Source organism: Micropterus salmoides, unplaced genomic scaffold (genome assembly GCF_014851395.1).
Source record: "Micropterus salmoides isolate LMB-PRFRI ecotype aquatic unplaced genomic scaffold, ASM1485139v1 Ms_hic_scaffold_6, whole genome shotgun sequence".
Lineage (NCBI taxonomy): Eukaryota > Metazoa > Chordata > Actinopteri > Centrarchiformes > Centrarchidae > Micropterus > Micropterus salmoides.
The window spans coordinates 17,196,769-17,329,928 of NW_024044348.1; the positions used below are offsets into that span (position 1 = coordinate 17,196,769).

The window sequence follows — 133,160 nt, forward strand, 5'->3', positions numbered from 1 at the left end:
CCCCCCACGACCCTGTACGCAGGATAAGCGGTTGACAATGGATGGATGGATGGACAGTAAATCTGCTGTTAATTATGGACCCATTTAATAGTTGACTGTATTTCCACTGCCAGAGGCATCTAGTGACATTGTTTGGGTATGACACGCCACAGTTTAGACAATGTGGTATTTTCATTCATAACACTGAAGCTATTCCTGTTCTTGCTATTGAGCCAAAGACACCAAACAAGTTAGAAGACATCCTTCAGCTGCTAAGGTTTATAAAAGGTTATTTCTATATGCCAGTGTCATCTAAAAGGTATCCTTAATTTGAGAATTTCTTTCAAATAACTACATTGATTTATGAGCAAGTAAATTGGCTATCTTTCCACTGATTTTTTGTGCATAGTTACTGAAACAAATATTGGTCCATCGTTTGTGTAAAAATGTAAAACAATATAAAACAATACCACAAAAAGAAGTCAAGTTTCCTTGATCATCTGACAGATGCAACAACAACACAAAAGTTTCTAGTCTTTCTGACTTGACAGGGGCTGAGCGAGGTTAAAATATGTGCAGAATCTTTATGAGGGCATAAGCTCTCTTGTTCTGTTGTTCACAGTGCAGGTGAGAGTCTGTTTCTTACTCAGCCTACACATTTCAGGGTAAAAACCCATATACTGTTCTCTGATTTTTTTTCTCAGTTAACCACCCCCATGGGTGATGGTAAGGTGGCCAGATTTCTTGCACTTATTATGAGCAATAACTCAAAGGTGACTCTCACTCATTTTAAAGTAACCAGAATGGGTTATTCTATATTTCTATCCATGCTGCAACAGTGTTCACAGGCACCTGAATGTAACAGATGTTTGTAAATGGGTATGAATCATATGAAATCTGGCTAATATATGTAAGACACTTCAAGCTCATTCGCTTACACGGGAAGCTTTCTGATTGAAAAAATGTCACTGACATATAAAGGTGTGAAAATAGTGTGAAAATATGTGAATTCTTATTTATTATGTATTCAAGATCTGGGTATGAAATGTCATCATGACATGGACTACATGTGAGCTTACTTTTAAAGAAAAAGAGGATGACGTGGGTGTTGAATGATAGTACCAAGAAATGAGGGTGAGAGAAAAGGTTCAGTGTGTGTGAGAGAGGGAGCTGGAAAATATATCTGACCATTAGAAGATGGAGTGACATTGACTATTCTGTAACTTTGATATTTAATGGTTTATTTAAACATACTTGTATCACTGCAAGTCATTTGGTCTCATGTTCAGCTTTCAAGATTTTCATTAAACAAGATATTCAGCTAAACACATTAGACAACACCACTCATTTCCCAGTATGTTTGTGGACTGCTAGTTCCTTGTTCCAGGAATATAATAAAAGTGAGTGTCAATATCTTGAAAGAAGACAGTGGGCAGAATGGGCCTTGATTCTAGAAAAAACATCTCACCCCTCTCACCCTGCAGATAATCTTTTTTGGTTATGTTAAGAAAATAGGATTTTGACACTCACAGGAAATATCTTGTTTAGATTGTTTTTTTTGTGTGTGGTGTACTAACACAGGTGCATCCCTTTTCAAAAGCTTGATATGTTGAAGGCGGCAACCCGCAAAGATGTGTCCTTCAGAGGACCAGAAGGCGAGGCTGAACAGGTGTGTTTTGGCAGCTCTTCTCACCTAATGAAGGTTTTTAAGTTCATCGTCTGTTGCCCTCAATCAACCAAAGTACTAGTGGTGAGCTCAGCCAAGTTTCATGACACTGTACAGTAGTTGAGATAATTAACTCATACACAGGATGGAAATGAGCAATACAAAAAGGCAATATTAAATTTGTACTTTTAAGTTCAATGTTTTACTCTGGTTAAAGGATAGGTTCACATTTTTGTGAACAAGTCTGCCTTAAAACAGTACTTGCCCATATGTACATTGAAAGAGTTTTTTTTCTCTTCTCTGTGATTGTTCCTCCTGTCCGTTCTGGCTGTCAAGAGATACTGTACCATTCAGTATTTTTTTTTACTATCCTTCTACAAGCTGTGGAGAGATAGTAAAAAAATAAAACTGAATTTGGTACTAAAAAGTCTACTTTGCAATATACTCACTTTATTTGTCTGGACTCCTGAATTCTCATAATAGCATTAGCTGAATTTCAGAACATATTTTTACACAGAATGAGGACTGTGGATTTTGTCCCGTAACATTGGGATTGCATTAGGATCTCTTTACAGGCAATATGGACAGGAGGAACAAATCTAGTGGCCAAGTTGCAGTGTACAAGTTGGACGTGTGTGTTTTTTAGGACATACTTGAAAAAAAATATGAAATTGTCCTTTAATCTGTTTTTATGTGTGTTAAATATATGGATTGTGGTTGTGGTAGCTGCAGGTTAAACAAGGTAGCCAAGACGACTGTCTCAACAGTCAAGTCTTCCAGTTCTTTATGGGGAATCATAAGACATTCTCTGTCTAGATTGACATGTTATCCCTACAGGATTTCCTACAAGTTGGATGCAGGGTAGTGTCCAGTAGGTTTCCCAATCAGATGCCAAAACCACCTTAAGTGGCTCCTTTTAATGTGATGCAGAGGGTTGAGTCCAAGCACCTTGTTTATGTCTGAGCTTCTAATCCTCTCCCTTAGAGTGATACCACCAAAATTGAAAACCGGAAAGCAGAGATAAGTGGAAAGCTGGATGCTTTCTATGCAAATAGATTACATTTTTACAGAAATAGTTGAAACTCTATTAATTGAAAATATTTTTACAGGAAAAGTTTGATTATAACAGTAACATTGCATAAAAGGCAATAATACAGATCCCCCCAGGATTTCGCGGGCATAAAATACCTTATTTTGCTGCAGCTTTTCAAAAAAAGTTGAGATGTTCTTGGGTATGAATAATGTTACTTGATTTTTTTTCTCTTTGATACTGATTTTTTGTTTATTATTATATTGTTGTTTCTTCATTGAGCCTAAACATAAAATTACTTCTACATACTACTGACCTATGTCGTGCACGCACACACACAGACACACACACAGACACACACACACACACACACACACACACACTTTACTGTTTTATTTATTTTATTTTATTTATTTAATGAACTACATGAAATTAATTGTTCTTTTGTATTATCTTTTAAGCTTTAATATTATAAATATTGTTATTTGACTGCTGCGTCTTGTAAACAAGGAAGTGAATTTAACAACTATTTGCGGGAAATAGCGTTGCTCGGTCAAGTTTGGGGAAAAGTTGCGGTGATTGGTCAAAGTTGCACTGAATTCACAGGGATTTGTTGAATTTGTGTTAACAGTTGCGATGACACGGAGAAATATGCATTAATGCAACCCACTTAAAGTGAGTGATTGTAATCCAATACATTATTATTTATTTTTAAATTGTTTATTAAATTCGGTTTTCCTACACAGCCCTGGCTCTGTAAAAGGAAAACAAAGAAAGTGGTGTGCACAGGAGTGTGCACAGGAGTAATGGGGGAGGAGGGAAGTGGGAGAGAAACCTCTATACAACGGCGCAATCGAATGTGCTGGACTCCGGTTTCTGTGAAGAAGGAGTGGTGGCTGGAGAAACAGCTTTATTTATTGCTTGAAATGAAATGTAACTCCAAATGGGCACTGGCAAAACATAATAATTTAAACTAAATATAGGCTGCCACAAGTAAAGAATAAATTTACCAGCCCAACAGATAAGGAGCAATATGGCTTTTAAAGTTCAAACCAAATACAGAGCTTTGCAATTCTACATAATTTTTATTTATGACAATAATGTTTTTTTTTTCTTTTTGCTGCATTTTTCAGTGTGTGTTCGGGCATATGCCAAATGAACATTTTTTACCCTTATAAGTGAATTAGTGTTTATTTTTTGTGACATCATAGATAATTAATGCCTTTTTTGTATTTGTGTGTTTTTATCGAAGCAGAATGGAGAGAGAGAGCTAAACTCAACACACAAGTAGCTATATCAAAAGTATTTAGGTTGTGTGGGTATGTACTCCTGTGTGCATCTTTTTCTGCAGCAGGATCAAGACAGCATAGAGTGAGAGAAGGATTCAGATCTGACACCACAGTTTGGCTCACATAATGAAAAAACTAACAGAACTGTCATATTTATGTCTTTGTAGATGACTAACAAATGTCACCTGACCATGAGGGACAGAAGTGGAGCAATAGGTCTAAGAGGTCATAAGGCAGGCTCTTGATGAGGCAAGGCCAGTTAGTCCAAGCATCGGGCACGCATCCAAGGTCTTTGAGGTCCACGTCCAGTGTCAGAGTCAGGTGGTAGTTTCCAGCTGCTGCAACAGCCAGAGCCAGTAGAATTGTCTCCTGTAATTGTCTCCTACTTACACCTTTATGATTTTTTATTTGTGCATGGACTTTGGTCAACTCATTATTTTCATCATAGCTCCACCCTAGTACATCTTGAGCAGAGGTCTAATCATCCAGAGTAACTGAAAACACCAGTGTAGGGCCTTTATTAGAAACATAAGATCATAGTGAATGAAGCAGAAAGTCGTATGAGCATATCTGCTGCTATCAGACCATATGCTGATAAAACAACACATTGTGTCACTCAACTAAGTAAGTAAGTACTGGCATTCTGATGGGTGGCTCATACAGTTGTGTGAATTAACTTATCAAGCTGTAGACTTTTGTCATATTTTATGCAACTTCACTTGGCATCAGCTTGGTTTTTAAACATCCTCTGCACTTATCGTCATTCAAGGGGTTCGGGAGTGGACATGCAATGAACAAGCATGTGCTTTGTGTGAGCTTTCTGGAGCAACTTGCTCACTAGATAATTCTACAGTCTGTTCTTAAAGAGGTGGTATTATGCTCGTTTTCAGGTTCAAAATCTTATTTAGGGGTTGTACCAGAACAGGTTTACATGGTTTAATTTTCAAAAAACACCACATTTTTCTCATACTGCAATTGGCCAAACAATTTGAACGTTTGCTCAGTAGCTTTCACATCAGGTGTAACATTAGCATTATAGTTATAACTTTAGCTGTTTTAGCCAACGTTTACAACAACTCCGCACTTGAATAGTCTGTGAAGTTACATTGCTGTGTTTATTTTAAATATAATTCACAACCAATAAAGCATACTTACAGGTTGTGATTGTGAATTTCCAGGCCCAAACACAGTCGGAGTTGCATCATCTTTTAGGACTAAACGTTGAACTGTTGCCGGTGTTCTGACGATCTATGCTGCCTTGCTGAAAAATGCTACCATAGCGCAAATCGATAGACTCGACACTACTCGGCCCTGCTCCGTTTTCCATTGCAGATAGTACCAAGAGATAGTACGTAGCTTGTCGTTGTAGCGACGCCAAACACAACTGCCGCGACGTAATGTTCAATGCGACACACACACCAGCGATCCACACAGCTTTCTCTTTAAGTTAAAATGTTTCAACATTACTCAGAATGCAAAGACAGATAAGCGGTATGAAAACCTTCCAGCTGTGTTTTCCTCTGCTGTTGTTGCTGCAGTGGTCTTTGTGATGGCGGGAGCAGAGGGCTCTGTGAGCGGGCGGCTGGCCGGCCTCACATGCTCCTCCCGCGGGTTGGCACAGGCTTCCCCCACTGCCACTTGAGGAGCTCCTCAACTCCGAAAGCTTTCAAGCACATTTTTGTTCCGCCATCACTTCTCGTAAAACTGTCAATATTTGAAATCTACACAGCTGATTTCTCACCTCAAAACTTCTCAGAAGTGGATTTAGTGATGAAATTCCATACGAAAACTATAAAATATAAAACTTTCTGTTGCTGGCCTCTGTCTGGGGCACGCGATGATGATGCAGTGAATAGTGAATATTCTCTCTGACCAATCAGCAGTCTGTCGTGTTTTCACATTACATTTTAATATCCCTCCCTTGGAACCTCGACGGACTTGAGGTGATACAAAAAAAAGTACCTGGAAGCAGGTACAGGTACAACATTTCTGCAATGGAAAACCAAACATGGGCGAGTCAAGCCAAGTCGAGCTGGTACTGTGCAGTGGGTCTTAACTAAAATCAAGCAACTTCATGACGTGTTTTCATTGTGATGTCACAATTAAAGGAAGTGAAGGACTGGACTACAGACGAGCTGTTTTCAAGCGGTTCAGAGCAGTGCTTTCTCTGGGAGATGGGAACTCCCTTTGGGCTGGACTTTGAGCTTTTTCATTTTGCAAACCTGTTACATGCATAAAAAAGAGATATAACTCAATAAAGGAGAGGGGAAAAGCCAAAAAGTATAATACCACCTCTTTAACTGCAAAGAAGACATTTACTTCACTTATACTACCTTTAGTTTGCAGTTCATATGATCCTCTCAAAACCTTTTTCTAAAATTGTTGGAGCTTCCTCATGGCCTGCAGTTGAATAACTCACTGCATTATTGTTCTAGCATGCAATGCTTGTCCTCAGACAGAAATGGAATTACAGATGTCTTGTCCTTTATTTCTGTCTGTTGGACTTTTGTAATGGACGTCATTCGGGGCATAGCCTTAAGGCAATCTGTCACCTTCAGTTAATCAAAAACATTGCTGCTGGATTTTTGTTAATTCCAAGAGACAAGAGCATTTTACACCTAATCTTGCTTTTCTGCATACGTTGATAATGTAAGATTTTATTCTTAAAGCCAAAATCTACATTCCATGCCATCAAAAACTAAAGCACAAGATTGTGTTTGTGTTTTCAGCAACTTTCCTCTTTTCCAGGACCTAAACAAACCCTGCAAAGCTTGGTTAAGAAAAAAATATTAGCAGGCGAGATGTAGCTCACCAGCTGCCTATTGATGATGCCTGTTCTAGGGACACAGGAACTTGTTACATCTGTTGTCTGGGTGCTGTGACTTTTATCTTTCATCACTTCACTATTTGTTCCTTGTAATGTCAGCCATGTGGGAATGTAAGCTTTTTATAATTCCATAAGCTCACTTGAAGTTAATTTGCATAAAATCTTAAAAAGTAAATAAAACATATTAGTAGCTATAAAAACCAAAATGGTTGGAAATTAAAAAAATTAATCTTAAGGTTTGTTTCTGTCATATAGGCGGACACAATCACTATCAGCTTCCTCAGTGGTTCATATGGGGATCATTCTTTGATACAGGAGTCTGCTATAAGCTTCACTCTTTCAATTTTACAACAAAGAATTATTTTTTAATTCTCTCATTAATCCACATAAAAAGAGCTCATGTAGTATCACTTACTAGCTCTTCAAAGGCATGACTGATTACTGTTGCATGCAATATCATGTCGACTTCAATTTAAAAAGGCAATAATCAGTATTTCTATATTAACAATAGATCACAATACTAATTGAATGTGGAAGGGTTCACTCATACATTTACATTTACATTTACTCATTTGGCAGACGCTTTTATCCAAAGCGACTTACATTTGAGGAACAACATACAAGCATCAAATACAAATCTACAACTGAAAATACATACTAGTAAGAGCAGCAATAAGTACCAGTAAGAGCTCATAGTACATATCACATCAATGGGGTAAATACCTAGGGAAGGAAGTAAGAGTTAACAAAAAGTACAATCAAAACAAAAAAGTGCAATCAATACAAGATCATTGTAGGGGATAGAAGAAGAAGAGCACAGGACGTACATGTTTGTACATGTAGTTTAGGAGTTAGAGGTGTTATAAGAGGAAGTGTTCTCGGAAGAGATGAGTTTTCAAGAGCTTCTTGAAGTTAGAGAGGGATGCCCCTGCTCTGATGGTGTGTGGTAGCTTGTTCTACCATCGTGATGTCACAGATGAGAATAGCCGGGACTGGGATTGCTTTGTGTGAAGGGATGGCAGAGCCATGCGGCATTCGTTGGAGGAGCGTAGCGGCCGAGAAGGAACGTAAGTTTGTATTATGGAGTTTAGGTAGATGGGTGCAGACCCAGTAGTCACTCTGTATGCAAGCATTAGTGACTTGAATTTGATTCTGGAGGCCACGGAGAGCCAGTGGAGGTCACTGAGTAATGGAGTGACATGAATCTTTTTGGGCTGATCAAAAACCACACGTGCTGCTGCATTCTGAACCATTTGTAAGGGTTTCACTGCACAAGATGGAACATTTGCTAGGAGGGCATTGCAATAGTCGAGGCGAGAGATAACCATGGCCTGTACCAGAAGCTGGGTGGTGTACTGAGTGAGGTAGGGCCTGATTTTCCTTATGTTGTGTAGAGCAAAGCGGCATGACTGAGAGACAGCAGAAACATGGTCTGAAAAGGACATCAATCATGACACCCAAGTTTCTCACCACCTTGGTTGGAGTGATGGTTGAGGAGTCAATTTGTAGTGTGATGTTATGGTGGATAGATTGCTACGCAGGAATGATCAAGAGTTCAGTCTTAGAGAGGTTTAGTTGAAGGTGGCGAGCCTTCATCCATGCAGATATGTCCGAGAGACAGTCCGTGATCCGCGCCGAGACGGTGGGATTGCCTGGCGGGAAGGATAGGTAGAGTTGCGTATCGTCTGCGTAGCAGTGGTAAGAGAAGCCGTGCCAGTGAATGATCAGCCCCAGTGAGGTGGTGTAAATTGAGAAGAGAAGGGGCCCTAGCACTGAGCCTTGGGGCACCCCTTTAGAGAGGCAGTGGGAGGAGGATAATCCTCCCTTGCCACAAAACTTCACACAAGGAGCCGACGCTAATGCTGACGCTTCAGTGGTAGGTTTCACTGAAGTAGTGTAAGTCTAATTGCACACAGGTGTTGGGAATTAACACTGACCGACTGCGCCCTCCGGATTAACAAGACAAAAGCTTGGTTTCAGTGGGTGATGGACACACACCCAGTTATTTGATCTCGCTCAGCCGGCCTTCAGATTCTAGTGGATTGCTCAGTAAAAGTGCAAAGAAATAGCACCTCAAGAGTAGGAAAGATAGAGTAAAGTATTACCTCACTGCTGCAAACTCTTATTTGCCCCACGATTCTTGTCCTGTGTTTAAGAGTACAACAGGAGTACAAGTCCTCCGGATTAACAAGACACTCATAATGACAAACTGAAATAACACTAGATTCTGTAGTTCTTCTCTTCCTTTATGTAATTGTTTTGGTTTTGTGTTCCACAACTTTACTGTTTTAGTTCAGTCTCACTCATAGTGTCATTTTTGATTTCAGGAAGCAGGTGTTTTCAGTGACAAAGCGCACAAAAAATCACAATATGCTACCTGCCCAGCACTAAACAAGCAAACAGACACAATTAGCGACTACCATAGTTGAGCATTTAGCTGCTAAAGAGGCCGATATTTCCCTCAGGACCAAACCAGAACTAAAAGGAGAGTGAATATTGGAATTATATTTGTCGGGTGGCCGGAAACACGAATGGAACAGAATGATAACGGTGCGACGTAACTGTTGGATGTCTAAATAATAGTGGCCAAGACAAAAACTAAACATGAAACATATTTATACTAGTAAATTAACTGTGTTTTTAAGTTAGTCTACAGTGTGTGTCATGCCTAGAATCCACAGAATGATGTGTTTGTGCATACTGTGCATTTTCTTTTGTTTGTTCATGTGTGTGTTTAAGGTAAATAACTGCAATATGAGAGTAGAAGATCCAAAACTTCTGCAGAAATAACAAACACATATGAAAACCAGCTTCTGTGCAATAAGGCACTACATAAATGTGTGTGCATGTGTTATGGGTGTATGCATTTGTGTTGCATGATGCTGATCATCAGTTGTGAGAGGCAACTTCCTGCAATCTTGTGGAAAAAGAAACCAGAGCAGAGAAGTCCTTCTTGTGGCTAACAGCTGGAGTGATGAAATATGACAGGCTAAAGCATGTAAAGACTTTCTTATTGTAAATGTGCAATTGATTAAGCTACTATGTTAAATATACAGCACAGTGTTGCAAAAACATCACGCCTTATTTTACAAAGCTCATACACAGTTATTCCCTTTCAGTCCCTCTACATTTCTCTGCTTCATGATTCCTTCATTAACAGCATATCATCAAACACACAAACGCCTAGAGGTCTTTGGGAAAGCCTGGTTTAACTGTGCTGGCAGAAATGTGTGCGCAAGAGAGATCCAGTGACGTGATTCAGCCCTCTGATGTCTCTCATGGAGGACATCAGCTGAGAAATTATTAATTAGTTTTGCACAAGAGTGGTAGACTGGAAATACTATCAGCTATACTTAAACTGTAAACATGGGCTCCTATAGACTGGAATGATTTCTCTTAGTGCAGAAGAAGTCTTTCATTACAGCTTTTATATTTAAACTGTATATTCCTGTCCACTGTATTACTGTAATGGCTTAATTTTGGTATTTTATGAAATTTAGATTTTTTATGACTTTACTATTTACTATTTGCTAGTACTTACTATTTATTTCCAAGGTAAATTGTCATATGTTTTATGTTACAGTATATGTTTTAATGTCTGCAACCTTGTCAATTGTGCTGCTGTCTTGGCCAGGACGCTCTTGAAAAAGAGATGTTTAATGTCAATGAGTTTTTTCTGGTTAAAATAAGGTGCAATAAAAATAACAGTAATGCTTTTAATTTGTATGTAACGGTTTATAAAATAACACTGGGTGATGGAAGTGAAATCTGATAAAAGTAAATCACAGCTATGTGTTTTTCCTATCCAGTCCAATTGTTTGGTCGCTCCTCCCTCACACACACACACACACACACACACACACACACACACACACACACACACACACATTTTATAAAGGATGAATGACAAGCTATTTTACCATTCGAGAGGCACATTCCCTGCTTCTGACTCGTCTTCTGCCTCATCACCTGGTGGCATTTATTCATTTTTAACTGTAGAGGTAGACAGGAGTCGAGTGAGGACAGTCAGAGAGGAGAGCAGTAGGAATGTGACTGGCGCTAACAAAAACAAAAGTCTCACTTGGTGTCCAAAACTTTCCCTGAACTGATGACTGATGGTAAATGTGCAGTACACAATGCTTTACTTTTTGCCCATCTTGAGTTAATTATGACAAACATCACTGACTTCTTTAAGTGAATAAGTTCTTGCGTACAACTTTCTGAAGCTTGAAAAATAAATAGAGCTGTGACAATCACGTGGCCATTGCATTCGCTAGGTAGACTTAATATTACATTCGCTAGGTAGACTTAATAATGTTGCTTACCTAACAGCTTGATGTGTAAATAAGCAACTGTTTGCTAACAAGTTCACCACATATGTCAGTGGGATATATGTATATTTTGCATTTTACATATATCTGTATGTTTGTCTATGTGTGACCCTGCAATGGATTGGCGACTTGTCCAGGGTGTACCCTGCCTTTTGCCCAATGTCAGCTGGGATTTGTTGGCACCTGGATACATCCCGCAGATCCTACTTTGGAAACTGCTGGCTGAACTTCCCCACACTACCGAAAATCTGATCACAGTTCATGCTTTCTTAACTAGTTCTGGAGCATACATTAAATAGGAGGTGGCCCACACCCTGGACAACTCACCATATAAGACAATGATGGATGATTTAGATTTCCAATTTACCTAATCTGGATGTCTTCAGTCTGCTGGAGAGATGCGGAACACCCAGAGGAAACCCACACGTGAAGAAGCCACGCAGAAACCAACAGCCTGCTGGCATATTTGAACCTACAACCTTCTTTCCGCAAAGCAACAGGGGTAACTGCTAATAATGTGAAACAATTTCACTCACCAGTAGCTCAGGCCAGTAATGTTGTGATGAACACAGTCATGTGACGCTAAGAAGAAGTGTTAATTGAGTGTACTTCAGTGTGAAAAGTCCGCTGGTAATGGCATACTTGATTGTTCAGTTAGTAGGCTGAATGCAGTACTTACCGATGTAGTAGGCAATAAATTAGTATGCAATTTTAAACACAGTTAGTGTCTGTAATTGAAGAGACACTTCATATGGGGTTTTAAGAAGCTGCTTGTGTTAGGATCTAGTCTATATGCCATTTTGTTTTGTCCGTTTGCTTGTGCCTGTTTTTTTTATGGTAAAAGCATGGCTGGGATTGTTTTTACCTTGTGAGCAGTGATAGCATCACAACCGTGTAAGATACAATCATGAAACTTGACAATTGTATAGTTGAATCAAAATGAAGTTTGAGCAAGGGTGCCGGAAGTAGGGGGTAGACAGTAGGGAAGGGGCCATTTTTTAAAAATCATATATTCCATTGCTGCTAGGAGTAAGTTATAGAAGTCGTATAGTGGTAAAGTAAAAATATTAAGTTTAAATTAATTTGCTACTGATTATGTATGTATATCTAGCCATTGTGTAGACATGGAGATTTGCTTATTGTTAGATTTTATTTACTTTAGGCTAGATATGCTTGGTTTATACTCGCTTTGATTAACATTTTACTTTTATAGAACCATGCACTAACCAACAAGTGGATAAGTGGAGTGTTTTGACTGGTGTGGTGACAGTATTATATCCCTGAAAACCATACCAGTATGCAATTTCATGGGAGATGTTGTCCTCATTGTCATTATCATTAAGAGCCACCATTGTTGATGAAAATCTATCGGACCTGAGTCAGGCAGAAACCATGTTCTCGGACATGTTCCAAGCTTGTTTCAGTCTACAGAAATATTGTCATACAGTGATGGGCTACTTATTAGATGAATAATACCAAATTAGCCACTTCAAACACATTTCAATACTCTTAATAATACTAAATTAAATTTGGCTGAACTGTATTGCCTCTTGCTTGTCAGTAGAAATTCAACATCATTTTTAGGTAGACAGATAGACAAATAAAGATGGACATGGTAAACATATTCTACGTATTTAGCAAATGATCTTGTCACAAGCCAACTCTTAGCCCGTGACAAAAAGGAGGTGAGACACAACAGGTTTGCAAGCCAATGGTATGATTTATTATAAAAGTAAAAGAAGAATTAAATGATCACCAATAAATGTGGTGTGGCAAAATATGACTATCAGTGAATGGATGAGTGAGATGTGTATGTGTGTGTTGTCAGAATTAACCAAAGAAGAAACACAAGACAAACCCGGTAAGACGTCGGCCTAGGAGGAGAGAGACAAAAGACTGATCAGTCCTGGCTAAATAAGCTCTGAAGGTAGAGCTGCACAGGTGATTGCCCAGCCCAATCAGCCTCCCTGCCTGCAGCCTCCTGCAGGAGAAGGAAGCCGGAATGGAACAGGGGTCGTAACAATATATGTTTACCATCAGCATGTAAGCATTGTCCTTATGAGCGTGTCAGCATGCTGGCATGAGCATTTAGCTCAAAGCACCATCGTGTACAGCCTCACAGAGCTGCTAGCACGGCTGTAAACTCTTGGCCTATGTTGTTATGTTGCACATATGAAGATTTCAGGATATATTCAGAATGTAATGTTTGCATTCTCGTTTAGCTTAGCTGAAAAAACTAGATTTTGTATCCAGGGGTTCCCAACCTGGGGCTCAGCACCCCCCACAAGGGGTCCCTAAATTAATCTAAGGGGTAATGAGTTAATTACTACAGTTGGGCAGACAGACAGACAGACAGAGAGACTGTCTGTCTCTCTATCTGCCCTACTAGCTTAGAAAATATGAATGTTTTCCAGGCAAAAGATGTAAACCACAATGTATACGTAATCTATACATTTTTGCTACCAGGAATTCACACACGGAGTATGTGATCCTATTTTTGGTTTGCTGAACGTGCTTTAACAACAGCATATAAAAATAGGCTCAGAGAGGTCCAAATCTTTAAACAGTTCCTTTACAATAAAATGCTTACAGTGCAATGCTTTGTTCAAATGTTCAAGTACTTTTATTCATCTTCACATCATTGGGCCAGCTGTTGAAATTTGAGCATGACTGACGCACAGTAATGTGTGAGCAGTGCATGATTTGGTTGATTGCTATATTAATAGTAACATGTTTTAGTGATTGCGTCCACGTTTTTGGAGGGTGTGGTGACTCATATCTTGTTGACATGGAGACCAAAATAGCAGCAAAACGGAAGAGGACATTCAGTCTACCCTTGAGACTTTGCATGATGGTGAAGAAAATGGAGAGAGAAAGACAGAATGAGAGGAGTGACAGAATGGAGGATAGGAGAGGAGAGCTTAGAGAACTATGAAGGTTTGTATTGTATAAGCCTACGGTGAGTCACACTCACCGTTTGAATCTTGAGTACTAATAGAAAATCGTTTGTTTTCCCTCACTAGGGAGTGGGTTAACTCGACAAGGACAAAAACTAAATAGGGTGATCTGAGAAATAAGAAGGAGTTGTGCAGTGCATGTCGGGGTCATTGCAGACTGACATTGGGATTTAGTACACCAAGTGCATGAAATGCAGTCGCAGTAGGTCAAGTGAGGTTCAATAAGGTAGGAATTTTAATGTTCAAATGTGTCATAACAAAGCAATGTGTCAACATTGCAACTGATTTTACAACAAGGATGAACACTAATTGTGCCATTTACAAGTCAGAGGCAAGACTCTGTGGATGGCAATGTTGATCTCATGGTCAGTTGATTGTTCCACCACTTTGATCTCTACATCTACAGAATGGATTGCCGTGAACAGACATACAGACATTCATGGTCCCAAGAGGATCAGTTCTAATGCGTTTGGTGATCTACTGACTTTTCTAGCGCCACCATGAGTTTGACGTTTTGAGTGAAATAACTGAACAACTATTGGATGGATTGCAGTGAAAATTTGTACAATTATTGATGTTCCCCTTTTAAATTTAATAACAGTGGTGATTTTTACATGACCAAATACCTGCATTACTAATGACATTCCCAACAGCTGAGGCTGGACTTGGTGTTTAGTGCTAATTTGCAAATGTTAGCATGCTAAACTACAATGGACATGGTTAACATTATATATGTTTAGCATCAGTACGTTAATATTGTCCTTGTGAGCATGTCCGAATGCTGACACTAGCATTTAGCTCAAAGCATCACAGACCCACTAGTTTACAATGCATTTATCAAGATTTCAATATATGTTCAGAATGTAATGTTTGAGTTTTGAATTCTTTTTTAGCTAAAATGATGGATTTGACCGGTTTATTAGACAGCTTTTCCTTTAATTAATTCTATCCACCAATAGTAAACAACTGACTAAGATGGCATTTACTTTGTCAATAATTTTAGCCTGAACATGTAACAAATTTGCAACCTTTTAACTGATTTTCATTCCTACCCCCTACGTACTGCACTGTTCAAATTACACCACTGTTTCTTGTCATTGTTTACACCCAGTAGACTTTGTGAGAGTACAAAAGGAAAGCAGCATGGTTTTCTGATGCTCCATCAATTGCAAATGTAGTCCCACAATGAACAGGCAGGATAAGCCAAACCTTGCCATCAGCAGGATTTTCAGATTGAGAGGTTGAAAATTAATCTGACAGCATGCTTTCAAAAGAAAGCCTGGAGCTACAGGACACACATGGGCTAATACGTGTTTCTATGTTTCTCTTGCAGCTGTGGTTTTCAATTATTATGTGTTGGGACTGTTTGGGAAGAGTTTCACACTGGGTGAGCAACTCAGTGGTTAAAAAGGTCCACATTTAATTTATCATCAACTGGGTGTTTTTTAAATCAAGAATGAAAAAAATGATTAGCTGCTGCCCTATTAATTTTATTGTTAAGCATTTATATATCCTTCATTGTCTATTGATTGCTTTGCGCTGAATGGTTTCATCCAATATGTATGTAGGGGTGTTGTCAATAAAACTTCCTCACATTATTTTCCACATTAGGAAAATTGGAATACATTTAGGGTCACAATACGGACAGTAAACTCCATCATGAATTTTATTGTCAGTTCTGAACATTTACAGAAGTCAGTCTGATGAAGGCACATCTTGTTCATCTGACAGGATACTTTATGTCAGACATATGTCACCAACTGGTGAGAAACAACAGTGAGCACTGTACTGATGCTAGCATGCTCAGATACTAGAACATAGCTTGAGGGCACAGTATCACAATGAGCATTTATACAGACAGAAAGGATGAATGACAGGACCACATAGGCCGATCATGCAAGAATGCAATTACTGGACATGCATTCTGACAGATTTTAAATGGTAATTTGGGGATAAAACTTACAGAACATTTGTGGCACAGTGATTCCTTCTCTAAGACCCTTTTTAACAAAAATGACAACTGAAACATATGCACTAATATGAGCGTGTCTTCATTAACTTGTAACAACAATCTTGAGGATCTTCTTTGATTAAAGAACCTGGAACAATTTGCCCTCTTTTGCTGGTAAGGCATTACATCCATGACTAACTTAATGAGAGAAGTAGCTTTAGGCCTTAAGACTTTAGATGCTTCTTTAGAGCAATTTGTCCTTCATTGCTGCTGAGGAATTATATCCATGAGTAACCTTTAATATAAGAATGTTAGCTGTAGGCCTTAATAGTTAACATTTCTAGGTCACCATATCCGTAAGCCTCATCTATCTGAGTCAGTACAACCCGATCCAGTTTGTATTTAGTTCCATCGCCAAGGGTTTATAGTAAATGTAGTAGCTCTTGGTTGGGGGATACAAAATTGGTGTACATGACACTCATGAGCTACACTGAGACTTGAATGGCTGCAACTGTGCATGTCATCAAAGCCCCCTTTCACATGCTCAAAAACACAGCAATGTCCCAAGGTTATTTATATAATACTGTCTGAACAAAATGACAAGTGCTTCATTACCTTGAAACGCTAGTGAAGACTTTGGTTCACTTCACAGCCTGCTCTGTTTCTATGATCCTTTTGCCTGAGATGCTCCATATTTGTGTCAGCTATGGTCATCAGACAAAAGAATCTTTATTACAGTCTGGGAATGACGAACATCAGACATCTAAAGCAGCTCTAGAAGAAGGTGATCATTGTGACCACTGACACTCCTCTGAGGACAGACAGATAGCGTCATCTGGCGTTACGGTCACTCTATCCCTTACTTCATAATAAGTGTTCTAGCCTTAGCATCACATTGTCCCTTAAGGCTTGCCTTTCTTACTGAGCAGCAGAGCAAAAAGGAACAGCACAGGGCGACAAAAAAGTGACAATCACTGACATTTTTCACAGCACAGTGGAGCTATGTATCTTGTAGGATGACAGAATGAAGAGGTCCAACTCGACTTTAGTAGAAGAAGATAGGCATGTGTGACAGCCAATGTTGTCTCCTGTATAAACAGGAAATCAGATCAGTATGAAAGAATCCTGTGACGCTGGTCTCTGTGTTAGTCATATTGAAGCAATTATAGGGAATTACATAGTGTATCCTGCAAAATTTCTATTCAAATGTTTACAACCGTGGCCATGTAATTGTTTTTATTTGGCCACTTAGGGGCAGTGAGCACTTCCAGGAGACAACATTATCCTTCATTTGCAGCCGATGAAGTCCACTCGTAGCTCTGTTTTGGTCTCCACCGACTCCTGAATGAAACATCTGGCGCTTGAGCTGGTAAATACCAAGCACGAAGCTTCCGGTCTACAATATGAAGCCGATGTGGAAGTCCCTGAAACCTGCATTCTATTGAAAATCCAGCAAGGGGCTACTCTTCTGGTTGCAAAAAGAAGTCCGGCTCCATTAGAAATAATCGGAAAATCACCCTACTTCTCAGCTGTATAATTACCCCAGTAAACACTTTCCTGATAAGTTTAGGGTCTCAGTTGCTAGTTTCAAGTCTTCTTCAATACAAAATGATGTTCATTTAGTAAATTATGGTCCCATTTATTTAAAAATAGACCACAAAGCAGAGTATGTTTCAGGGCGGGATTATCTATGATTGACAAGTCGTTACCATGGCGACCCGTCATTGTTCCCGTCATTGTTTGTTAGACAAAGTTATCAGCCCTGTTAAAATGACAGTTAACGTGAGTTACAGTTGCACCTAGCTAAGCAAGCTAGCTAGCTCTGCACATGGCCGTTAGCGCCGCCGTATCGTCCAGGTTGCAAAAACTCTTCTAAGATTGCAACCAGGTGCGTGCTCGTACGCGTGCTCGCTTGAAGTCATGAGCAAGCATAATCCGAAACACAACCACTTTCATACAGAAATACCACAATAAATGCAGGAACACCAGCATATGCAATACTCCCGGCAGTGACAGCGGCTATAGAGAGACAGGGAGAACAGACAGAGCTGGAAACTCAGGTAAACTCCCAGTGCAACGTTACAGTAATAGTTTTATCAGCTGCAGGTTGAACTAATCCATGCTCGTTACTAGTGATGGGAAAAGTCACTATTTTGACAGACTCGAGTCATCAAATCTCGTTCATTATGAATTATTAAATGAACTAATCTTTTTTTGTGTCATTTCGTTCATTTGAACTAGGCTGGTTATTGCGGCGCTGCAGCCCTCTAGTGGGCGATTTTTGGGCGCTGCCTGGCTCGCTTTAGTCGACAAAGTATAATGCACAAATTCACCTCTTGATCTTTCTCTATCATCGTTCTCTAAAGCCCCATGGAGCGACAACCAAATTTAAACCATGTAAAAACCACAGAAATATGTTGTCAATATTCAGTTAAGCCACTACTCCGGCTAAATCCGTCCATTTTCACAATCTTTCCTGAGTATACAACCAGACCAGCCATATATATGTATATAATTATAATAACTATCATTATATCTATAAAGTGCCCATTCAAACAGTAGTCTAATGTCCCTATCCATGAGTAAAATCTATATATTAACATCAGATTTGCGGGGCATATATTAAAGTAATAAGCTTGACACACTAGATGACTAAAACACACTCTTATTAAAATTTAACAATATTCTGGATAAAGCTTCCAAGTTCTTAAAAGAACTCCAGCACAGAGAAAGGAACAAAGAAATAAACACATTATATAAACGCAGCAGTTTGGCAGTTCTGGATGCAGAATGGGCCACATCAGGTCCAGATTCTGCTGACAGAGAGAAACACATATGAGCAATTGCTCTCAACACTGCCAGGTTGTTCACCAGCCAAGAGCTGTGAACCAACAACACCGCTCTGTTGATAAATAAAAAGGAAAAGTTATGTTGCGGTGTTTTCTGGCGGACCGGATCAGCTGTTAGCTGTAAACACACCACAGGGATAACGATAATGCTGCTATGTGGTTGTGTTTTAATGTTTTAATGACCGCGTCCGTTTGTTTTGGCGAGGAGACGATCTCGGAGGTAATTCGGCTCCCAGTAGAACCGTGTCAGGGCACTAAAATGGAGCGGACCCAGAATAACTCTCATTAGCTGTTAGCTATCAGGACTAAAGTTACGGTACAGCTATGTTAAAACTATAGCACAACATCACTGTGCTGTAATAATGTTATTAAATGTCACAAAATTAACAAAATAGATATTTAATGTCAGTCCAGCGACTTTTATCTGACAACAGACTTGCCTCTCATTCTCCGGCGCTGGCAGTAGCTCAGCCTGCCGAGTGAACGACAGACTCCGAGGAGGACCCATGTGAGCGGTGAACGAATAGTTCATTCCTGCTCCACAGTAGCCGAGATGTCATGTGACAAATGAACGACAGTTGAGAGTCGTGAACTGTTTCCTGTGCTGACGCAGCCCATGCAGCTGCCGTGTGACGGGTGAACGTAAGAGTCCAAGAGTATTCATGCATGCGTGAAAATTAACGAATTACTCCCTCAGAGTACTCGTTCCTCCTGAGTCATTTACAAGATTAGGTTAAATGAACGTTTCGTTGATGATGATCACCTGATCACGGTACATTTACTGCATTTAGCCGACGTGCTACAGCTTTGACTCGCCTGCTGCTTTTCATTAACTATCTTAACTATCTGTGAATCTGTCACTGGAAGCTCAGCAATGTCAGCACAGCTATATGTATTGGATGATAATGAAATGGTTCGTGAACTGGAATGGATGTTATAATGAGATTGTGTCACACTTTATAACAGTTAGACCGCAGTAAGTAACTTTACTGTAACTAGTGATAGTGGATGGCTCCTCTGGGTTGTTGTGACTGTTTTGTTGCAGTGTTTTATGTTATGTGGGTCACGTTAGTTACAGCGAGTGAGAGGTGGAGACGCTGTGTACCTGAGTATTGATAAAACCACAATAAACATAAACTGAATTTTACGAAGCAAACAGCGGCAGTTCCAAGCTACTGTAATGTTAGCTGGCTGCTCCTGGCTGCATCACTATAGGCTAACGTTAGAATACGTACATACGTAACGTACAAATCGCTCCACATTTGCTTTTTGCAGTTACATCCTTTCATGCAGGCTAAATCAACAGTGGTACAGAGGATAGTAACATGGGTGGCGTTAGTTGGTGAAGTAATGTGGAAAGCATATAACTTTGCATCAGACAACATTAGCAACTGCTTGGCATTAGCCGGCATGCTAACGTGACTTTCTCTGTGTTTCTCCAGCTTTACTAATGCTCACTTTGTTCTTACTCGACATCATCTGAACCTGTTTGGTCTGATGGGCTTCAGCACATAAACCTTTATTGTTGTTTTGTATCCTTACGTGGAACCTGTGTTTTGCTGTGTGCCGGTTGTTTTATGGTGTTAGTGGACTGCATGTCGTTAGCTGCCGTGTTGTCGCTGTAGTCTGAGAGAGGCTCGGGAGCGCGAACAATCCGACCCGGAGACCTCACATTAAAAGCAGAATAGTGGCTGATGCAAGCAACGGAGAAAACAGGTGTGTGCTTTATTTCTAAGTGAGTTTTGAGCCCACTGACAATAAGGCAATGACAATTTGATTTATTAAAATCAAAAACTTACATATAGCCCCTTTAATATTAAAATGTTGCAGCTTGGTCGAAGCTAATATACTTCTGAGTAATTTAATCCATAACAATGTGTCATATTTTATAAGATGATCATGATGATCATGATGATGCTTTGTATGCAAAATCTTAATGAACAAACAAATTATTAAAGACATCAAATAAATGCCAAGTGCAAGTATCTCAAAATTGTACTTAACTACAATACAGTAAATATACTTAAATAATGTACTTACTGTCCACCACTGGGATTACTATTCTATTCTAGTTAATATCTTGGATGTGTCAAATAATCCCATAATTCCTTAACTTCCTCTCTCTTCTGTTCCTTTATGAAGACAGACACAAGCCTGTTACAGCATGTTCATCACTGGTACTGTAATAATGAAACTCTGGTGTCACATTTCAAATTCTTCCATACCTTGAATTAACGTTCTGACATATGGAATACATTAAAATACAGTTTTACTTTCAGTGAATGCAACATATGAACAGTTTCTGTTTCATTGTAGTGTAATATTGACTGGAAAATAGTTTGGAGCACTGAGAAAATCTAACCACTGTGGGGTAGTGTTTCTCTTCATAAGAATCAGCTACACCCACAACTGTGTTAAGAAAGAAACCGTTATAAAACTTCTGACGGTGCTTTTGCTGAAATATTACAACACAATCATATAAAATCCTACAGGGTGTCCATAGTATGTAATAGTGGACCTTGATTAGTCCTTGTTGGCAAACTGGCTTTAAATACCAAGACAAACTATTATGTTTGTTTTAAGTTATTTCTTCAGCAGTTTTGAGTACTTTGCCAAATGTTTCTATGTCTGATTTTGTCAATGTGATAGCGACACAACAGTGCAAGATGCGCACACACACACACACACACACACACACACACACACACAAGCTTTGCCAAGATGGCAAGATCCATTTTATTTTCATGTCTGTAATTTACTTTTAACGCTACACAAGTTATTCACTTTCACAAAAACTAAATAAATGAATAAATAAACGCTAGGGGTTAGTAGTGATGCCACTTAAGGAAATACCTTGGCATTTTAGCACTGGAGTGTTTGGTCATTTACGAAACAAGGACAGATTTTAGTGTAGAAACTGACTTTATTAGGCAGGGCCAAAAGTAATTACTGTTACTTAAAGTTATTATTTTCAATAATAGCCGCTCACTGCTTCTGTCTTAAAATATCTTACAGGAACAAATGCTTGTTTGTCACCACTGTTAACACTGTTGTGCTGGATTACAGCACACCAGTGTGCAAACCTAGTAGCAAGAACTGAGGGGCGGCATTATTTGCTTAAGTGTAACAGCATTATTTAACCAATGTTGGTATGCAGTGATTTCATTTAATTATCTTCTAATATTTTCAGAAATATGAATCTAAGTTTACACCTTCTGGATAAGAAATTAGTTAATTCTTGGGAGAAACCACTCTGAGTAACTTTTTTCAACATTAGAGAGGTGTATGTCGTGGTGCAAAGTACAAAGTGAGTGAGCGCGGCTGACTTGACTGGCCATGATTGATGCCATGCTGTAAAACCACCCCACTGATAATCTATTGCTCGTAATCCAATCCCAGTTTCTATATGTGCTGCAGGTGCGCCGTATGCCTGTGGCTACAAGAATACCAAACATAGTCACCACACCCTGTGCACCTTGTGCTTTGTCTGGTTGATTGCCCTTTCCCCCATGCACCATTGGTTATCCCATAATATGAAGGGTGGAGATGCTCTGAATGTCAGGTGCTGTAACAGTGAATCTGTAAGTGGTGTGTTAAGAGGAGCAATTTATTGATGGAGGAAGTATTCATGGGGGAAAAGATGTTCAGGCAAGAGCATGGTCACTGATCAAAACTAAAGTAAATCAGGAGGAATTATTGTGATCATTACATACGGTGAATGTAGTGGTCTAAATGGTGAATAGTTGTACAAATGTTTGTCTTCTCTGTTGGCATTATGGTTTCTTGTCTCATTTTATGCTTGCAGTCAGCACTTATGATCATTGTCTTTTCAAACATATCTACAAACATACATCTACATCTAATGTAATGTGCTTGCCATTTAAAGATACAATGTGTACCAAAAAATGGTTAAAAAGCGATAAAGTTTACACAAAAAGAGAAAAGAGAGGATTCATGTGAAGGAAAAGGAGAGTAGCACTGAGCAGCTGCTGCTGATATTTACAGAAATAAATCCCCAACATTGCCAGTGCAAAATACTTTAAAAGTTCTTTTAAGGTTTGTGTCATCTCATGCTAATTTAATATTAATGTTTTCCACTATGTCGTTTTATATGTGCAGATGTAGTAAACACACGCACGCACGCAAGCACGCACGCACGCACTTAAACACATCTGGGAACAGCTTAAAACTGCCACAGTAAACTGAACAGTTCATTAGGAGCTGTTGGTGGTTCAGTGTTTTCATGCTCAAAGTTATTTGATGGTAGCTGCTGATTGATCTTTCAGCTCTTCATTAGTGTGCTTCCTTGTGTATTGTGGGTTACACAGACAAAGAGGTGAAAGGTAACCCTAAAAGCAACAATATGCAGCCCCACTTGAATGGGGAAGTGTACTGTTAGTTCATTAGCACCCTTCAATTTACCCTTCATCACCTTCCTGATGTTTAAAAAAGCATGTGCACATTTATAAAATAATTATGGCAAAACACCTTTTTAAACTTGTGAATAGCAGGCAATAGTAATTGCTATTATATAACATGTTATTATATATAGTTATTTTGTAGTATTTTGTTATTTCTTGAAATCCCCAACAAACTGGACATATGGAAACCTGGATTATCTTTGCATACTTACACATGCATTGCAGACTTTTTGTCTCCCCCTTCTGACAGTGAGAATAATTACACATAATTATACTGTCAACATGTGCTTATGTCATATAGGCTCTCCTATACTGAGTTGCTGCCGCCCCTCCAGCTCTGGTAAACCAATAATTGCTGGCTGGCAAAAAACATATCACTACCAGTTCGAAATACAGAGAGATTTACCTGCCAGTTGTAGGCTTAATCAGCATTGTGTGAACTGGTTTGGCGAGGGCTTGAATGTAATGTAAATTCATTTATATGTAAAAGTCCTGCACTCTGATCTCCACTGAATTCTGTACCACCACATCAGGTTAGTAATGAAAATGGCTAGCATTCCACCGTAACATTAGAGCTGTAAAGGACTGTAAGCAAAAGCACTTGTACTTTATTTGGGTTTGTGAAAACTTTGTACTTTTGTTCCATTACAGGGAACACATAGAGAAATACTGTACTTTTTATTCAACTACATTTATTGTATTGTATTACCTGTTACTTCCTAGATAAAGATTTTACAAAATGAATATGTGATAACATAATAGAATTTGATGCATTGATGCGCTTTAAGCAACTGGAGTAGGCCTATAATAAAGGAGTCTAACATGGCAGTATGGATTATTAAGATATATGTTATCATCAATCTAACTTTCTGTACTTCTAATTTAGTTCAGTATATTTTGCAGCTAATACTGCCTGTAGCAAAAGACAAGAGCAGTCACCCTACCTGGATTCAAACTCGGGTCTACAGGATACTAAACTGCAAGCCAAAGTACCAGCCTCAGTGCATACTCAACTGTGGTGATGTACTCCCCTGTGGGAAGCAAACCCATGCGCATCACGCATACAGGTGTGCCTCACACATCTGTCAACACCAACTGCTACCCGGATTCGAACCTTGGTCTACAGGGTACCAAACATGCAACTTGACCACAACAACAAAGAGCCAGGCTCATTGGTCTGGCAGATTGCATACTCAACTGTAGTGACGGTACTCTGTCAGACTGCTAATAAACTAATGTTGCATTTATGCACAACATTAAGAATATCAGATTTCGCAATACTGTGCACTGATGATGATAATCGAAAATAGCTTAAATAGTAAAACCTGTTTGAGCAAGGCTGGATTACCAACTAAGCAAAGCACGAAGAACACCAGGTGCCCCAAAAGCCCCAGGTTCATGCTGTACCAATGAATTGCTTATTTGTTTTAGAGCTACAACAATTAATTAAATAGTTGTCAACTATTAGATTACTTGCCAATTTTAATAATCCATTTAAGTCATTTTTTACTGATTACAGTTTCTTATCTATGAAGATTTTCTGTTTTTTCTTTACTCCTCTGTAACAGCGAATTGAATATCTTTGGGTTGTGGACAAAACAAGACATTTGAGGATGCCATCTTGGGCTTGTAGTGAGGCACATAACAGTTTATCCGGCCATGTGGACATTGTAAATTGAAATTACAGACAGACAGAAAGACAAAAGCATACCTAACACAGTTTTAGTTTATTTGATAACTTTAGTTACTTTGCAGATTTAGATGACTTGATACATCATATAATCAACAAATAAATTACAATGTATTATAAAACATGGTAAGACTTTATTGATCCCTGGGGTAAATTCACAAGGGACTCAGCAATAAAGTAATTAAAATCCAGTGATCCAGTGGTGAAATGTAACTAGTTGATTTACTCAAGTACTAAGTACAATTTTGTGGTACTTACATACTATTTCCATTTTATGCTACTTTCTACTTCTGCTCCACTACATTTATTTGACAGCTTTAGTTACTAGTTACTTTGCAGATGTAGATGAATAATAAATCATATAAATCAACTAATACATTATGATATAATTATAGGTTAAGCTACCCAACACTATATAGAGTAACTGAAATTAGCCCCACCTTTACCAGCTGCAACATTAAAGTAATGCACACATTAATGCATCACTAATTATAATCCAATTATATATATGATTCTGAAATTTCCCATTCTGTAGGTACTTACTGTTGATACTTTTGTACTTTCTACTACAGGATGTCTGAATAGTTCTTCCACCACTACCTTCACCAGTTAACATTAAAGTGAAGAACACTTGACTGAATCAATAATTATAATCCAACAACATACACTATTCTGCAAAATGAGTATTTTTACTCTTTGGACTTTAGATATATTTTTGTACTTTCACCTAAATCTGCTGTTGAATGCATTGCTTTCACTTGTTACGGAGTATTTATACTCTGTGGTATTATTTAACCTGAGAGTACTTCTTCAACCACTGCGAGTGCATACTACAACCAGTACATAACAGCAAATATGACTTTTGAAACACGGTATACAGTTGTTGTTGGGTTTTGTTTTGTTTCTTTTTACAGAAAATAATTGAGCATTACGCCGCACCCCCAAACATTGTGTGAACAGTTTTACCTGACTTTCTGTTTGTAACTCGTGGCTGGTAAGTGTACAGTGGCTGGCAGCCTCTGACGTTGTGGTGCAGGTTTCAGTGTTGCACAGGCCGGGCCCAGTGCTGCAGGTTGTCCGGTAGGGTGCCTGTCGAGCTACAAGCATGCTGTTGATGTCAGGAGCAGAGGAGGGGAACGTGAGGAATGGCTGAAAACGGACGGTGATCTCCTGTTGGGAAACAAACCAGGACGGCTAATGATTGTCCGGCGTGTTTAACTGAAGATTTCACCGTCTCGGGATCAGCCCCTAAGCCACGCAGTAACAGGCAGCGTTCGCTTTTTTGTGTGGTTATTTAATGGGACAACGAAAACGCAAACAAACGCAAGGTAGGCTACCGCTCCTGTCGCCAGTCCTGCTACTTTATTTTCACGGATTAATACGACACACAGGGGGTTGAGAAATGTTTCACGCCAAGGTAAATCGCACGTCTTCGAAGACAGTGTTTGGTTTTTAACACTAGCTAAACGTTAGCGTGGATATTTTTTGGTCGGGCTCGTGAATGTATGAAGTGCTCTGGGGTTATTTTAATTTTTTTTTGTTTTGAAAAGCGTCGGTTAGGCTTCATCTCTTCATGCCTCAACCGACCGACCACATGAGAAGTCGACGTCCGGAATAGGTTTGACCACAAAACAAAGCCCCCCCCACACACTTTGTTTTTAATCGTTTCGACCTGAACCGACGAGGCGAAAATGCGTGTGGATTTGTTTTGGATATGTTTGTGGTGTTTCCTTCGTCTTGGGGCCACCGGTCAAGGGCAGTCGACGGCCGTTTGTTCGCCCTCATGCAGCTGCGATGAAGATGGGGGTGCAGACTGTTCCGGCAGAGGGCTGACCACCGTCCCAACCGGGCTCAGTGCTTTCACCTACTACCTGTAAGTACTAACCAATATCCACAGTGAAATTCAACCTCTAAACAAGTTTGTGCATTTGTAAATTCCTCACCGTAAAGGCCTGCACGTTGTGTTTACATCGCAAGTGGACATTAAACATCACGGTGCCAATTTTCCACGAATGGCTCGCCAGAGAAAAATGTCTTAATGAAGATGTTAGGAAGATCAATAAGGATTTCTAATGTGGTTCATTATTCAATGTGACATAACTCTCAAGGTCTTTTACAGAGTTCAGATAAACTTCACACACCGTTAAAGGTTGACAACTTTCCATTGCAGCCCAAAAGTTCAGTCCTTCCCTGAAAGAACTTAAGTCAGCTCACAGTTTCTACACATTTTGTAACAGACGTGTATTGTAAGGCTGCAGCTAATGATTATATGATCAGTTTTGGAACATTCAAACATTTTAGAGCTGAAATAGTCCACAGATTAATAGAGCTACAGAAAAGTTATTTGCAACTATTAGTCAATTAATCGTTTCAAGACATTTAGTAGTTACAGCACCTCATTTGAAAATTTCATCTTGGATTATAATGGACATTTTTTTTTTTTTTTTTTTACAACTTTATGATGATTTTTAGACTGAACCATTAGGCCTAATTTTGTCTTTGAAGGTATTTTTGTGATCTCAAAGATGTGTACTTTTTTGCCAGGAATGATAAAATGTCTATCTGGGACCAAATAAGCATTTAAATCCAACATTTCCACAGCGTGAGCCTCTCTGCTCTGTATTTCTTCTTTACCGGCGTCATCTGCTCGAGCTGCGGCCGCGGGCGGTGCAGTCTGCGGAAATATTGAATTTAACATTTGTTTGGCCCCTGAAAAACATTTTATTTTTAACGGCAAACAGAAGGCCTTCCTAGGATCACAAAATTACCTTTTGAAGATAACAGTTTGGATAACAGGTAAAAACCATTTTGCTATGTGACTGAATCACAGTATAATGTAGGGAGGGCTGAGGTCACAAATAGGCCAGGTCTGGGTGAGTAAGGCTGCATGGATTGTTGCCAGCAGTGCCTTGTTCCCAGCAGCTTACTCTATGTGTAGTTCAAAGTAATTAAGAGTCAAGCTTGTGCCATTATCACATTCTCACCACAGGCCTAACTGAGAGCTTCATTACTGCTTCAAGTAAGGGCACAAATCTTTATAAAAAAGTGGAGCAAATAGGCACCAAGTTGGTTCGATCTTTATGGGCTGGTGCAGATACAGTTGATGATTGCCCCATGAAGAAACTCCTCAGTTTGTTTCACAACCTCTGGGTTAATCATAAACTAAAGTAACCACCTTGACAACAGCATTGAAAACAGCAATTTACTGTGGCTTTTTGTAATTACTGTGCTCCCTCAAAGATGAATAGAAGAAGTTTACATAGGTACTCGTCTATTTAAGATGTGTGATTTGGTTAAGAAAATAACCTGTTTCACTGTCACCTTGCCTAAAAGTGCAAAGGTTTGTTCTTGTTTTTGCCACCTTTTTCTGTAATTATAGTGGCCCAAGCCTCGCTACGCCAGAACCAATATTGTGCCATTTGAAATGGGTAAAGTAAACAAAGGATTCATATACCAGGCTGTCATGACATGTCACACTAGGCCTACCCGTATAGCTGAAACTCTCAGCATACCTTTTCCTCTTTGAAGAAATACTGCAACTTTTTATGTATGGGCAGTCTAACATCTTAATCACAACAAGAAACAAGGTTTTCACAAAATTATATCATAGCTATTGCTGCCGCTCTGCTGGCCTGTTTTTTGCCAGAAATGGCAAAAAACAGTCTGTCTGAAATGTTGTTTTCAAGATTGTGCCGTTTCTTGTCTCGCAGTCGGCTCTGCACATGGCTATCTAAATGTTCTGTGGCAGGTTTTGAACACTAAACTGCGTAATATATTCACTTCAAACTCTTAAAAAAACTAAAAGTATGTGAAAGGTTGTTTGTCCCTCTCTCTGTCCTGCTCCCATTTGTTCTCCTGTTCTCCTGAACTTAAGTTGTCCTCTCCCACTCCCTCCGTCTTTTGTATGTGGAACACTGGGGTTAAGGATCATGATGGATTAGTGAGACATATTGCAGCTGCAAGGGCTCTTTCTCTCAGGGCTAATGCACCCACAATGGTCTAGTGATGTGTAAAGGGAAGAAGTGTTTTGTCATGGCAATATTTTAACTTTACTCTGGTTTCTGTGTCTTTTTAGAATCTGTATGATGGTATAGAGACACTTCTAGAGAAGAGTCTAGTCAGTGCCAGCAACAGGAAGGAAGCAGGGCTCTACAGTGCGACCATTTTGCTTGCATATTCCCCTAAACAATACGCGTGAACTGGAAAAATGATTCACGAGCACAATGTGCGTGTAACTACAACTTATAACTAGAACTGCAAGCAGTTGTAAGCGGGGTCCAAGCCTCCTGGCGCAAGCCATCCCTTGCCCCGTGGAGGGCGCGCAAGCTGACCCGGGCCCCGCCGTGGCTCGGTGTTTTGCACAGCCCCTCAGGGGGGCATACCACATAAGGTCCTCAAGGTTGGTGTTGATCAGCCATTCTAAATCTAACACATCACTTCCTGTTTTTGGCGTTTATTGCAAATATTTGTCAGCTTATAATCGGAACAATTATATATGTATCGATCAGGGGAGCACAAACCTGTATCAGCTTGGTCCAGAGATGTTCCGTGCCAAGTTTGGTGTCGATCGGACTTGCGGCTTCAGAGGAGTTCATTAAAATAGTTTTTTCAGTTTTCGCGATTTAGCGAAATGAAAACGTCATTGCAGGGAGGCGTGTCCTATACCATAGGAATCGGTAGCATCCCCCAAACACATAGATATAAGGTTTATGAATGTGCGATGTAGTTGCGCGTAGTTATGAGGCAAAATGTGCCTGGTTCTAAATCCCATTCAAATGAATAGGATTTTCCCCCGTTATTTGAGCTTCTATTATAGTGCCACCTATAAGCCGAATTGCTCCAAATTTGTCAGGTGTCATCAGGGGCCCATGAGGAACAATTGACCCAAATTTGGAATGAATCGGACTTGTGGTTATGGTGATATAAAATTAATGTATGTCAAAGGGAGTGTTATTTTATATACGATTAAAAGCGCCACCTTTTATACAGGCCTTCGAGAAGTAAGGTCCCCAAGTTTGGTGTTGATTGGCCATTCCAAACCTAGGCAAAATGTAATTTGGTTCAAAACCAGGAGATTCAGCTGGATCCCCTGAACGCGTGGATATAAGTATATTTGATATCCGCCTTCCTGAGCGGAAGTTTCAAGCCCAAATGCATTGACCTTGCTTATAGCGCCCCCTAGAGGTAGAAGTGTGCAAATTTTTGTGCCTGAGGTACTCTTGAGGCTGTGGACCTACCTTGTGAGTTTCGCGTCCCTAGCAGTTACCGTCTAGGCCGCAGTATCAGTTTTATGGATGGAAGAAGAAAAAAAATAAAAATCTAATGAAAACAATAGGGTTCCCAGCTGCTTCACGGTACTGGGAACCGAGATGCCTTGCATTCGCATGTTCCCAGCCCACTTCGGGCTTGGCCCCCTAATAATCCCCACTCCCGGCAGCATAGATCGTCAGAACACCGGCAACAGTTCAACGTTTAGTCCTAAAAGACGATGCAACTCCGACTGTGTTTGGGCCTGAAAATTCACAATTCACAGCCTTTAAGTATGCTTTATTGGTTGTGAATTATATTTAAAATAAACACGGCAATGTAACTTCACAGACTGTTCAAGTGCGGAGTTATTGTAAACGTTGGCTAACACAGAAAGTTATAACTATAATGCTAATGTTACACCTGATGTGAAAGCTACTGAGCAAATGTTCAAATTGTTCGGCCAGTTTTTATGTAAAATTGAGTTGAAATATGGTGATTTTTGTAGTGGTTTATGGTAAGATGTGGAACAATGATGTTGTGTGGTTGTGGACTTGTGAGTAACTTATACCATCTGCTAGGTTATGGACGCAGTCTGAAGCGGCTTTGATTTGGATCACGCTACCTTGTTTCTTACGACCCGCCCTTCTTTGCTTCTGATTGGCTAGTAGTCCTTGCCTGGGAACTGCGCATGTGCAACTCCCAACAAAGATTTTGTACAAGTAAGATGCATCACTCTGTAGCTCAGGAGTGGAGCGTAGGGAACACATAGGGTGAAAAGAGGAGCTGCAGCAATGTGCAGTATGAGAAAAATGTGGTGTTTTTTGAAAATTAAACCATGTAAACCTGTTCTGGTACAACTAAATAAGATTTTGAACCTGAAAATGAGCATAATACCACCTCTTTAAGGCAGATGCCAAGGTGTACAGATACAAGGTTTAAACTAAATAATTTGTTAAACTCTGTTGCATTTTTCACTGTGCTCCTAAATTCTTTCATTTAGCACATGTGCTCCTTGGGGAAAACGTCAGCGTAGAGCCCTGGGAAGGTGTGTGAATTTAAAGATACAAACACACATACATATACACACATAATAGCAGCAACAGAGTTTCAAGGTAGGCTAGTGTTTTGGAAGTCTAACAATGCCCAAAGGTCAGGAAAATCTTCATTACAAGGATGAGTATTTTAGGCTCTTTATGCTATTATTGTCTGTCAGTTGTTGTTTTGTACCTTTTTATGGTTTAGTAAAAAAATTTGTGGTAACAGAGGACCACATATTTTACAATAAATCATATGACAATGTTGGAGTGGACTCTTACCTACAGCCTACAGGGGCCTGAGTTTTGGCATCTGTAGTGGAAACAGCCCTCTCACAGAAAAGCAGATGAGAGAAAAGAGGAGGCCCCTCAGCCTGTAACAAAGCAAACACTCCTTTTGAAGGTATGTAGTTTACCTGCCGTTGAGTCTCTGCACAGGTTTCGTTTTTGGTGTAGCGTCTTCATGAACTCTTGAGCATTTTTAAAGGAGCAAGAGGAGGGTTATTGCAGTATACATCTTAGTTGTATTAGGTCCTTTTCATAGTGTGAACAAGGTTGAGACGGGGGGGGCGTCAGGGTCTTGCACTCTGCTGGTGTAGCTTGCCAGCTTCACCATTGATGCCCTCAATCCATTTTTAACTGAATGATACTTTTGTTCTTGGTCAGCAGAGGTGAAAGGAGCCAGTCAGTGGCTCCCCACTCCCAAACAGGATGACTTGTGGATGGGAGAATATTAACACTCTCTCCCCCCTCTCTGAGTCCCCAACCCTGTCTCCCACTTATACACCTATTCCCATCCCCCATCACACAGTTTCTGCCAATGATTGCAGGTTTTCTATATCTATTTCTTCTGCCCTAGTAATTATAAACATTACCCCAAGCTGAGTTTGGTATAAACTTAAAGGATTTTTTAATGTTTAGTAGTTGTAAGCAAAACCTTTGGACATGGTTTACTTTGATGCCTTCTGGGACTCAAAAGGCAGCCATGTGGGAAAGGGTTCAAGGTAACCTAAGAGGATGTAAGTGTTTTGGAAGTTAGTTTGAAACATAGCAGATATTCTTTATATGCAACTGTCTGTCACACCAGGGAACACACCAAGGAGTGACCACTATTCTATAGGTAATCCTAGGTGGACTATAAAGAACTTAAAGCGTAGTAACTCTAGAGTGAAGCAGAAGGAAGAGCTGCTAATTTTACATGAAGTAACTGTGCTGAACCTCACATTTGTTTCTGTTATTAAAGCGGTGTAGAAAAAAGATAGGATAGCTTTTAAATGTCATCTAAAGTAAAACTGTGCAGAGAAATGCATTGTTTCTGTATTTTCAGTGTTACACTGGATGGTATTGGGGTGTGCAGCAGCGTTAGTTTAATTACATTAAACACACAATCTTGAACATACGTTGTGAGGAAATGATGATGCGTTGTACCAGTGGCCTATTGTAGTGATACAGTATTTGTGGGGGTTGACAGATACGCTGTCTTGTCTTGTGTGTAGCAAAAATAAGGCTAGCTATGAATGAGTGGTAGATTATCAAGACACAGTTTCTCAAAAATGGTATAATGTAGCTTAATAATTGTCCTCCTCTGGAACTCAGTTTTCAGTTGTATCAAGAAAGAGATAAAGTTGAAAGAAAAATCTACAGGAAGTGAACTTGTGATTTGCATTCCAAGATAAGTAAATCCTACTATGAATATGCAAAATTATCGCTAGTACTATTTTAGAACATCTATGGAAATGTGCTCAGTTAGATTTAGAATCTGAATTAGGCTCTTCAATGTAATGCCCCGTCCCTATGTTACTTTTAGCACTAAATCATTTATAAAATTCTGTGAGGAATCATACTGTTTGCAGAAGCCCTTTTTTGAGATAACCGGAAAATAATTAAAGGCTTAATCTAAGATAATAACGGTATAGTTGAAGACTGTTATCTGAATAAGGAAGCATCCTTATTAGTACAGATTCAGTCTTCAAATATTTCACCACTCTAACAGAATTTTTAACACTTTGTCACCATTTGCTGGGCAGTGAAAGCAGCTGTCAGCGTACACTAGATCTATTCACCTGCACTATTGCTGTGCACTCTGAGGGCCCCAAAGCGTTTTTTTCTGACGCCAGCGTCTTTTTTCAATTCATTCCAATGGGAGCACCGCGTTTTTACTAGGAGCGTGACGAGGCGCTGAGCATTTTTTTGTTCGGTCGCCGAGAGTTGAAAAATGTTCAAATTTGGGGAAAAACGCTGCGCTCGTCACTGTCACTTTTTACCCAGCTGTCCAATCACAGTGCAGGAGGGGCAGGACAAACACCGCACCAAGCACATGGTGGACACGGGCCCTGAGGCATACAGTGATGTACTTATATTCCTAAGTGGAAAAAAATGGACTTGAAGATTTCTGGTTGCAGGTACACATGAAGGTTCACGTGAAGTGAAAGCCGTCACACAGGCCAGTCTAGGCAGCTGTATTGGTCATTATCGATTTATCGTTTAATAATAAACATCATGGTGAAAAATGTCCGTCAAATGGTGTAGGTTCAAAATCAAAAAATAAACAGTTTGCTATGAGAAAAGCAGCAGTCTCACACTGGAGAAACTGCATTTTGGCTTTTGAAAAAACACCCACTCCATGATTAATAGTTTATCATACAGTTCCCTACTTATTTTCTACCGATTAATTAATGGACTAATCGTTGCAGCTAATTACTACTTTGATTTGTTCTAAAGCCTACACATTCCTCTTTAACAGTTTAATAGTGACCTTCACAGGGGCATGAGATGCTGAGTAAAGTGAAATATAAAAGTGTTTCAATAACTGTAAGCAGACTGTAGAGCTGCTCCTCACATCTGACCAGATAAAAACACTTGAACCATCTAAGTGACCGATCGATCAGTGGGCTGCAGGAATGACCTTACTGTCCTTATATCCATTAATAACAAACTGACGGAAACCTGAATGTGAGTGCTGTCGGATGTCTATTGTGCATTTGTTTTTTCTGTAACCACAGTCTATACTGCTCTTTTCTAAATAAGTGGCTGGGCTTTATTCATACAGGACATGTAAAACATTGTTCTGGTCAACACTTTGTGCAAGCTTTATTAAACTGCACATAACCCTAGGGCTGGGCAATAAAACAATGATAATTATCGCAATATAATGTTCCTCAGTATCAATATAATAAATGTTCAATATATCAAAAAATATTTGGTTTAATTCATTTGAATCTTAGCCTTTAATTTTTCTTTAAAAATATTTATTTTGTTGAGGAAAAGGGACTGAAAAAAAGATTTACTAATCATATTTTTTGAAAAAGATTTTATCATAATAGTTTTGAATGTTCTGCCCCAGATTTGTTAATTGATCCACTGTTTGGCGTCAGTGTCACATTCTGAACATAAAGAAAAGTTTAGCCACATAATTAACCATCTGGTTTCTTTTCACTCAGGAACAAAAATCAGCCTTTAAACTTGAAAGGAATGACGATTTGACATATATCGTGATAATTATCTATCGAATGATATTAAATGTTTTTATTGTGATAAATTTTTTGGCCAGATTGCCCAGCCCCACATAACAGCAGAACAGCAGCTACAGGTCTTCTGCGGTGTGCGATGTTAGCATTTAATTATGTTAAACAGACCTAACCATGTGTTAAACTAACTAATGCAAGTGCTATTGCATATGTTATATAATATACAACTCATGTATGTATGTATGTATGTATGTAATATATAATTAAACCACTTGCATTTTACATTAAGTCTTAATAATGATTTATAACTGTACTTTACAGTATATTCAATATAATTGCAGGACTGACAAAGTAATGTATTAAAGTTGCTTTATACTTTTTACATGAAAGGTTGTGTGTTATAAGCCACTTTTTGACCAGAAGTACCAGAAGTCGACATTTTAAGTCGCCAGATCTCTTTTCAAGGAACTAAAAGGTTCCTTCGTCCCCCTGTTGTACGCGTTTCCACCGTGGTCTGCAAAGATTAGACAAATTAACCAGCTGACGCAGACTGTGTACAAAGCGATGCACAGGCATCATTATTTGTTACCACTATCCATGAGCAACATTTATAAATAAACATCAGATTTGACTGGAATATAATGGAAAAACTAGGTTATAGGCTATGCTTGACCATTAAAGCAGCTTTTTTCTGTGGGAGTATAATGAAGAGACACGCGATAAAGTTTGTTACACATTTAATAGCAAACTGGATAAAGCCATAAAGTTCTTAAAATAACTCCAGCACAGAGTAAGCAACACAAAAATAAAATCGCGACAGTTTGGAAGGTTATTACAACATGTCAAGCCGACAAGAGCTGTAGATCAGCTACAGCACATGTCCGTGTCCGCCTGCGTCAGAGGAACGGGATGTTTAACGAGCTTAATTACCTGCTGTAATAAGCTGTTCTGCTTGTTTTAGAGAAGAGGAGACTTCGGCTTTGTGTAGAAACTTCCTGACTGATGAAAACTTAAAACATCTTCAGACCCAGTATTTAGCATAGGCTACCCCCATCAGCTGTTCGCTGTTAACACACCGCTGCACGCCGGCACCGGATCGACCAGGGTCTAAACGTAGTGCTAGGGTATTTATGGAGTGTGTAATTACTCACTGTATGGCATGCCATGTCTTTATAACAGCTTTACAAAATTGTAAATGGAAGGTGTTGTCTACTATTACATTGTCTCTAACTTCTGGAAAGTTTTACACACCCCAGAACACTGTGACAAGATACAGGGTTAGTCATTTTCACAGGCCGTGAGGAAAGGCAGTATCATGATTGATGGACTGTGTGTTCCACTTTCACAACAGGAGATTTTGTCTGGAAAAATACAACACACAGGAACACCTGGTAATCTTAAATCAGCAGAATATTCAGAAATTAAAACAAAACCCGCAGTCTTTTATTTAGGGCTTTTGTTGCATAAAAAAGTACTTTTCTTGATTTGAATACCCATTCAGCTTTTCATGTCTTACTGTTTTACAGCACTGAATCACATTTTAATGGCTGTAATAAGATAGCTTTTAATGTAGGGGTCGACAAAAATTAATTTTTTGATGAATACAGTACACTCTGGATTATGAGGGAAATGCTGGATTTTAGTTTTACCAGACTACACTATCTGTTTTTAAGGCAAGTGCATTTTTTTCTAGGAGTGCATTTTTATGGTCCACTTTTCCACATAGGCTTGATTTGTGAGGTGCTGCTCTGATTGCTGTTCTACTGGTGAAGCCTCCTGTAGGACCCAGTAAACTCTCAAAGTTATGTCACTGCAGTTTCTGGCATTTTGGCTATGACCTCAGTCAAGTCCTTTCCTGGGTGTTTGGTTTGTTCAAGCAACTACCTCTAGAGAGTCTGGTTAACTTGTGCTTTTTCCTAATTATAAAGCCTATTGTGCTCTTAGAGTTTGTTTTACACAGTTTCCCAGGAAGCGCCCAGTAATGATTAGGCATAAATATACAGATGGGTGTCAAATGAAAGGAAAAAAACGCATAAAGTGTCTTAGTGTAGGGTCAGGCCACCTCCGGAACATTGAGAGTGCTCCTTGTTAAATCTGTGGAGCTCTATTGGGAGGATGAACACTGTTCCTTCAATTATATATGCGACATTTAGGACCTCTTTTGCTAGAGAGACCAGCAGATAGAAAGGAAAACAAACATAGCCAGACATCTCAAAAGGACATCAGCGTCACTAAATAGATCTGAAGATGAACGTTCAAATTATGTCATTCAGTGTGATGGTGATGGTGGTGGAAAGCATTGTCTTGCATGTTGGTCCAAAATCTTTCTTAGGTGTGGAACTGGGTTAAGATCTAGCGAGTTGTGCAGGCAAACATTGTTTTAATTTGTTGTCTGCAGATCGGTTACAAAAAAAAATCATTTTTATAAAATTTTTGGGCAGGTTGTAGGAAGTTTCACATTTGCAGGTGTACAGAGATTAACATGGATGCATTGCAGCAGGGCAGAAACAGTTCCGGTGCAAAATGTGTGTAGATTTATGAAACCCCTGCGTGCAGAAAAGTTGGTCTTAACAACAGATTTGTAAGGCCCAGTGCATGCACTGTTCATCTCAGTCATCCTGAACACATTCACTATAAATTGATTCGGATTAAAACGCATTAATTTCAGTATATGGTCACTACACACACAACAAAATCATGTGCGATTGGCCCCAGGAAACATGACTATAACTTAAAATGATGTCTCTTGTGCCATTGTAAACCATGACCTTACACTGTGTACCTAGTATGATACACCACAATTCAACATGTGACCTAGTAATTTGACTTTAATCACATTGCTGGCTAATTTAATCAATTATTCCATTTGGAGCCAAAACTGTTTAGTCTATTGTCCATCATTAGTAAACTAATTTGATAGTTTCAAGCAAAACTGAAAACCATTCTGTAGTCCCAGCCTTCTTATGTCTTGTCTTATATAAAAGAATGTCTTTGGGGTTTGAATTGTTGGTCTGTTTTCCGTTTGAAAACAATCATTAGTTGCAGCAAATTAGGATTGCATTATTTATTCAAGAATAAAGCTTAGTTAGCTCCTACTACCTTAATCAACATGTTTGCTACACAGAGGCGAAAAGGGAGCTATTTAAAATAATATTTAAAAGAGCAACATTTCAATTCACACATACACACAGATGTTTTATTGTTGTGTGTGTTTGCAAGTGCACAAGATTGTCTTTTCAGGTGTTATATTTTGACTTGTAGAAGTTGTTCATACTTCCCCTTAGTAGCCATAGTTTCCTTTTCTCAAAGCATGTATGCTACATTTCTCAGATTTTCTGCTTCCTCTGCTAAAGCGAAGCCAAATGGCACATGGGATAGAAATTTACTGATACCTGTTTGTAGAAGCGTTTAGGCTTGTCACCATTTATCACAGCTGCATTTTTAGTGTCCCCTTCAATCTGTCTTAGCAGGGACAGGCCAGGACCTTGATGAGTAAAGCAGCCAGACACAGGGGGAGGGAGGAAGTGTGATAGAGTCATGCAGGCCTCCCCTGCTCTGGAGCTCTGCACGTGGTTCAGACCAGTCAACAGTCAGAACGGTTTAAAATGTGGTTAGGGATGTATCCATCTGACCACCGGTGGTGGCAGAACACCAGCAGAGATGTTGTCAGGGTTGGAAAAAATGATAAGGAGTGGGCGGATGTTGATGGAAGTGTTGTTGTAGCTGCACAGTCTATACGGTAATTGGATAACCAGGTAAGTAGAGATGGGACATAGGTTGCAGGGATGATGGGGTTTCTGTCAGGACCCGCCTTTTAAGGCTTCTGTGCATTTGTGTGTCTGTGTGTGTGTGTGTTTGTGTAGTTGGGACTGCAGAGGAAGGGCAATATGATCCTTGTAGGATTCAGGGGCCCACACACAAGGTCCTAGAAAGATCTGGCAGTGAAATTCAAGATGGCCAGTTGGAGAGTGAAAGGGGAGGGATGGGGGGGCAGGGGTTGCTTCATTTAGGAACCCCGGATGTTTTTCAGTCTTGATATGTGCCATCTTTTTACGTATGGCATCGACCCGATGGGGCTTTTCTTTGAAGCAGGTTAGTGGATTCGTAATCAAGATTAGGGATCCAGAGCTGAGTTTTCTCCTTCTGTGTAGGTCCCCTTAGTAGACCTAAGACAGACTTTTGTCCCCTTTTTTTTACTGTGACAGTGTGTAACTTTTGACAGCACTGATTTCATAAAACTAACACATTTTCTGTAGTAAGCAGCATATACATATCTGTGTGTGTGTGTTTTTTTAATTTATTTTTAATTATCATTATGAACACGTCAAACCATATAGTCATATTAGCTCTGGTGGGAAAGCAAATCAAGTCCTGTGTGCATATTTTTCATGCTGCTACATGCCTATCTTTACTTGAAGTTGGTTTGAAAAATGAAGATCCCTGGGGCTAAAGAGAAGGGCTTTTTCAAGGCTTTTTTTGTTGAGTGTTACACTCATGCAGGCACAGTCAAAAAACCTGATTAAATAAAGCCTCATACACAGATTTTGAGACATTTGAGATGAGTCTCTTCTATGCAAAGTTAACAAACTCTGATTTAAAGGTGTCAGTGAAGAGTTTACAGTGTTTCTTACAAATTTTTTGTTTCTACAGGGACCTGAGCATGAACAACATCACTGAGCTTCCAGCATATGTATTCAAGAACTTCCCCTACCTGGAAGAACTGTGAGTACATGCCCCCCCTTCTCTTGTTAATGATGTATTATGTTGACATGAGGGCTGGGCTTTATGATATGCACCTGGGTATTTGAGTTTGTACTGCAAAACACACAGTATAGGTCCACAACATGCCCATCTTCTCCGCTGAAGAAGATAAGCGCAGCATTACGTGAGGTTACGAATCACGCACCATTCATGAGTTGAACAAGGGCAGTTATAAAAGGTGCAGTAAAGCTCAATTAAAAAGGTGAGGTGAGATGACATGTATTGAAGCTACAGTCATGTGACATCCTGTGTGGATTTTTGCTTTTAAGGGATTATCAGGGTGGCAACAGCACATCTATGCTCCAGGGCTTTGTTGAGTGGCGTACATCTAATCTCAGTGGGTGTTTGTTATTTCTTCACTCTTTAAATACTCCGCTGTCTGGCTCGGTGCTGCAGGGAGTCAGAGATAAAATCTGTCTACCTGATATCAGGTAACATGCAGCCCTGAGAAAACAAAATGACCAGTGAGTGAACACACTCCAGTGGTTCCAGCTCCGCTTGGCCTTTTGCGTGCATGTTTTTTCAGCGCTTGTGCATCTTTCAGCCTGCCGAGTCTTCACCCTCTTCTTTTCCTTACACCACTCCAATCTGCTTTGTCAAAAAAGGCAATTTACTTTTCATCGCATTGTGTGGAGGAATGCAATGCAGGAAGGACAAGGGCAAAACAATGGTTTCCATGACAACAAGGCTAAAAAACACCCCACGCAGTCTTGGCTCTTCTTCTTTCTTGTCTTCGATCATCATAATGGATGGGGTGTGTGTTTTTGAAGGCATTTTGATTGACATATAGCCCATATTTCATATGTGTGTTTGTTCAACATTTTATTCTAGGCAATAAATCTGCAGGTTTGTCTCACTGAACTTCAGTGGGTGCCTTTTTCGCTGTAGGGGCTGCAGCAGTGTCAGTGAACCAGAGTATGGGCCCTAAGGGCAAAGACAGGGAGAGGAAGAGTTGACAAAGAAAGAGATGAGGGAGAGAAAAGAGAGCGGGCCATCCTCACACAGGAGCGGAGGCAAGGGGGGAATATTCCCTCCATCGTAGTCACGCAATCTCCTCCGCTCTCTTTCTTCCTTGCCAAAGGCACCACAGAGCTCAGCAGACGTGATGACAGGTATTCTGTCGTCTTGGCTGTTTGTTTTTATTCTTGAAAATAACCTGTGACAGATAAGCTCTCTATATATCCATAGGGAATTGTGGTAATGACATCTGGTCAGTCTTCTGTTGTCAATGTGTTGCATTATGTTGACAGAAACACTTATTTATTGTTAGATTAACCGATTTTGTTGATTTTGTAAATTTATTTTTTTTTGTAGTTACTTAACTTTCATTATATTGCAACTGTGTAGTTTCCGGTCTATTTTTCATTTTTCTATTTTGTAAAAGCTCATGCATGGTATTGCATGAAATGTGCACAATAAATAAATATTGTTTTTCTTGCTCCTTTTAATCTGTAATGTGGCTGAATGATATGCTATGAAATCCATATCAGGATAATTTATTCTTTAATCTCATAACAATAATGTACTAATAACTATATTGAAATATGGCGTCCTTTTTTAGTGTTTGATATGTTTGTCCTGTTTAATTATAGTATGATCAGTTAAAGAGGAACTATACACCAGTGTTTTTTAAATTTGTTTTCACGCTGTTCACATTAACACATAGATGTCTGCTCAAAATTAGCTTGTAGGTGCTTGGATTTGAAAGTTCAGCTCAGCCGACTCCTGCAGTTCCTCTCCATGCGTGACGCAATAGACAAGACTCTGAGGCATATTTCATATGTTGCCGATCCAAGCTACAGAAGTGTCAGTGGGAAAAAAATTTATCCAACTTTTATTTAGGGAATCAGAAGCACCTGAAAAAGCGTCTCCCACTTCATAACACTTATAATTGCATGATTATTGAAAATTGCGTTATGAACATTTTCATTGCCAACATGAACATAGAGATTGAAGGCACAGGCTTATCATACCTATACCAACTGTGGTACAAAAAGTTGTGTAAAGGTACATGTGGCAGCATGTCGTGGGGGAGGGGTGCATGTTTAGGTTTTGGCACAGTAGTTTCACAAATATTAAATAAAACTGTATTGTTACAGCAAAATTTGAGACCCAAATTTTTTTTCTCTGTAAACTTAACAAATAATTTTTGTAGCCCTTTACTTCTGTCAGAGTGCACTGCATTTGCAACTGACAAAGGTAGACCTGTGGGAGTGGTGTTGCACAAGGAAAGGATTTAGCCTTTCCACAACGAGATTTAGCACATTCTTCCGTCCTCGTTGAAGCCTGGGGGGACATGTACTGAATTTGCTGAAAGATGCAAGAGGAGGAGAAGCTCTTTATGTTGTGAAACCTGAAGGACATCTGAATGATTTGTCAAACCCCGTTTGCATGTGGTGGCTAGCGGCTTGTGATGGTGGTGATGGTTCTGGGTTGTGTGAGTTCTCAAGGAGTAAAGTTATATTGAATTAGCCCCACGGGTCACTATCTGTTTCACTTTAACAAGAATGACTAAACAGCTACAGACAGGATTGGTGTCATTTTGAATTGGTAGGTGTTACAATCTAATCTCAAAACACTGTCAGAAGACATCCTCTTAACAAATTGTGTCTCAGTAGAAACACAAATGTTCACATTGATTTGTGGATATGGTGGTATGGAGAATTATGGAATTCAGCTTTGGAAGTTATTCAGTGGGTTTGTCTCAAAGCCAAGTCAGCCTACATTGACAGCCTTTTTATAAAGCTGGTGAGTGTCCATATCTTAACATCCAACCTTGGTCTACCATAACAAATCAAGTCTGTTTACATTGCAGTTTGTTGCATTTTGCTTTTATTAATACACCAACTTTTCACTTCAGCCAAGTCTGTTTCTGTGCACAAATTGAAATTGTTCATAAAAACAGGTGTGTGGAAACCCACTTGTAATAGCAAAACACGTAACACAACTCCTGCAGGATAAATGTGGCTAGTTAGGGCTCCTGTAGCCGATACCAGTCAATCAGAATATGCCTCTATCAGGTTCAGTCCCGATCTGGATGCTGCACTCAACATCTACAGTCCGGAGACATTTTGTTTGCTAGTCAGTGTTATAGTGGCTTATGTTATTGTTAAACTTAATTGGCAAAAAAATCTCTTAACAGATTAACTGATGGGTTATTCACACTCAATAAACAGTGACTTGTTTGTCTTTATCAGCACACTGTGTCTGTTAGACTTCTACCAATCTGTGTTTGAGATGCAAATCATGGGTCAGATTTGTTTTTAGCAAGGTCATGGTTATTGGAATTTACACAACTTGTGTATTTCCATTGTTACGGAAAGTAGATTTGTGGAACATTATGCAAACGTTTTGATGCAAACTATGAAAGGGAAAACTTCAACTTTAGCTGGGGAACCAAGTATTTTTGTTGGAGAACTAAATTAGGCCCACGGGCCGCTATTTGCCTACCACTGGTATGCAATTGTGCTTATGGAACAGGTAATTAACTAACTATTTCAGCCCTATCTGTCTCATCAGTGACTCACAGCTATTCATACCTGAACTCAACATGGTACAAAAATGCATTACAGTGGACTAGCTCTCTTAAATCAGTGACATTTAAAAAAAATACAAACAAAATACCAGTTTGGAGACCGCGTGAGGGGTATGTGGTCTGCTAACACGGTCAGCCTTGATTCTCAGGCTCGCCCTCAGCAGCTCTTGTTGCAAGGAATTCAGCCTGGAGTGACTCACATTGCAGTGTTAAATCTGTTTCTAATCTCTCCGGCTAGATAGTATACTTGGTCTATGTGTCCCAGTCAACCTGTCCCATGCTTATTTACACCCCTATTTCCTCTACACTTCCTGTTCGCAACAGGAAAGGGAGGTGTCCCCTCAGCCTCAAGTAATTCATGAAGGGACTGAGCAGCTGCCCAGTGATAAATGTTACAAAGCTACATTGCTTGTGTCGGCCTCTGAGGGGTGAATTAGTTCTCTCTAAATGGAGCACTGAGTGGTGACGTTTGGGAGGCTCAGAAAGGGATCTGTGGAGGGGATATCCAGGAACAGTCTAATCTCTTGTGGGTGACAGGCAAAGTGACAACAGACCATGGCATAGACACATGTCTTTGACACCTCAGGCCCCATGTTCAGCTTCAGAGTTGGAACCTAATCTGCTGAGGCACTGGATGCAAAGACGTTTTAAACACCATGTATGCACTGCTTTATTTGGAAATAAAATATACTGATATTGTTAGCGTGTTCTCTTTTGAAGACAAATTCTTCCCCTGTAGCTTTTAAACATTTGAGAAACTACCAGTAAATAAGTTTGACTCTTTCTTTCACCACAGACGACTTGCGGGTAATGACCTGTCATTCATCCACCCTGAGGCCCTGTCTGGACTGCATCAGCTCAAAGTCTTGTAAGCATATATACCCTCCTTGCCACCACCATCAACTCACTCACCCACTCACTCACTCACTCTCACTCAATTTCAATTCAAATTAGCTTTATTGGCATGAATGTGTAATAACAACATTGCCAAAGCATCATACATACAACATAAGAACAATGAACCCCATACATTTCAACAAGTAATTAAAGCGTAAAGTAATCAAAAACGTATGTGTGTTTGTGTTTGTTTCACTCTCTCGCTCACTCACTCACTCACTCACTCACTCACTCTCTTATGGCTGTGACCGTGAGAAGTTTTCCACACACTGTGGAGAGAGTAAATATTGCAGTTTGTGGTAACATTGTGGCGTTGTCAGTTATTGCCACCCTAAATATAGTCATTAAACTTACATCCACATAGTGTAGATGAAATGCACTTTTCCATCCCTGCCCCAACAGCATCTGTGGCTGTGAAAAACCCCAAAAGAGCATTGCATACAAGCCCTGTGTAAAATTTAGTTCTGCATAATTTACATCGGGCAGCACACCCTAGTGTGCTTGCACAGACTCGAACACATTGAGCGACACACAAAGCACTGCCCTGTTGATTCTGTACTGGGCCAAAAGTTCAAAGTCCAGTCACAGCAGTGATGTGGAAATTAGACAAATTTGAAGATATGCCACTATTATCATTCTAATGCGCTTTATGTGTCTCTTTTTCAGTGTGATTTAATAAAATAATGAATTTTTAATGTTTTTTTATATTAATTCTGATAAATGAATTGCTATATTAAACAAGTAATAAAAAAAAACTTTAGAATAATCAATAAATTAGTTGTTAGATTAAGATTTTAGAAATAATCGTTATGTGCAGACCTAAAATAAAAAATTTAACTTGTTGACATAATGATGTCATACAGTTACATACTGCAACAGAAAGAATGGCTGAAAGCGTATCCAACAAATTGAAAGAAATGCATTACAAAATTGTGCATGACATCTACCCCACTGTGTTTCTATTTATTTACTTATGATTTATTTTCAGTATCCCTATGTTGTCTATATTTTCCCATATATGTAGCATTTGACATCTGTCATAATGCTGTGGTGTATGCTTTATGAAGGAAAGGGGAAGTTAAACCTCATGTTACGATGCCTTAATCTGTTATTATCTTGTGAATTAAATAAAGTTTTGGAGAGAAAAAAGTATGGCTGAAAGTGAAAGTAACCTTGTTACCTGCTCCACGGTGGAGCAGTTGGTTCCCAACAGGATTGATTTGGTAGTTCATATGTACAACAAACCACGATAATATGTAAGAAGACTGTAATAACCAGGGTTTCTCCTGGCTCAATATGAGGCGGAGGTGGTACCATCCTGATCACATGCACACCTTTGCATGTGTACCGTCTTCAACTGGCTCAAGCAAACACTTTCTTACATGCAAACTATTATCGTAAAATAATGTGAAAGCATATTTTATTAAAATATGAACAGTACCATGACTTTGTAGTCTCTGTACAGCACGATGTTCAGATAAACATGTAGAGGCGCACAAAGCAGCATTCACAAATGCTGACTGCCATTTGCACCGGCATTTTTAAACACCTGCTGGCGATATAAAACTATATTAAAACAACAACCGCATTTTCTTTAGTGATTGTTTTTATTGTATGGCAAATCCACAAAGTGCAATTATTGGTAGAAATAACACTATTGTCTAGCAATAATTGCACTTTGTGGATTTGCCAAGACACCCGTCAAATTTTGACAGAGGTGACCGCCTGGTAATTTGCTATTCAGGAAAAACCCTGACAACAGTAGCAAACTTATTTCACCACCTAAAGCTGAAGCACTCAGTTGAGTACGAGGAGAGCTCAACTGCTATTCTAAACAAAAAATATTATTTTAGGGCCATATCACCCACCCCTAATAACCAGCGTGGATCCACATTAACAACAACAACAGTACAGTGTAGACCATCAGAAAGCTCACTAACATATTTAGCATTAAATGTATATATGGATACATATTGTTTTTGTTTATGATGCAAGAAAAGGTGTTCTGAGTTGTGTTGAAATCTTCATTTTGCCATTTTAACTTTAGGATGCTCCAGAATAACCAGCTGAAGACTGTACCCAGTGCAGCCCTGAAGAACCTTCAGTCTCTACAGTCTCTGTAAGTCATCACACACACACACACACACACATGCAGGGTATTGTCTGCTTAAAGAGGTTTGAATTTCAAGAGGGCTTTTCTGTCCTGCATAAAGTATCCAGAAAACACTCAATGCTATTGCAGTAGAGAATGTAATTATTATTTGTCAATGTCACTGTACTGGTCATACATTCTGTTGGATTAATGTAATGATGTGTTTTATGATGTAAGAACATTTTGTGAGTGTGTGTATCATCATGTTGTGAATGAATACAATTTTAACAATTCAATAAGGAAAAATAATAAATCTAATGAATGTCAATGAATTTTATGTATCATGCAAATATGCATACAGAAATATTAAACATGTATGTGCAATTATTTATGGGGACAATTCACAACACATGCATTGCAACAGTAGGATATTGAAATACTGTTATACTATTTAATAGGTTATTACTTGACTACAATTTCTTACCACGGATCTACTGCAGGACAGCCTCCATATGCTGACTGAACACACAGTAGGAAGTGGGTCTGACGTAGGCTACTCTCATGTTTGGGCAATGCTCTTCCTTGTTTACGAAGCTTAACCAGACATAGTTTAAACATTTTTTCCAATGGAATACCGAACCCATAGAGCCTCAAAGTATTTAACAAACGTGCTTCTTGCATTTGCCAATGTAGATCTGCCACTTTTGTGAGTTTGTTGAAGTGATGAGCTCTTGTTAGCATGCTGTGCGTCTTTGAGTGTGTGTGGAGGAGGCGCTGAGCCCTGCCCTCGATGGAACACCAACGCAGAGAGCAGAGAGAGAGGACAGAAGCAGTGTGCCCGTAAATTACACCAAAACATAGCATCGTTTTTTTCTGTTAATTGTGAACAAAATACTTATAATGTAAGGGAAAACTCAGATTTTTATAAATTGCTTCCACATTTTGATTCCACAATTTTCTGCGTTTTACAGTAGATTTCATGTTAATTATCAAATTCCACGACTGCGTCTGTGTTTTCCATATCGCAGAAATCATAGTGCCCAAGATAAATGTAGTTTCAATTGGTTGTAAACTGCCAAACATGGCCTAACAGGAGAAGAACTACAGCCTTGGCTTTGGACTGAAAAATGTCTCTTTTGAATTGCTGATGGAACATGTAAATGATCAAAAGGTGGTGGTGCTGCTGCAAAAAGCAGTCATTCATGTCTCTATATAAGAATCACTCTACTATGACAGCCTCAAGCTATAATGTCACACCAGCCGTGTTAGCGAGGTATATGAATAGCCCGTTTTCTCTATAAGTTGCAGTTAATGAGAAAGCTATTTTGTCCCGAATTCCTGGACAAGAAGATGCACTAAAGTCATCAGTGCTGTTGTCAGAGAAAGTACTGCAGTGTGTTTACAGACTACTATCCAAAGTGAAATTCATAGTGTTTGTGCCTAACTAACAGCCACATTGTAGACAGTTACTCACAAAGATAAAGATAAAAAGCAACAGCGATATGAGTACTATCTACTAATTTATGTAAAGATCTAAACGTTTGGTGCTAAAGATTTGCCTAACAAATTTATGCAAAAATGGATCCATAAGCAACAATGAACTTTAATTTGAGGTCACTTGGGACTGATTTCTCAGTGTAAATGACAGACGAGATGCACTAAAAGTTTATGTAGAATTGAGATCAGTGCTTTGGCTTGGACTATCCTAATTCTTTCTGGTAGTTGTTAAAATTCTTGTGTTGAGGATGAGAGTGTTGTACTTGTTATGTCGGTAGGTTGGTCCACCATTTTCCTGTTCTGTTAGATGGTTTGGAGATGATATTTTGCACAGACATTCATGGACCCAAGTAGATGAATCCCACTGACTTTGTTGATCTCTGAATTTTCCTCTAGTGCCATCATCCATGTTAATATTTGTGGTTCATAGTGAGATGTTTCGACAACTATTGAATGGCTTGCCATTTCAATTTGTCCAATATTGACAGATATTTTGATTGCAGTAGGATTTGTGATTAGTAGATTTTTGCATTTTGTGTTTTCACTGAAACTAGTATTAATTTTATGATGATGTGACATGGATTAGAATTGCATATTCCGCCTTTAACTCCTGCTGCAGTGCTGGTTGTGCAGCAATAGCCCTATACAAATGTAGGTCAGTCTTATTAAGCAGATCTGCAGCTAATGTTTCTCATTTTATGTTCAATTTTTGGGTTTTCCAGGAGCTTGAGTGTTTCCTTGCGTTTCCTGCTTCACTCGCACTTAGTCTTGGCGGTGTTTTTGTACGACTTCTGAATGTCAATGTCATTGAAACCATAATATGCACATGGATCTATCTGTGTGACCTCCCTCCACCCCTGTGCCTTTGAGCTTGACAGGAACTAATAGAGGAATGGATCCAGCTGGAGAAATGTGCCAAAAGTTCAGCTTTCAGCTAATATCACCTCTCTATATCCCTCCCCTTGTCCTTTGCTTCCCATCTTCTTTTTTTCTGCCTCTCTTCTTTCTCTTTAACAGATGTCTTTTCTCTGTGAGGGTTTTAAGGTCTGTAGCTAAAGTAATATACTCTAGCAGAGCCAGGACGTGGTTTGTTTAAAGCCTTAGAGAGCTAAATGTCAATCAGGGCTGTTTTTCTTCCAACCCAGACACTTGAGGAATTTTGAGGGAGGGCGAGACACTCGGTGAGGGTGGATAGCAGGAGAAAACAGTGTGGTGATGGTGAAAAGAACACATGAGCATTCATAATACTGTGTAAATATATTTTTTTACTTTTAAACGCCAAACTATTGGGTTCTGATCATAATTTAATTGGTTTGCAGGGTAACTGCTCTCTACTACAATATAGTCAATGGTGAACAAACATGGGTTTGGATTAGATATATATATATATATATATATATATATATATATATATATATAGTTTAATATCCAGAATATCCACAACATGAAACAAGCATTGCTCTAATATGTTACCTGCATTTTGTGAAGTCACCAATTAGGAACAATTAATTGAAATTTTACTGAAATCTCAGTCCCGAAATTTTCAAATGGCAGGAGACGCAATATTTGTAAAAGTTAATATCTGTTTCAAATATAATTTTAAATGAGATTGTCATGCACCATAGATGTCCTGACAGACACATCATTCACTTAAGAAAACATCTTTGTTAGGTATAGATCACCGCAAAAATCACACACTATAAACACTGTGATACAGGCATCGGATTGTTTTTTATGTAATAATCTATGTTTTTTGTATCTGTCCCTATTCAAAGAAACAATAAATAAATAATCATTTTAATGTTTCTCAGTGAGAATAATGATGTAAAAATGATAATTTCCTTTATTATCTCAAATCATATCGCAATTGTAATATCAGTCCAAAATAATGGCAATTGGATACTTTTTCCAAATCGTTAAGTCCTAGTCACCAGTTAGAAAATGTTAACATATTTAATTTACCATGGCAGCCAAATAAACATTCATGTCACGATGTGTTTCGGTCACTTGAACAATTAAGTTGGCCTAAGTGGAGTATTTCGGGTATGTCAGCATTTCTGAGAAGTGAGGGTAAAAGTTGAGAGTAGGACAGCTGCAGTGGTCTTTTTTCAAACTTGAAAGTCTCAAGATGTTTGTAATGACCAAGAATCAGATGAGTCCAGAAGAGTTTGTAGTACATGAGAGGAGCACCTCTGCTTTGAGAGGAACCGTGTTAGGTGTAAACACCACTATTTTCAGTGGTATATAATGGGTAATAGGGAATTAGCAAGAATTTTCCAGTGAATGCACATCAAACTTAGGTGCTGGTCATTGCATAAACAAACTTATAAGCAGTACTTTTCCCAGTAACTAAGTAGTGTAACTAATTACTTTTCTAAAACATTACTGTTATTACAGTTACTAAGACAAGTAACGCTGCGTTACTCGTTACTGAACGCACCATCCTTGGTGTGAATCCACGACTTTGCGGCAGCACAGCGTCACCGGACTTTGTTGTTCATGTCCGCTGATAGCCAAACACTAAAGGAAGAAAGGAGAACGAGGGAGAGAGAGGAAGTAGCTGCTGGAGTTTCTTTCTGTAGGTTTCACAATGCTGTGCTTCAATAAATCGGATGTAGAAATGTTCGCGGTTGAAAGCATTTTGCTGGTTTACACTAGATGACAATGTTCTTTGCATCTTAGACTGTAACACAATAATGGCAGTAGCTACTTACAGCTGTGGAAAGAACGTCCCTGATGCTTGGACTTCTCGGGAGAGAGTTAATGTAAAGTTTTGTAACTACTGAAGACTGCTCTTATAAATAAGCTAGATGTGCAGAAATACAGCTGTTTAAAAGTTGGGATTTACTTGCTTTATTTTTTTATTTCAGCCGCTGGCGTTAAGAAACGTTAGGCCTAGGCTAAATCCATCCATCCATCGTCAACCGCTTATCCTGTGTACAGGGTTGCGGGGCCTAGGCTAAATGCTATGTAAAAACCACAGTCCTTGCTGCTGTTGAATATGATATTAGTTAAAAAGTCAGGAGTGACTGCTTTGTTTGTGGGTGAAGGGGGTAGTATTTAGAAGACAGTGATAGTAACTGCAATGAGCCCAAAAACTGACATAAATACAAAGGAGTCTGTAACATTTCTAGATATGCTGGTTGGTTTACTAAACTGCATAACGTGTTATGTGCATTGGACGAATGGACACACGACGCACACAGCAACAGAACAATGTGTAGCGTTTTTACAAGAGCAGCTAACACTGAGAGCTTCAGTTTACACGCCGTTAGCAAGTCAGAGAGACAAACCAAAGCTAAAAATTAACTCACCCTGGGTTAACTGTAAGGTCATTTTCTTCAATCAAGTTTCCCTCAGCGCTCTCATAAAAACTAAAATACGACCGGACTTCAGAGTGACTGAAAATCTCTGCAGCGCTGTCTTCTGGCGTGTTGTCATTGACCCAAACAAACCCACGTTGCATTCTGCGCATGCGTGCCTGCTTCTGGGAGACGCTGGACAGTGTTTGCTATGAGTTTATAATAGCGCGATTAACCGTACCCGGTTACCGTGGTAATTAAAATGTGTACGGTAATAATAACTGTCGGGAATTTTACCATGGTTTACTGTTAAACCGGTAATCGTTTCATCCCTATTAATATGTAAAGTAATTATATTGCTTTTTAAAGGAGTAATAAGTAACTTGTAATATATTACAATTTCTGAGTAACTTTCCCAACACTGCTTATAAGACCCTTCAATGCCTTAAAGAAGACCAGATTCCGTTTTTTATTAAAGAGATTTTGTAGAGACCAAAAGTCAAACCCATCATAAGCTAAATAGACTACAATTTTGTGGTTCTGGCTATTTGCTACTTTGCTCGGCCCAAGTTCACCATGACCTAGAAAAGTGACAATAAAAGTAATAGAAGGTCGAATTAAGGTCAGTTTGATGTCAGTAAAATAATGAAGGCATTGTCAAATGTCAGCTTCAATATTATATTCAATTATTGAACCTATGCTTTTTCCTTGTTTCACTATTCTGCAGTCGCCTGGATGCAAACCATATTACCACAGTTCCAGACGACAGTTTTGAAGGCCTTCAGCATCTGCGCCACCTCTGGTTGGATGATAACAACCTGACAGAAGTCCCCATTGGTTCTCTGAGATACCAGGCAAATCTTCAGGCTCTTACGTTGGCACTCAACCGCATCTTCTACATACCTGACAACGCCTTTGCAAACCTCACCAGTCTAGTTGTGCTGTAAGTTATGTTAAGCTGCTGTTCTAATTGTGGTTTAGAATGAAAATCGGCATAGTAGTGTTGGAGTACCAAGGTTTAAAGTATATCTGTTTAACTAATGTTTCTGGTCAGTCGGGCCTTTGTGGTGGATAAAAAAGACCATAGGCAATAAACCATCCATTGTGTTCAGCTGTATACACTGACTTCATGTACAGTTTGTTATTGAAATAATTTGATAGTCAACATAAACCATAGTCAAATAAAGTTTGAAAAAATACCCAGAAGGACAACATTTTTAAATGAATAAATACCCATGTCATGAAACCATCAGTCAATGGAATAACTGAAAAAGTATTTTTGACAACTACATACTAAGGCATTTCATCAATCAAAGTTTTTGGTGAGACGTCTTTTCAAAGCTACAGCTACTGAGTCCTTAAAGTGAACTTCCCCAGAAAAGCCAGGAGAACTTTGCATGTAGTCTCCATATATCTATATGCTAAATTACTCAGTAGGAACAATATGGACTTTTGTGTCTTTATTATACAGACAAAAGAACACTCAAGAACAATATGTCATTAAAAATGTCATTCAGAAGTTTTGCAAATCCAAAATGTTGAGCTAGTCTAGTGAGATGTCGTTTTTGAAAACCTGGTCAAGCCAGCTGCCGTATGGATTTTGATGTGGGTCTATTCATACAGAACATTCTCACCCTGACTAACATGACCTGAGGGTACAGCTGAAGAAGTAAAAATCACTGGGTGTTAAGCACATGAGGGAAAGCTGTATTGTGACATTCTCTGCAGTGTAACCATACATTGATAGTTTCTTTAAATTCTCAGCCATGGTGTCTAATGGACATTTTGTTAAGTTAATGTTTAGGGATTTTGGGGGAAATGTTTCTGATAAATCAAATTGAAAATCTTTTATCCACCTGACTGTGTAGATCACCATCCACTTAGTTAAATATAACTGTACTGCTAATGCTCCCCTCTGAATTAAAGAAGCAAATTCCTATTTAGTTTTTCATATATCATCTGCATTATTCTGTCACCAGAACTCAATGCAAAGTACATCTGCTTGTGTTCTGCTCTAGTTCTGAACGTATCCTCTGAGCGCCTGCAAATCAGATTCCAAACACAAACATACTGTTGTATTTATTATCACAGCTTACAGTTAATAAGTCAACAAAACGAGTTGCTACTTGTACCCTACTGTGCATGCAACCACTTTTTTGCAGTGAAATGTGCCATTGGGGGTTGAATTTAAATGTTAATGACACATTGAAAAAGTTACTCGACTCTGAGCATTAATGTAAAAAGCTAAATGATATTGTTTTATGCATGGTGGGAAATGCTAAAACCTTCCGTGAGAAGAACTTAACAAATATGCGGTGTGTTACAAATCTAAGGGATTGTTGAAAACGTAAATCTTTTCTCTGTTACTTTTATACATTCACACACATACACACACACACACACACACACACACACACACACACACACACACACACACACACACACACACACACACTGACTGGTATTGCTGCTGGGTTAGTATAAACACGTCAGGATAAACAGGAAGAAAAGACCTTGAATCTATTAGACAAGGAAAGCCTTCGGCATATACACATGCAGTACAGACACCTTATTCACAAGCCATTCAAAAATTAGTTGTTGAACATTCCACAAAAGCTGCAAAAAAACATGATGAATGTGAAAGATTATTATATATCTATCATTGTAGGAAAATCTCTCAGATGTGTCTAAAACTGCTTTTTCTTTTCCAGGCATCTTCATAACAACAGAATTAAGGAGATAAGAGACAGCTGTTTTGCTGGACTCGTGAATCTGGAGACACTGTAAGTGCACCGTCATACAGTAGTTGGTTTGTGTGTGTGTGTGTATGTGTGTGAATTAGTGTGTTTGCGCTCGTGTTTGTGTGTGCTAACGACCCCCCCCCACCCACCTCTGCTCCAGTCCTCCAGACATCATTGTGTCCACTTCCTCCTTTAATTGCTCTAGGATAAATAGAGCAAAGTACATGATGCTTATCAAATCTGCCCTCCCACTGTTCACTTCCTGCTGCCATACAGCCATGAAAAATCTTTTAGTGACAGCCTTCCCTAATGGCAAATAGCTACTGTACAACACACAGACCTTTACTGGTACTGATACTTTGTTTTTTGTTCTAAATCCCAGCATTAACAAAATACAAAAAGTTCAAATGCAGTTTTGCAGTGTGAACCATGTTCCTTTAACTCAATGCAGGTAACCCCCCCAACTCTTTTGCTGTCAGTGCAGATACTCTGTTATCAAATATGCTGTTGCTTGTGCTGCTTCATACTGTGCTGAAACGATAACCACTATAATAATAATAATTAATAATAGATAATCATTTATGTCATGTATCAATGATACAAGAAAAAATTAAATTTTTGCCCTGTTTGGTTTCCCAAATGCGAGGGTTTGCTGCTTTTCATCATTGTAAATTGAATATCTTTCTGTGTTCATCAAAGCAGGCAGTGTGGCCCTGGGCTCTCAGAACATTTTCACTGTTTGCAGTGCTTTATAGAATTTATCCCAAACGTAATGACCAGATTAATCTTTTGGAAAATAACCATTAACTGCAGCGCTAGCTCCATGACTCAGTTGCTTGCAACTTAGTGTGCTAAGAATAAGATGCAGTGTTTTAATAGAATGCAATGATGTGGTTTTTTTATACAGTGGGCTCTGATTTCCAAAGAACAATGGACTGGAGATCAGTTATTAGGATTATGTATTTATGTTGAGGATAAGTACTGCTCAGTTGTTCATTGGTTCTTACTGTTAAAAGATAATTGAACATAGGGATGAAACTATTACCGGTTTAACGGTAAACCATGGTAAACTTTCCAACAGGTATTATTACCGTACACATTTTAATTACCATGCTAACTGGGTACGGTTAACCGCGCTGTTATAATCTCACGGCAAACACTGTCCAGCATCTCCCGGAAGCAGGCCCGCATGCGCAGAATGCAACTTGGGTTTGTTTGGGTCAATGACAACACTTTTTTTCAGTCACTCTGAAGTCCGGTTGTGTTTTTGTTTTCTATGAGAGTGCTGAGAGAAACTTTTAGCTTTGGTTTGTCTCTCTGATTTGCTAACGGCGTGTTAACTGAAGCTCTCAGTGTTAGCTGCTCTTGTAAAAACGCTACATGTTGTTCTGTTGCTGTGTGCGTCGTGTGTCGGCAGAGTCCATTCGTCCAATGCACATGATAACACGTTATGCTGTTTAGTCAACCAACCAGCATATCTAGAAACGTTACAGACACCTCTGTATTTATGTCAGTTTTTGGCCTCATTGCAGTTACTTCATTTAGCTGTCCACGGGATCCTTGTATTACCTATATAATATAATATAATATAATATAATATAATATATAAAATATAAAATCTTGATAATGCACACTTAGATTATTTTCATATGTTTACAAAAGGTATTTGCTGTTATTTTATTTTTGATGCAAACAAAATTGCAATTGTATTTGTAGTTTTCGATATAAAACTTGTTGAAATGGTTTCAGTGTGTGTATCAGTACATTTTAATATTTTTTGGCACATTTTTTACAATACCATGATAATACTGATAACTGTGATAATTTTGGTCACTATAATCATGATATGAAATTTTCATACCGTTTCATCCCTAATTGAACAATCCTATAAGGAATTCTTGATTGTGTTGTTTGAATGTACCATTAATTACGGTCTTAATTATGGGCTTTAGAGGGATGGATATGTTACATCAACATTTAAGAATCACAGCGCTTACTTCCTGTGTCTGTCTTCATCTCATCATAGAGATCTTAACTTCAACAACTTGATGGTTTTTCCCAAAGCAATAGAGAGCCTGCCCAAACTCAAGGAGCTGTGAGTACACTGTCTTGTTTGCACTGACACTGAAGTCAGGGACCAGGGCTGAACGATTTTGGAAAATAAGCTTCAAAACTTTATAAAACGGACAAGCACTAAGTCAGTGTTTAGTATGACCAATACAATATTTGATTAAACATTCACTGTTCTTTCTTGTGGGTTAGACCTGTGTTCTTATGAAATGCATATATTATTATTGTATTGTATATGTATTATTATTATGAGCAATGATGGTGAAGAAATATCAAATTATAATAATATGAAAAAGATCATTTGAGAGTCAACTCATGGCATTCAGGTAGGCCTGTGCCTTTAGTAACCTAACTTTTCATATTTATGTTTTTAGTTTTGCATATGTCAACTTAACTGGTTTCATACTGAGCAAAGTGTCTTTTATACTGTCTCTTTGACCTTCCTCCTGCAGCGGGTTTCACAGCAACGACATTGCTTCCATACCTGAAGGGGCCTTCCATAACAACCCCCTGCTGCGAACCATGTAAGGTCAAACTCCCCCTCTGATTCACTGACACTGCTTAGAACAGACGCCGCACACTAATAACTCAAGATTTGTACAAATGCTGCTTTGCACAATGCATAGTATGCTCTCTGGGAAACATACATTTGGTGTTAGCTGCCATGGGATGCGAGTGTGGGGCTTCAGTAGATAAATGTCCAGAAGATGGTGCCATTCTTGCATAGTAAATTAACTATTCCCCCTCTGCTCTCTCTGCCCTCTCAGACATCTTTATGACAACCCTCTGTCCTTCGTCGGTGCTTCGGCTTTCCAGAATCTGTCCGACCTTCACTCCCTGTAAGTCCCACTGTCAGGCACGACTCCTGACAAATCAGTGTTAACCAGCGCTGTCTGAACTTAAGTCATTGATGAATTGAACCTTTTTAAAAGCTTTTTAAATGTGTTTAAAGGCTTATTGTATCTTGCTTCATCCATACCAACTCATGTTATGTTCATGATTTTACTATTCGTCCCCATATGTGTTTCAGGATGTTGCGTGGGGCCAGCCTGATGCAAGACTTCCCCATCCTTACCGGGACTAATAACCTTGAGAGTCTGTGAGTGAACTTGGATGCAGCATATGTTCCTGCTTGTGCTTTTGTGTGTCTCAGAAGTGACTAATGGGCCTTTTTCATTTCCAGGACCCTGTCAGGAACTAAGATATCATCCATCCCTGCTGATATTTGTGAGGATCTCAAGTTGCTTCGGACACTGTAAGATTTTTCTCTCCTGTCCCCACAATAGTACTTAAAACATGTTTTCTACAAATAATAGTACCTGCTAAAGGTTGAAGATCATTAGGAACTTACCAGGACTGTAGAACTTATCACAGTGTAGCCTAATGGATTAACTATGGTTTTTACACTGCTACAGGCAGAACGTGGATTCCCATTCACACTAAAAATGTAGCATTTTAGAAAAGTGTACACCCTGATGTATAGAGCAGTTGTTTGTAGACCAATTATATCTTCATTTTAAATTGTCCCAGTTGTCTAATTGTTGAAGCTGTTTGCTTTCCCTCCATCAGAGACCTCTCCTATAATGAGATCAAGGAGCTACCATCCCTCCAGGGCTGCGTCCGCCTGCAGGAGATGTGAGTGTTGAACATGTAGAAGTCACAAATCAATTCAGAAAAGGATGGTAAAGCGTAAAAGACAGCTTCTATTTTAAGATTATAATATCATAGCAAACAATTAAGGTAGTAGATGTAATAATTTGCTTGCTTAAAATCTGTTAAATTCTTGTTTATAATCTACAGAAGCTTTCAGCACAACCACATTCAACAAATTGACAGGGACACTTTCCAAGGTCTCTCTGCTCTCCGATTACTGTAAGTCACACACACTGTCGGTAACACACACTGGATGCTGTTCCAACAAATGTTTTGTGCCTGGATTGTGAGTTCATTGTATTGTGATTTTACACAGAGACCTGAGTAGAAATGAAATCCGAGTCATTCACAGAGATGCTTTCCTCACCCTCACTGCACTCACCAACCTGTGAGTATGACTTCAGTAATTTTTTTTTCACCTTGCAGCAGAATGAGTACAGAACTCCAGTTATAAATCGTCATTTGGTTTGTGTTGTGCAGAATGCTTAATTGTTTGTTGTTTTTTTTTTTCCAGAGATCTGAGCATGAACTCTCTGACTGTGATTCCAACAACTGGACTGAGCACGCTTAGTCAGTTGAAACTCTCAGGGAACCCACAGATGAAGAATGTGCTGTCTGCAAAAAACCTGCCCAAACTCAGGTGAGAAAAAACTGCTGTGCTTTCAGTGGTCAAGTTCGTTTATGTTCAATGTTTAGGAAAAAATGCAGAAACATATCTGACTATATAATTGCAATGTCTCAGGTTCAGCTCCGACTGGATGACGTTTGTTAATTGTGATCCCCCATCTTTTGCTCTCCTCGTTTCCTGTCACCTATCTACTGTCACTCTCTAGTAAAGGCACAAAATGCCCCAAAAATACTTACTTAAAAATAAGTAAATAATTAATGCGAAAGTATTGTGATTTGTTGTAAGGTTAAAGAAAAATCATGCTGTATTGAAATTAAATCTATGAAATAGAAATGTCAAATCTGTGATTAAAGGCCATGTTTTTGTACTATTTGTCAAAATGTCTAATGAATGAATGGTTTCAGAAAGAAAGATCACATCATTACAGGACGTAACCCATTTGCAGATATGGGAAATGTCTAGAGATTGCTTTTGTGGCCATCGGATACTGGTGTATTCAGAAATTGTATTTGATCATTTTCAGCCATTTAGTGGGCTTATTTTCCACACCTTCTGTTTTCAGTATGTAGTGAGAAAGTTTTTTGTTTCTTATTTCACCTGTGAAATTGGTTAAAATATCTTATATACATACGGTTTGTAAATATATATTTTTATCAGGGAAATACTTTACTGGGAAATTTTTCACGATCTTAAGAATGTTTCAGTATCTAAAACAACAGGGCAGGTCTAAAATGGTGATGTAGAAAACACAACATACATGCTGTGCTGCACAAATCCAACTAGTTGAGTTAATCGGAAAAAAGAAACCACCTCCACCTCTTGTATGTTTGATGAGAAAGCCAGCTGAATCTGTTTTCTCCACCAAACATCCAAATATATAAAAAAAAAAAAAAAAAAAACTATTTGCAGACAAAACTGCTTTTTCTTTTCTTAAAACTACATGCTCTTGTTATTAAGAATACCAATGATATTAAATATAAATGGTTTATGTAGAAAATATATATTAGTATGTATATGAACATGACTCTTTTTGTCTTCATTCTCTTTATCTTGATTTTCTTTGAACATTCGTATGTTACATTTTGTCATAAGGCATATTGATAAATGACGTATTGGTTGTTTAATGCACTCGGCTGATTATTTGTCAATATACTTTAATATATGTGCTATGTTAATTGTGGGGGTAAGGGCAGGTGAGCGAGTTTTTGTTTTGTATATATGTCTGTGTTTGTATATGTGTGGTTCATTTTGTGTCTATGTATGTATGCTGCAGGACCCCCTTGAAAATGAGATGATACATCTCAAGGGGTTATCCTGAAATAAATTCAAATTCAAACACATTCTTCATACTTTTCCCAGGATGGTGTTAGGTTTCTGGACCATCTGTATTATGATACCCAAGACCTCAGCAGGATGTTCACAGCCTTTCTAAATGAGTGTTTGTTTGTAGGTCCATCTCTGTCCCTTACGCCTACCAGTGCTGTGCTTTTGTTGGATGTGACTCAATGACAAGTTCATCTGAGGAAAATGGTGCAAAGAAATCTACAGGTGGGAATGCTGCAGTCAGAGCCTTTTCCTTGGAACACTTGACATGTTAGCCAAAATTTGTTTGGTTTTATTTATATAAAAGCAACTATAAATATCGACAGAGATGATTATACATTGGCCTCCAGGTACGTGAGCATTCTAACAGCATAATTTATACCCAGACCACCAGATATCAGCTGTAGATGTTAGACGAATGCTTTTCTCACTCTGGTATCAACCTGCATGCTTTTAACTGTTCACAGATTGCGTAGTGCAGATGTATTTCTTTTTTGTTGAAAAAAAAACTAAAACTAAACCCTTACATAGAATACTGTCCTACTGTTCCTACTTTACTTCTTAAAGTTGAAGGAAATTTTCTTTAGCATTAATTTTGTGTTCAGTTATTTTCATTTCATTAATTAATCAGAAAATACCTGATTTACCATCCTTTTAATTAGTTCAAAAAGGTTGTAGACTTGTCTTTACTATATGTGTTTTTACTATATATTAATGTATACAAATAACTGTATACTGTATTTAAGTATACTGTATTTTCTTGGTAGGATATGTTTGTGATAAGTAACTAACTATAATTAAATTAATTGAATATTGATTGTTATATAGCAGAAACAAGAACATACATACTTTCTTTGGCAAGGCGACTATCTTGGACTAAGATTGTCTTTTTAACATTTGCGTTCATGACATGTTTTATTTTAGGCGGGGAGGATGTGGAAAGAATCACAATGATTATGCATTGCTCTCCTTCACCAGGTAAGCATGACACAACATTTTATATCTTTCACTGTGTGTCAGTGTGTTTACAGTCGGTACGGAAAGTATTCAGACCCCTTTAAATTTTCCACTCTTTGTTTCATTGCAGCCATTTTCCAAAAATCAAAAAAGTTCATTTTATTTCTCAGTAATGTACACTCAGCACCCCATCTTGACAGAAAAAAACAGAAATGTAGAAATTTTTGCAAATTTATTAAAAAAGAAAAACTGAAATATCACATGGTCATAAGTATTCAGACCCTTTGCTCAGTATTTAGTAGAAGCACCCTTTTGATCTAATACAGCCATGAGTCGTTTTGGGAAAGATGCAACAAGTTTTTCACATCTGGATTTGGGTATCCTCTGCCATTCCTCCTTGCAGATCCTCTCCAGTTCTGTCAGGTTGGATGGTAAACGTTGGTGGACAGCCATTTTCAGGTCTCTCCAGAGATGCTCAATTGGGTTTAAGTCAGGGCTCTGGCTGGGCCATTCAAGAACAGCCACGGAGTTGTTGTGAAGCCACTCCTTCGTTATTTTAGCGGCGTGCTTAGGGTCATTGTCTTGTTGGAAGGTAAACCTTCAGCCCAGTCTGAGGTCCAGAGCACTCTGGAACAGGTTTTCGTCCAGGATATCCCTGTACTTGGCTGCATTCATCTTTCCCTCAATTGCAACCAGTCGTCCTGTCCCTGCAGCTGAAAAACACCCCCACAGCATGATGCTGCCACCACCATGCTTCACTGTTGAGACTGTATTGGACAGGTGATGAGCAGTGCCTGGTTTTCTCCACACATACCGCTTAGAATTAAGGCCAAAAAGTTCTATCTTGGTCTCATCAGACCAGAGGATCTTATTTATCACCATCTTGGAGTCCTTCAGGTGTTTTTTAGCAAACTCCATGCGGGCTTTCATGTGTCTTGCACTGAGGAGAGGCTTCCGTCGGGCCACTCTGCCATAAAGCCCCGACTGGTGGATTGCTGCAGTGATGGTTGACGTACTACAACTTTCTCCCATCTCCCGACTGCATCTCTGGAGCTCAGCCACAGTGACCTTTGGGTTCTTCTTTACCTCTCTCACCAAGGCTCTTCTCCCCCGATAGCTCAGTTTGGCCGGACGGCCAGCTCTAGGAAGGGTTCTGGTCGTCCCAAACGTCTTCCATTTGAGGATTATGGAGGCCACTGTGCTCTTAGGAACCTTAAGTGCAGCAGAATTTTTTTTGTAACCTTGGCCAGATCTGTGCCTTGCCACAATTCTGTCTCTGAGCTCTTCAGGCAGTTCCTTTGACCTCATGATTCTCATTTGCTCTGACATGCACTGTGAGCTGTAAGGTCTTATATAGACAGGTGTGTGACTTTCCTAATGAAGTCCAATCAGTATAATCAAACACAGCTGGACTCAAATGAAGGTGTAGAACCATCTCAAGGATGATCAGAAGAAATAGACAGCACCTGAGTTAAATATGAGTGTCACGGCAAAGGGTCTGAATACTTATGACCATGTGATATTTCAGTTTTTCTTTTTTAATAAATTTGCAAAATTTTCTACATTTCTGTTTTTTTCTGTCAAGATGGGGTGCTGAGTGTACATTACTGAGAAATAAAATGAACTTTTTTGATTTTTGGAAAATGGCTGCAATGAAACAAAGAGTGGAAAATTTAAAGGGGTCTGAATACTTTCCGTACCCACTGTACTTCTACCAATCAATGTTGAAGAGCTGTGTAATAATCGAAAAACTAAGTAGCTAATTTAAGTCTTGATTTTTGAACAATCACATTGTTTCTTGTCTTCAGGAGCCTTCAAGCCTTGTGAGCACCTACTGGGTAACTGGATGATTCGTCTGACAGTCTGGTTCATCTGCCTGGTGTCGCTGGTCTTTAACAGCCTGGTGCTGGTGGCCACCTTCTCCCCCACACACCGGACGGCAGGCAATTCCCTCTCCCTCACACCGTCTCTCTCTCCAGCCAGGCAGCTGATGGGGCTACTGGCCTTGGCCAACCTGCTCACGGGCCTGTATGTTGGCGTGCTGACCGTGCTCGACGTTGCCACCTGGGGCTCCTTTGCCGAGTTCGGTGTGTGGTGGGAGATGGGGCCCGGATGTCAGATCGCTGGAGCTTTGGCCGTCTTCTCGTCAGAGTGGGCAGTCTTGTTACTGTCACTGGCGGCTGTGGAGCGCAGCGTGGCTGTTCGGACGATTCTCGGGAAGGTAATGATGTCACCCCGAAGGAACGGCGGCAGCCATCGTGGATGCTGGAGAGGAGATCGACGCTTCAGCCTGGCTGCAGGACTGCTGGGTCTGCTGGCTGCTGCTGGTGCCTGCCTGCCTCTCCTGACCTCCAGTGACCAGTCCGCCTCTCCTCTCTGCCTGCCCTTCGCTGGTGGTGAGAGTCCAGCTCTGAGTGTTACAGTTGTTCTGGTGCTGCTCAACGCACTAGCTTACCTGTTCACTGCAGCTGTGTACACCCAGCTGTACTGCCACCTGGGCAGGGTGGAGCTGGCAGATCCAGAGCAGACGGGTGCCCTGAGACACATAGCCTGGCTCATCTTCACCAACTGCATCTTTTTTTGCCCTGTGGCAGCTTTCTCCTTTGCTCCTCTCTTGACTGGCTCTACAGCCGGCGGTCCAGAGATCGCCAAGTCCGTCACCCTCATTTTCTTCCCGCTGCCTGCGTGCCTGAACCCAGTGCTGTATGTGTTCTTCAGCCCGGCCTTCAGGGAGGACTGGTTGAGACTGCGCGGCCACGGAGGTTTGACCAGGGAGGTGAAGGGCTGTGCTGAAAGTCACGGAGATGATGGTGGCGGAGGGTCAGAGCTCACAGACGGAGGCTCCTCCACCCACCTGGGCTTTGACTGTGGCGTGTACTCGCAGCTTTGTGGAGAGACAGTTGTATGCGAGCAGTGCGAGGCTGCGCTGCACGCCAGGACCTGCTCTTCTCCCTCGTCCTCCACAGTCTGTAGACACTTGGTAAAGTCTCACAGCTGTCCCACCCTCCTGGCGGGAGCTGCAGTATGCCAGCGCACCGAGTGTTTCTGGGCAGACAGTGCCACACCCTCTGCTCAGTCTGAGTACGCAGACGAGGGGGACTCGTTTGTGTCGGACAGCTCGGACCAGGTTCAGGCCTGTGGCAGAGCCTGCTTCTGTCAGAGCAGAGGACTTCCTCTGGTACACTACTCATACAACATACCTCGAGTCAAGGACTAAGGACGCTTCAGAGCGCCAGTACGTCTGTGTGCACAGATCTCTTTGTCATGTGAATTTAGATGCTACAAGAATTTGTACATTTTTATATCCGACAACAAAATGTGCCAACTGCCCTGCTAAAAGACTATTCAGCTAGCACTTATATTTGTAATTACTGTGTAAACAGATGCAGCCAATCATTTAAAGGGAACTTGGTGTGCTTTTTGAACTTAGACCATTTCCTAGTGAGCTGAACTGAGCACATCATGTTACAAACTGGTCGACAAAGGATCTTGCAAAGAAACATCTCGCCACCGGTGCCTGCCTCTCGTTTTTGATTGGACATCATGATGTGAGCCTCAATGGATGTGTCAAAGATTGTGATTTCTCTGTTTCACTTGTACTTATAAGCTTTTTAATTAAGTCATTGTTATACATCTTGTCAATTTTTAAAGCTTCTCCACAGCAACTGTTGATTTTATACTTTGATTTTTTTAAACGTAAATGTAGTAATGAATAATCAGCCTAGACTTTTCTGTGCGAATGTAACTTTCAGGTGGTCTTTACCCACCAGAAGGGAATAATGTAAAGTCAGCAATAACTTCTGCCCTACCTGCCTACGATCGTAATCTATCTGTGTGAGAATGGTATAAGTAAATGCTAGTTTATAATAAACACTTCTTTACTTTTAAGTTACTAAGACTAAGAATGTGATAAAAGTAGCAGATATCACTGTTTTAGCAACGATGCTTGGTGGTGGTGAAAGATGTTATTTATTGTGTGAACAGTGTTTGGTTGGACACGATTTCACGTGTATGTAAGGTGGCCTTTGAGTGATGAATATACAATATAAGCCAAGCATTCACCAAAACAACAGCACCTCTCTTTGTTTAGTTTTTCACAAAAAAATTGTACACACACTAGTTTAGGTAGTTATTTTCATTAGTCTGAAATCTGGGCCTTATTTTCTGAGTTTTCGCCATCATGATGATTTTTTTTTTTTTTTTTTTAAAGGATTAAAGGAATAATTTCAACATTGTTGGAAATATGCTTATAAGCTGTCTTGCTGATGGGAAGATGAGAAGATCACTTCTACTTATCTGCACACCAAATATGAAGCAACAGCCAGCAGAGATGGTTAGCTTAGTTTAGCATAAAGACTGGAAGCAGAGGGAAATGACTAGTCTGTTTACTCTTTTAAAAAAACTGAAGGATTAAGAAATGAGATATAATATATCAGTTAGTAAGCTTTAGAGGTACTGGTAAGTGGATTATGTTACATTCGGACAGAGTAAGACTAGCTGTTTTCCTCTGTTTCCAGACTTTATGTGAAGCTAAAATAAGTTAACAAACTGCTGGCTTTAGCTCAGTATTTAGCATAGAGAAATGAGAGAGCTATTGCTTTTCTCATCTAACTTTGGGCACAAAAGAGAATATTTCCTGAAATGTCACAAAAGAAAAAAAAAATTGAATTAATTTTATGTGCCACAAATTGTAGATAATAATTGTAGTAATAATTACTATAATGATACAAACATAATCGTAGTTTGGTGACCGACAAGCAACAACTATGAAATCTAAATCAACTGTTTTCACACTTGTTGAACTTACGAGATGAGAGATAGCTGACATTTCTGTTTGAGCTGAAACTCATCATTAAGCATCATTTGGCTTGTGAGCAACAAGTTAAACACATGAATACCGTCCAAGTTAAACACGTGAATGTAATCCCACTCTTCCACTTCTTCCAACACGATGTGAACGCAGCAGACTGGCAGCCAGCTGAGTCAACAAGAAAGTGTTTAAGCAGTGCCAAAAAGTATGAAGTGGACTATTATAACTGAAATGTGGGTGATCATTATTCAACCACAGATATTTAAAGACAAGTATCTGCAGTGCGTTTTTGCATTTGCAAGAGATTTTTGGGTGTTTGTGTGCACGTAAGCAGTCCGTGTACCTGCCGAGGTCCTTCGAGCTCTACAGTGAAGTAATTGGAAAAAATTGGACCAGAATAAATTGGCATTATGGTACAAGAGTAGGAAAATTAGGCCTATGTTGAAAATAATAGGAATTCAAAAAGAACAAAAAAACTAATTCTGCCTCCAGTGTCTTTCATATCCAGTTACATTATCAGTTTATTACAGTCTATATAACCCAGTTTTATTGTACAGGTCATCAGAAGAGCATTATTATGTTCCATATTTACATAGATCTCTTTTCATCCTGAGAGCTGACGTAAGAAAGACTGTGTGTGTGTGTGTGTGTGTGTGTGAGAGAGAGTGTAAGAGAGACGAGGGTTTGACTGGCGTTTGGTGTTGCTGGAGCATGACTCTACACATTAAGTTGGATACACCCTCGGAGCATGTATCCACAAGTGCGCGTCATGTGAGTGCTCAGGAATTTAGGCAATGTAGAGAAAAGTTTTCTTCCACCAACAAGACATTCTTGTCTCCTTATAATATACCATTTCATATGACTCTTTAGGGTTTTCTTTTCTGTTTCCGTGTAGGCATGATCTCGACAGGGTGTGTAAATTGTTGCACCAACCAAAATGTCATTTGATTGTTTGAGATGTCTGATGTCCCGTCTGGTGAAAATGTACAAATCTTTTAGCAGTTTTGGTTTTTGAATTTCTATGTAAATTATTTGAAAAAGAAAGCAAGTAATCAAGAATGGGATGCTAACTAAGCAAGCTACCTCCTCAAATGTAGCGGCTACCAGCGGTGCTTTGTAAAAGAAAAGTCTGTGTTCATTTATTTGCCTTCTTGGCTTCATGTTGACACGTGGTTGTCATTTTAGATAAGTGCAAATTGTGGGACGAATCTATGTACTGTATACTGTGATTTTTTTTAAACCAAACTTTAAACTATGAAATTTTTGTTTTATTTTTTATAGAGACAAACTTGCAGAATTATACAGATTATAAAAAAACCTCACTTAATTTCAGTTCAAATTCAATCTTATTTGTAGTTTTTCATGTGAGATCTCCCCAAGTTGTTTTATTCTGTTTAAATAGAAAAATAAATTCTACAAATTGTGAATGAATAACATTGGAAGAACACTAGTATTTTTTATTTACATTTGTGTTAAATTTAACACTGTAGTGACCATTGTCTTCATCGAATATTTTATATATCTGAAATGATTGTGCTCTCTACCTTGTTAAAACTTCTCATATCCAGCTGTCATATCACAAAATTCTTGTCAATGCAGCTTTGCTTTGTTTTAAGTTCCTGCATAGATTGATTTTTGGGAATGTGGATAATATAGAAAGTTCTGTTTGTTGCAATGTCATAGAAAGGTCAAGGAACCCCTGAAATGAAAATATTGTCTGTAATCCTACATTTTGTTCTCCCAGAGGAGTTCCTAATTGAACTCTGAACATCAGTCTGACATGCTGTACAATGGAAGATTCCTTGTCTTTCAAATTAGGCCCTATGTTTCCGCTCAAACCATTTGTCCAGTCCTAAGAGAATTTACCATGGTGATGAATTAAATTTGAACTAAATGAGGACTTATCATTATCCTTACCAAACGTGATATACTTGAAACTACCATCAAATAGTCGATACATCAAAGAGAAATTATGTGAACTCGACTGTCAGTAGATAGAAGATAATTAGATGTCTTTTTTTCTGCTCATAATAATCGTCCAAAAAGCCATTTTTAGCCACTCTAGCAGTGATGCTGATAGCAATCAGTTAGATCATTACTTTGGTGAGACTGAAATATCTCAACAACTATTGGATGGACTGCCATGAAAAATCTGGTACAAACATTAATGCCCCCTGCAGGATGAACTGTAATAACTTTGGTGATCCCTTAACTTTTCATCAAGCGCCACAATCAGGGTTGAAATTTCTTTTAATCAATACTTTGGTTCATGACAAAATACCTACAAAACTAACGACATTCTCATTAGCCTTAGCTGTGCTTTGTGTTTAGTGCTGCTATTTAGTAAATATTATATTAGCATGCTAACATGCTAAACTAAGATAGTGATTAGATAAACATTAAACCTGTCTGTCATTGTGGGCATGTTAGGAAAGGATGTTAAGTGGTGGAAAGTAACTAAGTATATTTATTCAAGTCAGAACTCAAACTCATTATTGGGGTACTTATTTTCATTTTATGATACTCTATACTTCTACACTAGCATACGTTTCAGAGGGGAATATTGCATGTTTTACTGTATTTATTTAATTATTAATAAATTAATACAAAATATAATCAACAAATATGCATTTGCTGACTATAGTCTGTATTAATAATCTGAAGTGTACATTAATGCATCAATAATTATAAACCAATAATATGATATAATAAATATTATTCTGAACTTTTGGGGGGGGGGGGGTACTTTAAGTATACGTTCATGCTAGTACTTTTCCAGAGTTAGTATCACTGTGTTATTGTCTACTTCTTCCACCACTGCTGTTAGCATTTTGTAGTACAGCCTCAGATCTGCTAACTGTAGACTTTTGTAGAGAAGTTTTGTTAACCTATTTTCAGTTGAAATTGCCTGTGAAAACACCATTTTAAGGGTGAGATGTTTTGTGTAAATGTAGACCTTCCCACGCCTGTTAACGTAGATAAGACCATTTGTGCCGTTCAGTGGAATTTCCTTTCACCTCCAGTCACAAGTCATGTTGTATACCGGTGCTGGCTCCTGTTACTCGTGTAGTGAGCTGTAACTTGGTGATGAGTGAAAATTAACTTCTGGGATTGGTATAAAGGAACATACATGAAACTTGAGAAGTCCTGTTTAGCTTTGAAAGTGTCACCTTTTGACTTGGAATTTGTGGATTTTGGTGAAACCCCATGTCAAAACACCTTGCAAACACAGAGGCACTGTAAAACATCCATCATGTATGTTAATAGTGGCCCAGTGACATGTACAAGGCACACTGGATGTTTTCCAGCTGTACATTGAAAGGGCACAGGAAATGTGTACATTCAAGGCATCAAAGGAATAACTGCCGAGTGATGTTACAGCAGCTCCCTCTCCACGAACCTAAACATGTGTTCCTCTTCACTGACGCATGTCCTCAGCGGTAAAAGGACATCTCTGCAATTCCAGCCCTTCACACACATCCATCCCTCTGTGGTGTGCACATTAGGCACATGCCTCACACCACTGGCTTTAGTGGGCTTTGATACAATAAAACTAAGCCCCCGACAACTCTTCCATTCCACTGGACTTCTGAGTGTTTGTGGCATGCTTTTTACATTTTCTGAATACCAACGGCTGCTGCAGCTATCACGATGGCAGTTTCAGGAACTGGTCACCATCTGTGCATCACTGACTACACTGTAGCATAATGCCACTACTTGATAATATGACTGAATTGAATCACTCACTGTATTTTTGAAGCATTTATATTGACCTTTGTAAGCACACAAACAAATCCAAACACTCTAATCCATTCCTTTCCCCCAGCTGAAATAAGTGAGAAACAAAATGACAGATCATAAAGTCATTTCATAAATATTGCAACTTTCTTTGACTATTATCCATATTTACTGGACACCATGATCCATTTATGTCTACTCCTGGAAGTGAGTGTAGAAAGTGACAAACCATTACTTTTTAAATAATACATAAATACCAATACTTCCCAACTAATAAACCGCAAATTCAAGCAATGAGTCCCAGTCAGTTCAATTCAGCGGTACACATGGTACTAACATAACAGGGAGGATAGCAAGATGGTTACAAGGATGATTACAGAAGAGGAAAGTGGTGCAAAACCCAAAAAAAGAAAAAGATGTGGGCAAAACACAGTTTGTGATGTAGGTGGAGAGTTTCTCATGACAAAAAAGTCAACATGCAGGCGTCGATCTTCTCTTCTGTCAGCAGCTCAGACGTCTTACTTCTTTTCTTCTTTAGCAATTTGAGCTGCAAGCCAGGAACATAAGTCAACATACAGATGCCTTAACAATTTAATAAGAAGTATTTTTATATTTTATAAAAAGAATAAAATCTTATGACTGCAATAATAGATTTTTATACACTTGGGGGCTCTTTAGCTGCTAAATACTCAACTGTGCTCACCAGCTAGTCGCCAACTCTGTCTGTCTGCCGTTTGGTGCTGAGCAGGTAGCGTACAGTGGGTTTGACACCATGAGAGTGCACCGTTAGTTGTGGGCAATAAACAAAATAAAAATAACATAAAAAGTCTGTAAAGCTGAGAGGAACTGCAGAGTCTGGTGGTAATTGTCTGTGGGTTCATCACTACAAGCGACATCTTAAACAAGTAGTCATGTGATCCATTATTGATATAAAAATATTGATTACAGCTCATTAAAAAACTTTAAGTTAAGTTAATCTTGAGTCAAAATGCAGAGGAATGTGATAAATACATTTGTGTTTCATTAAGCATAGATGATTTGACCTATCCTTCAACAGCATTTATCACAGGATGTAGTGGGGTTGGGTCTATCCTCAGGATCATAGGTTGGTTTGAATCATGACAGGATAAAACACTGGGAGACACACTCATTAAAAGTAACTGCATGATGTCTTTAAGCTCTATTTAGACCTTTAGAATGAATTCATAAATACATGTTAGTAATGCTGTGTTGTGATTTTTGACCACATGACGATATGCTTTCATGTTTGTTTGTTATTACTATAGATACTGTCAAATAAACTAGGCATCAATTTGTTATGTTTTTTTTAAAAAGTATCCATTTTTGACTATTTTAAAGGTCTGTAACTTGCACTTAAACTCCCAGAGGTTACTCACAAATAACTATGTAATTTGGTACTAATAATAAGGAAAATAGAGAGTGTGGTCAGTTGATGCATTTCATTTCATACTTTCGAATGATTTGCAAGTGCAGCCCTGAGAGAACAAAAGTAAGTGAGTAATGAATTAATTTTTGTTGAGCATGAATGTTCATTCTCTACCTTGAAAACAGAAAAATTTAAAGTTTGAATACAACATATTACTTTGTTGTTTCTGAAGCTTTCATTCAACCGCATATGGCGGCCTTCCTCAGCAGATGGAGTTGCTAAGGTACTCTTGTTACTACCAACTGAGCAACTGCATGACGAAACTTTCAGGAAACAAGAAACATAAGTTGGATCTTGTGTTGAGATTTTTCTGAGACAATATTCTATTTGAATTATTCAAATTCTGCAGTTCTTTCTGGGAAATTTCTATTTTTCCTATAATCATAAACATACACTGTCCAGGAAACTAATTGGAAATTAGGAAAGCAAGGTGAAATAAAGCACTATTTTGGAAATTCCAGCACAGGAATATAGTGCTTTAATTTAAAACGTTTTACTATATAGAGAATGCTAAAATGTGTTTTTCTTCATTAAAGACATTCATTTTATGTGGACTTTCATGATTCAACATTTTATTTTTTAAGGATGAAAAGGAAGGGGTAATGGGGGGAAAGACAAGAGTGTAAAGTGTGTCATGAGAAAGAGGACAGGGTTTCTGTCCCTGTAACACCTAGCAGGATACTTACGGCGAACCTCCAGTTTACACTCGACTATGTCTTCTCCGATGTCATTGACTGCTTTGCACATATACACTCCCCCATCGAACAGACAGGGCTTACGGATCTCCAGCGTCAGAACACCTTGCTTACTGAGCATCCGGTACTTGGCTTCATTTGTGATGTCCATCTTGTTTTTGTACCAAGTCACTTTGGGCTAACAAGGTAGGACAAAGTATTACAGTATGTCAGGTGATATTTTACACAGTCGGCACTTCTGTCACTACTGCACAATTAGTTCTGGTCCATTAGTAACAATCATAATCACTGATTTATCTGGTGGATACTGTTTCACTGAGCACAGGGTGTTTATTACTTGCTATTAATCTCCAAATGTCTGCATGTAGAGGGCCAGGGGGTTATACTGTGGGTAGACATTTCTGTTGGTTTGGGAGTATTTTTTCTTTGGTTGTAGTCATTTTTGTATTTTACTCAGTTATTATATATTTTTCTATAATAAAAGTATTTAAGCATGAAAGTTCATTCTTCGCTCTGGTTGAAAGCTCTGAGAAAAGTCAGTAAGTGGACCTTGAGCTTGGATTGTTTTGCTATTTTTGAAGCGTGAACTTTCATGCCTAACATTTAAGCCAACATGGACAAAAAGTCCTAAAAGTTCTCTGAAGAAAATTATTACAGCTTCTGTGCTATGGTTGAAATAGTGGCTAGAAAGTGGACCTTGAGTACAAATAGTTTTTGGCGAAATTCCACCTAAAATGTTTTCCAATAAAAGTTATGACTACTGCATTCAATTGATAGTTGATAACATCCAAGATTTTTGATATGTGATTGCACATATGCCTTTGCACATTTTCTTATATGCGCCTACTGACCTTTGGTATGCCTCTGACTGAGCAGCTGAGGGTGGCGTTGTATCCTGCTATTACAGAACGGTTCACCAAAGGATGCGTGAACTTGGGAGCCTCTGTGAAGTCATGGTTCTTGTGGGTAGGCGGCTTGTACTCCATTCCTGAGGAGGCCGGCAGAAAGACAGTTTTCTTCAGTTGTGCTTATTTTTTCATGACAAATTTTAAGATTTCACATATAACATCTACACTTACAGGACATGAAATCAGAATCATAACTGCTTTGAACTAATTATATAAGTGCAGTCAGAGCCCACCTGTTTTCTGGATGTAAGCGCTGTCTTTTGTGATGCAGGGCTCTGGGCTGAGACCCACCAGGTTTATGGCAAAGACTCGAAAGACATACTCATTCCCCATGATGAGGTCAGACACAACACAGTTGCTTCGCCTGTACTGATCGTAGACTGTAAACCACTCCTTCATATGAATCACAAAAAAGTTTTCAGATTCAGTTTTTCATACTGTATGGTTTATGTTGTACAGGTAGAAGAAAATGTGAATAAATAAGACACAAAATGAATGCAGATGCTTCCATATAGGGCATGAGGGGGTTCACGAAATGATTTGATGAAAATTATATGAATCATATGTTGTCATTGTCACAGTCACCAGATCTCAACCCAACTGAACACCTACGGGTGATTTTGGATTGACGCACATAACAGCACCGTCATCAAAATGCCAAATAAGGGAAGATCTTTTGGCAGAATGGTGTTCCTCCCTCCAGCGTTTCAGAGACTTGAAGAGTCTATGCAAAGGATCACTGTCAGTGAAGTTGCTATGGACGGTCATGGTGGAACAACACCTCGCTAAAACACTTTCCTTTCATTTGTCACATATCCGTATAGTAATTTCTATGCACATATTCATATTGGGCCATTTTCAGACATTTACTTAAGTGAACCCTGTGCTGCTTTAAACATTCTTTGTGTGTATTAGTCCTTTCTAGTTGGGGGCTGTATTGCCTTCCATGAAAAATGTAACTACAACTTTACTTGGCTTGTATTGCAATCACTGCAAATCAGATATTTGAGCAATTACAGTATGTAATAAAGTGAAAAATGCAAAATGCGTAGGTTGATGTTAAGCTAAGGGGGAAGTTGTAATTAAGAACCTCATAATTTTAATGTTAAAAAAAGTAATTAGTAATAATATAAAGGCAGAAAAGAGTTAATCACATTCCCTATACCATTATGGTCCACATAAATTGACACAGTCTGAATTTAATCCATTGTTTTTTCACTCAGGCAAATTACATTTGTCTATTAGAACATGGCAAATAACTTCCTAACATAATGATCTAGAGATACCATTTGGTTTTAAAATACCTTCATAATCTACCTGAAACTAGAGGAGTTGTGTAATTCTCTCAAATATATTTATTTAGGTACAGGAATGAAACTGGATATGGATCAATTTTAACTACATGTGCCCTCAGCACTTTTATATATATATCAGCCGTTGTCTCTAACATCTAACAGGTACACAGTACATTGTTTTTGGTAACATGATAGTCAACATCCCCAAGCTTGCTATAAAGAAATGCAAGTTAAATTAATTTGATCTAATAATGACTACAATGAAACATGAACCATCAGCCGCACTGGGCAAGAGAACAATGGCCCCGCGTCACTGTACAGATGACCCAGACCAGGTCAGGGCTACGGGGATAAGATTAGGACATTCCTGGCCAACATTGTTCCTGCCAGCTCGAGGTGGAGGATCGTGCCAGTGGGAGCTCTTGCCAACATACACATAATGCATCACTCCTGGCCCACAGACGAGACTGTATCCTCAGCATTGGCTGATTACAGATTGTATCAAAAGGTTGGCTAAAATATCCTGCGTCCATACAGCATTCATCCTCTCACATGTACAGACACACTCATTCATGTTTATAGAACGAGAAGTTTTCAAAGGATTTGGTTTTAAAGGAGCTCAGTTGGTGGCTGTCAGACAGCCTGCAATGGATCAGTTTCAGTGAACAAGAAATTATGAGCTATAATGACATGGCGACCATTGCCTTCCTCTGTGAAGACCTCAAATGTCATATGAACATAAATTCTTAGAGGGTTTACCTTCAATAATTACCTATGATGAATATCACTATCGCTTGTTTTTAGCTTCATTTGAACCTAATATAAAAATAGAGGTAAGCTTTGTTGCTGAAGTCTCACCATGGTCTTCTTGTCAGCTTTCTGAACATTGTAGCCAGTGATTTCACAGTTACCCTTGTCCTTGGGTGGCTTCCATTCAAGTGCCACATTGAAGCCCCAGACATCCACGATCTTCAGTGCCTCAGGAGGCCCTGGGAGATCTACAGAGGAGAATATGAATTGTGACTAATTGTCCGCTGGCAAAACCTGTGTATGGTAGAAAGTTAATAGCATGAATGCCGTTACAGTTTACTACTGATTTATACCCACAGCTCTTCATGTGTTCAGTCCTGCTTACCAACAACCTGCAGCATGATACTTGCTGTGTCTTCTACATTCTCAATCTGCACGTGGAGATCATACTTCCCAGAGTGTTTTCTGTCCGTCTTGCGGATGAAGAGGATCGTATCCACGTCGCTGTTCCTCACATTAGCAAATGAGGGGTCTAGAGGCTCCCCGTCTTTGCTCCATGTGACCATTGGCTTGGGCTTACCCTGCATGACCAGAAAGTTCAAAATGGTATGTGACAAAATCAACCATCACCCATCTTGAAATACATTCTTTGTTGAAAATTTTGGATAGATATGGATCTAACAATACTAAAGGTGACATTCAATTTTCAGCCAGTTTGTTAATCACTATAAAATCACAGCTACCGTCCAAGTTTTTGCTGTTATTTTGCTGTTAGTCCATCTCTATATTAGTATGTCACATACTGTAACTTCTTACTGTCCTGTTTTCATGATTTTGAAGTCAAACATCAACAACACATCTTCTTGTAGCATGTATACAAAGCCATTAGAAAGACATTAATCAGAACATTATGTGTACATCTACATAATTTTAATGATTTAATGTCATAATATTTGTTTTTGTTTTTGCTATGAACTTAATATTAATCCTTATTTTACCCTTTATTCCTGCGTCTCCTAGACTTTCCCAAGTTACTGATTCATTTGAATGTTTTGTATGTGAATTGTAATTCAGTCTTCGTGCCTTGTTCATGTTTCACTCTGGTGTTTAAATCGTATGAAGACACATAGAGTAGAGCATCTTGGTGTTTTAATGATGATTTAGCATAGTGTATACTGCACCTGGAATGGAATGACAAGGTTGACAGTGTCTCCAACTTTCCTGATGAGAGTCTGGCGGAGATTTCTCGGGAGCCAAATTTTAGGGCGTTCTGTGAAAGAAGAAAACACAGAATAAGAAGCATGACGGGGACTGGAAAATGGAGGAAGCTCAGGACTCAAGGGTGAGTTTTACTGAGCAGGGAGTTGTCAAAAGTATCAAATCTACAAATACTCACGCATTATCTCTCTGATGGTGACGGGCTGAGCCAGAGTCGCAGGAGTACTGGGTCCTGCCATGTTGTAGGCTCGCACACGGAACTGCAGCTTGTCTCCGGTTGTGAGATCCTTGATGACCAGCGATGTCCTCTCAGTCAGACCTTGAATGGCTGGTATCCATTCATCTGCTGTGACCAGAAAAACACACAACTAATTAAAACGGCATGATTCACTTAAGTGCAAACGTTACATAGGAAGCAGAGTTTAAAAATACACAGATGGAAGTTAATCTGAGTCTCTGTTTTGTTAGCATATCATCAGATGTTTGTTGTGTACGGTGGTGGCTGATGATAGAAACAACGGTAAGACATCTGAAGTAGATAATTACAAAGGGCTAATGTGATCGTATAATCACCATGCTGTCGTCCTAGAGGCAAGAAAGATGTCTCAGGCATTCATGTAAAATGACATGTTGAAAATAGCATGAAAGCACTAAACTTTCATGAGGTTTAAGATTAATTGTAAAACTTATGTCTGTAGCCTGCTACAGCTTTTGTTTACGATTCTTTTTAGGCTTGTAGATTACATCATGTATTTTTATTGTAATAGATATTACACACATATGTATTATAAGCATATAGTGTTTTAATTGCTGTCTTTTTGTTTTTTTGTTGCCATTTTTGCCTTTATTAGATAGCTGTTAATATGGATGCAGGAAACAAAGATAGAGAGAGTGAGATCAGTTGTAAGCTTCGCTTCGGTTAACTGATTGTTGTATATAACGTTTCATGATATGTGCCACCAAAAAAAACCTTTCTTATCATATGCATTTAGGCGTGTGGCTCCAGCACTTACTGCCCTCCTTGCAGTACTCAATCCCATAACCCTCGAGTTCAGTCGAGCCGATCCTCTCAGGCCGCCGCCACTTCAGCGAGATGGAAGTGTCAGTGATGTCGTCGACGCACAGTCCGATGGGCTCACTTGTAGGGGCTGAGAGTGAGGCAGAGGGCAAATGTGCTCTGTTATTCAGTTAAAGCATTACTGAAATAAATTAATTACTGAAAAAGTGGAAGAACGTGATCAGGAATTAACAAATTATGGAAAGTAAAAAAAACAACTCAAAAAACCTTTGTAATGGCAAACAGCGCTCCATTCTATCAACACAATCAATTGCAACAATACATTTGTCACAGCAGCAGCAGTCTGAACTGAATAATCACTTCATACAGTATCTTCAGGAACTGACAAATAAAGAATGAAACTGAGAGTCTCAATTAGTGCATGAGTACAGCGGAATAAACAGAAAAAAGATCAAACAGGCAACAAAACACACACCCACACATACAAGCACATCCAAATGTTGCTACTGTAATGAATTGCAGGGCACAGTGGTAAACTCCACCAAGTTGTTTTAAGGTGGAATGAGCAGCAATAACTTGTACTTTTTCCATCAGCTTGCTACTTTCAATTGAACTTTTACTTACAGAAATGCTATCAGGGTAAGTTAGCGAGGCCACCAAGGCAGCAATTTAGTCGATTTGTTGGATAATTGAGCCAATTAAAGGGGAATGAGTGTGATCTGGACAAAACCCAGAATGTTTGTACTTGGTTAAATTGCCTGATGTCTACTTTTTCAGTCCACCCAATCTTAAATATGCAGTCATTGCAAATACAGTTGATGTATTGTAGTTGTTTATCATATTTGGTAAACTTGTAATTAGTTTTGATTGGGTAAGAGGCATCAACTGCAACTGGTGAATCAGGCCCTGTGCTTGTTTTTCTGAGAAACCAGTTACAGTTAACATTTATATAACTATAAAAATTGTATAACTATATAAGACTAACTTAAATGAGTATATATGTAACTTAACAACAGTCCGCTTGATCCTGGAGATAGTCCTAATTCAAATAACAACAAAGACAATATTAATTTCAAATATTTGTGGTTGTGTTATCACTTATGAAAACAGTATGTTAGCCTGTCAGCCTGTTTATGTCATTCTGGGAAAGATGAGCTGTCTGATTGACCTGGAGTTCACGACAGGGCTGAAGTTTTACTGCCTGATGTACTTTCTGTCCCGCAGGGATGAAATTACATTTGAATTCAATGTCTTTGGTTCATCAGCTACTTCTCATGCATTGTTTTCAGAACACAGAACGGCCAAAAGGAAGCAACCAATGTCTAAAAAGATTTTAGCCGCAGAGACTTTTTCCAAGTAAAAAGCAAATGATAAAGCAATATTATTATTATAGTGTTTAGCATTGGGATTTATGACCTCTTCTCTAATTTACAAGCTTCTTATGTCTATTGTAAAACTGTAGGCGTCAGGAGGAATTATGGAGGGGGAAAAAGATGTCTAACTCACTGCTAATAGACATAAATAATGGTCATGGAATACTAAATGCTAATTATTTTGTGTGAGACTAAAGTGAAACTAATCCAGTTGCATGACATTTTAAATCTTAAGGAATAATAATGACACATTAAAACTGCCTCTACTGATTCATAATATCAAACACAGTGTGTTAGCCACTCAGATGGCTACTTTAGCACTAATGATTCATTTGTCATGTTGAGGCAAAAGTGTTTGCACACCTGGAGCAGTGACCTCCACCAGTAAATTAGTGCAGCTTGGCTTGAAACAAGTAAAGCAAAGGGAAATGTTATCCCACAAAACACCAACAAAAAAACCCAATCATGTACAGTGATTCAAGTTATTAACACTCAAAGCTTGGTCTCTCTGGCAAAACTAAGAACAAAGAAGCTAAGAACATCTCATTGTTCCGAGGTTATATTTAGTCAACCATATATTTCCCATTCTTGCAACAATCTTTTGACCACATAAGGACAGAGTTGAATTTTAGTTGTGGCCTCAGCATCACAACGGAAAAGACTCAGCGACTCAGGGAACACCTGTAAGAGGTCAAGGATTGTGTAGAAAGTCACAGCAGCAGGGGCTGTTCAAAGGCTTTAGAAATTCAGGGTAGTTAATTCAATTCAGATGTCTTTTTAAAGCAAATACAGATTGTGATGGGACACTTGCAACATCAACAGCAGGATTACTAAACCATGCTTAGCACTTTCAAACAAGTACACCACCAAAAAATGAGGGTCTGGAATACGCGGCCAATTTTCCCATTACTGTCATTCCCGTATAAACGCGATTAAATTTAATTTCTACTATTAATACTTCTAAAACACTACATGATAATCCAACATCTCAAAAATAAGTAATGCCTTCTACCAACAGGTTGCGGCTCTGGCTCTGGTTCAGCAGCAGGAACGGGCTCCCCAGGGGTCTCTTCTGCCGGGGGACCACTTTCTGTTGGGGGAACACCCTCTGCTTGTGGTGTCTCATTCCCAGCTGGAGCTCTCTCTTCCCCGCTGGGGGCTGCCTCTGCAGGGGCGGCTTCTGGTGGTTCACTGCTGGCTTCTGGTTGCTGTTCTACCTCAAGAGGTGGAGGTGTCCCTGTCTCAGGCTTGCTGGCTTCAACCTGTGCTGGTTCCACAGGTTTCTCTTCTTCCGCAGGCTTCTTCTCAGCTGTCTTTGGAAGTTTAGGCTTTGTCATTCTTTCTCAGTGTTTAGCAGTCCTGCTGCTGATTGAAGATGTTGTTTGTACTTGTCAGCCTCTTCTGTGAAATGCCTTGCTCTAACCTATGCTCTCATTCTCTCTCGCACAAACATACAGTCTCTTGTTCTCTCTAAAAATGTCCTTGCTGTAGTGACAACAATGCTTCCTCTGGAGCAGCATCCACAGTAGCATGAACCCCTCTGTGTTAAGCAGCTGGTCCCAGCAGAGCCGAGTGCTTCCAGGCCATTATTTATAGAGAGGGATGCCACAGATAGTTTCCTAATCAGCTGTCTTACAAGCTATTGGCCATCTGGACACAGTTCTTTCTTAAATCAACAAGTGGAGAATAAGAAAAAAACAGTGATAGACTAAAAGACAATCCAAACTTGAGCCCCTGCTTTATAAGATACTGTCAGGCTAGTAAGATCATCACATTTTACTAGACTGGTTCCAGACCTCTGGATCACTGAAGACACCTGTGATTTGTTCAGCAATTCATAAGGAAGGAAGTCAAACCAAATGGCAATTCAGTCTGATTATCAGGCTGACATCCCAACAAAATAGAGTGTCCAGGTTTTCTTGTATGTTTACTGGTCCCTGCTGCACATACTTTCTTTGACGTTGAAAATTACTGTAAGCATTTTAGTCTTATAACATTAAGACTAAAAGAAAATAATCTTTAAGTGACTCAAATTTTGAACCATGTTGAGTTTTGTATGTCTAAACAAATGAACCTATAATAAGCGAGCAACAATCAGTTTATAAAACATCTTTAGGTATTATTTATTATGAGTTTAACCCTCAAAGCCCAGTTAATCTGCTTGAGCAGGACTGTGTCGGATTGGTTTGATCAAATTTGAGTTATTTCAAACATCAAAGTTGTTTCAGGTCTTGTGTAGTTCTATTGCAAATATGAACAAATGTTATATGAAGCCTTTTGTGACTCCAGAGGGAGCTCTGACAGTGTTAGAGGAGTGCAGTGCTTAGTTGGTTGAGTCTTTTGTCAAACATCAGGACCAATAGGGGTTCAGTGTCTTCCTCAAAGACAGTTCAATATACTGACATGAGGAGCCTGGGACTAACCCTGCTCTACCTGAGCTCTTCTTTAACAACTAAATGAACACTGTATGACTGGTGTTTTACTTTCCTGTCATCTGGTACACAACATTTGTACTGTACAGTGTTAACCTATCTAGTCCATGCAGTGATGTAACAGACAATGCAATGGGGCAGTGGATAACACAGCTGCCTTTGGTGTGGGAGACTCTGGTCCGATCCCCACTGTGATACATTCACCAGTGTTGTCCCTGAGCAAGACACTTAACCCCTAGTTGCACCAGAGGTGTGCAACCTCTGACATAAGTAGCAATTGTAAGTTGCTTTGGAAAAAAGCGTCAGCTAAGTCAATAATTATTATACATGCACAGCTTCATGACTTATTACTCAGAAATTACAGACTTCTTGAATAACAATAAGCAAATAGCAAATTAATAGCAAAAATGACCCCGTCCTGTCATGACCACAAGTCAATCAGGCCCCATAACCTAAGTGAAACCTTAGACTGACCAAATCAGGCATGACAAAACCTCAGGGTCATCAAAAGATACATATGTCTATGTATTTAGTTGCACCTTAGTTACCACACACCTTATCTTCACTCCACCATACAACACTTCACAATCCATGACATGCATCCAACACAAAACAATACATTTACAGAGGCAGGCAGAGGGGTTGAAGGAGTGGGAGAGATTCTCATTGGCCTCGTGTCCTACCCCTGGAGCCCGGGCGTTGGGGGTGCTGTGGGGTTGGTGGCGGCCTTGCCTGATCTGGGGTGGGCTGGGGGGGTCGGGGCTCCCCTGGCGTGGGGGCCCGCCCTTGGCCTAGGGTTCTGCGGACTCGGGCTTGTGGCCTTTGCTCATTTCTGGGCGGGTGGTGTGTCCCTGGGCCTGGGGGCCCGTTGTCTCCTCTCCTCGCCTGGGCCCTCTTCGGCAGAGGTGAGGCTCCCGCTGCTTCCCCTGCCAGCTCTCTCACGGTGGGGGCATTCGGGAGTCTCTGGGGCGCATGACCGGTGCTGTCGGGGTAGGTTTTGGTGCTCCTCCTTGGGGGTGCTTGACTGGGGGGGCTGGGCCCCTGTCCGGGGATGAAATCGGCCTCGGGGGCTGCTGTCACTGGCTGCACTGTAGGGAGGGATGCCTCTGGCTGGGCTGGGGGACCGTTGGCCTGGTTCTCCCGCGTTATCGCTCCCTGGCGGTAGCGAGCTTCCCGGCACGGCTTTCTGCTGTTCTTCCTTGGGGCGGGGTACAGCTTCCCCCTGGACATGCGGTCTGGGGTCCTTTGCGCTTTGGGGGGTCGCAGGGTGTCCTGGCTTCTGGGGGTGGGGGTCTGCGGTGGGATTGTGGGACGATTATCGATGCATCTTGATGTATTATACTTTTTCCCTGGGCAGGGTCTCTGGATGGCTGCTGGGCGTTTAGTTTGTGCGTTGGAGTCCGGGGGAGGCATCTCCTCGTTGGCTTGGAGGGACCTGTTTGCGTTCCTGTTTTGCTTCGTTGGCATCGGATCCGTACTTGCCCATTTCTCTGTCGGCCAGTTGTTGGACCCCTCTGGATACTGAGGTATATAGTTAGTTTTCGGGATGTGCAGTGTGGGTGCGGGGCAGGGCTGTGCTCCGGTTTGTTCTGGGTTTGTGCCTGGAGTTCTCGGCCCTTGATGGATGGGTGGGTTGTTGGTGGCATGCAGCTGAGCTAGTTGATTTTGCCTCGTTGCTGGTTTGGCTGGTGTTGCATGGCGGCCGGGGGGCGCGCTGGGCATGGGGGATGTCGGCTGGCGCCGGCGGCCTTAGTTTTTTTCCGGCAGTTGGGGGGACGGTGGACTTTTATTGGCGGGTGCACGGTGACCTGTGCGGCGCGTTTGCTGCCGGGCTGGGGCTTGCTGCTGGTGTCTCTCTCCGCTGGCTTTCGCTGTCGTGTTGTTCCGTTTGCTCTCTCTCATTTGCCCGACCTCGCACGCGGGATTCGCGGGGGCTGCTGGGCATGGGTGTCGCCGTGCTCGCGCAGTGTGCGCGTTGGGCTCGTCACTTGTGCATTGGTGTTGATGATTGCGTGGCATTTGGGCATTGTGGTTGTTTGCTGCGCGGCGGTGGGGTGCTGGATGGGGGAGGCCACTGGTCTATGTTGTGTCTGCGACGCGGTCGGTCCGGGCGCTGCTCTTCCTCTTTGCGTTCCGTCGGCATTACGTTGTCAACTGGCATTTGGGTCGGGGTCTTCTGCGTTTGCATCGCAGTGCATCTGGGAGTCTTTGTTTTTTTTGATTTGATTTATTCTTTTTCTTTCTTCCACCCCTATTGGCTACTGGGGTTCTTGCCTGCCTGTTACAGTCGTGGCGTCCCACTCTCTCTAACAACTACATTCTTTAACAGGCTTATGCGCACACACATGTACATACACACACATACAGACACATTCACCCACACGCACACAGACACACACAGACACAAACAAACTTAGGTTGTCCCTGGTAGAATTATTCCTGATGCCTTTCTTTCAGTTACTTATTTAAATTAATTATTATTCCAGCTCTCGTGGCTGTGTTGTGTTGCTTATTTAGTGTGTGTGACTGTTTCTTGTTTTCATTGTTCTCTTAGTTGTCTTAATATGTCATTAATATGTCAGCTGTTTATTGCTGCTGTTCGGCTGGTTTTCTTTTACTATTATTATTATTTTTATTTTTTTTTTTGTGTTTGTTTGTTGTTGTTTTTCTCCTCCCCAAGCCCCCCTCTCTGTTCTCTTGCAGGTTTCGTTGCTTTCTGCAATTGGTGTTTCCCACAGCTTTTCCCTGTTGTCCCCACCCTCCATCCCCCTTTCCCCCTTCTCTTGCAGGTGTTGTCCTTTCTCTGTGCTGTCTGTTTGTGCCCCCCCATCCCGTGTCTGCCCCCCTGTCCGGCCCGGTGACAAATCAATACATAATTAAATAAATAATAAAACAGACAAAGGAGTATTTTAATACTCTCTTGTTAAAGTAAAATCTGTCTGGCACAATATGGTATCCAGGTCATTATACTCTATACCAGGCTGCTGGGCAGGACAGGTTTAAAAAAAAAAAAAAAAAAAAAAAAAGATACATATGTCAACTTGATCTGAGTCTACCATCGATCATCCAGATAAAAATCATCAATCAACATCTTCATGGTAGTGTAGTGTAGCGAGTTCACAAATATGAATCTTTGTTTCATCTACTGATAAATGCATAATCTATTATGGAAACAGCTTCTTTCACTGAATATGCAGTGGAGCAAATGTCTGAAAATGATTAACTGAACTGAAGCAAGTTGGATAAGAGTTGGTTTAAACCTGCTGGACTCACCGACTGGCACAAAAGGCTGTGAGGCTGGACTGTGACGAGACATGCCAATGCTATTGACAGCATACACTCGCATCTCATACGCCACTCCTTCAATCATCCGCTTGGCTTCATAAGTTGTTTCAGGATAAGGGTCAAAGTTCAGTCTCATCCACCTGTAGCTCTTTATCTTCTTTCTCTCCAGCACATAGCCTGAGAATTAAAATGGACGCAAATGATTTTGCTGGCTTCCATGTTGTATCAACTGGGCTCGTCAGGACAATAAAGGTGGATGCCATTTCCAAATAATTCAAAACATATGAAGCATTTTAATGTGTTTTTGTTTTTTACCAATAACTGGCTGTCCACCATCAAACAGAGGGGGATCCCACTGGACAACACAGGAGTCCTCTCCCACGCTGAGGATTTTGAGAGCTTGGGGAGGATCTGGAACATCTGGGGGAATACATTACATTACAATCACAGTTTTTTTTCATATTTTTTTAATTCATTCACCTCCTTCTCATCAGACCCAGGCCCAGTTTAAACCCAGCAGAAGTCCTTTCCTCATCACACCCAGATCTTTAGCATTTCTAGACTCCCTCGGGGCACCACTACGACTTCACCACCCCTTTTAATACCATATCATTACGATGGGCTCTAAGTCTTTTCACATTTCTAATATTCATTGTACACATGCCAAATAATAATTGTTCATGCAAATTGAGACTCTCCTGTCCTGATTGAACTGCTCTCATTAAAATGAACGGGTGGAGCTCTGTCTTACCGACAACTTTTACGTTAATATCTGCAGTGTCCTCCCCAGCGGGGTTTCGAACAACAACAGAGTAGATTCCCTCATCCTGCCTCTCGGCCCCCTCGATGGTGAAGATGCAGTGTCCTTTGGTGGTTTCGACATGGACCCTACCATCTCCCTCGGTGACCATCTACGTGTATCAGAGCAGAGTTACTAGACTGGATTGTGTGCGTGGAGAATCTTTTAGTCTCCTCTCACTCTTAACTGATTGATAGTTCTGTTGCACATATGACAGGTAAAGATGCTGGTACAGTAGATGTAGTAGAGGCATACAAACATCACGTAACTGTCACTAGAGATGATAAACATAACACTTTCCAACACAAAGTTTATTGAAGGAAATAATGCTTTTCAAAGTCAGCAGCACATGCTGATTTAAACACACAACTCAAGGTGTCAATTAATAAAGTGGCCATAAAAAATATACTTCCTGCCCAGTTTCCTTTGACCTGTCTCTGTCTGTGGGAGGATTGAGAACATGCTCTTACCTTACTGACATAGGCCGATACTGAGTAACACCACATGCAGTTTTTTTACCTTAGTGCTATGTGAAACTGAGACATAAAAGCAAAACACACATGTACAGAGAAAGCCAGTGGAGAACTTCTTATTTTTATCTGCTTGTTGTTGTTACTGCTGCAGCTTGTTCTTTTTCCAGGGTGGTAAAGTAGTAAATCAATATAACAAACAAACTGTTCAGTCAAGTAGTTCAAGATCAATTCTTTTGATTTGTTTTGATGGCTGTGCACATCATCTTTTCACAACTCAAGTGGCAACACAATTGCAACACAGGGGGAATTGCATGTAGACTGCAACTTCTCCACTGGCTACATTTCTGCATCCAGTACACCACAGGTGAGTTTATTGTTTTCTTTTTTTTCCAAGGACACGACGGCAATGCTCTCAATATACTGACTTAGATTTCAGAGCCAGAATACTACAAACAGGCATATGTTCGTACGGGACATGCAGACTTACATCCCCATCCTTCAGGGTCCAAGAGGATGTTGGTCCTCCCTTCCTCCCTTCTCCATCATGTTTTACAGAACTAGCCTACATTTGAGCAGAGCAAAGCAGTAAAAGCCAAAGGGGACAGAGAGGGCTTGTGACCTCGCTTCCTCCTCAACTCAAAGACCAGCGTGCTGGTAGGCATCATTGATTGACGTTGGTTAAAGCATGTTAGTATCCCAGCCAAATGTATCAGCAGGCCTGAAAGCATTAGGTGTCATAACATCAATACAGCGCTAACCTGTGAATCAGAATCAGAACTGTTAGCCTGTTAGCTTTTATTATATTAGAACTGTACCACATATTGTTTAAATATGCCAACGTTGTTTTTGAATGTTACATGCAGCATTAGTAAGGCTTTCAAGTATATTGTTAATGTTTGATTATTAGTCATTGCTTTTACAGTAAGCCTCAGATTTCAGACCTCACCTACAGTGCGCACTGTGGTGGATGTCAGACGGTGTGTTGCTGATTACTAACACAAGTCTAATTGTCAGTTTTACCTTTTCTCCTTTGGTCCAGACCACTGTGGGAGCAGGGTCTCCAGTAATAGGAACATCCAGGCGCAGTTTGTTGCCGGCCACCACCACAATGGTTGAGTCGGCAGTGCGACCCATACAGTCCAGGTGGATCTTAGGAGGATCTTAGAAAATGAGAGAAAGAGTTCAAATGAACAAGTACCCTTGCATTTTAGCTGGTTTAGGCTGCATGCTACAAGAGAGTAATTTTGCCGTACCTTGACGTGGCACGTAATCGATCTTCACCTCTAGGGAAAAGAGAGGTGTAAATCTTTAAGAAAAAAAAGTATAATTTTCACTTATGAGGCTAAAAAGTAACAGTGTCAATATTACCCAAGAAGTTGAGTTTGGCAGAAAGGTTGAACGCATGGCCAACTGGCACAAAAGTGTAGTCTCCCTCATCCTCTGGTTTGACGTCATCGATGGTCAGCTTGTGGATCCTGAAAGTTTTCAAAACTTTAGTTCGCGGGACAGAATACATGCAGTATATTTAACACGTGTAAAAGTGTCCTCACCTGCCAATATGTGTGATATTTATTCTGGCATCAGACTTGACTTCTACACCATTCTTGTACCAGGTTCCCCTCACGCTCTCATCTGACACCTCGCACTTAAACACCGCCTGATCCTTTGCCTTCACAGTAAGGTCTGCAATGCTCTGGTATACCTCCAGTTCTTTCTCTACACAGTCAGAAAAACACAGGCTTCAGGCCTTCAGACTTCAGAGTAGGTGCTACTGTATGAGACGGTGGAAAAAGATGCAACAAGATGATGGTGTGTGAATTTAATGTGATAAAAAAAAAGAGATGCAGCTACTGTATGTGAGGATAATATGGTAATAATATGTTCGAGAGTGAGCTGTTTATTATCTTTGTGTGGGCTTTGTGTGTTGTATCTTAGCAACAGACACAAGCGATATAGTTAATTGCATTCATGGTACAAAATAAAGTGGGAGGATATGAAGACCAGGATCTTCAGGCTATTACTGTACAAGAAATAACGTACACAGGAGTTATTAAAGTTGTCCCAAAGAAATTGTTATCTGGGCGAGATAACTCACACCACGCTCCTTGAAAAGGTTGCAGGAGTTTTATGTCGGCTGGCTGCCAGTGGGGGCAAATAAGGTGGGAATGGCATTATAATGGGAGTTCTGCTGTGGACTGAGGTGTTGATCCCAGTTGCATGATGGCAGTTGGTAATTCTTGGCAGGCTCTGTGTTCAATTAACAGGCCAGATAAACTTAACTGGGCCGAGAGCAGGAACAAAGGTCAGGTTTAGAGCTACACACAACAACCCCTGGGATACACATTTGGTTCTACGGGAAAACACAGAAAAGGTCATTGATGGCTGTCATGAGATGATTAAAATGTTTTTTTGGTTCATAATGAACGCTCACATGAAATGGATACTAGGTAGTGAAAAAAAAGAGAGTGAAACTAGCTGGGGTATTCGTGTCTATATTTTGCCTACATCCATGAGCGGATGAATTTGAACCGTCCTCACCAATCATTTCTAGATCACCTGTGGATTGAAATTAACCTGCAAAACATGCTACATCTCAAATATACTAAAAACCATCAAGTTTTTGAAGAAATTTCAAAATCTGACTGCTATGTAAGAATCTGAGTGCAGATCTTTCATCGGCATCACCATGCTGTTGTTACTTGGTACTAGAGGGAAGTCTAGTAATAAAACATACTTTAAAACCTCAACTTACTCTTAAAAAATAAAGACTTAATTTTCTACTCACATAGAAGCAAAAGAAATATGAGTATAAGGAAAGTACCTATAGAGAAAGTGTGACACATTATTTTAAGAAAGATTAAATCAATGAAACGTAACAGCAATACAGAAAACAAAGACAGGTGAAACAAAGACCACAGAGAGAAAAAATGTCACTTGTGCAGACCTGTGTCCTTCAGGTGAAATATGGTCCACGTCTTCTAACTTTAGCTGGCATTTGGACTTGCGTACACTGCAGTAACCTTGTCAGAATGATGCAGGCAATGGCAAGAGACACTATATCCCAAAAATAGACAGCATGCCAGGAGTGGCAAGGCCACAAGACTATTGCTGGGGTATGAGAATGTACACTTGTTCATGTGTGTTCATCACTCACAAAAGTGGTTCATACTGTACTCATCACACGCATGACTGACACTCACCCTGCACCAGGAGTTCAGCCATGGACTCGCCGCCATTTGTTTTAACCTTGTAGTGTCCGCAGTCTTCCTTCGTGGCCTCATTGATGATCAGGAAATGTTTGCACCCGTCCTTCTTGAAGCGATACTTGAAAGACTCATCTCTTGTCAATTCCACACCGTCTTTCTCCCTGCACAGAAATTCACACAGCAACCAAAATAATTTTGATTAATGGTCGTATTTAAACGTCGGTGCAGGTCTTTAATGATCTGGTAGATATTTCAAACATCATATGACACCCATGCTTGGACTAGATACATAATTGTAACACCCTAGAGAAGTGGTTTACTTGATATAGTAGGTTTATATATATTTAGTATATTAGATTTATCACTGATACTGTGCAAAGATTTTTTAATAAAAGCCCATACGCTTTTGCCGAAATGTCTCCTTCAGGACAATGCTGAGGTGATCTTTTCATTGAGGTGATAATTAACATGCCACAGTATGTCACTGAGCCAGTGCCCTGTATGTTTACATGACAAGCTCAAATGCCATCTGCTGGGTGGCTTTAGTGATGGGCACTGCAAGTGACTGAAAAGTAGCTTAATTCTACTTGTTTTGATTTGATTTGGTGGTAGTTAACATTTATCATTTGTCAATCCAACCACGGCTCATTGATTTTATAGCCATTGTTTTTAGTATGTCAGCAACAACACCTAACTACTGTAACTGAACCTTTATGGGGTACATTTTGCTAGTTTGATTTGCATGGCTGGCAGCTTTACCATAGGGATTTATGATCCAATATGATGATAATGGAGCTCCTAACAGACAGCTGATTTGTGAGTATAAAGAAGAAAATCTAACCATTTAACATTGGCTCCTTCCTCTGAGACTTCACACTCTAACTCCACCCGCTCACCCTTCATGACCATCTGATCCTCCAGATTATTTACAATCAGGACCGGAGGCTCTGCAGAAAACAGATGACAGATGAAGATTGAACCGCAATTCTTAATCTTGATCATTTATATTTTCTGTATTTTTTATGTTGTAATTGTCCTAAAAACTTTAAATACCTTTAACAAAAAGCTCAGTGGTGCATTTTTCCTCTCCCACCACACAGCAATATGCTGCATCGTCAGCCAAGGAGCAGTGGTTTATGGTGAGGTAGCGCATGTTGCCAACACTCTCAAAGATGAACCTTGACAAAGACCAGGAAGATTTTTACACAATATATATATAGTAGGAATTTAAGTTTTTAATACAGTATTTTATAAAGTACAGTATTGTGGCATATACGTAATTTTTCAGAAAGATTCATTCTAAGACAAGTTGAAAACATGTAGGTGAAAATAATTTGCTCTTGGACACTTACTTGCTAGTGATGTAATGAAAAAACAAGGATGGAGTTCATCCATATATTGATAAAAGCAGGTGCAAAAGAGAAACAGAGAGAAAAGAGAAAAAGTTCACAAACTTAATCAAGGATTGCTGCTGTATTTGTTGAATGCTTCATGCACAGGCACATCATGTCTATGTATGTATGTATGTATGTATGTATGTATGTATGTATCTATCTATCTATCTATCTATCTTCTTTCTAAATTCTAACCTTCCAGTTGGTTGAATTTCTTTTCCGTTCTTCAGCCATTTCACCTCAACATCTGGATTGGCGACCTCAACGGCCAGTTTTATTTTATGTCCCTTAGTCACTTGATAAGCAGGATCCAACTTTTTGTGGAAAGCTACGTTTCAGAAAGGTTAGACATACAATAATCAGTAACAATTAGGTCTATGCTTCACATTTGGTTAAAATCAGATCTTATTATAAGGTCTGCACAAACCTGCACTTTTCTTCTCTTCTTTCTTCATCTTCTTCAGTCTCTTCAGCATGCCTCTCAGGTCAGTAATGCCATACTGGAAAGCAAGCTTCTGATATTCTGAAGATGGAGCATTTTTAAGAATCTCCCACACGTCCAGGTCAGGCTCTGAACTCACCTGCACAGCACTAATCCATGTAAACCACCCAGAGAAAATATGTTAAAACCACAGAGTTTACAATTTGCATTATTGCAGTTTTTCTCAGTCGCTTTGGTGCATTTCTCAGATCAGAATTGAAATTCTCAAAACTAATTGTTCAACCTCCACATCATCTTGTCACTTGTGCACATCATAAAAGCACTTTCTCATTGTTTTAAACAAATTGCAAATGACTTGACACACTGATGCAAATGATTATGTACAGTTGTCTGCTGTTTCCTACATTATCAATTGCTTATGCCCTGCTGATCACAATGAATTATACCAGTCTCTGTTGAATAATCTTACCCCCCAAAACATCTAGGCATAAGTTCATTGCATTAGTCACTACATGCAAAATGGTTGAACACGTTATCAAAAATCAAAGTTAAAATACTTTATCCATATCCTTTGCCTACAAGTATATATCTAAACTAAATGTTGTTTCTTAAGGACCATAAACAAAGTAAGAATAGACCACAACAACATCACAATAGCAACACTCATACCAATACTCAATACCAGTAAACAGTAACAATACACAGTGAGCAGTAATATATATAGATAGACATTCTATACATGTCTATTAGAATTTTTTTGTAAATGTGTAAACCTGAATTGATGAAGATATCTGTTGTGATGTGGAAGAGAATCTGTGATATAAAAGACCAGAATGTCAGCCAAAGGGGTGTATCCCATGCGACAGTCCTGTCTCTTTCTTTTCTTTTTCTCCTTCTGTTATATTGACAAGATGGCTAAACATTTTGACTTGCTTGTTCATAAATAAGACACAAGGACTTGTCGTTCTGATGGCACTGACAAGTTCAATGACATAAAGATTTGCTTTTGAGAGATAGACTAAGGATTTTGAGCAAGTTACGGGCTTCTGCAGGTAAACCACTGTGTTGTACCTGTTTCGAGAAATGCACTTACTGTTTAGCAAATGTTAAGGATGATTCGAGAAATGCACCAAAGCAAATGAGAAAAACTGTAATATGGACTAAAGGAAGTAGGCTATAAGAGAGGTGCAGTTAGTAACATTTGGTAATACTTCATTAACAGATGACTACTCATTATCACTTATTTTTTATGATTACAACAATAATGAATAACTAAAAAGCAACTGATGATTAGTCAACTTCATACATTGTTTACTAATTTATAGTATTTAAAATGGTCAGTAGGTTGATCATGTAAACTAAAAACTAATTATTCTTAACTATTTTTGTTCTATTTATTTTATTTATTCTACCTAATTACACTGTGTTTTCCACACAAACATTTTCATTTCTTGCATGAGCCAAACATTTTACAATATAAATGCCTGGTTTTGATAATGCTGATTTATACCTCTTCCCTTTCATCTTACAGCCATTTGTTATTTTGTGTGGTCCTGCACTTCAAAAAAGTCCTCCTCCTCCTCTCTCCCTCTCACTAGTTTATGTGTTTCTACCACACCTGTCCACTAGGTGCCCTAATCACCTAACAGCTTTCACCTAACATTTGATTCCAAGATCTGTGCATTACTACATGTTCTCTAAAATGCAGAGGACTGAAAACAAGGCAGGTGATGTGAAAAAAAAAACATTTTACTCACTTGTTCAGTCAAGCTTAGATGCAACAAGAAACACACACCACTATCAGATGTGGAAGTATTCATTGTACTTAAGTAAAAGTAACAATGCCGCAGTGTCAAAATACTCAAAAACAAGTAAAATAAAAATCTTGATTCGGTAAAAGTACAGAAGCATAATGAAAATAGTTGACTTACGCTATTTTATTAACTCTTGGGTACGTTTTTACATCTGTAAAAACAGATTGACTGATTTGTATGCACATTTCTACTATATAATTTATGATATAAATTAGAAAACAATGCATTTCTTTGTATTGGCATATTATTGATTAATTATTATCATTTTAATTATTGTTACATCTTTAATAATGTTTATGAAATGATACAATAAACTGTTGTTTTTCCCGTAAATAAATACATAACTTTAGATGACTAAATGCTGACAGATGAAGATGCATGCACAACAAAGTTTTCCTTCTATACCAAGGCAGCATGTCAGCAGTTTCTTACCGATTTGAGGATTTTAAGAAACTGCTGCTCATTCAGAGGTAGAACCCAAGAGGCAAATATAGCAAAACAAACCAGACAAGTCAAATCACAGCATTCCAAAAGCAACACGATCAGCATATTAGAAATATTCCCTTTCAAACTCAATTATGTATTATACCAGTGGTTAAACTGCAGTGAAGCCAGCACATCCAGGCCCAAAAAACAAGGTCAGTTAAAGTCATATGCTAATCATTATTCTTTGTTTCTTGTTTCTTATGCACAGCGGACAATACAAATCTGGCAATAGAGTGTGATACACAATGTGTAGTGATGTGTTTTGAAGGTGACTTGTGTTTTTGAGTAAAGTCAGAGAAAGAGAGTTCATCGGGTGAATCGATGATCAAAAGAAACAACAGAAACTCTATGCTTGATAGGTATTAAAGAAGTGTTGCTGTTCGAGTCATTGTAGTTTGAGTAAAACACCCTTCAAGACAAAAAAAAATCAATATTAGTGATAACATGATTAATTGTGGGGTCAGTGTGATAATAAAAGTGAGATAAGAAAGGGCAATTGGATTTTCAGGACTTAAATTGCTGTATGTATATTTCAATGTGACAGTACACTGTATTTTGACTGGCAGAGAAACTAAATAACTTGAAGATGCTTTTGAACTCAAAAGGATGCCAAACCTCATTAACCTCAAGTTAAAATCCTGACACATTGGACACATCACATCACCCTAAATTATCATTGTGCATTGTGAGTTAAGGTTCAGGCTTATGTGTGTGAAGGTAAGTATTATCATTCCAACTTTTAGTTTAAAAATGCAGAAGCAGCTTACTCTCTGAAGATGCAGGGCAATCCAGAAAGAATGAAAGTGAGACACAGTTAGATAATAAGAAGTGGAAAAACTGCTGTTACCTTATCCTGAAAGTCTACAAATGACAGTCACTATTTTATAATTGCTTACCTCTTTTTTAATAAGGTACTGAAGTCCAGCTCTCCTGAATCTTCCTTTCCATCTGTACTACTGCAGAAATATTAGCCACCAGCAGAACAACATCAAAATTAACAGCACAGAAGACTACTTGTATACTTTATCCAAAGAAAAGAACAATGTTAATACTTTTCTTTTCATTTCTTGGCTTATCCACAATATTATTATTTTCCTGTTTACTCGTCCAATAAGCATGTGTAGAAGGATACTGAGTGGTACTGAACAACAGAAATATTAAACACTAAAATCAAGCTAAGATTAACGAAGAGAAATTGGATTGGACAGTATCACTCTACACAACGAAAATGAGTGGTTTTATGCATAAAATACATGAATGAACATGCAGATGTTTTGCTGGAGAGACAGGTGTTGCCATGTTTAAAGGAACGGTGCGACCTTTTGGGAAAAAGGTTTATTTATTTATACAACTCTATGTTTGTGTGTTTACCATGGAGCCAGTAAACTTGAAGCAGGGGTAAACAGGAAGCCTGGCTCAAAGTTATAAATCTGCCAACCAGGTCCGCTAATTGATGCAGTATATCTAATTTGTTTAACACAAATTCAGAGACAAGGGGGTAGAGAGAGCAAGGGGGATCAATCAAAGGAACACGTTGCGTGATTATGTGTGTGTACCTTAACCATAAGGCTACCAGGGCACCTGTTTTAAAGAGAGTCAGGCTAGCTGTTTACCCCTGCTTCTAGTCCTGCTAGGCTAATCGAGCATGGTCTCATCCCAGGGCATCAAATACCAACGCTTCAAACTTAACACAAAGATGTGAGAGTGGTCTTAATCCCCTCATCTAACTCTGGAAAAGAAAGTGAATATGCACATTTCCCAAAATGTCAAACTATTCTTTTAATCCATGAGCAGCAGTAGTCATCCAAGCAAGAACAACACAAAACACTCAAGCTTAAAGAAAACAACGGTCACAGTAGTGTCTGCTTGACTCAAATCAGTGGGATGAAATACATGGGCAGAGATTGGACTGTGTGCTTGGTTTATGTGGTGACGTTACAACACACCATAGCTGTGTTTCCTCTATGTGGCAACCCTGTGGAAGAGCTCAACAACTGAAAAGCCTTTCAGTCTTAGCACATCCTGCACTTTCAGTGCGATCAAACCACCGTCAAAGCTCGCTTTGCCGGGTAGCTGTTTGTGCAGCTTGATCTGCTGTTTTGATTGAGACCCAAGAGTAGATCAGAGAGAGCTGAAGGCTGCAACCAGCGCATGTTAATTAATAGTTTAATAACCAAATCTCAAGATCAAGATCTGCCTGAGTCTAAGGTTAACACAGTGACATCTACGATAGTTAGAGACTATACCCAGGATTTAGAATTTGAGTCCTCTTAGCTCTCTCACAGTCTTTTTTTCTGTGGTCATTCTCTCAAAATCCAACAGATTGGAGGCTGCACCATCCACAACACTGGTTCTGTTTTAATTTAAGACAGAGAAGAAACAGGCCACAGGAGAGAGAGAAAGAGTCTCTGATCCTGGTCCTGATTTGTCTGTTCTTTAACAATCAAAGTCCTCAGAGTATGAATGGAGCCTCCATTGTTGCAACAAACCCCTTTACTACCTTGTTTGTGGTCCACTTCTCTTCTTAGCGCCTTCATTCCTAATAAGTTAGCATTCCCACAGTTACTTGTAACTCAAAACATGATAATCATTCACTGAAGTTTGGCAACTGTGTCTGTAAAAAATTTAAAACTCTTTAATTCCATTGGACACTATTGCACAACCTCTTCAGCCCGTTAAGATCTAAATTATCTTCATGAATCTGAGTGTTCCCGTCACTATGCTGCCCACACAGTATATATGGAAATGTAGAGTAACGCACACTGGATGGTGCTTAAAATATGATTTAAATACACCTGACTTTACTGTACTGGTGTCATTTTTTATCACTTGATAACTGTCTTAATTGAAAAAAGAAACTAATTTGAGAGTCATTAAATGGCTGAAGAAAAAAATACATTTATATTTCCTAAATAGTCATTACAGTTTTTCTCAGTCGCTTTGGTGCATTTCTCAGATCAGAATTGAAATTCTCAAAACTAATTGTTCAACCTCCACATTCATCTTGTCACTTGCGCACATCATAAAAGCACTTTCTCATTGTTTTAAACAAATTGCAAATGACTTGAAATGACTGATGCAAATGATTATGTACAATTGTCTGCTGTTTCCTACATTATCAATTGCTTATGCCCTGCTGATCACAATGAATTCTACCAGTCTCTGTTGAATGTGTATGTATGTATATATATATATATATATATATATATATATATATATATATAAACGAATGTTGTTTTCCCCTGAGAACGGGATAATTAATTTTCTCGTGATCACGAGATAACAAACCATAGCTGAATACAGGGGCTGGCAGGCGTTTCTTTAGGATAATTTCAAAGCAATTACTGGTGTCAGTTCAGTTGGTAGAGCACCGGGCTTAGTTTGATTAGTTTGATTCCTGTTCTTGTTGACTTTCTTTTTCTTCTTTTGTGTGTATTATCCTCTTCAGCAAAATTGTTATGAAGAGATTGAGGGGAATCCAATCACACATTTCCCGACGGCTATTTCAAAGGTTTCGAAAGTCGTCAGGAAATGTGTAACGTTACATGGATTCCCCTGAATGAGAAGGAATTTCTGTCTCTGCCTGGGAATGATGGGGAAATGAAAAGTCCATAGGTTGATGGATGTGGACCAAGAAAGCACAGAGTCCAGCACTTGCTTCACAGTAATGTGAGCATGTGAAACAGTCTTTTCATAAGAACTTTGTTGAAGAGGATTATGAAAAATATAAAAAAGTCTTATTAAAATTTAGTCTTCATTGAGAATTGAGCACACAACCTTAAACCTATAAGTCCTATGCTCTACCAAGTGAGCTAACCAAAAATACAACAAATCACACTATAATTACTATTATGGTTATCTCGAAATCACGAGAAAATGATTTGATTAGGGCTTCATATATATATATATATATATATGTGTGTGTATATATATATATATATATATATATATATATATATATATAGATAGACATTCTATACATGTCTATTAGAATTTTTGAGATATCTGTTGTGATGTGGAAGAGAATCTGTGATACAAAAGATCGGAACATCAGCCAAAGGGGTGTATCCCATGCTACAGTCCTGTCTCTTTCTTTTCTTCTTACAATCACATGCTCTGTCAACAAATTACAGTACAAACAGTAAAAGCATAGCTGTGATTCCTGTCCTCTCTCCTGCAATGTATAACTTTGTACTGGTGAAAGTGATATATGCCATACAAAAAAAGTGCAGCCTTGTGCATTTTCAATCATTGTCATCAAAATCTTAGCCAAAATGTACATCAGAAAATACTTACAGAGTACACTGTTATATTGACAAGATGGCTAAACATTTTGACTTGCTTGTTCATAAACAAGACACAAGGACTTGTCGTTCTGATGGCACTGACAAGTTCAATGACATAAAGATTTGCTTTTGAGAGATAGACTAAGGATTTTGAGCAAGTTATGGGCTTTTGCAGGTAATCCAATGTGTTGTGCTGTTTGTACTACCTGTTTCGAGAAATGCACTTACTGTTTTGCAAATGTTAAGGATGATTTGAGAAATGCACCAAAATGACTGAGAAAAACTGTAACACACTGTACACTTGTGCATACTTTTTTAAAATTCAGATTTTGTGGCTTTTAGGAGTTTTCAATGTTACATATAGTTTTGCAGTGTTTTTATCATAAGACAATGATTAAAAGATTTTAAAACTCGGGTGAGGAACATAGCTTTAAAAGACATTTACAGCACAATAGCTGCTGACGTGATATTTAAGATGACTTACTTAGATATTTAACAATATCTTAGATGGCTGATATAGCATTAAACTGACTCAGCACTTACTGTAAATATAATATAAAACTATTAGTTAAAAGTGAATATTGTTTGTAACTGACCAATTATTTCAGTTTCTAAGGTACAAGGGTTTGCTTTAGCCCTGTAAGGAAAAGAAACACAGTTTGACTTTTATAGCTGTATGATACTGTTGGTGAAATGTGTGAGGAGACCAGCTGATGATACCTTTAATAAGAAACTACTGTGAAACTAATTGATCAGCATTGATGAATTCTAAAGTGGCCAAAGGTATTTTGTATTTTATACAAAGTAATAAAGTCTTGTTAAACTTACGTGCGCCTAAAAGCTGCTCTTATATCCAAACCTTCAGCAGCAGAAGCCTCTGAAAAGCAGAGCCGTACCAATATCATTGTGAAACAACAAAATCATATTAGCGACTGAAATGGTAATATTAGAAACATTATATTTGTGAGTTTCACAACAACAAACAAAGTTAAACAAAGTATTCTGACAATAGGCTCACTCACCATGTACAGTCAAGTCAAAATTACAGCTGTCAAACTTGTCCCTGGATGTGACCTCACATCTGTAAGCTCCAGCAAAGTTGGCCTTAGCTCCGATAACGTGCATCTCAAACGTGTAGACCTGCAATCATATGCATGAGGACAGATGTGATAAGGGTAAACAACACAGTGAGGCAAATGAACATATTTAGTTGAAAACCTTGTTAAACGGATGCTTCATATGCATTCATATGTTGCATTTCATTATAAATTCATATTTGTGATTTTTATGGAGTAGGCTTCTGATTTTCCCCGCACAGCTTCCTTTCAAAGGTTTCTCACTCCAGCTTGTTCTGACATTCTGAGATGAAATTTGTAGGGTAAGGTCTTACATTCTCCCAACAACGTTACCTCTAAGGTAGCGTGCCTGTGGTTCATGATGTTATCAGAATGAGGGACTGAGGCAAGAGCTTGCAAAACTCAGGGTGAGAAAGGCAAGACTTTCAACACCTTTGTTGCCTCAAAGTAAAACGACATTTTGCAGTTGTTAAATGGTATTCATTCCTATGAAAAAAATACATATCCTTCTCAGTTATCTAGTCACAAGCTCTATATCAAAATATGAAATACTTTCCCTGCTATGTCTATGTTTCTGCTTTAGTGTCTGCAACATTAAGTCACATTACCTTCGTGTTGCGGTCATATGTTTCCTTTAGCTGCAGGTGTTTTCCAGACTTGCTGGCGAGGTCCATCCACTTCCCTTTGAACCATTTAATGGTTGGTTTCTTCAGCAATGATTCAGCATTCACTTTAGCCACAAACGTGATGTTTTCACCTGCACAGAAGAACAATTTGGCATGTGGTTTATCTTTGAGGTTTTGCTGTTATTTTGTTTATTCTGTGATGAAAGTCTACAAATTATCAGCACATTACGTGCACATTTTATACATTCAGTGTCATGCTATATCTCTATGGATATAAATATCGATAACTTTTATCACTTTCATTCATGTACATGTACATTTAACAAAACAGTTTATTAACAATTTGTTACAAATGGTAGTTTTCAAAAAAAGCACCAGTAAAATATTCTTAAAATAATTTCCACAAGATAAGATAAGATAAGATAAGATGCTACTCTATTTATCCCTCATAGGGGAAAGTCGAGTTGGCTCAGGCAGATATAGAGCTAAGTAGAAGTAGAAGTAGTAGTAGTTATACTCATGAATTTCCATTGCTTCTTTTCACATTTCCCAATACCTTTCGCACTTCAGTGTTTTAGCTGCAAAATAAATAACAAAATTGCACTAACACTGATGTTATTTTATTATTATGTATTAAAAGAATTCATGTATTTGAAGCCACTCACCTACAGTGACCTCTCCACTCTGTGGTTTTTCTGTAAAGAGTCCAGTCAGGTCCTGTCTTGTATCTGGAGGCTGGGGGTCTGAAAAGCCAACAGGTTCAGAGCAGAGTGCCACAGCACGAAGTTGAGGATTAAAATGTTAAATTCAAAAGCATGTTAGAAATCAGACCAGGAAATGAAAACCAGCATATCATGAGCTTCGAGCAATAGGGACGTTTTAAGATATTTATCAAGTTTTTATGTAATTCAAGACACCTTGGATAGGGAATAGGGTATGAAAATCCATTAAGAGAGACTTCTTACACTACATACAAAGGCAAGAGAAATCTATTTAAAGTTATAAGAGGATGGACTCTTGACTAATTGATTAAGTGCTTAATGACTAAACAAAGGAGTAAATGAGTGACTGAATGAACAAATGTGGGGACTTAAATACCCTCAGCTGGAGGAGCATCTTGAGCTGGGGCAGTAGTTTGGTCCTCTGTGGGTGCTGCTGCAGGTGGAGCTGGGGCCTGCTCTGGTTCTGCACTGGACTCCCCCGGCCCATCAGCAGGGGCAACTGGAGCTCTTGTGTTACCATCTCCATAGAGATAACAAGTCACATGTTAAAGGGACAATGAAAAACCCACATACACATACACTATCTACTAAAGAGAAATCCACTCCAAAAAGCAAGTGACCAGTCTAACAAATTTAATTCATATTTGTGAGAAGGACTTAACACATTCATATTTTGTATATGAAGACACTTTTCTTTTTTTTTTTTTACATTTATACTATTTAATCTAATTGATATTCTTTTAAACACAGTTTTGACAGAGTGAAAATGTTCTTTGGCAAACATTCATCGCCCAAATATTTCTTATGTCTTATCATTTTCAAACAGCCGGCTGATTTTCCATGCGTTATCAGCTGCCTCTCATGCCTATCCTGAGCGCCAGTCAAGTGGTGGTTACTCATGAGGAAATAATGTGCCGGTGTGAGGGTCAAGGTCGCTGTTCAGACAAACTAAAGGGTTGCTATGATATGAGCCACAGACAGCTGTGGGCAGTCTCTTGTAGCACACTGGGCCCATTAGTCTGCAGCCTTTCTTAAAGATTTGTTTCCACCTTATCAAACCCAAACAAACGACCTCAACAGGTCACACTGACAGACTGGCACAAATGTTGCTCTGTCACACACTTAGCACACAGTCATTCCAACATACAGTGCAGTGCTCCATAGATTTGATAAACTGCTGAACATGTGATTAGGCCAGTGATTAAGTCTTTATTAAGCTTGAGAGGTGCATTTGTAGTTGGATTTTGTTACATTTGGACAGAGCCAGCTGTTTACCCCTACTTCCAGTCTCTATGCAAAGATTGGCTAATAGTCTCCTGGTTGAAATTACAGTTCAGACATCAGAGTGGTGTCGATCTTCTCATCTAACTCTCTGCAATAAGCTAATAAGCATGTTTCCCAAAATGTCAAACAATTCCTTTAAAATATTCCTTTTCAGATAGACCACTCAAAGCTGTTTGTGAGATGTGCTGTTGAGCAGCTGTCAGAGAGTGCAGAGGGTGATTTTATGTGCAGAAACATCATGTGCATGCAGTGCATCAAGTATTTACTGCCTCAGTGGTTTTCTGCATTGAGTGCTTCGTTTTGCTTTGTGCTCTGTGTCGACCAGCAGCCTCGCAGGTGAGCAAGCAGACACCTCAAACACACAGCTGTAGCATCAAAGTCTCCCACCTGGCTTTGATACAACTTTCAGCTCAAACTTGACCTTTGACCCCCCAGCAATCACTCCATAGACATTGGCATCTTCCTTGGTAATGGCTTTTATAGTGAGGGTGTGCTTGTTTCCGTAGGCTGTGATCACGTATTTGTTGCCACTAGCAATGTCCTTTGAGTTGCACTGCCATTTTACTTTAGCATCAGGCTTCTCTGTCTCTGCTTCAAAGACCACAGAGGAGCCCTCCTCTGCCTCCCGAGTCTTTGGTTTCTTGGCAAATGCTGAAACTGGAGAGGGAGGGTGGGTTCAAAATAAAAAGTAAGCATTTTGAAGTGTCTATTAGACTGTTTTTTAACATGTCTGCTGTTAGTGTGTAATCTAATCCTCTTGAGGAGAAAACACAGATACAGTAATTGTCTTGATGAGTGGATATTGATGTGAGTGTCATTACACTGTGAGTAAAACAAATAACAGGTAAGAGTAGGCGAATCTTTGCACTTAGAGAGTTTTGTTAAAAGAAATAACAGATCCAGATAAATGTTAATATTGTTTTCCCCCCAAACTTTTCATCCATTGTGAAACAGAAGCCAATGACTGGAGAAGGCAGAGAAAGAGAGAGAGAAAAGATGAGAGAGAGGTAGAGGGGTAGAGAAGAGGCATAGGGCATTCAGCAAAAGGAGAAAAGGCTCATGAGCTGAGCAGAGCTGCTCATGTTGAAAAAGTACAGTGTTGTACAGTGTGCAGCACACTGGGTGGGGCTAAATGAAAACATTAAAATTTGCCTTTTCCCGCTCCCACACAGAATGTGATAACACAAACATCTGGCTTTCTAATAAGTCATATTTATGAAGTCACATGGTCACATATCTATCTATTATCTATCTATCCATCTATTTATTTATCTATCTTTGAGTGGTTGAAAAGACTAGAAAGGTGCTATACAAATACAGAGCATTACTTAAGTAAGTACAGAAGCATTTTCAGCTAGATGTACTTAAAGTATAAAGAGTACTCATAATGCAGAGTAACCCCTATTCAGAATGTCTTTCTATTGTATATTTGGATTATTATCACTGATAAACAAATACACAGCATTTAATTGTGTGTATTTTTAATGTGGAGCAAATTTTAAGTAATTTATATATTAAATGGTTATTTAATCTATAACAGTGCATTATAATTTATAAGATGAGAATATATGTAAACTATTAATGGGCAAAGGCACTAGTAGCTACAGCTGTCAGAAAGGTATAGTGAATTAAAATGCACAATATTAGCCTCTAAAAAGAAGTACAGTAGATCAGTAGTGTAATGTCTCAATCAATCATAGCTTAGTTCTTGAGTAAATGTACTTAGTCACATTCCAGAACTGCCTAAAAAAATGTTGGTCATTACAGGATGAACAATAGCCGTAGCACACACACTGTATCCATCCCTCCTGTCATCCTGATCAAGTGGTCCAATTAAGTCCATTCACATTTATGAATTCACATCCAGTCAAAACATTAGCTTTTGTTTTTGATTGTGGTGCTGAGTGGAACAGCCCAAAGCCAAACCAACGGTGGTCAGAGTCTTATCTGGAACATCTATAACAAACTTCACACAATAACAGAACTATCTACACATATAAATAGTAGTAACAGGCATGGGTAGTGATCCTAAATGGGGGGAAATCAATACATGGTGTCTATCAAAAAGTGTTGATTTTAAGTTTAACAAAGTTTTACATTCATTGTGGAAAACCACCGGCTGTTGCCTTTCCTGTTGTGTGAGGTTTTTTTTTTTGAAAAGATATAAAAAGTGCCCAGCAATGTCCTTTTCAAACACTTGTCGTCTTTGAAAAGGACCTAAAAATAGTGAGTGTAACTGACAGCCCTGGAAGTAGACATGTGTTTAACAGTAACACCAGGTGTTTGGGACCATGAAATGTAAGCAGGCAAAATGTAGGGGCTTATTATTTCCAGGTTTAAGTCCTGCACGGTTCAACAAAGCATTACAAAACCACACTAAACAAAAGAAACGCCACTTGCTGCAAGATGACCCTAATTTAAATATAGAATGCATATGTACCGGACTACTGAATGAGCAGTCTTGGCAGCCTTCAGCTGCAACAGGGGTGCAGGTATCATAGTTGAGGGATTAACTTGAGTATTTTTGTGACTCTAGAGGCACAGAAAGAATGATGTGCCTTCAGTCTGTCTGCAGCCAGCAGTAGTACGATGGAGCTCTCTTCATGTTGTCAATCCTTCATTCTGCTTTACCTTTCACACCTTTATCGCATTTAAGGTAAAATGACTTAACTAATCTTAGTTAATGTAAAATTCATTCAAAATTGTTTGTAGTGACTGGCAGTGAAATTACTAATAATACCACACTGTTAAATTAAATTCTCCTATTTAGATATTTAATTAAATTAGAGTTCACACTCAGGAAATATCTTGCTGGTATACTCTCAACAACTTTGTTAATTTAAGAACATAAATTCGTGTTGGTATAGGTTTATTTTTGGTAGTCTAGCCATAATATGACAGACAACAGATATTTATTTGGAATGTCTTTGTCTGTATACAAGATACTGTTCAGATTAATTTCACTGACAGTCAGCTGACATGTTGAAGAGAGCTGGCATTTTAACACTGATATCATTACTTTAGGGATGACTTATTGGATGGTTGGTGCTAATCAATGCAATATTAACCTTTTCAAAAAGAAAGTCTAATCTTTCTATGACTTAATGTAGTTTTCAAGACTTTCTTTTTTGTAATTATGTACTTCATTTTCATTTTCAATTAACATTTTATTATATTATTTATTCATGTATTATTTTTATCAATTAAAAATCTGCATTGTTTTAGTTAATAGCGTGTTTTAAAGGTACCTTGTGGAGTTTTTAACCATTAGTAGCGCTATAGGCCACTGTTTTCATGAGTGGGCGCTTATTTTGTTTTTATCATGCAACATGAAAGCACCTTTAATTAAAATGTGTCTTAAACCTGCAACATTGTTTTGGCTGCGAAATGTGTCTGAAAAATAATTGACTGCTTTGGCTAAAAACAACACTATGAAAATGTTGAGAGTGAACCAAAACAGTAAAGCTGCAGGGTGGACTGCTAAACAATGAGCTCAAAGTTTTCATAAAGCTCCTTAAAAGCCAAGTGGAGCTGCAGATTCAAGTTCATCACTTTTAGCAACCCCTTTCACATTGTCATTTTATAAATTATCATAAAAATTTGATTATAGACACTTTAAAATACACAGTTTTTACATTTAAGTTGGCAAAGCAAACCAAGTTTTTTAAATACTTCAAAACACTGAAAAAGATCGAGTTGATGATTGCATAGTCCGTCCTCACCGGAAAAATGGCCGTATAGGTTCCATTGGCTTATGTCACATGACTTACTTACTTCACGTGAATTAGATAACATACTTATTTTAACCCAAACCACAGTCTTTTCCTAAACCTAACCAAGTAATTTTGTTGTCTAATCCTAACCAAACTGTGACTGTTACAACGTTAACCACATGTTTAACATCATGTGACTTACGTCACTTGACTTAATCTACTTTATGTCCAGTATGCCTGTAGCCGGACTGGTACCTTCCAGCGATCATATATGTCGTTCTGGGACAACTGACAATGAACCTATTTTGTCATTTAGGTATAAGGACATGTTGTGATTGCAAGGTGTTGATCATAATTGATAATAAAGCTACAGGCAGAGACGATCACAACTTATTGTCCTTAACAAATCCTTGAAGCTAAAAGTCTTGGCACGCACAAGCTGGCCATTTGGACTGTACTGTGTCACCTGATATGAGATATGTTGGGCTTCTCACTCCACAAACAACAATCCATTACACCTAAGAGAGGGAAAAAGACCTGGGGAAAGTCATTTGTCAAGTTGGAATCCTGTCAGGCACTTTTGGATCTGTGGTTTTGTGAATGCAGTGATGCTGAAAATGTGACACAGCAGACAGTGTTTCCACCAGGCCCATGTGACATGTAACTGAGTTCAAGGGTGGATAATTGCACGTAGTATGTTGTAATTTAGGCTACTGCTACGTGAGTTTGACACAAGCTAATAGTTCCAACTCATTTAGCCATGGCATGTGTTTGAATTGTATGTGTTGACTTAATCTTAAACTGCATTCACTATCTGCAGACACGGGACATTTTAACCCACTTTACAATTTCATTTTTGTTTTCAATACACTTTAAAGTTAATATTCTTTTTTGGTTTATATAGGATTTTGCACCTTTTACTGTTTTTCATGCCTAATTTGTAGTATAGTAAAGTTTAAATGTCTTATCAAGGCATCTATGCTTGTCCTACTGCTTGTTTGACGTCAATTTCCCTATGTGGGATCAAAAAAGTTGATTTTGTTTTATGTTATCTTGTTTCTCTATTTTACAGTTGCTTTTGTCTGGAAATAATTAACCTGTAAATTAAAGTAATATGGTAGCTTATATTTTACACACTGGCAAATGGCTGAACATTTGCTTTCAATTGTGACAAAATGACAAAAATTGTGACTTAAAGAACACTATGGTTACACAATAAAAAAAAAACATACATACATGTACATACATGTAAAATGTAAATGTCACATTATTTTGCAAACAGTCACTCTCACGTGAGTGGTTTAGCTGTGGTTTACAGTTGCTTAAGAGGGGCGGGGCACAACACAGTAGAATATTCTCACCGATACTGTAATATCACATTGGTTGTTTCTTAGAAGAGGTTTCTGGTTAACGAGAAGATTGCACAATACAAGTAAAGTAACACCACTGGATATTCAGTTGCAACATGGTGCTAACAAAATAATGAGTAGGTAAATTAATAGGTCATGTGTACTGTTTGCTTTTTTCATGAACCACTTTACTGAAGATAGACATGTGGTCTGACAACAGGACCATACTAATATCAAAAAGTTTGTTTTTTTAGACAATGCACTCTAAGATGGTCTATTTCCATAATGAATTTATGTGTCATGACAAAATTTTCAAAAGTAGCTCAATGAGCACACTTACCTGCTTTTTTGACTGGCTCTGGCATCCTGAATGATCTCCTCTTGTCCACAGCGCGACTCACTGTTCATAGACAGTCTGCTGTCTATCTCAGCCCCCTGCTTTTAATACGTGCCCCCCTCTCCCCCTCCTCTTTGTGAACCATCCCATCTCTCCTGCCATTTTTTTTTATACACACACACACAATGTCCAAAAAACAACAACCACCCCCCTTCATCCTCCCCATCAAAGCTCATCCCATCCCAGCAGCAACTCTGCCCCCAGCCCATCCCCCCCAAGCCATGTCTGACCGAAGTCTATATTTCAACCATCCTTTCCTCCAACACCTCAGTTGACTGATAGGCCTCGAGAGGGAGGGGAAAGGATTTAAGGCTAAATTTAGAACCTTGAATCCAAAAAAAAATTGCTCTCCTGTGTTGCACCCTGTCACCCTGTAAATCTAAGAATGAATACAAGAGGATAGTTGAGAATGAAAGTGCCACAGTACTTGTTTTATCTATATGAGTTCATTTTCCCTTGATTAATTAACAAGGTCTTTGTCCATTAAGTTACATTAACCCTCTGGCGTCTAGATTTATTTTGTTTAGTTTTTGCAGACCCTGCATTCATTTTTGTTTATCACATTTTAAACCATCTGTCCTCATGACACATGCATGGTATAATTTTTCCAGCACAAATTCAGCTATCATTTTGTGTATTTAACAAAGTATAAAGCTGCCAGGAACCCAAAATGTATTTATTGTGTAATTTTACACACATTTCCAAAAAATTTGTGATAATCATTCAAAATGTATTGCTATAACAGTTCAAGGTTGGAAAATTATGTTTATACACACAACTACAGCACACAAATGTAAGAAATGTAAGTTTATTTTTGTGCCCTTTTCATAAAAAAAGTAGTGTATATGCCTGAAAACGAATGGAAATATTAATTATTCAAAGTTAAAACATTTTAAAGAAATGTTTTATAGTCCACAGACATAAATGGGATACCGTGTGAAAGCCCCTTATCAGCACTTTCAACTGATTTCCTCAGCTTGCCACTTTATAAAAAGTAATGTTACTAGTAACAAACATGCTCAGTCTATGCACTGATAAACAGAAAGACTCAGATTTTCACCTTCCATTTTACTTGTAAGCATTTCACCACACAAGATACCATCACCATTAATTACGATAATCTGATGCCCAAGTGTACTGGTATACTCCATGTACTGTATAGCTTTCATATTATTTATTGCATCTACAGTAATGTAAGACTGATTATCGAGCTCTGGTTAAGTTGTACGGTATTCTATTCTATTCAAGGCCATTTCTTTTCATCTTCTCACCTGTTAGTTGTGGGTATCAATTGCAACTTGACCATTGAGGGGAGCTGTTGGCTCTTGGGACACCAGGTGCTGAAGTATTTTTATATTTGCATACTACACTCATTACATTTTAGAAAGATAATATTCTTTTGTATTGCAGTGTTTGTGTTTATGTTTTTTTATTATTTGAGGTTTAAATGTTGTTTTGTTATATTTTATTGTATTTCAACTGTAAAAGTAGTTTGAAATGTGGTAAATAATTTTTCCAATTAAAGAGAGGTTTGATGGTAGTGAAGTTGATGGGCATTTTGGAGCCTCTCGGTATGTCTCTAAAAATTCAGACAGCTAAAAACTGGACACTTTCACTGCATAGCATACTATTAAGATAAAAACTCCAGATGTGTCACTTTGTGCACCCACTATGAGTAGAGAGTTGGTGCTTGTAGTGTAGTTGTTGCCAGATACATGTAAGAAGAGGGTGACAGGCCATTTCTTCCCCTTGCCCTGCATTAACCTTTTAGTTCCTCATATTCACCAGTTATCTTTACAGCTTTAATGAAAGGTGAGATACTTTATCTATTAACCTAACACTACACAACTTTATACAATGTTTAGCTCTTCTTCTTCTGCTTTTACCTCTGATGTGGATTGTTCTCTTACCAAAGATCTTCACAGCAGAAACAACACACATATATTTATGAACAATTTATTTTTTACAAGTCATTTTTAATCATAACAATGTCATGTATGTATACAAAACATTTGTGTCATGTGAATAATCACATTAATGGTCTTATCTTCATAATGACTTTTTTAAATATTAAATTGCAACGGAAATATGTACATACAGTAGTCTTACCTACTGTTTAAAGAGAACTTAAGCATGTCCAACACAAGAAGAGTCAAACACACTAGGACAATTTTTGTACAGATTAAACAGAAGAGATATAATGTGTTTATTAGTGAACTTTGGAGGCCAGATGGACAGAATTTGTTAACTTAGGGACGAGCCAGGCTAGATGTTTCTCTATGGGGCTATAACAGTGACACAAAAGTTTGGCATTAAAAAAAGTAAAAATAAAACACAGGCATTAAAAATGATTTAATTTTAATATGTTTGGCAATTTTTTAATGAGTGGTCACTGGTTTTCAGTTTCAACTTTCTGTCACTGTTTTGGAGTGGAGAGGAGGGGTCTGAGGGGAGGGGCAAGAACAGTGTGATTTACATATAATCTGCACACTAAGGAGAGAACTTCACTTTTCCAGAACCAGCTGTCCTCTCATCTGTCCTCTGAAGTTTCTGTCATATAATGTGCATGTCAATAAGACAGAAAGTTGAACCTGAAAACCAGTGACACTGAAAATAAGAGTGACATGAAGAAAAAATCTGAAGATTGTCATTGAAAAACACATCACACTGAAAAATTTTTCTTTTTCAGTAAGACTTTTTTCAGTGCCAATACAACTTTTTGCCAATGTTTCCTTTTTCAATTCCGGTTCTTCTTTAAATTCAAAATTGTATCTTTGATGCCAAAATGTAACGTCACTGTTCTATCTATTGCCTCCTTCTTCCAGTCTTAATGCTAAGATAAACCCATGCTTGCCATAACTTTATATTTGCTGTATCTTCATGAGAGTGGTTTCAATCTTCGCATAACTGTCAATTGATTTTTCAGACAGAATTGGAGTCAAAAGTTCACATGTCAAAATCAGATTTTGACATGTGAACAGAGATTTTAAAACCAGTGTCGTTTGTTAAAATACTGAGCTCTAAAACTGAGCACTATCATTATATGTTCATGTTGGTCAGTAGTGGTTTTTCTGATTTAAAGCTAATACCTCAGCCTCATACCTGCCAGTTTATTAGGTACACATAGCTAAAACTATTACAACATCCCTGCAATAAAACAGAATTGCATGACAGCTATAACCAATTTTTGATGAAACTATAGTTTGTGGTGCTGTTGAATCGTTTTGCATTCCACATGTCCTCCTGAACCCTAGCAACAAATACCTTGCAGTTCCAACTCTAGCCACCATGTCGAAATTGCTGCACTACAAAGTAGCTTGCTGCCTGGTAGGTTGGCTGGGTAAAGAGTGCAGATTTTGCATATGTCATAATATATATATGTATAGTATATATGTCTAAGGGAGCTTTTTCAAATCTGAGGGAGCCAAAAGGGACAAAATTCAGAAGATATTTATAACACTTTTTCAACTTCACAAATCCTGTACACATTTTCGAATAACAGGTACATTTTCATATTTGGTCCTGACTTTGTTTCCACACTGCTACTAAATTTTTTTTTCTTCCAGGAATTAAGACAGACAAACCAAACTGAGCTTTGTTTCTACTTAGGGTGACAAAGAAGAAAAGAAAAAGCTGGTCTCCAACATCTTGTTACATAGAGTCTTTGGGGATTTTGTCTCTTGTTCCATGCTTTTATGCTGCATTGGCTAGTATCTTCAAAAGACTGATCCCACTTTACAGCAATAATGGGGCTATTCACAAAATGCTATATACCAGATCAGCAAGGTTGATCAAGCATCTAACACCAGAAACTACACAAACTACTCCAATGTCAACACTTGTCACGAGTAAATCTTGACATTTCAGTATTACTCTTGCCTACACATATGGTTTTCTCTCCAGATGACTCTTCCCCAGAACCTCATCACTGAACTGGTATGTCAGCTTCTTTTTTATCTTTTTCACCTCTCCAGTTTTGCCGTAGTTGCGCAGGGCACGGGCCATCTTCTGATAGGTCATTTTTTTGCGGTTTCCCTTCTGGATTCCCCAGCGGTGTGCAAGAGCCTCCTTGTGTTTGGAAGAAAACTGGAATGTCCCTTTGTCTCTGTCAACCCACCAGATACTGTCCTTCATATCGCCGTTCCTTAAAAGGTCCAACAGGAACTGGTACAAACGGATCTTCTTTTTATTGCCTTTTGGAAACATCAGAGAGTTGCACCATTACTCATTTTAAACTGATGTTTTCCTATTAATTTTGAACAAATTCAGTAATATTACTCGTTGGAAATAAAAAAAAAACTATCACATTCACAACCATCCTCATTTATTAGTCTTGGAATAGTGACACTATAAATGGTGTGGTACAAATTCTTTAACTGTAAACAACACGTTTTCACTCTCAACTCGTGGTAAATCAACACTTGGGGCAAGTTTAATCTCAAAACTTTATGCACGGTTTGCTACGGTTTCGGGGCTGAATAACATGCTTCCTCAAAACAGTGTCGTTTGGTTCATGTGTCAGAGGTGTTACCCAATCAGCAGCGACATGTAAATAAACACAGCCATGTTTAAAAGGCATTAAGTGTGGTGCGCTTGCGTACACAACAGGACGGTAACGGCACCACTGTTTCACCCTTGGTGTCACTTTTTAACGCACTGGGTACTCCTCTGGCGCCATTTTTGCACATGCAGGGCTCCATGGTCAAGGTAGCAATAATAAACAAGAAATATCCAGTTGGACTTTCAAAATGAAACACATAGGTAACGTTGTGAAATGGTCGCAAGTTGGTTAGGTTAAGGAAAAGATCATGCTTTGGGTTAAAATAAGTGTGTTATGTAAGTTAAGTTGTGTAACTTAAGTTAAAAAGAAGTCAACATTGACTATTGATTTCACATGGGAAACAAACACCAGTCTCCTGGGTGAAAGTGAAAGAGTTATTTATACTAAGCTTACTTTTAGTAATAATGCAGACAAAGGGATACCCAGTGTGTCAAAAAGTGATGCCAAGAGGTCTTAACCGAGAGTCCATGTATGACGACTTGGGACTGAGACCAGGTTGGTTTTTGCTAGTTTCAACCAGTCTAGACCAACCATTTATATACCATAGATATGAGACCTAAAATATTAAGCTAATAAGACAATTTAACTGTGTGTAATGACTACAAAAGGAAACTTTCTAGATTCCAAGAAATGCAGATTTAACTCTCCACTACAGAAAGTTCCAGGTAACTGTAACTATAGCCCCTTTTCCACTGTACGGTACCAGCTCGACTCGCCCCGACTCTACTCGCCTTTTTTTGGTTTTCCATTGCAGAAAAGTTGTAGGCCTACCTGTACCTGCTACCAGTTACTTTTTTTTCGCATCACCTCCGTCGAGGCTCCAAGCGAGCCGAGGCGATACTAAAATGTGACGTGAAAACACAGCAGACTTCTGGTTGGTCAGAGAGAATCGTCACCATTCACCGCGTCAGACAGAGGCCAGCAACAGAAGTTTTATATTGTACAATTTTCATACGTTATTTCATTACTACATCCACTTCTGAAAAGTTTTGTGGTGAGAAATCAACTGTGTAGTATTCGAATATTGACAGTTTTACGAAAAGTGATGGCGGAACAAAAATGTTCTTGAATATTTTCGGCGCTGTGGAGCTCCGCAAGTGGCGGCGGGGGAAGCCTGTGCCAACCCGCGGGAGGAGCTCGCCAGGCCGGTCAGCCGCCCGCTCACAGAGCCCTCTGCTCCCACCGTCACCCAGACCGCTGCAGCAACAACGGCAGAAGAAAACACAGCTGTAAGGATTTCATACCTTCTATCTGTCTTTACATTCTGAGTAATGTAGAAACGTTTTAACTTAAATCAAGAGACAGCTGTGTGTGTGTTGCGTTGAAAATTACGTCGCGGCAGTTGTGTGTGGCATCGCTATGATGACCAGATTCATTAGCCGCTTTTTAAGTCCCCATATCTCTTTTCAAGGAACTAAAAGGTTCATTCAGCCCACTATTGTGTGCGTTTCCACTGTGGTCTAAAGACCTGCGAAGATTAGGCAAATTAACCAGCTGATGCATAGGCATCATTATTTGTAACCACTATCCATGAGCAACATTAAATGAACATCAGATTTGACTGGAATATAATGAAAAACTATAGGCTTTGCTTGACCATTAAAGCAGCTTTTTTGTGTGGGAGCTATAATGAAGAGACACACGATAAAGATCGTTACACATTTAATAGTAGCCAAACAAACTGCATAAAGCCGTAAAGTTCTTAAAATAACTCCAGCACAGAGAAAGCAACAAAAATAAAATCGCAGTTTGGAAGGTTATTAAAACATTTCCAGCGACAAGAGCTGCAGGACTCACGTCTGTGTCATCTGAGTGTTGGAGGAACGTGATGTTTAACGAGCTTAATTAACACTGTTAACACTGGGAGTTCCTCCAAAGGTGCGGTATAGTTCCTTTGGTCGAAACGCACCTATTGAGGGGCGCTATCTCTGGGTACTATCTGCAATGGAAAACGGAGCAAGGCCAAACCGAGTAGAGTAGAGTCGATGCGAGTTGAGCTGGTACTGGTAATGGAAAAATGGCATGAAACTCCTGAAATAGATTACTGTAACCACAAAAATTAAATCTGATTCTGTCTTAAAGACACTTACTTGACAGTCAAATTATCAAAACTGTCAGATTCAGTAGGCCTACATATATATAGTTGCCATTATTTGCAATATGTGATCATTTAAAGACCATTCATGTTCTGTCTCTGGTTTACCTTGTTTGGAACATGATTCTGAGATGCCCTGAGCTGGACAGATGGTCTCTTGGAGAACCGTGGTTACTTGTTTATCTGTGTGTTCTCTATTCATCTGTGCACATTCATACTCTAAATGTACAAGGACTCTGTAAGGCCACACTCAGATTAAAAAGGATGTTGCATTAAAAAGAAATGCAAAGGGATGCGTTGTTGTGGGCAAAGTATCAATGAAGTAGATGACATACAGTCACTGCCACTGAAGTGCTTGCATAGTTGCTTGAGTAACAAAGAACATCATGCAACTATTTAGATAGAGATAAGATACAATATAATATACAGGCACTGCAGACACAACTCATGCTCCGCTGGCCTTGTCAAGATGGCCAAAAGAGGAAGTGTAGAGCGAGCACGTAATTGCTGAGGAGATCTGGGGGTTACACCAGCAAACTACAGTTACCTGCAAGACCATTTACAAAGAGTGAGTAAGTAAATTCTGTTGTGATGGACATGACACCTGTTCAGTAAACAAGGTGCTGACTGCCAAATATATGCAGCAGAAACTGGTTAAATTAGACAGGGCAGACCAAAAGATGACTACACATCTCTGACATGTCTCATCACAAGGCCCAAGAGGTAGCCACTTTGGATAGCATGCCATTCTCCTAGTACATCTGCTGGGTTATTTCCACAGCCCAATGTAAGAATTCTTGAGATGCAAGAATCTAAAGCAAGTCCAGTGACTTAGCACTTCTAGATATACCATGACCTAGATGACTGAGAATCTTCACATGGCCAGCACAGTTGGTGTTTCTTAAAGTAACCGTGTTTACTGCTGTGTGCGCCCTCTGCACATGCAGTTACTGTATGAAATGGCCCATAAACGTGGTTCCTTACCCAGATCTCCTGGTGTGACATATGAGACTCGCTCTCTCAGACACTCATCATCAGACACCTCCAGCGGGGGACTTCGTCCTTCGTGCTCCTCATCATCAGAGCTGCGCTGGGACACGTGTGGTTGATACACAGGTCGAGAGAAGAACGCTACCTATAACACAGGAGCCAAAGTTTATTAGTCATTTGAAGTCATTTTACTTTTCAGTAATTCCCTTCATGTTGCTCCAAGGTTTTAAAAGAACACTTTTCCATTCTGTTTGTTTTTGTAAAGTCAGTATGTCTTTTCTTTTTTGTTTATACATTATGCGAAAGGAAAAATAAATCTAGTATAATTTTATGGAATCCTGCATGACATGTTTAGAAATTAGAGGATCTGACTGGGAAAATAAAACAAGCAATGTTTGGCTGTACAATGTGAACTTGTCATGCACATGTATGTTTGGAAGCATTGAAAAGAGTGCAATTGTTGTCCTTATACCCAGGGAGTGAACGCCAAACTGCAGAGCTTAACTTGAGCTTCACTGGCAATGATATTCAGTTGTGGAAAGTAAATAAGTACACTACTAAGTACTCTACTTGTGTAGAATTTTGAGGTACTTCAACTTGAATATTTCCATTTTCCAAGCTACTTTTTACTCCACTAAACATATTTACCAGCTATAGTTACTATAAGTTTACATATAAACTAAATGATCAGTTTATAAAATATTATGCATTATTGCCCATCGGGTTATGAAGCAGTTAAAATATGCTCCACCGTGACCAACATTTAAGCAACACTTACATGGTAATGCATCACTAATAACAACCCAATCATATAGAAATATAACACTGACAGGCATCATTCTGCATTATGAGAACTTTTACTTTTGATATTTTAATAATTTTACTAAAATTTTACTAAAGTTTTGAATGCAGAACTTTTACCTGTAATAGAGTGTTTTTGTAGTGTGGTACTTTTACTTCCAAAAATCCACTGAATACTACTTTCACCAGTGATGCTTTTTACATCTCATCCTACACAAACAAATACCTTTTTAATGGCTTTTTATTTTAATTCTCTGAAAATAACTTTCATACAGCCATATTTGACACTTTTGGATCTATTTTGCATTGGATTATTATGAAGTACAATTAGGTGATTTAGAGAGATCATGTTGCTACACATATATTGTGCTGTACCTAACATCAGGCACATATTCTGAAGCGTGGGTTTTTACTAAAGTCTTCTCACTGTAAGTGAAAGAGTATGGCAACATCTCTCTTCATGATCTGTGATGTGTGGACGCTGCTATAGCTGTATGCCTGGGTGGGCAACACTTCAATACACGTCAACATATTCATAACATCCTTTACAAAAAGCAGTTAGTGGTGGAAACCTACATGTGAATTCCATGTGTGAACAGTGGTTTTCACATTGTATTCTCATATCACGTTTCTATTGATGCATTAGCACCTTATTTTTATCACATACAAACACATTTTCCTCTAATTGTGAAAATGGCAGTCCTTTTTTTCAAAAGGGAAATTCAACTTGCTCACTAGTGAAAACCATCATGTAACCCATAAGTACGCATACTTTGTGGCTTCTTTGTAAGGCTACAAACAGCAAAAACACAAATTGTGAAGCTGAAATGAAATGTTTCTTGTGTTTTAGTAGGTAGGTGTTTGTGTACGTATGTTAGTTGTATGTCTGTGTCCCATGCTTTAATAAAGGATTTTAACACTGAAAACTGCTATTTAAAGTTTCATAGCATCCCATTCAACTGTGGGTGTACCATGCACAATAACAATCCTAATCAAATTGCAGTTCACCTGTGAGCAGAGCACAATGCACACACAAAAACTACATGAAATGAAATGAAAATTTTTAAATATATTCTTTCAAAGTGAAAAGGCAGTATCCTATAATAGTTAATTGTAGTATAGTTAAAAGTAATTAATACCAGGAAGGAACAAGAAGTTTATTTAGGTATGAAGAACAAATGCTTCCCAGTATTGCCAAAGATTGAAGGTATTTAAAATATGTTGTTTTATTTATTTATTTTTTACTATATGAAAAATTGAAAAATGGAATTTATGTTTAATATTTGACAACTTCACATGTTCACTGACTTTTTGATTTTTTGATCAAGTCAAAAATACAAATTGAAAAAAACGGGCCATGCACCAAATTTGATTTTATTTAATTTGTCTGATTTGTGTAACCAGGAAGTTGCTGACTTCTTTGGATCTTGCGCTTGATAAACATGCAGTAAATACACTTGGGCTATGGCAGTACCTGATTTATTGGTATAAACATGAGCCTAAACATCAATTTTAAGTTGTTTTTTTAACTACGTATTTTGGGATATTAAAAAAAAGGCTCAATTTGCAGAACACAGTCTAACTTAACGTGTGTGTGTACTGGGACAGGAATGGTAATGCTTCAGAACTTGCCTGAGAATCCTCCAAGATTTCTTCAGTATCAAATTAATTCTGTAATAACTCACTCTTTCCATGGCAGCATTATACTTACAGTGTCTTGTAAGAGTTTATCTTTTCACACAATTGAAGACTTTTAAGGTGACATTTTTCAAAATACTTCGTTAAACCATTAACAATATTGGTGTTCAAGCCTATATTCATTACGTTAAATGAGGTAGCGCCATCGTCTAAGTGTATTTTGTTGCAAAGTTAGGCTATCAAGTACAACACACAAAGAATAACTTGTCACACAAATCAGACACAGTAAGTATCTAACTCAAATTTGGTCCATGGCCCATTTTTTCATTTCCTATTTTTGACTTGGGCATAACATCAAAAAAGTATAAAAGCCAGTTGTTAGTTTCTTGTATTGGATTCATAGAATAAATAATAACAGAACAAGTGGTCCATGGATTTAAATCCATGACTCCTTTGGCCTCACCATTACCTCCAGTGGAGAAAGTGTTGGTGTATTTGGAAAGCCTGTAATCCTGACTAGAATTGTAAATTATGAATAATATAACAATACATATACATACAATGTAAGTTTTATGGTACATGTGATTACAATTTCTTTTATGTTCTCTTTTAGATTCTGTCTTTTAATGTCTGTTTTGTTATTTTAAATACATGTAAATGCGCTTTGAATTACCTTAAGTAAATGTGCCTTTCTGACCTCTGCTTGTCTTCACAGCTTGAGCTTGTAATGATATATCCAACATATGGTATGTGGAAGTGTTGAGGTTTCAGATTTGAAAATGTTCACTTGGTTAGACACACTGTACTTGTAACTTGTTATGTAGTCCAACACCAGAGATCTCTGTTCTACTTGAAGCTTAGCTGAGCCTTCAGACTCTACTAAAACAAAATTTTCATTTTAAACTGAAAGGAAAACTAGAAACACAGAAAAATAAATAAAATTAAAGTTTTTCTTGTAGCTCAAAGATTCACTTCCTGATTTTTGTCACAGGACCCTCTAACTCCTCAAATGTCCTCTCGGATTATAAACCCAACTGTGAATTATGTTGTCTCTGAAGATGTCTGCGTTTGAAGACGTCTCACTTCAGGTCATTACTGTCATCACTTCAACAATGAATGAGGCATCATGGCATGGAAGTCCCTGACTAATTATACAGCACATAACTCATCAGTTACTCTAACATTACATTGCTTTAGTAAAAAAACAAAAACAAAAAAAAAACAGCCATTATTTGTTTATTTGTCTGCATTTATTAGTCTACATTTATATTTGAATGCATGTAGTTGTTTGTTGTGTGCAGGTGCAACCGTGTGTGTGTGTGTTGATTTACTGAAAGTCTGTTAATTTTTTTAATGCATGAGTGTTTTGTTGTTGTTGGGTGACAGAAGGACTTACTGGTTGCTGTAACACATGTGAATTTGCCCCAAGATTTGGATCAAGCAGGTTTTCGGGTTCATATCGTATGGCCTCGTGTCGTATGAGGCCGGGCGGGTGGAGAGCCTGCACACTCTGCAGCTCTGTGAAGTTGGCCTCCTGCAGGTTTTCAAACTCTACAGGGTGTATGTGAGGGTGAGTGTGGTAGTCCCAGTGATCTAAAGAGAGAGAAGTGAGAAACTTCATAATGGCCACAGCTTTTTGTGGTTTCTTAAGGTCACTACTTTGATGTCTCAACAGTTGACACTTGTATTGTACTCCAACAAAAAAAAAGACCCTAGTAAGTTTAAGCCTCATACAAAGTCACGAACATGTCTTTTATAACGTGATATAGTAGAAATACATGTTTAAAAGTTTAGAAATGCCAGACTGTCTATGAAAATCATACTGACTTGACAACGAGCTGCTTACTCATAGTGCTTGAGTTTGCATAAAGCGGGTGAAATGAGGGGAATAATAGAGAATTCAGCATGAAGCTCTTTCCTGTTTGTTGCCACACTAGAAGTGTCGCCACAGCCGTTGGCTTTGAATTCGCGCTCCTCCTCATGTTGTCCTTGACTATGTTTTTCAGAATGTATTTTAGAATTAAACAAGAAAATTTTAACATGCCAGCTCTCAAGTTTCACTATGGAAATAGAGGAGAGCCAAATAGAAGAGAACAAGTATATCACACACTCTTAAAAGTAATAAATGAAACTGGATAATAATGCCATGTTGCACATCGACTTCAACACTGTAAGATCCTTCTTTTGTATATCAGTATATGTAGTGTATTCATTTTTATTTAAAGATTGTAGTAATAGGTGTGAGATATTCAGATATTAGACAACTGAAGCTTTCTCAGTGGGTTATAAGGCAAGGGAAAATAATTTCCCCCCTATTTAGATTGTTTTGGGGCAATATTCAAAACAGTTGATTACAAGAGAAAGTAAAGCACCTCTCTTGTATCAACAAAACCCCATGGGGCGAAAGTTGTTCTATGTCTGTAGTTGTAGCGAGCCGAAAGAAATGGCATCTGTTTCCTGTGTTCCATACACCCTAATGTGGTGCGCTCCAGCTGCACACACTGCAGACTTTTTATGTACAATATACCAGAAAAAGTCAGTGTCACCACATCAGGTCATGGTGATTAATGTGAAGAATAAAATGACAGCTGACTAAATGACTAAAATTACAATTTTCTTTTAGTGAAATGAAGACACTTCAAAACAAGAGTCAAGTCGGTGGATTTAGTATGTGTCATTAACATTTTCCCATACAATCATCATCATTCGATTGCATTTTTAAAAATCTTTCATTTAAACCTCATTCACTGTGATTAAATAGATCAACTGGGGATTTAAATTGAAACGCTTTTGAAACAAAATCAATGTTGAAGTAAAACTCACCTGCCTGGATATCAGCATCTAAAACATATGGATTATAATATTCTGTAATTGGATGTCTGTAGATCTCAGGATCGTACATTTCTTCTGAGTGCTGAAAGAGCAAATAAAAACACTTTCAGCCACAAAATATCATGACAGGAAAATATTATTATATATATTTTCTGGATGGTGTATATGAAACAGACAACATCCATTATATCATTACTCATGTAATCATTTAATGGAAATAATCAAACTCACCTTTTATGAAATATTCACATTGTTTCTAAATATGTAAATTAGATGATACATTAGGAGTATTTGTGTTTTAATAATGATTTTTTTTTCTTGCCACTACTGTTCTGAAACTGTCAAGATCTTTTGAGTTTCATTTTCATGTTGCCTGTAATATAAAAGACTTCTAGACTTTGCGTCCTGTATTCAAATTGAAGTAGACTCACATTAAGTCATCTAATTTTAAATAATACATGTCATCCGTCCTCTTGACTCTTAAATGTGTTTCTGGTTAATGCTACATTAAAAACAAACTATTCCTACAAGGAACTCTTTCAAGCTTCACATGCTAGAAAGTCTCCTGAGAGTTTAGATAATAAGAAAATAAATAAGATACTTACAGGTGGGATGAGGTAGCTCTCCATTCTGTATGGATGCAACATGGAGACCTCTTCTCCAGTAGACCAAGTCTCAGACGCTTTACTGGCAAAACACTCTCTCACAACCTTTCAAAACTTTTGCGGCACCATTGCACAATGTTTCAAAATTTCCTCTCACTCAACAAAGACCAAAAAATGTCTCTCTCTCTCTCTTATTGTATAGTGAACACTTAAGAACTTAGCTACTCTCGGAGGCCTTCAGCTGTGTCAGATAAAATTAAATTAACGAGGCCCGCTGTTTGACTGTAAAATGAAAAAGGAACTTTTGACTTCTGTAAAATGTCTGTGGGTGGGAGCAATAGAGTGTGTCTGCTAAAGGTTCCTGGTCATTGATGATTTGTCAGGGGAGACCATGAAACTCCATATTTATCAGGGTCTATATACTGTTCCCTCCTCTTAGCAGCCAATCATCTTCAAGGCATTTCCTCACTGTCAGTCCCCCCCTGATGTGGCAAACACAGGTTGCAATGAACTGTTGAACATTTTAAGTTTAAGTTTGGTTGATTTTATTAATATCCTTTGCTTTTAAAATATGTTTAATTCAAACTATAGCATTGGCTATGGTCTCAACAGCAGTATCTGGTGAAAAATGTGGCTTTTGTCATACAAGGCATAATGGGTACCATTTAGCATTTTTATGCAGTATGTAAGCATTTAATAAACAGTTTATTACAATGTTATTAATTGCAGATATAAGGAACTGTTTGTGTTTATTAATGTGTTTTTGCAGAGCTGATGTATAAAGCTAATGAATGATAATATACTAAAATATATCTAGTAATATAAATGTCTTAATTTGAGGAAGTTATAATTGTTGACAAATACTGAATATTAACACTTACGTCTACATTACAGAGTGTCATAAACCATTTATTTAAGGTTTAAATAAGGCTTATAAATGCTATATTGGGGGGTTTTAAGTTAAGTATTTCAGGACAACAAAGACAGGATTGTGAAGCAATGGATATTATTTTTAGCTGTTAGTACACTGTGTGAAGTTTAAGTGTCACATTGTAAACAATCATGCATCCGGGTTCTGAATGCAAACCTGAAACTGAAGGACTGAAAGTGTACGCTGTGGCAAAATGACTAAAACATGTTGTGGGGTGATGTAAACAGAAGTTTGTTTAGGAAAAATGTTGGCACACAAACATGCCCACACACACCCGCACAGACACACATACACACACACACACACAAACACACACACACACAGCTGGAAGATAAGATGAAGGTACAGTATCTGTGTTGTAACCACATTGAGTGAAATGAAGATTATTATTATCACAAAGAGGAGATACTGTTCTTGGGAGGAGATTGAGTCCATCTGCTGTAATTACCAACTAAGAAACTGCAAAAGCCTGTTTGTTTGGCTCAGTAAAACATTGTTATGTAACATACTATGGATATTTATTCTGTCTACTGTACGTTCTCAATGCATTGGGGCAAAATGAAAGTTAAATATGTTGGTTACCAGTTTCTGAACACATCACGGCAACTGTAATAACTGAAGATACTGCATATTTCCCAGATGCTGAGATAACTGTTAATAAGTGAATAGTACAGTTAACAGTGTAGCACAAATCTGTGTGTATATTGTTAGCGCTGCCTGTTGTAGAGGAAGACTGCAGCATTGTGATAAGGCAATGCCCTGAAAATATTACTTTCTGTAAGATCAAAATACTGAGGTTATGTTTATCTTCTTACCGCAGTCAGTGTGCTAATTCCTATGGGTGCTGAGATCTCATCTACAGATTAAAAGCATGATCAAATCCTCTTTAAAATGCTGCTTTCATAAAGTAGTTAGCTACATTAATCACACAGGAAGGTGCAGTAGATAGTGATTGTCACTGGGGATAATTATGGTGTAGATAATTATAGATAATTATTTCTCTTCTTTTGTGCATTCTATGTTGCATGCTTTTTTAAAGTGGTTAAGATACTTGTGTCTTCATGTCTGTTGTAATTTCAAAGGCTTTTGATCAATGTGTTGGCCTGTTTTCCTTGTTGACTGGTGGAAGACCATGATCGTTAGAGTCTTTGTTTGGGGAGCTGTTAAAACCACACAGACTGTGGCCAGCCCCGACCAGCCCTAATCACAGTTGGCAGTGTAAAACTGATGACATATACAGTAGCATTTTCCGAGAGTATTAATACACAGAGGGGGCTGCAGAAAGCCATGCACTATTTCCATCACAACTATTTTCAGTGAATCCAAAAGATAATTATTGGGGTTTTTTGATGAGTTTTTGATCATGTTGAGCAACATAATAACAGAAAAGCAACAGTTTAAAATGCATTCTATGTATAACCTAAGCTAAGCTAAAATTTGAGTGTGATTCTACTTACAGTATAATACTAAGTCAAGTTTGATCATTTAACCACACGGTACGTGTTAACATTCAATTATAGAACTGAAATGTTAGCTGATGTAGAGTTTTAACAAATTGATACTAACATCAACTCAATTGCAACTTAGTGGGTAATAAAAGTTTAATGTTATCATCTTCAGAGGTACTTAAGTAAATGTTAATACCATCCATCCATCGTCAACCCCTTATCCTGCGTACAGGGTCGGGGGGGGGGGCTTAATTATTGATGCAAAAATGTGTATGTCACATAATGTTGCAGCTTGTAAAGCTGGAGATAATTTATATTACAATTACTTTAAACTGTATACTGGTGGTTAGCTTAACCTACAACAAACCTAGGATAGGCAACGAACCAGCAAGGGACAGCTAGATTTTGAAAGTATCCAACCAAAGAAATCCCAACCCCTCCCTTCAGGCCTCCCTCCAAAGCCACTCCACAGGTAGGCAGGTCAGTAGGTATGCAGGCAGGTAGGCCAGCCAATGTTTATTACAGTCCTGCGACAGCCACAGATAACCACAGCAAAGCCACCCAATGAGTCAAAGAGTTATATCAACTGCTGTGGTTATTCAGGAAAATAAATAGTCTGCATCAGTCATTTGTTCAAATTTATTCAACACATTATTTTGGGTGCAAATTGATCTGTAAAAGAGAAATCCTGCACACTGTCGATCACTTGCACTTACGTTAATAATGATGTTTCGGCCCTCTAAACTGTTTTTCAGGTAAAATTCATACAGGTTAACAGCTCCAGTGTACTGACAATTTATGTTACCTATAAAGATGTGCTACTTTTCAGTTCTTTGCATGCGGTTGTGGTTATGGTCACAGGTAGGAGTAGGTGCCATTAATTTGCATTAAGGTACCATTTTTTGACAGGGAAGCATAAATCGTCAGACACTGCCACCAGTTTGCAGGATTAACTAAATTACTGCCTTTATACTGTTTCTGATCTCATAGAACTTCGCACACTCTAAAAGTACAATAACATCATACTACATATAACTTTACTAGTACTTCATTTGAGAAACAGCTTAAATTAATGATTGAGTTGAGACAATGCATTTCTTTATCCAGTGTGCGCCAGCAGAGGTATTTACAGAGATGGTCAAAAGAAAATGGATTGAAGATATTGATTTTATCACTGTTGCACCTGCAGAAAAGTAATTTAAAACTGGAGGTAAGTCAAGTGACGTTCAGGTCTGTTATAATAATTACTGTAGTAACTGTTTCTCTTAGCTAGCCATTGACACTGACTCAACTTTAACACAGACTATTTGAATCTAAATTTAATTTGATTTTTAAAATCATACATCTGGTTTGGTCTTCTCTCTGATTTTATACAAGTAACTGCACTAGTCTAGGTCTGTTTGTCTTCCTTGTGGCCTGAGAGATGAAGTACACAGTACATGCACACCAACAGTGACATATTATTAAATGAGGAACTGGGAACTTGTCTTTCAGATTCAGTTCCTTGAAGGTTGCCTTTAAATTAATCTATTTACGTGTCATATGGTCAGGATCATCCAGACCTCTTTAAGGGTTGGTTGCCTTGGTGGCACATTTTTCTTTGTGTGACATGATGGCCTAATGGTTTAATCTAGTGCTCTTAAACCATAGTGCCAAGTCTATGTGCAATCCTTTCTCTTACAGTATGCAGTGTGGACTGCTGAAACATCTTTTGACAAGACATTTATTCCATACCAGCTCCAGGTGGTGTAATTAAAACAATAGCGTGTCAGTGTAAGAAATAGTAACTAAAGATAAAAAGAAACAAACCGAGCTGTGTGACCAATGAAAATGACTTATTGTGTGAGCCATATTAGAAACTACAGGAAACAGAAGAAGGCAAATAACACTTTTGGCTTATTACACCAAAATCATTTCCACTTATTACAGTGCTCCTGGAATACAGATCAACCGCATGTACTCAGTCACAGTAACCATCCTGCTTTTTAAAATTTCTTATTATTAACACATTTTGAGCCCAGAGTGTGTTTATTTAAGCCTTTAGCGCTTCTATTTCGCATTCTGCATGCAGATTGCAACATTGTAAAGAGACTGTAAACACGGTCGCCCTGACAGATCACATGCTGTGCATTGTTTTTCCAAAAAGTTTCCAGTCGTCATGTGCATGTGATTTTTTTTCAAAAACTTCAACTAGCTTTGCCAATTTACACTCAGAGGCCACTTTAGTAGGTACACCTGTAAAATCTAATGCAGTCCAACACCACAGCTCAGCCATAAATTCTACCTTTACAAAGATAATAATGTTCATTTTTGATTTACACTGTAAAATAGGTATCAATTCAACTGTTTGTTCATTATTGAGGTTGTAGTTTGCAGTGGTGCTATCAACCATGGAACCAGGAGTCTAGCTGTATTACCTATATGTATTGATAATGCAGTGGTAGACACAAAAACATGAACTCTCTTAAAATATAATGAAATCTAATACAATAGTCAGAACATGTGAGACTCACACAATGTCCAGTTTTAGCTAAGAATGTGTCAGAGATGTGTTGATTCATAATACACCACCGGTTCACAGCTGAAAAAACAGTGGTGGAATTTAACTTAGCATATTTACTCAAGTACTGTACGTACACGCAGGTACACGTTTGAGATACTTTACTTGGGTATTTCCTTTTGATGCCTCTGTAGGCTATACTACTAATATCGTACTTTTTACACTGCATTTAGTGCTTAGCTATGGTTACAGGTTTTTACAAATTAAGATGCTATATAAACCTTACAAAACATATGATGGGCTTGTAAAATATTATACTCAACAACATACTTAAAATTAGCTCTACCTCGACCAACAGGAGTACACTACAATAGTACAATACTACTTACAACTTACACATTAATGCATCAGTAATTAGTAATGGCATTTTCTGCACTGCATAATTTGATAGTTTAAATATACATTTTGCTAATTATATATATACTTAAATTGAAAAAAATAAATAAAAGAGCTGCAACTGTGGCAACAAGAGTCAGTTATTGCAGAATGTAGAGTAACATCAGCCTCCATACTGGCAGCAGAACCCCTGAGTGTGCTGAAATGAGCAACAGGGAGTTTATTGCTTATAAATTCAAGTTTTAATTTGTAAGAGTAAGATTGTGTTTTTAAGATAATTACATAAAATGACATGACATTGCTTTAAGTAACATTTTTCAAAGTTGGACTTATTCATAATTGAGTGTTTAGTGTGGTATTTAAAGAAATAGTTGGGCATTTTGGGAAATACACTTGCTTTCTCGGTGAGAGTTAGATGAGAATAGTGACACCAGTGTCATTTCTCTATGTTAAATATGAAGCTACTGCCAGAAGCTGGTTGGCTTAGCTTAGCACAAAGACAGGAAAATGGGGTAAACTTGTTGTAAAGGTAACAAACTCCACCAGCACATCCAAGACTCACTAATTAACACATTATATGTTAGTTGTTGAATCTGTGGAGTTTTGTGCCGGACTATTCCTTGACCAGGCATAAACAAGACGCAACATTAGTGAGCATGGGAGGTGCTAGCAAGCAAATTGTTTCACCTATGAACACTAAATGGGTGTTCATGTTATGGTGTCCAGTCTTTTCTCACTCAAAAACATGTACAATGAGATATAGTGTATAAAATAAAGTTGCCAGAATTGTTATATTTATTTTCAAGTGTAAGTGACACACTGTGAAGTTACATATTTGTGACCTGCAGTAGCTCTGACCAAGTACTGCATTCTGGTTTGGTTCCACCACAGGGTGTAACTGAGTACTTCACAGCTTTACATCTGAATGTAGTCACAAGATACATATCTCTGATGGTTAAAACTCACACACAAGCATGCAAACTGTTACATTGGCGCCTCTTAATACTCAGTCACATTGTTTGGCCTTCCTAGGGCCTGCTGTGTGAAGGTGTCAGTGTTCTCATCATCTGTCTTTGCATGCACTTATTTTAAGAGGCTACTAATATTCTGAAGGAAGCACAGTACAGTGGTTATCAAATGGTTCTGTTTCTGGTGCTGCTACAGCTTACTTAAAACTTAAAAACACAGGGATTATACAATGGAATATGTCTGTTATTTACTGTAGTCTGCTCCATTCACTTTTTGCAAGTTAGACTAAAGTCATAGTAATTACTCAGTTGACATGGATACATTAATTGTGCTATTATACATATTTTTTTGCTGACATTTAGAGTTTTTCTCAGACATGCGGAGTCTCCTTTGATTCAGTATCAGAAGATTCACAGCGGGTCACAAGATTGTGCCCGCACAGACTCGCAGAGGAGAATGACACGCATGACCACTGACTGTGGAAAACAGGATACAGGGTACGTCGCAACAGGAAGTGTTGCACTCCTCCTCTGCAGAACATCAGTTTGACCAGAATGACTGCAGGCTGATGTCCACACTCTGTAACTCCTGTGGCAGTATTCAAATTTCGTAATCATCTTCACTCACCATTTCTTCTCAGCTAGTTGAGCAATGCAGTGAAAAAGAAAGAGTTTTTGTCCAAAAAAACAAAAGAAAAAAAATCCCCAGGCAGGCTGTATTACTCTTAATAGCCTACTGGATGCATGCAAATAATAACTGACTTGGTAAATTGTGTATAGCAAAGTTTATATTTAGTGGGCTTTACACATTAATAACCACCCCTAAATAACTGAGAGTACATACATTTCTTGTTGTTGTTCCTTTTTTAGTGTAAATGTTTCAGCCTTCCACATGAAAAAATGCAAAGCATTTTAATTGCAATCTGTCAGGTCAAACATTAAAGATACAAAATTTGATGACTTAATTTAAATCAGTAGTAGTTAATGTCTGTCTATGTTTATATTTGAGTAAAGCAGGCAATCAACTAAATTATTTAAATATTGCATGAATTCCTACAAAAATGAAATCATTAAGCTAACAAACAAAAAGGAAAGTCTTGGAAATAATAAAACATAAGAAAATACTGCAGGTAAAATACATTTATCAGCTCATAAACTCAACATTGTATACTAAGTAATACTAAAACACAATCTCATATCACTGTGCTCATATAAGGAAAGTCAGGATACGCCCACAGTCTCACTCGGAGAACAATGTGCTTCGGTCTTACCATTGCACTCTGTACAACATCCAGCGATGAGCTGTTAAGGTGTCCACAGGGGAGCTGCTGAACTGCTGGAAGGAAAGGTGGTTGAAAAATGCAGGCTTTCTATATATCTCTGAATTAGCAGGGGAACTAAAAACTTCCTTAATTCTACCAATTTAGGTTGGTACCATAAGGCTTCTTCTTCTTCTTCTTCTCCTTCTTCTTCTTCCTTATTAAAACAAGAAGGTGACAAACTCTCCCTACAAAACAAAAAATTTAAGGCTATGAATTTAGTGTGCACTCATGATGCTGATGAGTTCCTTTGCTCACATCTTGAGTCTAAAGCCTGTGCCTCCATTAGACTTAAGTGTTTAACCTATTTTTATTATCGACTTTACTGCACATTAATTACCAACACACATGACACAATAAAGGTGACCAGGTTGTGTCAGCACTGCATGTCCACTAAGAATCACTAAGAATGTGACTATTTTTTTGATGATTCTGTGACCAGGAGTGTCCTAAAAGCAGCGGCGCACCTGTGACATACAAAGCTAGAATAAATAACAAGCATTCAAATCAGCTCATTCATTATCATTTGTTGTCAGTGAATGAATGAGAGGAGCTTGTTTGATAAACAGAGCAGCTGCTATCATGGTGAAGAGTGTCCAGACCAGCTTATACTAACAAAAAAAACAGAGGTGCAGAGTTACAATGTGCAAATATATAATGTGTGATACTGATATGTTTGTTCACACATAATAAAGTGAGAAGGAGTTTTTAGAAAACAGTTTAACTCACAAGTAAATGTGTATGCAGTATTTTTGTACTAAAATTGAATTCCACAGATATCCAACACACAAATTAATGCAAATTTCACTTAATTTTAAAAACAGAAGTACATGTGTTAGATGATTTTATTATATATTGACACCCTTGCATGGCTCATGACAATGTAAGCCACAAATTACCAGCAGATCTGAAGAAATTGTTACTTTGACATGCAATGCAATTGTGCAATCTGTGAGCACACGCAGGGGTTGTATTAACCTGAAAAAGTGGTACCCAACAATATGCATTCTGTTTATGTCGCATATGATTCTTATAATGCCTGCAAAACACTGAAATTATTACATAGAATATTTCAGTTCTGTGGGTGGACAGTCCACAGAGAAGGCCTATGTTTCCTGGCTGATAGTCACCAGAGGTTTCAGTGGCCATCATGTGTTTCACAATGACATGGAACAGTCGCTTGACATACGTGCAAGGGGACATCCAGCCCTCTCACTTCTTATTCCTGATTCCTCATTTTCTCTGGACTCCACAAGATTCAACTATCAGACTAGGCTGTGGGTATTATTAGACAAGGGTGAATCACAAGGCACATGGACACACAAACACACACAACCTCACACACGCAAAAAACCACTCACTGTGGAAAAGTACTTTATTCTAATTTTCTGACACATTAGAGTCCAACTCTACAGTAGTAGGCCTAATATGCTGTCTTAATCTGTTCAATATTATTTGAGTAAATTTTTTTTGAAAATCTTCAATCCTAAACCTACACACACAAACATGCACATTTACCCATTTAAACCCTTATAAGGCTATGGGCCCCTATCCCACCAAACAACAAGTTCCTCTTTCTTTATGTATTGCTCAAGTCAGAGAAGGATGACTCAGTGCGGATATTAATCATGTTTTTTTTGGTTATCTTCACATCTCACTGTGCTAAGTCCGCCTGTCAGAGCCGCAGTTAGACCATCTATTTTTAAAAATCTGAGAACTTAAAGATTGGTTAGACTTCAGCAACATCCCCAAAAAACATGTCGTCAGTTTAGCTTCGACTATATGTTGTTGACAGGAGTTAAGCTGTTCAAGCAAATGTATGATCACTGTTCGTGATCATACATTTGCCATTTCATGTTATTGTGCTATGGTGGCAATTATAAAAATGAAAAAGTAGACCAATATTATTCATTCTTAAAACTCCCTTTAACCATCTCAGGCCACGAGAAAGTAAGCACACAGGCTTGTTTTCTCACAGTTGGGCAAAAATACAGGGGGAGAGAGGTGGGGCCGGGGAATGATGGATACAGGTGGACAGGCGTCCTACTTCAACTCTGGAGGGACTGCTAAATCCCATATGTGATTAGCTGTAAGTGCACTTAAAAAGTAGATAATACTGAGGGAGAAGATAGAATGCACATACTTTGAAAATGTAATGAGATTTATTTTTTTCTTAGCTTTTTCAGGGCAAATGCCATCCGGGAGTAAACCTCTGTCATGTGCACCACCTGGTGGTCAGGCAGTTTATTAAGAGAACTAAACCAGAGGTGAGGTGGGGTTAGGAGAGCTGGCCACATACCATGCAACCCTTTCAAAGTGGGTACTAAAATGCTTGGTGCGGACCTTGACATACTGTACATTTAAAAATATATAGACTACTTTATAGACAACTGATTCACTATATTTGAACTACTTTTGTTAGAAAGACGTTTTGAGAGATGTATTCAGATTCTTTACTTAAAGCTGTGGTAAAAAATCTAGTTTAGAAGCATTTTTTGTTATATTTGTTGAAAGTTTATTTAAATCAAATGCTCTGACACAAAAATTTAAAAGGTCCGGTATCTGCAACTGTCGCAGGATTGTAATCAGCATGGCCAATGATTTCATTTGGTCTGAAATGATTGGTTGCCCTACCTGCCTGTCTACCTCCCTAACTACAGTACCTATCTGCTTACCTGGCCACCTGGCCGCCTGCCTACCTGCGTGCACTCTGCCCCTGCACTCATTGGGCATGAGCACTGACTCATGTCTCAGAAGCATCTAACAATAGAATGAGAGGCTAGTTCACCACTGCCCGCCCTCAAAAGTTATTCCCCACTGTTTATCATCATGCCTCTTTGTCACTCGTCGATACGACATGCATCACACACTTGTGAAGGAGGGATGAGCAGTTCTTTCATTGCTGGTGGTTGTTTCTTAGACATTGTGTTTGAAAACCTTCTAAAGCTGCTGAAGATACTGAGCTTGACTGAATGAGAGCATGCATGAGGAGGGGGGCTGCACAGGGTATGCATGAGCAGAGACTGACACTGCGTTAGAGACTTCTCCTGGCTCTGATTAGTTGTTTTGACTCAATGGATTCTTGAAAATGGCATCAGGAGCAGTAGGAGGAACCTTTTTTTCAGATTATCTGTCTCATGTTTAAGCAAATATGACAAAACGTTATTTTTAAAATAACTCCCTACTGCTGATTTAAATAAAGCTACAACACATGAATTGTAATAGTACAGAAGTATTATTAGCAAAATGTACTCATTCTGTAGAAAAGTTGTACTATTAATACATGATCAATTTGTTAAAGAGGTGGTATTATGCTCATTTTCAGGTTCAAAATCCTATTTAGGGGTTTTACCAGAACAGGTTTACATGGTTTAATTTTCAAAAAACACCGTATTTTTTTTCATACTGCACATTGCTGCAGCTTGAGGGCCTCGTTTTAGCTATGGAGTGATACATCTTGTCTCTAAATGATCTTTGTTGGGAGTTGCACATGCACAGTTCCTAGTTAAGGACTACTAGCCAATCAGAAGCAGAGAAGAGCAGGCAAGAGAAGCCCGTAAACAGCTTCAATTCAGCTGTACATGTTGCTGACCAGCTTGGCAACATGGACTGGAGAAAGAGTTTCAGAGTGGTGAGTTATTAATCTGTAACAAAAGTATCTTTCATCCATAAAGTTTTAACTGAGCTCTGTCTCTACATCACAGTAACAACTTTATGTCCATTGACTGCCTGGAGGGTAGCTAGTGTTTGGAAGGGAGATGAGAGGTGTGTGCTGCAGCTCAGTGTTTTTCCATCTGTGTTTTTGAAGACGTGTTGGGCGAGCGTTATTTGAGGCACATTTAGCTTTCTTAAAGGGAAGCGGCTGGACTACAAACGAGCCATTTTCAGGCAGTTCAGAGCAGAGTTTTCTGTGGGAGATGGGAACTCCCTCTGGGCTGGACTTTGGGCTTTTTCACTTTGCAAACCTACATGCACAAAAAAGGTAAATAACTCAATAAAGGATAGGAAAAAAGCCATAAGTACCACCTCTTTAATACTAATGCGTTTATGTGTAAGCAGAATTTCACCGTTTTAGTTTTAACTTATAAACAGTTTGGTAGATCATTGGCCCCAGCCTGGGCCCAGGCCTTTCCAAGGGGTTAAAAGGGAAAATGGGGCACAAATAAAGAAAAAACAATGATCTTTGCTTTTTTGCTAAATATTGGATTATTTCACCTATTTGAGCCTTGATCAGTCATTTAAATAAAACCATCTGACAAATTTAGATGGGAAATGGATCTTTGATGGAACTGCTAATAACAGACAACTCTGAACATCTGAAACATGACCAGGAGCCCTAGCTCAAAACACTGGTTTAACCATTAACAATGCATTGTGTTTTAATTTTTTTTTTTTATTCTAATCTGTAAAGTAGTATCTATAGCTGTCAAACAAAAGTACACAAACTGAAAATTGAGTAAATGTACTTAGTTACTTTGTTTTATTTTCATTTTAGGCTACAACTAAACCATCCTACCTTAACAGAGACTTCTGATGACTGGCGAAAGCACAGTTATTGAAATAGAACTATCAGTGTACCAATAGCCTGTACTTCCAATTAGTCTAAGTAGCATCACACTCTATGGGCAGCGCAACAAACTGTAACTGCCACTCAAGTCCTTGGAAGAGGACAAGGTAACGACAGCCAGGGAAGTGCTCTAATACGCAATTGAGAGGAAGGTGACATGGGCGGAACTGTGGAAGGCAGAGCCACAGCGGTTCAAGTTTCTCATCCAGGCGGTATATGAGGTGCTTCCCAGCCCACATATGGGGCAAAGTGGAGTCACCAGCATGTCCACTGAGCTGCTGCTCAAAGGCACTGGGAGAGGGAAGGTAAAGGTGGGGATATGACCAGGTGCTGAACGCCATCGCTGAGGCCATTGCTGCAGGAGTTGAGTGGGCCAAGCGCTCCCTCCCCTCCAAACAAGCCATCACCTTCATCAAAGCTGGAGAGCAGCCAAGACCAACAGAAAAAACATCTGCAGGCATCCCGGCCACTGCGAGGGACTGGCAGCTGTTGGTGGACCTGGAGCAGCAACTCAAGTTCCCCAACCAAGTGGTTCTGTTGGAGTTAACAGTCCCTTGGGAAGACTGCCTGGAAGAGGCCTTTAAAAGGAAGCTCGCCAAGTACGAAGGGGCTGGTTAGCGAGTGTCGACAAGCCGGATGGAGAGCGAGGTGTCTCCTAATAGAAGTCGGATGCAGGGGCTTTGCAGCCCCATCCTTGTTCAGAGCCTTCAGTCTGTTAGGAATCGATGGAGTGAGGAGGAGAAGAGCCATCCACAATACCACCAAAGCAGCAGAGAAAGCCTCAAGATGGATATGGCTCAAAAGAGGAGATCCATGGGGGCAAAGTAGCTAGATTCGGCAACTGGACACAAGCTGGGATCTGAACAGCCTCAGCTGGGTCGCCTGGATGAGGGTGTATGATGTTGAAAGACCCGAAACACCCAATGATTTCAGGAACATCACTGAAGATGTGTCCAGTAGCATCAATAGATGTATGTGCACAGCTCAGTGTACCAATAGCCTGTACTTCCAATTAGAAGCATGTGGGATAATTGATCACTATATAACTCGGTGTGTGGAGATGTAATTGAGTTGTGGATGTGTGTGGATAGCTGGAAGTCCTCTTTAGTCTCCTTGTTGAGTTTATTAATAAACCCTATTTTCTCCATCTCAACTGATGAGTTTCTATTTATGCCAAAGAGAAAATTGCTGCGAAGGTGGTGTCCCTTATTCCAAGTATACTTTTTACCTCAACATTCAGTATTGTTTTTCCTGGCTGCTTATTGTTTGTCTATTTCAAATCTGGGTTTCTTGTATTAAGAACTGCAGTAATACACTTCATTACTGCAACAAATTCTCAATTTAAAGGTGCAATAGTCTGTCTTCCATCATTTCCACATCCAACATAATTCAGGCAAAACTTGTCAGCATAATTCTGGTTAAGATTCATTTTTAGGGGTCACTGATTTAAAAAGGTTTTACAACCTAGATTTCACTGACCCACTTTGGCTGATGATGTGTTGAACAGGTTTGTTCCAGGCTTGGCCCTTTGAGTGCTGTGCTCCTGCAATGTGGCTGTAAGGCGGTGAAATCGAAACTGCTCAAATGACGAACCCTATGTTCTGACTGACAAGACTTCAAGACAAACAGGGAGGTGGCATGCGCATTACCACCACCCTGAAACTGAAGCATCTAAATGGAATCCAGCCACCAACACCTGTGCTTTTCCCACTGTGATATGTTACAATTATGTGACAATTCATTATAAAGAGAGTGAAATATTTCAAGCCTTCTTTCGTTTTATTCTTGGTGATTACAGCCTGCAGCTCATGGAAATCAAAAATCCATACCTCAAAATATTCAAATTAAGAATGCATAATACAGAAATGTCGACCTGAGATGGGCCTTTAAACTCTCAGTCTGGTTCGGTACACACAACCACAATCATGGGGAAGACTTCTGACTTCTGAGTTTTCCAGAAGACAGTCACTGACACCGCCCACAAGGTAAGCCACAGAAGGTCATTGTTGAAAGGGCCAGCTGTTTGCAGAGTACTGTATCAAAACATAGTCATGGAAAGTTGGCTGGAAGGTTAAGGTGCACAAGCAACATGGATGACCGCAGCCTTGAGAGATTTGTTAAGCAAAGCCGATTCATGAACGTGGGGGAGCAAGGAGTGGACTGGCTACATCAAGAGCCACCAGGCACAGACGTGTCCAGAAAATGAGCTACAAGTGTCGCATTCATTGTGAAGTCACTCCTGAACCAGAGACAACATCAGAAGGGTTTTACCTGGG

At 38.9% G+C, this 133,160-nt stretch overlaps 3 protein-coding genes across 4 annotated transcripts; 1 reads left to right on the top strand and 2 right to left on the bottom strand.

The window, feature by feature from the left end:
- The first annotated feature begins 26,011 nt into the window (after nt 1-26,011).
- On the top strand, nt 26,012-66,441 carry lgr4 (leucine-rich repeat containing G protein-coupled receptor 4). Its single transcript, XM_038700598.1, has 18 exons — nt 26,012-26,863; nt 39,392-39,463; nt 43,834-43,905; nt 45,982-46,053; nt 51,553-51,768; nt 53,537-53,608; nt 55,593-55,661; nt 56,089-56,160; nt 56,404-56,475; nt 56,667-56,735; nt 56,820-56,891; nt 57,206-57,271; nt 57,437-57,508; nt 57,606-57,677; nt 57,804-57,929; nt 59,368-59,465; nt 60,165-60,218; nt 62,006-66,441. Exons 1-18 carry the CDS (start codon nt 26,682-26,684, stop codon nt 63,412-63,414), a joined length of 2,937 nt encoding a protein of 978 aa, XP_038556526.1. The 5' UTR covers nt 26,012-26,681; the 3' UTR covers nt 63,415-66,441.
- Nucleotides 66,442-68,756: 2,315 nt separating this feature from the next.
- Nucleotides 68,757-105,236, bottom strand: mybpc3 (myosin binding protein C3). 2 transcript variants are annotated; one of them, XM_038700595.1, is made up of 31 exons: nt 105,177-105,236; nt 98,867-99,010; nt 98,434-98,511; nt 97,751-97,899; nt 97,089-97,206; nt 96,895-96,943; nt 92,677-92,736; nt 92,548-92,550; nt 89,466-89,629; nt 89,234-89,366; nt 88,997-88,999; nt 88,698-88,822; nt 88,486-88,591; nt 87,639-87,805; nt 85,989-86,154; nt 85,807-85,913; nt 85,692-85,721; nt 85,459-85,598; nt 84,926-85,000; nt 83,918-84,077; nt 83,482-83,586; nt 83,155-83,343; nt 76,072-76,206; nt 75,237-75,404; nt 75,022-75,110; nt 74,226-74,421; nt 73,949-74,088; nt 72,029-72,188; nt 71,739-71,875; nt 70,879-71,065; nt 68,757-69,292 (listed from the first exon to the last, which is right to left on the bottom strand). In XM_038700595.1, the coding sequence occupies exons 1-31, from the start codon at nt 105,199-105,201 to the stop codon at nt 69,264-69,266; spliced, it is 3,537 nt and encodes a 1,178-aa protein (XP_038556523.1). In that variant the 5' UTR covers nt 105,202-105,236; the 3' UTR covers nt 68,757-69,263. The 2 variants fall into 2 exon arrangements, with proteins under 2 accessions (XP_038556523.1, XP_038556524.1); XM_038700596.1 differs by lacking the exon at nt 84,926-85,000.
- A 1,937-nt stretch (nt 105,237-107,173) lies between these two features.
- Nucleotides 107,174-121,336, bottom strand: spi1b (Spi-1 proto-oncogene b). The gene is made up of 5 exons (XM_038701118.1): nt 118,756-121,336; nt 118,142-118,232; nt 116,715-116,911; nt 112,874-113,024; nt 107,174-109,426 (listed from the first exon to the last, which is right to left on the bottom strand). Exons 1-5 carry the CDS (start codon nt 118,795-118,797, stop codon nt 109,113-109,115), a joined length of 795 nt encoding a protein of 264 aa, XP_038557046.1. The 5' UTR covers nt 118,798-121,336; the 3' UTR covers nt 107,174-109,112.
- Between the last annotated feature and the right edge of the window lie 11,824 nt (nt 121,337-133,160).

Coding starts and splice junctions, on each gene's coding strand:
- spi1b (XM_038701118.1), bottom strand. CDS start 118,797: ATGTTGCATCCATACAGAATGGAGAGCTACCTCATCCCACCT. Junction 116,912..118,141: donor AGATGCTGATATCCAGGCAG/GTGAGTTTTACT, acceptor CTCTCTCTTTAG/ATCACTGGGACTACCACACT. Junction 113,025..116,714: donor CACATGTGTTACAGCAACCA/GTAAGTCCTTCT, acceptor CCTGTGTTATAG/GTAGCGTTCTTCTCTCGACC.
- mybpc3 (XM_038700595.1), bottom strand. CDS start 105,201: ATGCCAGAGCCAGTCAAAAAAGCAG. Junction 88,592..88,697: donor CACTGAGCTTTTTGTTAAAG/GTATTTAAAGTT, acceptor TGTTTTCTGCAG/AGCCTCCGGTCCTGATTGTA. Junction 71,066..71,738: donor CAGTCAGAGGCATACCAAAG/GTCAGTAGGCGC, acceptor CTACCTTGTTAG/CCCAAAGTGACTTGGTACAA.
- lgr4 (XM_038700598.1), top strand. CDS start 26,682: ATGCGTGTGGATTTGTTTTGGATATGTTTGTGGTGTTTCCTTCGTCTT. Junction 56,161..56,403: donor AACCCCCTGCTGCGAACCAT/GTAAGGTCAAAC, acceptor CTGCCCTCTCAG/ACATCTTTATGACAACCCTC. Junction 57,678..57,803: donor CTCACTGCACTCACCAACCT/GTGAGTATGACT, acceptor TTTTTTTTCCAG/AGATCTGAGCATGAACTCTC.